Source organism: Antedon mediterranea, chromosome 9 (genome assembly GCF_964355755.1).
Source record: "Antedon mediterranea chromosome 9, ecAntMedi1.1, whole genome shotgun sequence".
Lineage (NCBI taxonomy): Eukaryota > Metazoa > Echinodermata > Crinoidea > Comatulida > Antedonidae > Antedon > Antedon mediterranea.
In genome coordinates this window covers 25,309,643-25,443,135 of record NC_092678.1, presented here as the reverse complement: position 1 = coordinate 25,443,135, position 133,493 = coordinate 25,309,643, and the positions used below count along the sequence as shown (strand labels likewise).

Here is a 133,493-nt window from a genome sequence, read left to right as displayed (position 1 = left end):
TATATCACTACCATATTTGGGTATATCACTACCATATTTGGGCATCACTACCATGGGCACATCACACTTTTTTGTCACACAGTTTGATAGTTTAGACAGTTCCATGGTTTAGAGAGCTCTACGGTTATTCCGGGACGATTCTGCCCCCTCCCCCCCCCTCCCTTTTGGTAGGACGATTCGGCCCACTTTTTGACCGAAACGTCTCACTTCAGACCAAATTTATACACTTGTTGTGGTATTTATTTATCAAGTTTTTAAAGGTGTTTAACTATCCGTATTTCATTGATATTGACAATGTTGATATGACGTAATTTAAATTCAATTTATTTATTACGTCGAAAATGTTTTTATTTCGTGCATTCGCCAAGCGGTGGTCAACATGTGCGTGTCAACTGTCAAAACAATTATTTTTTTTTACACAACACCACATGACAACGCAGATGTTATTAAAATTGAGGGCGCCAAACATATAATTTATGAGATCGAAAAGAGGCAATAAGCCAAAAAAAAAATTTGGTGTGCTCCCTTGCCTCTAGCACGGTAAGGCCCTCTCACAGCCTTGGGTAACGACATCAGATGCTTTGATGTTATCGCTTCATAATGCCGTGGTGGAATGGGGGACGTTTAAATCTGTGAACCCCAAACACAGAAGCTCGCATAGCTTTAACTCTTTTCCACCGAGACCGGCATGGGGTTTGAACCCATGATAATCGTGTTCCACGACGCTCTACCAACTGAGCTATCCGGCCCTCTGGTTTATAGAAATGTTAATACGAGTTTCGTTCCCTCAAAATAACACTCATGAATATGCATATTTAGGACGTAACGATTAGAATGACGTAATATGAAAGGCGTATAAGAATATACTATTGACACCTTTCATTACTCGTGTACATTGTGGCATAACATGTAGTGCTCTAGTACCTATCGTTTGAATTCTCTTAGGTTTACTAGCTGGGGTTCGAATCTCTACGGATTTTTTTTTTTTTTATAAATAATATATATAAAATGTTTTTCTTTTTTATTTCGAAAGAGAGATACTTTAAGTTAATTTAGGATAGGCATGGGACTGGTCATGTAGCCTTGTATGCTTTCCATATTTCAAAGTCCAATTTCCAGGCACGCACCTAGCAACTCTATTTTTCCAAATTATTTGCTCCACCCAATTACTGTAGAATTATAATTTCGTTTCATATATCAATGTATATACGTGCAATTAGTTTCCAACTAAATCTTATCAACTTTTGTCAATGATGATTGTTTATGTTTATGCCTTTTTTTGTTGACAATAAAGTAATTAAAGTATAGTTTCCGGGGACCTGGCAGCTCTATTTTTCAACTTCTCATCTCAGCCCAACCATGGTGGAGCTGAGGTCCTAATGAGTCTTATATATTTTGTTTCATATTTCAACAAATCATGTCGTAACATCATTAGGAAACAAACCAATATCGTAAGTTCTTATGGGCTTATAGTATTCTAATACTATACGCCCGATGTTCATGGTTTTTTAAAGGGCTGGTAACGGTAGGCCTATTTTTGCGTTTAAGTACCTAGCCTATTTGCTGACGCGTAATAAACGCGTTTTGGTCAAGCAGCGCAGTACTCTTTTCTCTACTCTCAAAAATAAATCCTGTCGAAAGTTGAAAAGCGAAATAAAAACAAAACACAAAAGCAGAAAAGTGGTGAAAATGGGTGGCGGTAGCAGTAGAACAATTACTTTGGAAGAAGAAAGAGACGGTGCAATAACGGTAATATTAATGTTAGAAATGATTAACAGGATCTTAGCGAAATTAATATTCTAAGCTAGGCCCTAGCTATTAAGGCCACACACAATCTAAAACCTGCAAGGACACTCACTAGCCTAAGCTCTCTGCTGTTCTCCCGAGCAGCATAATACGTACGTAGGCCTGGTTCAGCAGGCCTAGGTAGTAGGTGTCAGAATCTGCCATTAATAGGCCTGCAAGAACACTAAAAATCGGAATTTACCCTTTTCTTATTCTTTTATTGTACGCTTTGCAATGCAAACTAGGTTTAGGCTACATATAATTTAAATTAGGCCCTAATTACAGTACTACTACTAACTAGCTTGGCCTACTAAAGTACTAGATAGTAGGCCTATTCTTACCTTTAGTAAGGTATAATAAATACCGGTAAAGATTTTGGTTAGGCCTACAACAACAAAGTAGCCTACAAAACATCATATTCATAGTATAGCCTATTTAATAATAAATTTAAAATAATTATTATTTTATTTATTTAAGATATCAGAAAATGTTCTGAAATTAATGATACAGTCTTCTCAAGTACAAGGTAAAACTTAAACATTTATTTGAAGATAAAACTTAAATTTATCTTATTTCTAAGTAATAGACAATTTTATACCATGTGGGGGAAGGGGTAATTATTTATAAATAATGATTGTGTTCAAGAGATGTTTGATTGTAATTTACATATTTATTTGAAATATAATTTTATTTTTTTGCATAAAATTAAATTGTGTTCTCTTTCACAGATGAACATGGTAACATGACAGACTTTAGTCAACAGGTATTTTTGTGAAAATTTAAAGTTAAAAGCCAAATTCAAAATATTTTAGAGTTTAGAGACCTGAAACCGCAAATTAACCAGATTGCAATTATGGAGAATAAGAATAAAAAGTTCATAAACAATATAAACATTTTTCTCTCCTTAAATAAATATTTATATTATTCTATTGTACCAAAAAAATAAAACATTTCATAATACTGCAGAGGATTCTAAAGAAAAAAAAAATGTGATGTGTTTGGGCATACCACTACCATATTTGGACACACTTTTATTAACAGGATGAGCAACACACCCACAGTGATAGGGTGTGGCAGGAAAGATTACGTCAAATTGAGGATCACTGGAGTGAGAGGCTAAGAAAGGCTGAGGAAAAGGTGAGGGTCAATTGTCATCCTACAAGTAATAATAATGCAACCAACCTCAGAAAGCACAGGCGTCCACAAATGTTGGTTTGTTCCCTAAGAACAGTCTTTATACACCCTTCTTTTGTGAAAACCAGATTTTAAATCAGCATAATTTTTTTCTTAGAATGCCAACCTAGCACAAATAACATCTGAACAGTTTAATCAGGCAGCAGACAAAGTAGAAGCAAAATTTATGTAAGTTTAAACAAGAAACAAAATAGTTTTTTTTACAATGATTGAAATGTACAAAACATATTCTTGTAACAAAGTAAAGCCAGTGTTTAGTAAATATAATGTTTTTGTGAATGACAGGAAAGATAAGTATGTTTGCATATGTGAGAACCTACAGCAAGCCGTGTTAGACTGTTACCAAGCCAACCCTAAGCAAGTACTCAAATGTTCAGATGAAGTGAAAGCATTTAATGCATGTGTTCAACAAACACAAAATGTACGTACTTGATTTAGCGTATCTTTTAAGTTTAAGCAAGTGCTTAGTGAATTTCAGCAGTCACAGATTTCGTTACTCCCTCTGCTCAAGTTGCCCTTTACTTCTAAACAGGGATATTAATGTATTAAGCTATATTTATTTCAGAGTATTTTGACAGGAAAAGGGATGCCACTTTCAAGTTAACCACAATATTCTAAAAGTTTGAACAATAATATGTGAAAGGATACCAAGTAAAGAGACGCCACTTTTAAGTTCTGAAAGAACATCAAGTAGCGACACCAACAGTATTCTCCAAAATCTGAATAGGCGATCAAAAATGGCCAAGGAATGTTCTGTAATAGTGGAGTTAAATATACATACAAATAAAGAATTGCAAATTATTAGTGTTTGTTGTCATCCATTACATTGGAAACGTTATCCAAAATAATTCCGGAATGGAAAGCTCTGTCTACACTATCAAAGTTAGACAAAAAAGTGTGATGTTGCCAAATGGACATTATCATGTCCATTTATGGGCACATCATATTTGTTTGATAGTGTAGACAGAGCTTTAAACAAGTTGTATAAGTATGCTATTGACTAGAATATATGTTTATAAAAATAATGACACCTATTAAAAAAGTATGACAAATAACTAAATTATATATTGTGGTTTAATCTTTGTCTTCTTCAATAAATGCTATTGCACAAACAATAAAGACAAAAGTACAAATAATTATTAATATCACATGAAACGGCTTTGAAACAAAGCCAAAAAAATTAAAAGAAACTTGACAAAAGAGTGTACAATTAATTCTGTAGCACCATGGGTTGGGAGGGGAGGTTAAATCAAAATCCCATCATGTATGCAATCCAGTGGTTTATACATGTATATATGACTACTGTATTATTAAATTAATAAACACTTTTAAGTGATAATATAGTTACAAAAAAAATTGGCAACATGCATTGGGATTAGTGAAAATTGTTTGTGAGTATTAAGTAGAGTATTTTAAGTGTTAGGGTGTATTCTACATGTTACTGCGCCCTCATAGTGACCATCCCTGATCTCATCAGTGGCATACCCCAACATTAAGTTAGTACTCAATGACAAGGGCTTGCATTAAATATGTGTACTTTAAGGCTACAAGACTTTGACTTATGAGAATAATACCATCTGTCTGGAGAGCTTAAGATTTGCTAGGACTGAGTTAGATCAGGTCCTCCTGGACCTAGAAATTACAAAACTATTTTGAGGTGGGAAGCAAGAAATCATGTCATAACTTTTGCACATGCGCAAAATAAATTAATATGACGTAGTTAAGTCGTCGGAAATCAAGGCCTTGTCTACACTATCAAACTTGATGTGACAAAAAAATGTGATGTGCTCATAATTATATGGACATGATAATGTCATATCACTACTATATTTGGGCATAATAATGATATCACTACCATATTTGGGCACATCAAACTTTTTTTGTCAAACTAGTTTGATAGTGTAGATAGCGCTTAATAGCATCTAAATGTAAATACAAAATAAGTATACATGAATCTTAAGTACTACACACTCAAGAGTGTGCCACTGCTGGATCTGACATACAACTATAAACTAAACTGTTCATGAATAACTTACAGTTTACATATTTTTCAAAGAAAGAGCTTCTACAATTAAAACATACAAGAACCAAAACAGTAATATATTGTCACACACTAAAGAACAATTATTTAGTTTTAAAGAGTGAATTCATATGAATATTGATTCTCATTATGAAACCAATTTTTACTTCTTCTAATTTTCATAAATTAATATTTATAATTTAATATTTCACATTTATACTTTACACATGTAAATTAGTATCTGAAGATAAGAGAGTAGGGTACTGGTTATCTGAAGATAAGAGAGTAGGGCACTGGTTATCTGAAGATAAGAGAGCAGGCCACTGGTTTGTAAAAAAACGCAAAATTGTAAATACCCCCAAATTTACTGCCAATTCAAAATAATTATATAAAAAATTAAAAACTTTACAAATTGAATTAACCTTGAATTAAAATGTTTTCATTATAAAATCAATTTAAAAAAAAAAAAAAAAGAAAAGCAAGCAAAATTGGACAACCAAGAAGGTGGGTTAAGTGTGCAAGTAGTAAATAATATTGTTGTATTTACAGTATTATTATGTTATTTACTTAATGACCCAGTTATAAGCCCCGGGTGGGCTTACACAGACACACAGTATGATATCTAACTAATCCCTAATACCAATAAATTCAAATTCATCTAAATCTACAAAATCCTGATTTCTTCCTTTGTTCGTGTCATAAATTTCAAAATCCAAATCAGATGATCCTGTGTCAAGTGATTTGGAGAAAAGCAGATCCTTTGGTTGTAGATAATGTAGCTGACCTGGATGGAGCCGCAACCAGATGTAGGCGACCTAGATAGGGATGCAACCAAATGGAGTGGGTTGCAAATGAGCCACCAGTTACAAATTACCAACCAATGCAATTTTAATTTTTTTTTTATCCCGCTTATTTGCACACATAATTCAAGATGATGAGGTGATGATGGAGGTCCAAAAAGGGCCAGATGAAGCGTTATCCAATCAAATATCTGCATGTTGCTTGCTAAACTAATTTAGATTCAGTAAAAGCGTTCACAAATTCTATTTTAAGTGTCACCATTAAATTAGGATAAAATATATTACCTTAAGCTTGGTTCCAACATAGAGACGCAATGTAAGTGTGTTGACCAATCACAAGCGACAGTTCGAATAATTCATCGCTTGTGATTTGTCAACTCTCTTGCATCTCTAGTGGAAACCAAGTATTACAGTGAATATCATTCAGTGGATCTGATTTACTATACATCTTATATATTGCCCCGTAGAAAGTATCCCTTTAATAGGCGTGTCCCAAAGGAGGGGTTTGACTATAATTCCATATTTCTTGGAGGTAATATCTGGGACTACCAGGGAACAAGCATTCAATTCATTGCACAAAAATGGAATGATTATGGAATAGTCACATAATTAACACCTTAAATAGATTAAAATATAAATTCAATAATTTAAATTGCTTTTGAATAAAACGTAATAAAAATGAAAAAAAATAAAAATTCATACACATCTAAAATGATTTAATTAGTGTAATTAGTTTTTGTTTAAAAGTCTTTCATAAATAAATATTTATCTTAATAATCCCTATGTATGTAATGTATTAGAAGACCAACAACTAACAATTTATATTATCCCACATAAAATAAATACAGTAATTGCTTTTATAATCTAAATCTATTCAAATATAATTAACTTTCGAATGCAGATAAAAATTATATATTTTTCTGATATTTTACAAGAAGGTTTTATGATCGGACTTGGAATGTGTCTCAGTTTGAGGCCTCCTCACGTTTTAAGTTTGAAATGTGTCTCAGTTTAAGGCCTCCTCACGTTTTAAGTTTGGAATACGTCTCAGTTGAGGCCTCCTCACGTTTCAGGTTTGGAATGCGTCTCAGTTTGAGGCCTCCTCACGTTTTATTGCCAACACTTAACTTTTTGATCCTACAATGTGTCTCAAGTGCGCATTCAACTCTCGCGATAAACACTTATTTACTTGAGATTTTTTTGGTGCATTTTTGTCGTGAACAGGAGGGTACAACCCAACTTTTAAGCCATTTTTAGTCCTTTGGACATCATGTTTAGTTTTTCTGGTTGGAAACGGATAAAATTCTGGAGACTTTTGGACAAAAGGATCGCCGTCTAAACTATCACCACTATGACTGCTACAGTTTGACGAGGATCTTGGACGCATACGATGCGACTTATGCGCCTGAGGTGTGTCAACAAGTTGAGGCTGGAAACCCATTGTAGAAACATTAAAAGTACTCGCATCTGGCGTTACAGGTGTAGTAGGACGATCAAGACTACTTGTCCGTGATAATGGTGGTTTACTTGTCACTTTTGCTTCATACAAACTACTGGCAGTTGCCAGGTTACCAGCAGTTGCCAGGTTACAGTGAGTTGTCTGGTTACTGGGAGTTGTCTGGTTACTGGGAGTTGTCTGGTTACCGGCAGTTTCCAGATTACGATGTTTTGATCCTATGTTACAGTTGTTCATATTGTGATTTGTATCTAACTTAGTTTTCTCATTACAATTATTCAAACTATTACCCAACTGGTTTCTAGTGCAAGTGTCTTTCTCAATAGCAGACATCGTATTTTGCTGTTTAGAATTTGTTTCTTCACATTTATTCCCACTATCTATTTTCTTGGAATCTTTTACGGAATTATTTTCTGTTTCTTTATCATTCACTTTCTCTTCTTCCTTGTTTTTATACTTTTCTTTCATCTCTTCGTTTTCATCTCCATTTTCTTTAGATGTTTTTTCAGACACGGATACACCATCAGCACTGTTTTCATCTTCATTTTTCTCACCACTTTCAAACCCAAAATCAATCAACCACTCTGTGACCTGGTCACAAACAGACTCCTCTTCTGTGCTGCTCCTCAGAACCTCTCCAATAATCTCCTCCGCTTCTGCCATCATCGTCTCCGTGCTCAGGTCAGAGTTCATGGACGTGTTACAATCTAAGGACGATCCTGACGTGGTGATTGACAACCTATCGTCATCATTCAAAGAGGTCAGTGTACTGCCGCTACCGAAATCTTGACCCGAGGACTGCTGTGAAAGACTGCCAGTACTTCTGCCTCTGCCTAGTCTTCTATCCAGACCCTTGAATGTTTTTACCTTTCTTGCTGGATGATGGAGACTACTCATTACTTCATCTATATCAACAACAGGAGATATATGTGGTCCAACTGTAACTTTGATGTTTTTAGCTCCCAGACCTATAGAAAATAAAAGTGTAAAAGGATATGCAAAAGTAAATTTGTTCGTGTTATATAATAATTATTAAATGAACGTTCATTTAAAAATAAATGTAAATGGGAATAATCTGTGACTTGCAGCCTACTGGGCTGAATTGCGCACAGGTGTGGACGACACATACCACAACTTCTACTCCCATAAGGGTCTCTTTGTGTCCAGTGCTGTCACTAAATGGCTGACCAAGGGGTTGAATGGACCAGTACACAGGGGTAACCCTACTCTTCCAAAAGATGTACTGGGTTCTTTAAAGTGCACACGAGCCAGATGTGCACACTGGACCTCCAGTTTTAAGTTCTTATCCGAGAAGATTTCTTACCTTGGTTATCAACAAACAGGTGATTCATGGCGGCTGGGGTCTCAATCTTAGCCGTCAGGCCTCTCTTAGAACCAACATTTCTACCTGTTAACATATAATGCAATGTTTTTACACTCCAGAAAATGGACTCTAGGCTCTGGGCTATTAACAGTTAGATATACACTTTATACTGTATAGAGTTGATATAGATGACAGTTTAAGTGGAGCTTAGGGCTAAGTAGACAACCAGGAATAAGGTAAAGATTTGTGCATTGGTGGTATCCCATAATAAGATCCCATCAAACTTGAATAAGCATTTTGTTTCAGAGATGTTAAAAGCTATATTTGTTTTATATTATACTGTAACCAAGGAGTTGTTATTTATCTATCTAATTCAAACTCCATGGTTACAGTATAATAAGCACTGTATACTATTTAAGTCCCCAACAGCTTTGATTGTCAAATAACTAATTTACACACATGACAAAATAATGAACAAAACAATATATTCAGTATACATTATGCTAAAACATATAACAAGTATGTACTGTATAGTCCACATACTGTACAGTATACAAATAACTAAACTAAACTACTGTAATTAATCATTATAAAGAATTTGTATTTTAGTACTAGTTTCAATTATATATATCTTTAGAGATATAGTGTCACCCTAACATTGTCTGTCAGACAATGGTTTTTGGTTAACATTAACTGTTTCTTTGTATTTTTATAAGTGAAATAATTATTTTGTTGGTTTTTTTTGACATAAGTAAATAACATTATTAAAACTGCAAAATGGCCATTAAAAGTCTGATTTTATTAATCTTTATTTTTCAATCTTCATGTTTTGGGGAAAAATACATCTTTAATATAACACTAATTTCTACCTGTAACTATATGCCTTCAATGAAACACTCCAGTTTATTCAGAAGACAAATTAAGTTTAAATTCTTTAATTGGAGGGAAGCATGTAAACAAATATTACTAAACTATAAAATAACACAACACATTAAAACAAATTAGGAAAATCAAATATGATTTAAAAAACAAATTATTCAAAACCAGCAAAAAAGTGAATTAAAACAACTACTAAGTACCACAACTACTAAGTACCACTTAAGTACCACTTACAAACCTCTCTTTTATATTTATAGTTATTTACAAAGATTTTGTATTCCTTTATAAAACGGCTCCCAAGTACGATACTCAACATTAAGTACGAGACTCAATATTAAGTACGAGACTCGACATTAAGTACGAGACTCGACATTAAGTACGAGACTCGACATTAAGTACGAGACTTATTGAGTTTCTTGGAACCCTACAGCAGAACTATATTTACCATACCTGTGGCTGTATTCATTAATCACACTTAAGTAAGATATTTAGGAGAATTAGTTAGTGATTCACTTAGCCCAAGTGTGATTGGTGGATACGTCCACTGTTCTTCGGGACCACAAATGTGTTATATAACCTTGTAAAATATAACTTATAATAAATGAGAGATTTGATTACACCATCATATAGATATTATACTCAACTATAATATAAGTGAGAACATGCACAGTTGACTGGTTATACCATATAACATGATGATCCACTAAAAGCTATCAAATCAATAAGCTTAATTGGGGGAGTATTGTAATGAACTCAACTGGAAAAATCACAATTGGTTGTCACTCAGACAAAAAAAATTAAAAGCGTTCAGACTAAATTTTGTGTTTCTTCCATTCATAATAAACATACATTTTAGTGGATCTAGTTTAGTAACCAGCCTACTTTTAAAACGTAACCTACCGTCCGATTTGTCAACCACAGTAACGTGGCGTTCTTCTGACGCATCAGCTACATAAATGATTAAAAGCACCACCAAAAGAAAGCAAAGTGAAGAAAAAAGAAAACTGTGATACCATAACCAGCCCAAAAATGATGGAATGATCAATAAAAGGTGATAAGAAAGGTGATGAGAAAGGTGATGCAATAATAAACACACAATGGTTGATAAAATGTTGTTGTTGACTGATAACAAAGAAAAGCTAAATAAACATAACATAATGATAATTAAAAATTATAATTTTGATCGTGAGGTAATTATAATTTGTTTACAACACACACAGTACAGTGATACTTTTGACTATGCAGTTTGGTAAAATCAATAAACCAAAATAAAAGTATATTTTTGGTAGTTGATGTGAAAATAAACTAAATAGTCGCCCTATCAAACAATTCACAGATAATTTCTACTAAAGATATATTTGAATATCTCAATTCCTGTTTGGATTTCCACAAAAGTTTTCCCACAAAAATATAAATGGTAGGACTAAATAAAACATGCACAATTAAAAAAAAATTATAATATAATAATGACCTTGAAAAAACTTAGTCATTAAAATAAGGTCAATTTGTGGCTAGACTTATAAACGGTAGTTAATCTGACCCTATCCCAAAAAAATGAAAAGGGTAAAAGTTAAGTTTTCAATCATTAAGTGGTGGGAATGTGTACCGACACCAAAGAAGTAACACCGACTCATATCTGGTAAAACTCTTAAGCTCTGTCTACACTATCAAACGTTATGTGACAAAAAAATGTGATGTGCCCATATATGGACATATCACTACCATATCTGGACATATTTCTACCATATTTGGGCACCACACTAGTTTGATAGTGTAGACAGAGCTTTAAAAAGCTAATACAATATTATCAAAATGAAAAATGTATAATGATAATGAAAAAGTAGGTAAGTGGTTAAGTGTTGGCCTCACCTCGTTGCTGTGTGTTAAGCCTAGAGCCAGGACCATAGATAACATGTGCTTGTTGTTGTCTCCTTTGTATACGTCCATACTGTCTTTTCAATGCTTGTATGTCAACGGTCATTCTTTCCAACATGGCTACTGAGAACTGGTTAGCCTGGTACTCACTGTTGGCGCCAAATGCCCCAGGACTTGCACGAGTTATGTCGTTGCTGTCAGCTGACTGGTTTACATTTTCACCTTAAAAATGTTATAAATTAAACGATTCTTTGTCATCATCAGTTTGTGCAATACTTTACTTAAATTGTTTTAACATTTCATTATCGTTTACTTGAATTAATTTTTCTAAGTTCTTGGTTTACTTAAACTTAAAAATAAAGTTTAGTCTTATAGTTGATTTTGATACAAGGACAAACAAAATACACTTAGTGTTCAATAGTATGTCTATTGAACATCATGTGACCCACAATCCTCCAATCAAATATTCGTTTATGTTATATTAACTTACCCTGCTCAATGCTATACTTGGGAGGTGTAATGGGTACCGGAAAGATACTAGTAAAACATGTAATATTAATGTCCTCCTCGTCCTTGTCTGCCTCTTCATCACTGTGTGACGTAGGCTTGCCTTTATCCTTCTCATCTTCGGATGACTTAGCTAGGGAACCAACAGGTGAGAATGGCGTAATGCTGAACATGTACTTCTCTCGTATCTCACTTAGGTGGGGAAAAGGAAATGGGGCTATTGAATATATTGTCTAAAAAAAAGAAAGAAAATATGTCAAAATTAATTTGTATGTATATATCAGTGTTTGTTCTACCTAGTTATATTCAGCACACACTCAATAGCTTAAACTCACTAATTCTAAGATATGAAATAAACTAGTATGGGGCTTAGGTGATGGCGCTGTTTTTGGTACGAGACAAATCCTGAGAATTCTGGGATTGGTCTGCATATCAAGCAACACTAAGTGTAGTTCTTACTTGGATGAGATCATCGGCATCGATGTAGTGTTCGTGCAACATCTTTTGTGACATCATCCCCATTGTTGTGTAGAATTCGTCTGCTGTATTGTTCTCTTCAATTTGTCTACAAAATAATTGAAAAATCAGTGCTATGATTTCTGATTATGATTATGATTATGATTATGTGACAAAAAAATGTGATGTGCCCATATATGGACATGATAGTGTCCATATATGGACATGATAATAATAAAAAGACACCTATAATACACTACATTACCATGTATAATAATGTAATAATGTTAGCTGTTTTTTTTTAAATTACAAACTTTTTTTTCGTTGAACGTTTAGGTCTGTTGTTTCCTTTATGTTCATAAAATGTATTATTATAAATAAAAAAATGTATAATAAAAACATAGAAAGATTTTTAAAAAAACTTACGGTCCTAATTTAGCCCAAATGGCAAGGGCAACACGCAAAAGCACCTCGGACCCTTCTAGGAAGATACAGTCCCAGATTCTTAGCACAAGGGACTGAGGTAGACAAGTTGCAAACAACGTCAGGAACCACTGCATTGTGAAGACATTAGTTAAAGGAGGCTCATAACAACCTGTGTAGAAATGAAAGGAATATTATTCTGATCTATAACATACCTAAATCAATTCCTTTCAGTTGATTGAACAATTGTAGGTCACATGGTGTACAATAGAACATACTATTGCACGATCGTGAAATATATATATACACTTATGTACTATTAATAGACCAATAATAAATTCATGTAACATTTATCTACAATATCTGTATATTTTTTGAGAGCTTGAAACCAGATATGTGCTTATAAAGTAATGCTGCGTCAATTGCCCTTAAATGTAACAAATACCAGTAACTTAGATGATTCTTAGAAATTCAAGTACTACAATTAGTTCATTCTTAAGTGCACACAAGTGATGAGTCTACCATTAACATTCTAAGACATAGTCTTGGAAATTAAAAACAAGAACACTCTAACAAATCTAACAAGAACAGTCTTACAAATGTAAATGGTAAGCAATTATTATGCTGTAAATGTTTCTTTTGCAATCCACAATCCACATAAATGTGTGCTTGTCTAAATTATGATTACATTGTACTCCAGTCTAGTTTTGTTTAGTTACCTACGCCAAGGAGGCCATGTTTTTTGCGTTGTGTGTGTGTTTCTTTCTATATTTGTTGTAGGATTACTCAAAAAGTGATTGCCCAATTTTCATAAGAGTTTAAAGGATGGTTTCATAGCTGTATGGGAACATGTCTTTCAATTTTCAAAAGCCTAGGCGGAGATTTGCACTCTCTGAGTGCCCTTCTACTGTACTTTTTTTGTTTGTTAGAATTGTAATACTTACCAGTTGCAGGGTCATGATCAGCTTTCTGCAGTTGGTCCAAATGACGAGAAAGCTCAGGCAGTTTGAAACGAAGCAGTTCCCGGAAAACAGCCATGTCAACAGACAGCGCCCTCAAATTATTTGCGAAATAACTATCTGGTAACACATGGTCTATCAGAAAAATCATAACCTAAAAAAAGAAAACAACAATGTGAGTTCACAAACACCATCTGTATGTCTGTGATTCGAGAATAGATAAATTAAAACTTTAAATTTTAAATCAGAAAGTACTTAAAACTAAAAATACAAAATTCTAAAAATTTGATATTGGTTGATCATCTTACTTTCAGTGCGTCATCTTCAGCCCGGTCAACGACCCCTAGTATCAAAGCAGCAATAACATTAAAGCCTTGGCAGTATCCAACAGACTTGTTCCAACGTGCATAGGCCAACAATACACGCTTTAACACCACTCTGTCTTCCTCTGCTTCCTGCCCACAGAACCCACTGCAGCCAGTCCTATGAAGATCCTGCAAGACAAGTACATTTATTTATTTTAAAAGGGTAGCTCTAACAGCTCTACAGCTGACTTGAAGAGGCCCTCTTAAAAACTATACAAAGTCAGACGACATTGAAACATAAAGGTACAAGATAATTCATAAAACTACAATATACCGTATACTGTATATCATCTGGTATAATCCCACCCACCAGAACACAAAATTGGGCAGACTTTGAGAGTGGGACTATACCAGAGGAAACCCTGGTTCACTAAAAAAAAAAATGATTGGTAAGCATTTCTTGTAAAAACTCATCTGAACTGGCTAGAGAGAGGCTAAATCCAGACCAAAAGTCAATAAATGGGATATACCTGTTTGTGAAATCAGACATAAAGTAGGGGTGGGATTAAAGTAGGGATGGGATTAGACCAGAAGTGGTATTAAACTATCGATTATACCAGAGGATATACGGTAATCTAGGCTCTGTGGGAATACATTCACTATACAAGTTAGTTACTATCTTACAACAATTCAATAAAAAACAAAAGGTTGCTAAAAGTTCACCTTTAAATTATACAAACAAAACCAATCAAAGCACATTTATTATTTACTTAACACATCCTGTTTGTGGGAACTATTGTAAGGTATTGACAGAACATTCTAATCCTTTGTGAGAGCTTAGCTCTGAGATTAAAAGTACACCTAATAAGTATACAGTGTATTATAGCAGATAATAATCTAATATAATGATAACAATAATAATAATGAAAGAAATACAACAATGAGTCTGGGAAAAATTTGTCAGTGGTGGTCACCTGATCTATGATTTGTCTGATGATTATAATGGAAAAATTTCAAGTGTCGTTGAAAATTTTAGAAATACTGTATTTCATTATTGTAGTAAAACAATATGCAGTGCTTTAGTAAAAATGCCAATATAAATAATATAGTCCAGTAGGCTTTACTATTGAGACAAGTTAACTCTAATAATCAGAGATATTCTTATTCTCTAATTCAACATAGTCTGGTCAGCAAACACAATAAAGTACTTATGTCAATGCATAGGTCAAAGTGTGACCTTCCAATAATCCTATATTATGACTTGAGAGAACAATACTTATTTAGAATTAAATTTAAAAAGTATAAAAGAAGTCAAGTTATTTCTTCAGTAAAATATATAATTGTTGTACCAGTGGACCATAACAAAGTACCTTACATTAACTAAAATAATCAGCGTCACTGCTGTATATAACAATATAGACATTCAATAAACTGCAAAAAATATATAATAAAAATAATAATTGAACTTTTGAGAATTTCTAAGTCAATCTACTTAAGTCTGGTACTTGTGGCATTCATATCAATGGTTTATATACGGCAGTATAATTGTATTCTGTTCTACTTAATATTCACTAAAAATGAGTTTAACTGTGTTTTCATAAAAGACACTTTTTAACTCTTAAACTCTGCCTACACTTGTACTATATTATTAAAGCAATGAAAAATTAATGTGTTGCAGTGATATTTTAAAACAACTATATTAAATTTATATCCTAAAGCTCTGTCTACACTATCAAACTAGTTTGACAAAATGTGTGATGTGCCCAAATATGGTAGTGATTTGCCCAAAAAACACCAGAAATTTTTTTTGTCACATAAAGTTTGATAATGATAGCGTAGACAGATCTTAAAGCTCAGTCTCTGTCTGCATTATCTACTATAACTTTACTGTATGTAATTTGTAACAACAAAATATGATGTGCCATATATGGACATGATGATGTCATATCACTACCATATTTGAGCATATCACTACCATATTTGGGCACATCATTCATTTTGTCAAACTAGTTTGATAGTGTAGACAGAGCTTTAGGATATAAATTTAATATAGTTTTAAAATATCACTGCAACACATTCATTTTTCATTGCTTTAATAATATAGTACATTGCTGTGAGTGGGTGAGTATTCAATTCAAGTTCACATTTATTAAGCAAAAGCATGGATCTTAAGCTTTGTCTACACTATCAAACTAGTTTGACAAAACAAGTGTAATAATATGGTAGTGATATTACCAAATATGGTAGTGATATGACATCATCATGTCACATAAAGTTTGATAGTGTAGATAGAGCTTTAAGATTTGTCTACACTATCAAACTAGTTTGACAAAACAAGTGTAATAATATGGTGGTGATTCGACATCATCATGTCCATATTCATTCATTCATTCATTCATAATAACATTTATTTCTTATCATTTCAAAGTAAACAAAATAACAATTTAAATATAAATAATTAAGAGGCAACACCCAGAAAGTAATAACATTTGGAGGTTTCCCTCCAAAAAAACTTGTGACGGGTAGCCAGTTAAGAAATTGTAATCATATTGGAGTTTAAACAAACAGAAACAAAACAAGACAAACATGTAAATGACAAATTAATAATAATAAAATACTATGGAAGCACAGAAAACCCAGAATAAACATGTTGTTTTATTATTATTAGTTATTTATGGAGTAGAATTTGTTTAAGTTTAAAAGAAAATGTATTTTTTGAAGGTGCCAATTTAATTTCGTCGGGGAGATCATTAAATAATTTGGTGCCACTATAACGGATATTATGTTGCATTAATGTTAATTTGGTAAGGGGAGGGTGGAGATTACAGGAGGATCTAGTTTTATGGGTATGAATGCTATTATTTTTTATAAAGTTGCAAGAAAGTTTGGTTGGAAGTAGACAGTTGACATGTTCATAGACGAAGGTGCATTGTTGGAGGATATTGATGTTTTGGACAGTTAATAATTTAAGGTCAGAGAAAAGCTCACTAGTGTGATCTAGGCGTGACGCACCAGAGATGAGGCGAATAGCTTTTTTTTGGAGAATAAAAATTTTGTTGAGGTTTGAAACATAGTTGTTTGCCCAGACAATAGTACAGTAAGAAATAAAATATATGGGGACATCACATTTTTTTTGTCACAAAAATTTTGATAGTGTAGATAGATCTTTACCAAAGAAAAAAGCACTTTCTGTGTTCAATAAAATGTTACCTTAACAATCTGCACGCCAAGTGTATCGTCGTCAGGGTTACTGTGGTCGTTGAATGCGAACCTTACGGTCTTTTTCCAATCAATCTTGAGATGGCTGATGTGTCTATCTGCTAGGCTTAGCCATACTTCCTTACGGATGTTGTGAGGAATGCCGTTGGGAAGACGTGAAACAGCTCTCAGGGCATCGTACCACTACAAAGATATTATGTTAATATAAATAATACATGTATTATATCTTAATATTGTATAGATACATTAATACTATTTACATTTTAATAGCCCTTTTTCAGGAAACAGAAGACATCTTCGATCGATGAAAAATAAGGCTGTGCAGGGAAGGATAAGCAACAGAAATTAGCGTTTTCAGGGGTTTTAATGACATGTTAATTAAAAAATTGTAACTCCTGAATGGAGGATCGTATGAGATAAAAAATTACTGTAAATTGTTCTTAAAAGATTGGCCTACATCACTGTGTATGATTGAAAAACAAATTAGAACATTTTTTTCCACCGCTTAAAATTGATAATGCAGTGTATTAAACATAGTTGCCGTGACTGCACTGCTGAAAAACAGTGGTGACAAACGCCTATGCTTATCCACTGTGGTGTTTGTAAATTATGAATATTAAATAAACAGTAGAATGGACTAACAAAACTCAGGACTTTAAGAAACAAGAATTGTAGGTGTCCACTGCTCTCCTATATCTACTGTAGAATATAATCAAATAACATTTACAATATTGCGGTTTGCTTTAATCATAGCAAAACATGTTTAATTTCGTTAATGCTCATTCTCATTTGAGGGATAACTATTGACATACGGCCATTTTGTTTACGCCTTAACGAACAGACACATACAAATTTGTCACCTGTTATTGTAAACAAGTTACTATCTGTATATTAATATTTACTCGTATGTGTAAAACAAAGCCCTGTCCTTGACTGCGACTGGATTGGTGTGGTCACATGGTTCTTTTAATCTGATTTGTAATCCAGTCATAGTAAAGTGTTGGGAACTGATTTGTTGGTGCGCAATTTATGATAGGATTTTATTACTTAAAAATCAATTTGTTTTATGACTGTATACAGGTACATACAGTAGCTATATTATGTATTAACGGTTTCTGGTACAGTAAATAGTATACAGAAAATATGACAACAATTATGACAATCAGCCATGGATTTAGGCGGGGGTTTTAACCTAAAATTTAACAGCCATGTCTTTTTAATTAAAATAATGACTATTTTTATTTTTTTCTGCAACCTGACGGATCGTTTTATCATTTATGAAATATTTAACCTCCCCCTAAATCTATAACGCTGGATTGGCTCCCGAAAATGATATGACATGATTTGAACCTTCTAGTAAGTACACAGTCAGTCATTTTTATCAGTTACCTCGCACTATTAAAAAACATTCTCTGATTAATCATTACATAACAAATTGCAGCTAATTACAAATATCTAATGCAAATAAGGTGTTCTCCTTAAATACAATTGTACATATGGGAATACTCTTGAAGTAGATTTCTACTTAGGCTCTCTAGGCTGTTTTTGCTGGTTGGTTGATGAAATGGTAAACTTTGATCAAATTAATTTGGTAGAATGTTAATGTTAGATCTTTGTTTTTACCAAAAACATGATACTTTACATATTCCTTAATATGGAAAATGAACAATCTACACAATTAACAAATGGATGCATACAGTACACACAGATATTAACAGTTACATAAAACGTGATTATCTGATTTAAAAAATTACAATTAAAATATTTGCAAAGGCATTCAGTACTTTTATTCTAGCAGCAGATGGTAATCAAAATAATATCCTTATGTTGTGTTTATTATTCAATGATGACTAAAATCACATAATATATTGAATCTACTCACATCACTATAACTACACAATAACATGCATTACGGACATATTACATAACGACAAGATGTTTCTAGACTGAAATACTACGAAATAAACAATATAAAATAAAACCCAATATTCATCGATCTACTGTATTGACCTCAAATTAAAGTTACATTAAAACTACTTTAATAGATTAAAATGATGACTTTTAAGAATTATTAAAATAGTTTAAGTCATCCAACAAATGAACTAACCAAAGGCAGTTTATTAATATTAAATGAATATTATTATGAATTGTTATGAAGTTCTGTCTACACTATCAAACTTATGTGACAAAAAATTGTGATGTGCCCATGGACATGATGATATCACTACCATATTTGGGCACAAACTAGTTTGATAGTGTAGATAGAGCTTTAACTAGACTAATATTAAAAAATTATCTTTGTTTGTTGTTATACATACCTGTCTGAATGCTCTCTTTCCAGATCTTGGTCTGATACTAAAGCGAATCCGTGTGTCAACTCCTGCAAAGTTAAAATGAAATTAATGCTTAAAATTAAAGTATTCAAAATAATCTTTATTATTATGTTATTTTTTTTAGGGGGGCTTCACGCGGGAACGTAATTAGATCTCAGGTAACGTTTTTTTAAAACTTACTTCGTTTTTGTGACACGGCTTGAAGGATAGCCGTTATTACATCCTGGTTCTTTGTTAACTTAGCTAGGTTTTTATCCCTTCGTTTTAATTGTTTTATTAATCGACCTGACATGACCCCAACTCTGTTTTTCAACTGCTGTAGCATCTCACGAAGCTCATCTACATCTGAAAATTAAAATAATTAATTATTTACACAATTTGAAGCAAACAAGATAAATTAATTTAAATAGCAATAATTCTTAAAATAATAAAATTGATTAAGTTGGCCCCTTTTGAATGATTCGTTAATTCATGAATTGTTCGTAGAAAATTAAAAACGGAAAATTTATTCAATTCATACTTTGACAAATAAAAAAATGATAAATATAATTTATAATAATTATCTTATTATTTTGTTAGGCTTTTAAAATTACCTTTGTTAGCAAGAGCAGCTCGGCTTAACCGAGGTGTACTGCTACCAAACCCATCACCCCTACTACTATGGTATGCACCCTCTGAAGTACTTGAATATTCCGTATATCCATCACTATCAACTGCATATTTTGACGGCTGACACCGATCATAAATTTCAGACAACAAATCATCAACAATTGAAGACTCTTTACGAACTTTACTAAATCTATTTTCTCTAACTATAGATGATAAATGTTCATCAAAAGACGAATCTTCTTCATCAATTTCATCGGTAATTTCATCAAAAATACTGTCATCATCATCAAGATCTAGAACCACCATTTGACTGGCATCTGCACTGTATAGAAAAGGGGTTGCGACTGGTCTGTTTGCTTCTAAACTTTGATGATGAGGTGGCCTAGCGCGCAAGTCATTCGCTCCAAAATGATTGGGCGTTGAAGTATTACGAGTCCATTCTGATTTCTTAAAATTCCTTTCTGAACCGAAAGGTGTTTTTATGTAATCTTCGTCTTCTAATTCTGAGCTTTCTTCTGGTGAAAATTCATCCAAACTCCTACGTCTAATATTTGCCATCTTTTGCCATGTTGGCCACCCGACAGTCAGCTGCAGATATACCGTCTGTTTTGATTCGTGAAATCGACCGATTCTTGACGTAAAGAGGGCGTTTTTAGTAAACATTTACGTCATCACAGAAGTTCAACAGAGGGCAGCAGACATTAATATCATGAGAAATAATCAAATATTTTGGCACAGAAATTATTTATTGAGAGTTTCCAACGACCAAAAAAGAGCAATTTTAAAAAATATATTCGAATAAAAAATTTATAAAAACATATCATAAAAAATGTTCAGAATCCATTTTTGGATGTCCATATGATTTTTGTAAAATAAAACATTATTTTGGTAGTCCAAACTAAAAACTAAGCAAATCAAAAAAGTATAGCATCAACCTCCACCAGCAGAACATGACAAATTCTTGAAAGACTATCAGATTTATAAAAGAAAATTTGGTCTAAAAACGAGGGAAAATTTTACACTTTTATACAGAGGAATTCTGTATGCTAATTTACGTGAATAAATAAACAGTTTGGTCTCGTACATAAACAATACATTATACGTATTTATACAAAAGTTTAAACAAATACATTTTTTTTGGTAAAATATATCTATTATTTATAAGGCACATTTTTTTTATATTAAACCATGTATATTTTTCAGTCAAGGCAAATTAAATTAGCAACAAAATTGACAAGACAGGCTAGCTAACACAACTGCTTTGAAACCAATGTTAACTATAATATGAAAACTGTTTTTTTCTTCTTTTTTGCAACATATTTATTCATTCTTGTCATTTTTTCTCTTTTTCTTCTTTGTGACGTACATTCATTCATCTTCATTTGATCAACCAGTAGAAAATATAAGTTGCTATGGCAACATAATGACTAGCAAAACCCAATTCTGACCATTTAGCAAGGGTGTGGCTCATGTCGTATCCCTACAAGAAAAACAGTCACATTAGTATAATACAGTAACTGTACATTGAAAGGCAAATAAACTTATAGATTAAATAAATATATTTTTAAAAATACATCTGTACTATTTCAAACCTCCATGTTTAATTAAGTATAGAGGCTTATTTTCAGTAAGAACGGTCCTTATACTTAGTACGTTAGGAAACATGTAAACAATAATTTCCTTTTTTACTGTAATTTGTATTTATGAAATGCAGTCACTGCAATAAACAGCGTGTTTATATATAAAAAAGCTTCCTAAGTGATTGATTAAGCAGGTTTTAAAAACAAATGTAGTTACTTCAATAACTGCAGTAAAATAAACTCTCACCTCTTCCTCTTTCTCAGGATCACTGTCAAACATAACGCCAAGATAAGCAAGATGAAACATAGCGAGGGCGCCAAACAGTATATTTATTAATATGACAAATACATTTGACTGCAAAAAGGCAAGAAATAATACATTTACTTACTACAATGTGTGTGCAATATACATGGTAAATCTAAAGCTCTGTCAACTATCAAACTAGTGCCCAAATATGGTAGTGATATGATTAAATATGTTAGTGATATGACATCATCGTGTCCATATATGGGCGCATCACACTTTTTTGTCACATCAAGTTTGATAGTGTAGACAGAGCTTATTCTATTAATGTTACTTTTTAACCTTAAATCACTATATTGTTGGTTTTTTTCTGCTAGAAACTTTTAAAATGTTACATTGATTTTTTATATATTTGTTCTCTACTCACAATTCAATTTTTATTTCAAAGAGTATGAAATAAAAAACCATAATAACAAGTATTGCTACAAAAAAATCCATAAATGTCACCATACTTACAGAAGTATATTTGTGTTCACATTTCTTGCATCGTTTTGCTTGAATACACGCACTGTAGATCTCAGATAATCTTTTCCTAAAAACTGTACAGAACAACAAAACTTATAACAATTATTAGTGAGTTAAACTGGCTGTAAAAAGTGGTAGAAGAGAGAAAGGTGTGGTGTTGCTTATACTAAAACAAAACATATTATACATTTTATTATGTTGTCTCAAGTTTGGCAACATTATTCATGACATCACCTTAACACTTTGGTGTCAATCAAGGACTTACACAAGTTAGAAAAGCATATTATGTTTATATTATATCCTTATAATGTAGTTTAGTTGTTACATAACTCAAAGGTCAAAGGTCTTACCATATTCAATGTAGGTATAGAGTCCTAATGAAAGCAATACAGCTGCAAGTTGAAAGTTAAGACCCTGATGTGAAAGAAAATAATTGATTTATCAAACTAGATATCAGATTGACCTAAAGATTGCTTTAATTATCATATTACGGTACTCCAAGATTTCACCATCCTCATGAAACTTGGTTGTCTGTCAACACCAACGATCATAGCAAAGTTAATTTATATTAAGAAATTGAAATTTTGATCTATAAAACAATAACATACGTGTAATAGAGAGCTGGCGGCATAGGTCATTAGAATTGCTGTAAAGTTACCAAACTGTTTCGTAGTTTTAAAAACATCTGAAATAACAACAACATATTTTATACAGTACCATATACTTGATAAACACAATAAAGATTTTGGAATTTCAAAGATCAGACAGATAATCTTATGTCGTACAATCAAACAAATAGCCAGGGGCTGTGGGGCTTATGGGGCCTCTGAGAAGTGCCCATAGAAAAAAACAGGCATTAAAATATGTAGAAAACAGCTTACTGTTCCTAAACCAGGGGCCTTAGGTCTCTACGTTACACCACTGTTGATGGGTTTTATTGATCAGTGCAGAAGCCAGAATTAAGTCAGTCTTAACTCTAAGCATAGATACTTACATGTCTTAAGCCAAGTGTGCATTGGTAAATTCCAATTGGTAACTACTTCTACAAGTGATCTAGGAATCTCCACCAATGACGGCTTACTAACGGGATAATCCCTACAAAGCAAAATAACCTTTTAAACACTCTCATTCACTATCAATTTAAAAGGCAAAAACACAAAGACCATTGGGCTGTACTTAAAGCTTAATTGTAAGTTGTTTCTAAAACACTTACCAAGTTGTTGAATCGCTATTTGACTTGAAGCCAAGCCCTGATGCTATGCAAGTTAACGAAGACAAATAACTGATGAAGTAATGACTAAAACGGAATGATAACGCATCACGATATGCATGCAACCATCTACAGAGAAAAAATATATATCAATAAATGATATTGTACAATATGGGTTGAAGGTTTACTTGAGGAGTATATATCAAACAGGCCAAATAGAAGAAAATTAATGTATGTGTGGTTTGTGTTAGACAGAATGGTTAAAATGTTTTAGTTTCTTTCTAAAAGTGTGATGTGACCAAATATGGCAGTGATATACCCAAATATGGTAGTGCTGTGACATCATCATGTCCATATATGGGCACATCACATTCTTTTGTTACATTAAGTTTGATAGTGTAGACAGAGCTTTAGTGATAACCAACCTGTAATCGTATGTTAGAAATATAGTGGTAGCTATACACGTGGATATGAGTAAGCAAAGCATTGCTTTCACACAGGTGAGGAACAAACTGCAAACCCAATTAAAATTCTACAAAAAGACATAAAATGATGACAGTACCTGGCATAATGAGTTAAACATTATTCAATAAAAATATTGAATATTAAAATAAGGCTTCCTACTTTCTAAGAGTTTATCAGATAATCTATATTGTTTTGACAACTCTTGTGACATGACCACAGTGCTGATTTTTTCACTGATTGATAAAGATTATAAGTTTGCGGTACTACACCACATATATTTAGTTTAGTTAAAGTGTTTTTTGACGTTTCAATCAATATACTTTGATCGTCTTCAGGAGTGACAATCTCCTATCGTCGCCATGCAAACATTCAAACAATATATTAACTTACAACTATTGGAATGTTTGTAAGTTTGCAATACGTTGAATAACTCATCCAGGGTCCGTAAATGACGGTGCCTGGGAAGAACACGTAGCCATAGAACTGGACAATGTCCGGCATCTCTTTGACCACACCATGATCACAATCAAACGCCAATGATATCAGTTTCATCACAAGCACCATTTGAACACCTACAAATTAAAATCATGGCAATACACGAAATTACTTCTTAAACCATTTATTTATTTAAATCATATTTATACAGGACAAAAACACATTAGTTGTAGTACCTGTTTTACATATGGTCCTGTTTTAACAAATAAAAGGTTTTAACCTTTTATTTGTTTAAAAAACTAAAGCTCTTTCTACACTATCAAACTTTATGTGAAAAAAAAGTGATGTGCCCATATATAGACATGATGTCATATCACTACCATACTTGGGTACATCACTACCATATTTGGGTACATCGCTACCATATTTGTGCACATCCCACTTTTTTTGGCAAACTAGTGCTTTAGAGGATAAGCACTAAGTTGAATAAAGTGAAATACTATACCTCTGATTCTATGCCATTCTGCTGGTTCTGCTATGAAGAATTCCCTTAAAAAACAAGTCAAACATGTTACAATCTAAACTTCATTTTGATGATGTATTAATAAAAAGTTTGGGAAAATTCCTTTTTTTATATAACCAGAATGGCACTGTAGCTTAGGTACTAATAGTGCTTGCCTCCCAATCACAGTGTGTTGGTTCAAATCTGACTGGATTTTTTTCATGGAATGGCTTTTAACTAATATACTTTGATATTTACTGTATGGCGTTATGTGTATGCAACTATGTATGTATGTATGTATGTTGCTTGGTTTAATCAAGAAGAGAATGGAGAATAAGTACATAGTACAGTTCTGTTGGTATTTGTCGCAGCCAGACATAAGATCAAAGGAATGTTACGAGTTCCTATCTTTGCAAGGCGAGTTCAATGTCCTGTTGTTAGATTGCCTCGGTTTAATGTACAGGTTTGTCATCTTTCATGTGCTCACAATCAAAATATTAAGCTAGTTCATCAGTAAGTACAGTAATTTAAAGATACTTACCAAAAGATTAGGTAGCAAACGAGGCCTACACCAACATATGCACCTTTTTGTTTGATGTCAAGGAGTGATGTGATCAGAAGAAGAGTGTAACCTAATACAGACAGATAGATGATGTGTAGTATTAAGTTCTCAAAAACCATGGCAACGCTTGTGAATCCAACTGCTATGGACAAAATGTGAACGACGACGGACGGCATACCTGCAGGAAAAAAGAACAGACCAGTTAAATGATGTATTAATGATGAATTGACTTTCATTGTATTTATATGCAATTTTATCTATTAACAAACTAGTTCATCATTATGTTATTGTATATTATATGTGTTATATTGTGAATATAAATTGAAATTGAAAATTGAGACATTCTCAACCTTTATATATCTTTTTTCTTCATGCAAACGTTAAAATTGGTTTTACTTTCGCTATATAAAATGAACAAATTAGCATTAGTGGTGCACTTTTAATGGTATGTTTATTCAACATTGAAGTTTAAAGGTTAAAAAATAAATTTATAATTCTTTTTCAATTTGCTAAGGCTTGGTTCGCACTAGAGACAAAACGCAAGGATGCAAGTCACAGATTAGTCAAACTGCTTGTCATTGGTAATCGATGCCTTGTGCCACATCTTTAGTGGGAACCGAGCGTTAAAGCTCTGTCTACACTATCAAACTTTATATGCCAAAAAAATGTGATGTGCCTATATATGGACATGATGATCATTACCATATTTGGCCATATCACTACCATATTTGGGCATGTCACACTTTTTTTGTCAAACTAGTTTGATAGTGTAGACAGAGCTTAACGTGAAGCTTACCAACTTGAGCTACAATATTAATACTAATACAAAAAAACACAAGATGTGAAAGCATGGCCGCTCCTTGCTGTAACGTTGGTATCATGCACTCGGTAACAAGTTCCGCATACGTTGGTGGCTCCATCTTCTGATTACCATAATCTGCATAGTCGCCATAGTCACCGTAATCTCCCCCCATACCTCCCATCATATTGTACAAATCATCGGGGTAGTCCCCATCATCGGGGTAGTCTCCATAATCCAGCATGTCCATAGTGTCTAAAATTGTTAACAAAATGTTCAGTTCATTAGTAGTGGTCACTCTTTTAGAAATTCTCTCCTCACCCAAAAATCAGAGCTAGGCCCCACTACCACTACATATACTGCGGTAGAAATGGACGGTGCAGTGCCAGGCAGCCAGTGTACTGTGTTAGGAATTTTACTGTGATGTGTGCTGCTCGCTCACAGTAAATTCCCACACACACTAGGCCTAGCCTCTAGCCCTAACTATAATTAACTGAAGTTCTTCTACCATATAGTTGTATATTATAAATTAATAAAATCAACAGAATCATATACAACAATTTAAATTGCTTTTTTAAAAGCTTAGAAAATTACCTACTTTTTTAGTGTAAAAATGATGCTCGCGTGGCACACAAGGTTGTTGCTTCTCTGAGCCCTTTCACGGTTCAATGATCAAACATTTACCAAAAGGTCACGGTTGGTTGGTTCTTGGTTGGTGATTGATCGATATCGATTGTCGATAAGTTCTACATTCTCTCTCATGTTTCTGATTATACCAAAAGTGAATGAATAATAAATGTATTTGACTTAGTTAGTTCATTATAAATTATAACTCAAAATTGGAGAGGGACAATATTAATTGTTTTGGTATTTACCGCCGGACCATGCAACAACGGAGGACAATCCTATCACGATCTTGAACAGGCGCCGGCGCGCGCGTAGCACATAATTAATTTCTCTGGTACGCGTTTCCGAAACGCATTTCCGTTACGCGCATTCTGTGGTGTCATTGCGTTTTACGGTTTTTGCAACACAAAATGTAATGAAAAGATTCATCTAAGTTACACATCATAGTAGCCAGTATAGGCATGTACTCCATTGTATGAGTCGGATTACTAATTTTGATATCTGTGCAAAACATTCTCTTATACTTTGCTGGATTAACCCCCTCTATTTCTCTCCGAATACAATCATAACATTATGTTTCATTATCCGAAAGCCTATAAAAGGAAACATTGTTAATTGTCTCAATCTATAGTATTATTAACAGTATCGTTGAATAATTATAAACTACTCAATTGTAATGAAATTATATTTGCGCGGGAGAAAATGTCATTGGTTCGAATTACCATCGTCTGCTTTCGCATATTGTATAATATTACATAGTTATGTCTTGTTAATTTTTAATTAATCAATCCTGATTTTTAGACGTTATCATGTGACTGGCGCATTTTGACGATCGAGAATCGTCCATGTAACAGCAGGTACTATGTTTATGTTTTATAATATAAAGTGTCTGATATGGTATATCGTCAGATTCTATGTCAAGTCTTAATTGCAATTCTGTCGTGTGGACAGGACGTAGCGCACGTTCGTTCCATCCTGGGATTTATTATCTGTTATCGAACGAAGACGGAACGGCTAGCTGTAGACGGGTTGACGAGCTAATTCCTTAACGTTAAATCTAAGTAAGTAAACTGTAGATTTTAAGTCGATAGGACAGAATTCTCAATGGCGGTAAGCTGCTGCACTGTAAAGCTACTGTCCATATCGTCAATATAGGCCTATTGAGGCTTTTAGGTATCACAGCCCATGATCCATATACGGTATTAATTATAGCAGGATTCATACATAATGTAAACACTGTTATGTCTAGTAGTGATAGCTTTACATATGAAATGTTGTCAGTGAAACCAAAGAATGGTGAAACAATACACATTCGACGCGTGCGTTTAAGCAAGGATGAAAATGGCACGCACGTGTCTAAAAGGCGTTGAACAAATTTACGATGATATCATTATCTGTTTTATTTATAGATATCTGTGACCGGTTATCAAGCAGACTGCACACGACGAGGAACTGATCTATAAACCGTCTTGAAAAAAATATTTAAATACTCAATTCTTGTTCAAAAAGATAACAGAGAATGGCACTGCACATGGCAGTCTGGGCGTTCCTAATTATCTGTAGTATCATCTTCCTGTTGTTTATTATTGTAATTGTTCTTAGGATCTGCCACTATGGCGGACGGCGCGAATCAAAGACCCGACAATGCCGGTTACCATGGGAACTACATTTAGACAACGCCCAACAGGGCAAAGGGATGGACGCACAAGACAACGTCGATGTTCTTCTGCCAATTCCGTTTAACAAAGTGGCGGAAAAGGAATTCGGTGAAGGGGCCCCGATACTGATTGGCCATAATCAGTTTTGGAACGTATATGATTGAGAGCTTATAAATGACCATTGGCTGGACATTAACTGACCATTGGCTGGACATTCGATTATATCAGTTTAATTGATGAACATCATAATAGAAGTTTGAGGAATGGATCAGGGGACAATGATGTTGTCTATGATAGCAGCTGCTGCTGCTGCTGCTCTGACCACCAGAGAGTTGCCGAACACAGAATGATGTGGATGGATGGAGGACAAAGCTTTGTTCATGTATTGTTGAAATATTTGCCTTGATTATTATTTTATAATGAAGAAAGTTTGGCCACTAAAAATTGAGTTGGAAACACGTTCACTTTTGTAACGCGTTTATGCTTAAATTTCGTGTCAGCTTATTTACTTGTGTAACGCATGGCGTATTTTGAAGAGACACGCACAACAACGATGTAGGCCTATAGGGCTATATTACATTTAACGTATTAAACTATTTTTAAAGAAGATATATTCACTGTACAATATAGTGCTAATTAGAAGACTACTGTACTTACACCTTTTTAAGTGGAATTTCATTTAGTATAGAGCTCACAATGGTGATTACAAGATTTATATATTTATATTATTTCTAAATTGTATTACCGTAGTAGTATATGTTTCATTATACATTAGTGTCCTGTACTTCAAACTGAACAACAAGGTATAATCTTGATTGATGATGTACATAATTCGTAACAGGAACATGATTTTGACGCGCGCGTTCAAAAACTGATTATCATCATTTTGAGAATCCGATCATGTAGTGTAGGCTATAGCTTACTGTATTTCATACTATGAACAACAAGGTATTATAGGCTATACCTAATATCTTGATGAATGTTAACAGTTCGTACATTTCAGCAGACTATAATACCGATCACAACATGAATGTGACGCGCGCGTTCGAAAGCTCAGAGTCTTTGAAAATGCGCTCCTCGTAACTGTGCAAGTCTTGGTGTCACTGACGAAATGTGACCATAGGTGGTCATATTATTCCGTTATCTACTGCACTGTTTATTTGTACCGGTACTTTATTATGTATTCGCTCATTTATCAAGTAGCTGTCGACAAATCAAATATAAACACGAGTTGCGGAATGGAAGTAGTATAAGATTTAAACCTTGAATTTAATATTTAATGTTATATAAAACTTTTCCTGGAATTTGATTGGACGATTGAGGGTCATATGACGTGCAATAGTACGCACTATTGAACGGTCGTTCTGTAAATATTTTAAAAGACATTTTGGTAACACAGCCTTTCATTTTGAAATAAATTGTATTTTTAACGAGCAATATATCGTACGGTATAATTTATTGTATATATTCGTAACGTTAAAAAGCTCGGATACGTAACTTTAAAGGAATACGATACGTAATTTTAAAAGATAGGATACCATACGATAAGCTCAAGAGCAGTCTGTATAATAAATGTATCAGCTCAGAAAAAAAGACCTAATTGATGATTGACAGAAGAGAAATATTTAAATCGTCGATTTAAAACTGACCCCAGATAAATAAACTAAACGTGTTACAATGAGGATATTGTATACGCAATTAGTGACTTTAAAAATATCACCTGTACAGTATATAAGCAATATGACATAACAGTCCAGCCTTCATCAACCCGCGTGCCTTCCCAATTTATGGTTGGACTGAGTACAAGGACCCACCTGGCCCCATCTACAGACAGTTGGCTTTCAAACTAAAATATCTAATACACTCAAGAGCTAAGATATGAAAAATGGCAGAGTATAGAAGCTAAATAAACAGGGAGTAAAAATGCTCAAACGGGTATCACCTGTTATGACCTGTTGAAAAAGGGCTCGCAAGATATATGGCAAAGCTATGTATCAAGAATTTCTTCCATCTTAAACATGATTCCGATGACGCAACGCAAGGACGTACGCGCAGCGCAAGCGAGTTGACCAATGACAAGCCACTGTTCGATTAATCTATCGCTTGTGATTGGCCAAATTACGTTACGTTACGTCATTGCGTTCCGTCGCTTGTAGGAACAACGATTTACAAGCAATAGATATCCGAACTGCCGCTTGTAATTGGTAAAATACGTGTATTGCGCGTACGAACCTGCGTTGCGCACCAGAAAACGAGCTTTTAATTTATTACGAAGTTTTGATTTTGATTTGAAAATGTCAAAATGAATCCTTTACTGTTATTGCATAAAGGTCACTGTCCTCCTTTTCTAATGTCGCATTTAAAACCGATTATCGCGGAATACAAATATGATAGACCATGTGTACTACGATATCAAACTAAACGTTGTCCAAAACATAGCATAAAGCATTGAAAAAAATAACGCTGATTTGCAGGCAAGACCACTTTCTTGCAGAACTGTATCTATCTATAATGTGTACAATATCATAGGCAAATGCTGTAATACGACGTCACACATGTTATCACATGTGATTGTGTAATATTTAGTTATTTTGTATTTGCTGGATTTGAACCAAAAACCCTAGAATTTGAAGGCAACCTTACCATTAAATCTGAATTGTTATTGCCTGTATTGCTTAACGACATTAAATTAATAGTGTCTAACTAATCTACTTTGAATGTAAATATTTATTACGAGATGTTTAACGTTTGCTGCCTTGATAACAAGTGTCATTGAACGGAGGTACACAAATGTAAGTAACAATACTACAGAAGAACATAATTATTATAATTTAAATTTAACATTGAACGATATTTATTGTATTGAATTCAGTTACCTCATCATCATTTTATCAATACATTTTTCAATTAATTTATCAATACATTTTTCAATTCAAAATTTATCCCTAACAACAAATACAAGCCACGCCCTCCCCCCCGCCCTCCCACCAATCACCCCTGCGCATCATTTTTCATCGTTTGTACTTTTCACTCTTTCATATTTGCATACATTATACTACATCATTCAATCATGTCTTTATTATCTCCAATAATTCAACCCACACACTTGCTTCAAATTTTCTTGGAAACACTAATTGACAGAGAAAAATATTTCATTCTAAATTACATTATGAAGGCGAGGAAGTTGTTTGTTCACATGAATATTTTATAATATAAAATATAATTAAAAATTGATAAAATATATTTATTTTTTTTAACCCCAATAATAAAATCTAAACCGAATGCAACACTGTAATAACAAAATAGAATTTTGATTGGTAATTATAATCCTAAGTGATGACATCACAGACTTCCATGATGACATCAAGACTTCAACAATGACATCACAGACTTCCATGACATCAAGACTTCAACAATGACATCACAGATTTCAACAATGACATCATAATTTAGATGGCTTTCCTTTGATGAGCTGCACAAGGTATTTGTCATATGTTTCATGTACCTGTATACAATAAAATGAAATTTGCTCATTTATACTGGAAGTATAAAAAGTATGTCAAATAACTCAAAGGTAAATTCTTTCCTAAAACATTTTTTTTATAAGTTGACAATTAAAATTTATGGTGCAGAATATATTTTTTTTAGTAGATTTTGGTCAATTTGTTACCACACATTTCTCCAACAAATGACAGGCCTACAAGATTTAAAATCACGCTTGTGATCAAATCTTGGTGGCCTTTAGTAAACTTATGGGACATGGGTCAAAGAGCAATATGAATAAGAATAAGCATCTTACTGGCGACTGATTTCTTGCTCCTCTATTTGCGAATTCATAAAGACGTTGGTAAGCATTGCCATCATAACATCCTAATGTAGAATGTACACATTCATCACGATAGTCAAACGCATCCACCAGACTGACGGCTTCAGGCCTATATACAACATTATTCATGTTAAGTACATACAACATCACTGTATAATGGATACATTATTTTTGTAGGTAACTTATGATAGCATAGAGACTTAGAAACATGTCTTGCACATTGCTACTGGTTCAGGTAACCGTTTACATATAGACATCTGGTAGACATTGACATCTAGATTAATTATAGATTAATTGTACACAATAATGGTTTTGTTTTGTTTTTTGAGAGTGACATACCACAGACATTGCCTTACCTTATACTTGATAGCACCTTAAGGTATATTTCAGTTGCTTCTGAAATCTGTCCTTGGGTCAAGTACCCATCCTGAAACAAAACAGTGCATTAAGACAGAATGTTGAATATTAAATTATCATATTAATAATACTATTATATTTAAAAATTGTATCACTCTATCTGTCAGAAAGAATTTTATTTATTTCATTTTTTTTTTTTAGGCTCCGTGGCGACAAGTCAGTTTTTTCGAGCAAACCAAACTAACATTATTTAAGTCAAGTATCATTTATTATCAAGAAAAAACATAGAAATTCTGTTTGCTCTGTTGGCAGAGCACAATATCCAACGGACACAACACAAACTCAAAACAAAAACATTACAAAAAGTGTCTACATGATGTTTAAGGCTCTAATAGCTCCTGGAAAGAAACTATTTGTAAAGTAAAATGTTAATTTTTATTTGTGACATTTATAAAAATTTGATCTTTTTAATCCAAGTTGTTGAATTATATTTATTGCATTATTATTATATTGGATTGCTGATTGTAACCTACTGTAACAAAACAAATTACAAAACAACAATTTGAACACTAAAAAATGTGTCTATAGTTTATGCTTATATATTGTATTATGTTGTATGTTACAGGAGTTGCGGACACAAATGTGTTATGGTGCTCTGTTTGTATTATGTTGTATGTTACAGGAGTTGCGGACACAAATGTGTTATGGTGCTCTGTTTGTATTATGTTGTATGTTACAGGAGTTGCGGACTCAAATGTGTTATGGCGCTCTGTTGCTGTCGCAACCCCTGGACCGCTTGTTGTCAAATAAAGAAATGAAAAATTAAAATAATTAAAAATGAAATGAAGAAATATTCAAACCGTAGAAAGATTCTAACCGCAAGGTATATGTATATATGAGACCAAGACAACAGAATGGATAAAGATCCGTGAATATAATTAAGAGAATAGTGTCATCGTCAGAAACAGATTAATCCAACCAATTAACGTTGAAACCAAAATCTGTGCTACAGACTTGAGATTGTTAATCAGCCTGCTGCTGTATAAAGGCATACAATCAGTAATTATTGGATCAGTGTCATTTAATGAATGCGCTCATAAATAATGTTGTTTTTATTTCTTAGCTCCTGATTTAGCTTAAAGTGTACAGTACGAGACAGTACAAAGTCGCTGTATGAAACTGAACAACAGTAAGTGGATGTACTGACTACATGGTGTAATTTGTAGAAAATATATATCAGCAGGGAATAATTTCGCCAGTGTAGCATAGCAAAAAGCTATACAAAACAACCTTCTTGCTACACAATTCTACAATTGTGTAGCAAAATATACTATAGAAAACTATGTTTCTCGACTCAAACATCAGTTTATATTAGCAATATTTCTAAACAAAATTTTAAGATGAAATTTTTTCCTGATCAGTCCAACAAATACTATAGTCTGGTGTACACATCAACAAACTCTAAATTTTAAAATACTATCAACTTAAATTCTACACTATCAAACTTTATGTGACAAAAAAATGTGATGTGCCCATATATGGACATGATGATGTCATATCACTACCATATTAAGCATATCACTACCATATATGGACATGTCACACTTTTGTCAAACTAGTTTGATAGTGTAGACAGAGCTTAAACAATCAATAAGTACCAACTGTATATAATATAGAAATACACCAGCCCACTCATTCTATCTTGTGTGTGGGTAATAACACTCATTCTATCTTGTGTGTGGGTAATAACACTCATTCTATCTTGTGTGTGGGTAATAACACTCATTCTATCTTGTGTGTGGGTAATAACACTCATTCTATCTTGTGTGTGGGTAATAACTACATCTAATTACTATAACATAAATCTCTTTATTCATCTCACAAACAACAAAAACAAGCAAGGAGTAAAACATAATTTTAACGATAAAAGGGACCTTTAAGAAACCACAAGGGGTTTGTGATAGGAGGCCCACTAAAACTAGTTAAATTAATAAATAACAATTATAATCTAATATTAGCCCACCATTGAATTTAATGTTAATATGAAAAGATCTGTGTAGGCAAATACATCACATGTTGCTTTTAATGTGAGGAATGTAATTCATGTAGTAAATGTAATGTCTTATAGTGAGCATTTTGAGCTGTGATGTGAATTCCTAGACATGTTGATATTGTGATGAAATACATTGCAATGATTAGACTATAAGTATGTCAGTGCAAAGATAGCAGAAGATAAATATCAAACTTGAGTCATTTTTATTTCTCTTTGGAGAAAACACTTGTAAGAAATCTCCCACGGGAAAAAGTATAGAAATTAAATGTATAGAATACGTTTATGAAATGTCTTTTTTGTAAATGCTGTAAAGTAACTTATAGCAAATATAATTATTATAAATAAAAAGTGATAAAAGTAAATTGTAAATTTAATAGAGTAATTTTATAGATTATATTACAGCACCTATAAAATGTTATGAATCGCATTTTACATAACTAACTTAGTGTAAAACACAACTAGCACATTTGATATGCTTTTGTAGATAATAATAACATGCAGACAAAAACATTAATATAAAGTTACACATTTAATGAGATTTAACTCCACTTTATGTTTTATGATGAATGTGATTTATGTAAAACAATACAGAAAATCCTTCCTAATAGCAATAGCAATCTAAAGCTTTATCTACACTATCAAACTAGTTTGATATGCCTAAATACGGTAGTGTTATGCCCAAATATGGTAGTGATAGGACATCATCATGTCCATATATGAGCACAACACATATTGTAGACAGAGCTTTACATACATTAGAAGTGAAGATGACTGTAACTACATGTACATACATACATTAGAAGTGAAGATGACTGTAACTACATGTACATACCATCATAAGAAGTGAAGATGACTGTAACTACATGTACATACCATCATTAGAAGTGAAGATGACTGTAACTACATGTACATACCATCATTAGAAGTGAAGATGACTGTAACTACATGTACATACCATCATTAGAAGTGAAGATGACTGTAACTACATGTACATACCATCATAAGAAGTGAAGATGACTGTAACTACATGTACATACCATCATAAGAAGTGAAGATGACTGTAACTACATGTACATACCATCATAAGAAGTGAAGATGACTGTAACTACATGTACATACCATCATTAGAAGTGAAGATGACTGTAACTACATGTACATACCATCATTAGAAGTGAAGATGACTGTAACTACATGTACATACCATCATAAGAAGTGAAGATGACTGTAACTACATGTACATACCATCATAAGAAGTGAAGATGACTGTAACTACATGTACATACCATCATTAGAAGTGAAGATGACTGTAACTACATGTACATACCATCATAAGAAGTGAAGATGACTGTAACTACATGTACATACCATCATAAGAAGTGAAGATGACTGTAACTACATGTACATACCATCATAAGAAGTGAAGATGACTGTAACTACATGTACATACCATCATTAGAAGTGAAGATGACTGTAACTACATGTACATACCATCATAAGAAGTGAAGATGACTGTAACTACATGTACATACCATCATAAGAAGTGAAGATGACTGTAACTACATGTACATACCATCATTAGAAGTGAAGATGACTGTAACTACATGTACATACCATCATTAGAAGTGAAGATGACTGTAACTACATGTACATACCATCATAAGAAGTGAAGATGACTGTAACTACATGTACATACCATCATAAGAAGTGAAGATGACTGTAACTACATGTACATACCATCATTAGAAGTGAAGATGACTGTAACTACATGTACATACCATCATAAGAAGTGAAGATGACTGTAACTACATGTACATACCATCATAAGAAGTGAAGATGACTGTAACTACATGTACATACCATCATAAGAAGTGAAGATGACTGTAACTACATGTACATACCATCATTAGAAGTGAAGATGACTGTAACTACATGTACATACCATCATAAGAAGTGAAGATGACTGTAACTACATGTACATACCATCATAAGAAGTGAAGATGACTGTAACTACATGTACATACCATCATTAGAAGTGAAGATGACTGTAACTACATGTACATACCATCATTAGAAGTGAAGATGACTGTAACTACATGTACATACCATCATTAGAAGTGAAGATGACTGTAACTACATGTACATACCATCATTAGAAGTGAAGATGACTGTAACTACATGTACATACCATCATAAGAAGTGAAGATGACTGTAACTACATGTACATACCATCATAAGAAGTGAAGATGACTGTAACTACATGTACATACCATCATTAGAAGTGAAGATGACTGTAACTACATGTACTTACCATCATTAGAAGTGAAGATGACTGTAACTACATGTACATACCATCATTAGAAGTGAAGATGACTGTAACTACATGTACATACCATCATAAGAAGTGAAGATGACTGTAACTACATGTACATACCATCATAAGAAGTGAAGATGACTGTAACTACATGTACATACCATCATTAGAAGTGAAGATGACTGTAACTACATGTACATACCATCATAAAATCCGCTCTATTCCTTGTTATGTAGTACAAGCCAAATAGCTGGCATAGCTCATTTAGTTTGGTTTTTATAGCAAACGTTGTTTGTAAATCTGTAAGGCGTTCTACGAAGCTACTTAGAACAAAATACTGCATATGAGCCTACAATCAAAGGTAATCAAAACAAGTTGTTAGTTCAATAATGCACATGATGCATATGAGCCTACAATCAAAGGTAATCAAAACAAGTTGTTAGTTCAATAATGCACATGAGAGAGTTTACGAAAGAGTGTATATATTATTATTATATTTAATTTATATAAATCATTTTCCTTTTATTCGATGCAATCTGTATTTGTATTATAATATGATCGCCAACAAAACTAGTGGAAATAATGATGCTTGTCTCATACAAAGATAAAACATAACAGAAAAACAAATATCAAAAAAATTCTATCCTAAAGTTATCAATATCAATACAAGTCAAAAAGTTAAATCATCAACCAAATAAATGCTTACCTTTCCACAGTTGACAAGCTGGACCAGGCTCTCGTTCCAGGCCTGACCTGGTGTCTTGCCATTGGCTAACAGAACACCAATCTTCTGTCCAGCAGCCATCACAAGTCTATCAAAGAAAGTTACTGCTATTATTAAAAGATTTGAGTTAAATCTTGTACGAGTTGGACAATCTTTGCATGACAAACACAACTCTATTATTATATGTATCTACAAGATTTAGGATTTCAGTTCAGTATTGACTCTGAACATGAGAACACATAAAATGATTATATTTATATTCATATATATATTTTATCTTGCACTGTTGCTAGTGTTATCCGAAGTTCTGCACATTTTTCTGGCTATTTTGATTTAGCTTTTTGCTTATTTTATTTTGTATCTCCATCAGCCATTGATACCAACAACATTGTCATTGTTTTCAGACATTTGCCTTTATCATAGATACATTTTAAGAAACAAATATCAATAATTAAAATAAAATGAACATACTTGTAGGATCTTATTCTAAATGCATTGCACAAGAACTGAGGCTGAGTCCAGCAGTCATCAGAAGTAGTGAGTTGATCATCAGAAATATCAGATAGATACGAAGCTGAGCCTTCTATTGTCACCCCTTCTTGTGCTTTCCTCAAACACTTCAACAAATATCTAAAGTAATTTACAAATATGTATAAATATTGAAACATGTCAATGCAACAAAATATACAATATAATTAATAGTCAGCTTAAGCTCTGTCTACACTATCAAACTTTATGTGATGTGCCCATATATGGACCAATGATGTCATATCACTACCATATTCAGGCATATCACTACCATATTTAGGAACATCACTCTTTTATCATAAAGTTTGACAGTGTAGACAGAGCTTTAGGCTGGCATGCTAAGGATCTTGAAATATTGTGAGATAATTTACACAAATTTACCGTGAAAGCTGCAGCATCATGACAGTGTTGTCGCCCTCGTATGTGCATGATGCTGAGAATCTTGCGTATATTGAGGGCAGGCCACTTGACATCAGTAATCCTTGGCCACCACACGCAAACCGACAAATATTAATAAATTCAGCGCTAGTAGACGTACAAAAAGACTTCAACCCACAGCACAGAGCATGAAGCTGAAATGTAAAAACTTTCATTCAAAAACCAAAGATTTTATATTATTATCTAGAGTCTGAATGGATGACAGCTCAAAAACACAAAAGAAAATGGCAGTTTAATGGAGATTAACAAAACATATTTTTTTGTATATTTAAATGTAAAACTGAAAACATAAAAAATTAATTTATTAACCCACCTCTGGCAAGGATTGGAAATTGTCCTGCATTATTTCAGTCTCCATTTTGTGATACATTTTTGTGATTTTCTGATGAATAAAACAAAATGCATATGCTGTAGCTAGGCCTGGAAATAGCTTCTGTTGCTGTGTTTGGTAGTCAAGAATTTGCACTTCATCCCCTCTTGATATATAGGAATAAAAAAGTGAGATATTAGGTGTGTAGGCCTAGCAATAATTAGAGGGTTAGGGTTAGAACATTTACCATAAGTTTAACTTAAAGTATAATTCTTAAACTACACTCTATATAATAACATATGAATTGAAATTGCCCCATGTGGAATGAATAAAGAATTTGTATTGAATAAAAATAATTTCATCTGGCTTCTGTATCTTATAAGAAGGGTTCAATGTCTGATGAAGTTTTGATGACATCGGATCATAAATTCTACTTCATATATTCAATTTAAAACTTACCCAATTTCTAATGGTGCCTGTCTCCTCACAGCGCTGTACCTAACAGCGATAGTAAGGGCGCGTGCAAGTTCAAGGAAACTGAACGCTATAATTGTGAGCCTGACTGATATCATTGTACCGTATGTTACTTTGATATTGCCAGTTGTACTGTATGTTCCATCTGGTGCCACCTAAAATGACAGTGATAGAAACATGGTCACATGTCAGACAATGAGGTCAATCACAATTACATAATACAAATGGGTCTTGTTATAAATATGAGGCTGTACTGACACAATACCACACTCGTGAAAACCCTTTAAAACTCTGTCTACACTATCAAACTAGTTTGACAAAAAAAAAAGGTTTGATGTGCCCAAATATGCCAGTGATATGACATCACATTTTTTAGTTTGATAGTGTAGACAGAGCTAACACTAAGCAAAACATCCGGAAGACATTTTGTGACAGATGATCATTCTTTAATATGAATATTGAAGATGAATTTTGGAAAAATTGAGCAAACCTTAGTATATTTCATTAGCATTTGATCTCTGGGTATTCTGACGTTATCAAGACGTAAGAAGCCGTTATCTACAGTGCTATAGTCCCATTTCAATCCAATGTCACCCATTTGTCTTCCTGAAATATGAAAATAGTTTAAATAATTAGTAATTTTATTTTTACAATTCTTTATTCAAAATATTATATTCTCAAAATAAGATGTGGATTGTATGGTCAAAAGATTAGGTTCAAAGGTCTTTGTGTGTGGCCGATGATATTAAACATTACTGGGCGTGGCTGGTGTTACACATACCAGGGCGTGGCTGGTGTTACACATACCAGGGCGTGGCTGGTGTTACACATACCAGGGCGCGGCTGGTGTTATACATACCTGGGAGTGGCTGATGATTATGAAGACTTCGTATTTGCACCAAGAATGCATGAGGTCCATATTTTTTACCCTGAATCACAAGCTGAGCCAACAACACAGCATAATTGCAACTTAAACCCACTACATAAAAGATAAAGTCAAAAGTGAAAGAAAAGTTACTTTATACTAGGAGCTAGATTGAAATTGAACTAATATGGGTAAACTTAACTGTAAAGCTCTGTGTACACTATCAATCATCCATCCATATATGGACATGTCATATCACTACCATATTTGAGCATATCACTACCATATTTGAGCATATCACTACCATATTTGAGCATATCACTACCATATTTGAGCATATCACTACCATATTTGGGTATATCAATACATTACGACATCCTTTCCTCTAATTCTGTAATTATAGTGGGTGGGCTTCTGTATGAAAATCACTGTAAATTAGAAGGTGAGCTCATATTCCAGTCAATACTTACATCCTCCTGGCCACCATTTCATAGATGTTAAAGTTGGTGAATTTAAGACAAATTCCTGATTTGATGCATCATAAGTTGCAGTGGTTTCAAGTCCACCTAAATATGTTCCTGAAAATTATGCAAAATAGTTTGACTTTTAAGGCGAGTTTTGGATGATTATTAGAAAACATAAGTAGCGGTGAAATGATGGACAGACAAGGTTGAGACAGACAGACGGTAACATGGTTACAAAAAATATAAAGAACAAGTGAGAATAATGAACAATAATATATAATTAAAATGCTTGATATTTAAGTAAAAGATGTTTCTTTAATTCTTTCTTAAATTGAACAAAATGTTTGATTTCTTTGATATTAATAGGAAGCTTGTTTATAAAATAATATTTGTTCAGTTTGATTTATTTTCTTTATAAAAAAAAAATGTCTATCAGTAGAATTCAACAAGTTTCTCACCATGGCCTAGCTATCTATGCAGTAGAATTCAACAAGTTTCTCACCATGGCCCAGCTCTGTCTGGGCATACGTGCCAATTATTTTGAATTCACTAGCAAGCTTTATCCATTTTGCTTTTTGTTCGTCGGTTCCAAGCCTCTCGATAGTCGGCATAAACATTAGATAGTGAATAGATAAAGCCAAATCGGAGTTCAAAGTCCTACAATAACACAAACACAATGTGTTACATTATGTTGATGATTTGACTTTACATTGATAACTTTAGGATAGAATTCTTTTGATATTTGTTTTTCTGTTATGTTTTATCTTTGTATGAGACAAGCATCATTATTTCCACTTGTTTGTGGATGAAATAAAGTTATCTTATGTTATGTGTGTTCAGTATACTTAACAATATTTAGCTTATCAAACTGAATGTTAAGTTTAGAAACATAGTTAAATTGTATTGTACTTTTTTGCAATCAAATGTTAAATAAATGTGTAGCAGTAAGGTACTTTTTGCTATGCTACGTTGGTAAAATTATTCCCTGGTAAATATATGCATACCTTGAGTTCACAACCAATTATGTTAAAAAGGAGAAATATTCTATTAAACAGAATTTTTCCTAAATGAGGTACTTATGGAAACTACGTTATCAATATATTTCAATAACAAATAATGCATACAAAATTGAGTTTTTCAGACGGTGAATGACATTATTGGAAGGACAGTAGGAAGGTGAATAAAATAAATGCATTATCATGATGTTGTATGCAAGACATTTTGGTCACTTTTGTGGGTTATGTCAAAATTGACTGCACACTACAAACACCAACCTTGATATAAGAAGCAAAGCGTCACCATCTAGTTTTATGTTATGCTTCTTCAAAAGTTTAGATAAGTGCAGTGACCTTTTGACTGAAAGGTCATACTTTTCTTCTGGACCAATCAGGTACCTGTCTTTTTCATCAAATATTGGGTCTTCAAGAAGAAGTTTCTCTGAAATTAAGAAATTGATATATTTATTTAAATAAAAACATAATTTTAAAATCTACACAGAAATAGTACCCCATCATTTTTGTTTCACTTATTCAAATTCACACACAACCACAATAATGCGAAACGTATGCAGTGTTAGTGTTATGCGCGATTTGAACGATTTGCGCAATTTAAAATTGCGCAAAGAATTCTTGCGCAATTTGAAATTGCGCAAGGATTTTCTTGCGCAATATTAAATTGCGCAATCAACTTGCGCAATTTGAAATTGCGCAAGAAAATCCTTGCGCAATTTCAAATTGCGCTGCACAATTTGTAAATTGCGCAAGATAGTTCTTGCGCAATATGATACCTTTGCGCAATTTGAAAACGAACTGTTTGTTATTTTTATTATTGTACTCATTTGTTGTTGAGAATGGTACCGAAAGGTCGATATTTTTTGTCATTAAAATTAATTTTTAAGTTAAATAGTAGACGTCTAATAATTCGTATTAATTATTGTTTCTAATTAATCGTCATTAGTACTGATATTTGAATTGAAATTATTATATTATACTATTGGTATTTATTTATACCTTCTCCTCATATTATGTGTGAATATGGTATTTTATAGAACCATTGGGAATTCAAGATTTTTTTTATTCGGAAAAAAAAAATTCGGGAGGGAAGCTCCCGGGAGGGTAAGGAAGCTCCCGGGAGGGTAAGGAAATGCGATATTATCTTTAATTTTGAATCATTCTTAGAAATTACTAAAAAATATGGGTGTGCATGATTTCACAATCTGTCGAAAAACCTTGCGCAATTTGCAGATTACTTGCGCAATTTAATACGTTGCTTGCGCAATTTGAAACACATGTTTCAATTCAAATTGGAAGGAATTTTTTGCGCAATTTTAAATTGCGCAAGAAAATCCTTGCGCAATTTCAAATTGCGCAAATCGTTCAAATCGCGCATAACATTAGCATTTATCAACTGTACATCTTTCTGCAGTTTATCAATGAAATTCTTTTTATGGTCCCTGGATGGCCTACTTGCACAACGCGCAGCCAATGGATGGCAGACATGCATGGCTGATTTAGGAGATAAACTTCGCCTCCCGGCCCGGCCCGGCCCGGCCCGGCCCGGCTACCTTACTATCTATCTTAGTCCAGCAGTAGCTAGCCTAGGCCTAGCTAGCTCTACTACTATACTAGTACTAGCTAGGCCTATTCATTTATCTATACTTACCAACATAATGCCGGTAATTTGTGTTCTCTATTCCTCCATCCAAAATATGAGTTATAAGAGAAGAATCAATTGTTGCTTTATCTCTTTCCTTCTGTAAATCTCGATTAACTGACGACATTTTAGCCTTTTTATCTCTCTCCTGATGATGTCGAGCTAGGCCAGCCTTCAAAACATGCTCTGTTTATGTTTTTTTAGTCTTTCCGCCCCCAACGTCTCAGTGTCGTTGACGTCATAGGTCACGCCACCGATAACGATACCGATAAAACAAAAGCAAAATGGTGGATAGAGCAGTTTAGTTTTACGATTTTGTTAACGTTAAAACGCCAGTCAGCAGTACGTCTGAACAATAACGTTGACCGATTTTTTTTTATCAACGACGATAAAAAGTTTCAACCAATCAGATACGTGCATGCCATCGATCGATTTTCCTTTTAAAAAGTTTTTAAATTAAAAGTTAAAGTGTGTTTTTGTGCCAGTTGCTAGGAAGTGTTGTTAAATATGACTGATGATCACAAAATTGAAACTTTGATTGCAGAAGTTGAACAAAATCCTATGTTATATGACAAATCTGATCCGAACTTCAAGAACATTCCAATGAAAAGGGACATGTGGCAAGACATAGGGATGAGGACAGGAATGAGTGGTGAGTTTTGTGTAGGCTACTTCCTCTATTTAGGTAGGCAAGGCCTAGCTAGAGCCTTAGGTAGGCTAGGCCTAACTAAGTTTAAGTAGGTAGGCTAGTCTAGTAGTAGTAGTAGGCCATGAAATGTAGGCCATTTAGAGTAGGCTATAGATAGGCATAGGCCTAGGCCTAGATTTCAAAATTCAATGAATTAAATTGTTGAAGTACTGACGTAACCATGGAGATCGATTTTGCCATCGGCATTGGTGTTTTAATTGTTGTATTTGAATAACAAGGCTATGCTAGTTTAGCTTAGAATCGACATACAATAATTGTAATGTTTTTTCTTTTGTTTAGGAGAATTGGCACGGAAAAAGTGGAACAATGTGAGAGATGCATTTAACAGCAGCCGCAAGAAAGTTGCCACAGATAAAGTTATAAAGAAATACAAATATGCAGATATTCTCACATTTCTGACACCACACTTTAGAGAGTGAGTACCAAATAAACTAAATAAAATAATATTTAAATAAAATAATAAATAACAGTTAAACATTTAATGGTAGCCATTATGAATGCAGAATTAACCACTAAAAAACTCTTAAGGAACTAGCACTCTCAAAGTTCTGATCATTTATTTAATTTAACAATTTTTTTTCCACAATATTTTAGTAGCAGTAGCCTCGAAATACCAGACACTGTAAGTGAGGAAGAACACTACAATAGCGTTGTCAGTATCATTGAACACAATGAAGACGAGTATAATCACATACGACAAGACAATCCCTCGTTCGTCTCATTAACAACATCAACACCAGCCCTCGCTAAAAGACGACGCCCTTCCACCAATTTTGATGCCAACGATTGTATCACGGAATATTTAGCGCAGAAGGCAAAGATTGCTGATGCGCAGAAAGACGACCTCGATTATTTTTTTTGTTCGATGGCGGAGACAATTCGACGAATGCCAGAGAGGGTTAGAATCGAGTTAAAGTTTAACATTCATCAGATGGTACATAAAGCGGAATTAGACTTATTGAAAAACTAAGTGTTGCTAAGGAGGTTGTTAAGGTTGTTGCTAAGGAGATGAAGTGTGGAATGTACCCCTTTCCTGTACCGTACACGAATTAAACTTCTGGGGTCTTTAATCTAAATATGATTTATAATTTCATATTAACTTAAAATTAGAGTAGCATTATATTTAAAAAGATACAATTATTTAAACTATAAATAAAATCTGCCTTTTTAAAAAGAATTTTTAATTTACACACTGTATATATAACCTGTGTAAGGTTTGATTTGGTAGGCTGCTGCTCATCGAGACAAGTTTTTAACTTCTAGAAGGGATCCATGATAATAATGACTACCAATTACTGCTTTATCTATGTTCACTTTAATATCTTTTTTCTATTTTGTATATATTCATTCATTATTATCTAAATAAATATTATCTGAATCTGAATCTTCGGAAATGAAATGTTAATTTTTATTTATATGCTGCACTAATTACATTGGTTACCATGGTAATATTTGAATAATTAAAATTTGATAAATAATATAGTAACAGAGCCTGGTGTATTTAATTTATTAAAACGGTTTTTTTTTCATAGAAGAGCAAATATTTATGTTTGAACTTTGTTCAAAATGGATACAAATCCGAGACAGATGGAATCAGGGATCAAATATTGTACAACGACCGTTATTATTTAATTAAAATGGTTTTTTTTCATAGAAGAGCAATCAAAAATTTATGTTTGCACTCTGTGTTCAACATACACGGATGTGGGGAGAGGAGATGGAGGAATCGTGGATCAAATATTGTACGACGACCGTTACAAAACTTCCTTTTTATTTGTTGTTATCTGGTAAATTACACAAGTTTATTAAATAAGATAAATGAAAAAAAGAAAGAAGTATATTCTAATTTTAGCAATACAAAGTATAGGCTTAAATACTAACATAATGACATGCTAACTAAACCATTGTTATACAGTGATACTTGGGGCTTGTAACGACATGATGCCAAAGAATTATGAACATGTGAACACATCGTGTGAACACAATTAGAAAGCTTTTGATTTGTGAAGCTAGGTCAGAGGTCAATTTTTGGATGTAGAAACAATCTAAATTGTGTCATAATGGGAAACGAGGAAGCAGTATTAACTTCCATGCAAACGTACAATGAATAAGCATGACATAGTTTGGTCGTTGGGCAAATCAAACGCTCCCTACTGTGGGTTGCGGAAGCTATCGGAACATGGATTGGTTAAAAGCGATGACTATAATTTGGTGTCATGTTAATAGAGAGGTTTCGCAATCTTACGAATACGATAACGAAAACGTCACGCACACGTATTCGTTTTCGTAAGCCATAAAAAATCTGTTTCGCAAGGCAATGAAATATTGAGGCGCGTCCAAAATATGACTGCGGTAAATTTGAGAGAACCGCAGGAACGTGTTGCTTGGTGCTTGGCTGCCTAGGCCTAGCGTAACATCAAAGCGAGTGAGGACTTTAAAAACTGCTATTTATCAAAATTTACTTGGCATTTTAGTAAATTACTTTAGTAAATTACTTTCAATAAATCTATAATTATATTATAATCATGAATCATTCCTGATTCAAATACAAAATGTGCAAAATAGATCAAAAACTATACTCGTTTTGTAGTTACGAATATGACTGGTGATATTCGTCAACACGAATACGCTTTAGGAATATGAAATGGGGATCAGCTCAAAAGTTTCACAAATGTGTGACGTATCCGTTTTCGTTATCGTATTCGTAAGGTTGCGAAACCTCCCTAATGTCCTTATTTTTCCCCAAAAAATATTCTTACAAAAATTAATCAATCAATTAAATCAGTTTAAATTTAGTTGCATTTTTTGCATGAGATTGTTATAACAGATTTTAATATACACCGACCGAAGACACCTCAATATTACAAAAAACCAGAATAAAATTTGACCAATCAAATCAGTTTAAATTTAGTTGCATTTTCAATGATCAATTGAGATTGTTATAACAGATTTTAATATACAAAAATACAAATACAAAATGCACTTCAAAATAGACTGAAGCAGAGCATGATTGTTGAATACAAAATCAAGTTGGGATATTTACACGTTGATTTGTTGTTGCTGCTGCTGTAGGGGGTAGTAGCATGCAAGGCCAGCAGAGAATGGAAGATTTGATGATTGCATGCCATGCTTATCAAACATCTGTAATATTGGACTGAGAAATAAAATGTCTAAGGCTCTGTCTACACTATCAAACTTTATGTGACAAAAAAATGTGATGTGTCCATATATGGACATGATGATGTCATATCACTACCATATTTGGGCACATCACATTTTTTTTTGTCAAACTAGTTTGATAGTGAGACAGGGCTTAAGCTAGGGAGTATGCTATGCTAACTCTCCCAAAACCAGAATTTCTGACGACCTAAAAGGTATTTGAAATACATTCTTAAAAGCATTAGAGTAACTTAAAGGTGTTTGGTTTTAGGAGAGTTGATTGTACTTATAATTAAATGATTATTCAGTAGAGAATGTATATATATTTTAAGCAGTTAGTACTGTACTGGAATCTATCAAACTTAAAACCCTTTAGGAGTCTTACTCCCTTAACACAAACAGTATATGGATATTTGTCACATCCACCACTGTTGTCAATAGCACATATTATTTCATTGTTCTTTTATGTAGTTCATCACATGATGATGATATATTTATCATGACAACATTAAGTGTCAACGGTGGGTATGCTCAGTACTATGAAATGTGTCCAGTACGACAACAAGAGCGGCAGCAGAATGGAAGCATCATTGCTATATATGTATACAATTCGCAAATTATTATATTTTAAAGAACACCTTAATTATTGTACTTAAACAAAAACAAATTTCTAAAATCAAACACAAAATTCCCCATTTAAAGGCATGTAAATAAGAAATGGGTGTGGCAGAATATATACAAAAATGGGCGTGGCATGATACGTTATCAAATATGCATTTGATGCTATTTGCGATACAGGAATTGGTTACTAACATTCAAAGTATATTGTACATAACATTGTATATAGTAAGTAATGTTAAAGATAGGTTTAATGACACAAGTGGAGAGTACATGAAAATATACAAAGAACATCTCATACGAGCTAAATTATATAAATACATATTTACATAAAAATGAATAAGTTGTTTAGTTAGCACCATATAACAACATGAATATTCATTGAGTAATTGAATATATCAGTATTCTGGGTCATGAATATTCATTGGCTAAATGAATATATTTGTATTCAGACATATGAATATTCATTATTTAAAAATCAATATCAGTTTTCTGAGATAACATGAATTTTCATGTCATTGACTATTCTGAGACGAAACACAACAATAAGAGACATCAGGGAGGTAAACAAGATAACATGGGGAGGGAGGGGGGGGGGGGAGGGAAAAATTGTAAGGGATGGTTTGAATGATGGACTGTATACTAAATCCAACACATTTCAATTGCCTATTATTTCTAATCATACGAATAATTTGCACCTTATATTTTTTAAATCCAGGATCTAGATACAAAATGTGATTGAGTCAACACAAATGACATACATAAATGCTTCTGATGCATCATTCATTGACAGTCAATAACATAGAAAAAGGATCCTTTCTCTTAACCAATGGGCAAGTGAACACATTTCTGGATGCAGTGGCATAACCATGGTAAAAGACCATAGTTTAGCAATCCTAAGAGGGCCTTCAACACTGGGCTGCATATACTCTGGGGCCCCTTCTAACCTCTGGAGCCCCTGGGTTTATCTCACAGCCATCACGCCACTGATGACCAGCTAATCATCATTTACATTGTTCCTTTAAATTCAATCAATTCTAATTATGATTACATATTACTTCTATATAATAAAAATCTAATTGTATCACACACATAACACACCGACTATAGGCAATTTACAGTTGGTTTTCATTCTTACGTCGCTCCCCTTTCTACAATCTAATATAATACAATTCAATGATTCATAAATTAACGCGTTATGACAAATTTCAAAGGCCGTAAATGATAAATCAGCCAAAAAAATTCATTATAATATTTTCATTATCACCGTATATGACCAAAGCATAGGGAATAGCTAAGAAATTTGGGAAAAATTATGTAATTCTACTTGGATTATATTAACAATGGACTTGAGGGATAGAATATCATGATTTCCAGACATTTTTTATTGTCGATCGTTAAAGTTACGGGGATCAACAGAATTGTAACGCCAAATGGAGATCAGGGTCTAAAACTCTAGTTTAGGCAAAATTAGGAGGTGGGCTTGTACTGGAGCATGATATTGTACATATACAGTGTTAAGCTCTGTCCACGCCATCAAACTTTATGTGACAAATAAATGTAATGTGCCAAAATATGGACATGATGATGTCATATCACTAGCACATTTGGGCACATTACTACCATATTTGGGCATATCACACTAGTTTGATAGTGTAGACAGAGCTGTAGGTTTGCCCAAGCATGGTATTTGTAATTAGCCAAAATCAGAGGCAAGATTATTTAATCATGAAGAAATTATTTAATAATAATAATTTAGGTATTTGTATAGCGCCAGAATCAACTAAACCGAAGTAAAAATCAAAGGCGCTTATCATGGATGTTAAAAAGATGCGTTTTAAGTTCTTTTAAAAAAATAGCAATAGAAGTTGATTTAGTAAAATGACGAGGGAGAGAATTCCAAAGAGAAGCAGCAGAGAACATAAAAGACCTTTGTCCATAAGATTTGGTGTTAATTCTAGGAACAAGTAGTAGGTTTTGATCAGCCGAAGACAAGCAAGAGGGGTGTATGAGGGAAGAAGATCAAGGAGATAAGTAGGTTGTTTAAGAAGGTTAGGTTCTCTACAATTCAATCTATTATGTGATTACACTTGATCAAATAATACAAATAGATTATAAATAATGCAGAATTGTTAGAGATAACCTATGACCTCTATATCAGCTATAGCAACAAGACTGATTAGTAATAAAGCAACAAGGCTCACTAGTAAAAGAAAAACATTACTGTTGTCAAAAATTGTTGTTCAATTTGAACCATAAATATTAAAAATTGATCTTGTAAGGATTGCATGAATCAGCACAAAGATTATGAAGCAATGAAGCGTAACAAACATCTGTGCATGACCAATCGGCAACCATAAACAAGGACGAAGGTTGGAGAATTGTTCATTATGCTACTGTGCCATATTAGGTAATGCCATATTTGGGCAATAGGACACCAACCAGGACACCAACCAGGTCACATTTGACCAGTAACAATTTATTGATACATTACCAAAGACGCGTTTAATTTAGTGACATTCTATTTAACTATCGTTACAAACAAATAGATATTGAATGAAAATCTCTTTATCACCATTCAATCACATTTTAAATGCTCATGAATATTAATTAGCATATGCAAATGTTGACCAATTGAAATGGTATCTGGCACTGCTCATTCAAAATCTTCTGGTTCATTGGAGACTAAACTAAAATCGTTTGCTGGTTCATTGGAGACTAAATTTGACGACTTATGTTGATTCAATAGTTGGTCTTGCAAAGTCCATGCTTGAAAGCGATTTCTTTTTACAAGTAGAGGGCACCAGAGGGGTCACCATGTCACGCGCTGATGGAAATCGGTAGTAATATCGATCTGGCTTTAAGTACTTTACGGTTACTAGACGACCTGTCAAAAAAAACAACAAAATATTAAAGATGCAAAAGATGTGAAAACAAGGAACAAAAAAGTCTGTAAGACTTGTTTACACTATCACACTTTATGTGACAAAAAAATGTGATGTGCCCATACATGAACATGATGATGTCATATCACTACAATATTTGGGCACATCACACTTTGTTGGTCAAACTAGTTTGATAGTGTAGACAGAGACTTCGGGTAAAATTATTCAACATTTATTTTTTATTTTAAAAGTTGAAATTTGTTTTATTGTTATTTTATGAACCACAAATTCATCATCCATCATTACAATATTTCAAAGATAGTACATATGAAAAATCAGACAAATTAAAATTTAAATATACATTGGCAGTTAAGAGTTTCTCTGTCTTTACATTTATATATTACATAGCCAAGTAAATATGTTATATTTCCCCTCTAAGCAGGCAATATCTGTATAATATATACTGTAGAATAAAAGATATGATAAGATATTATACCATCAAACCAGCTGCCCTGGAGTGCTCTATAGGCATAGCTAGCTTGCACAGGGGTCTCTATCTTGCTATACACACAACCCTAAACAAAGAGCAAAAATCACAATTAAATTAAACATTGTTGTATTTGAAACTGCCACGTTTAGATAGCTCAGCTGCAATCTATGCTTAGCACAAACTCAGGACTGCACCCAGCACAAACTCAGGACTGCACTCAGCACAAACTCAGGACTGCACTCAGCACAAACTCAGGATTGCACTCAGCACAAACTCAGGATTGCACTCAGCACAAACTTAAACTAAAAATAAGTACTTACCTCTGGTGAGTTTTTATCGACTGCAATGTGGAGAACCTTAACGCCATCTCCAACCTTGTCTAAAATAGCATCTTCAATTTCTACCTGCCAGTCATTGGTGTTTGATTCTCTGTAAACAAACAAATAAACATATATAACCACTGTGTTATATGCAAATAGTAATACACACACTTGGACAAAAAATTGGATGTAAACAAAAATTGTTAACTTGAAAAAATGTTAATTTAAAGCAAAAAATAATAGTATAGTTACAAAGCAATTGTTTCAATAGACATCCAAACATATATTATTTATCGCAATTAAATATAAAGGGTCAAAATTAAAATCTTCTATGTGTAACTGTAAGATCCTAAGCCATCAATCGTATGTACTTGTATATATTCTCATTATTTCCAAAAAAATAAAATAATTCTGACCAACTTTACATCTCCTGTGACCAAATGGCCAAATTGCATGTCAAAAATATCTCATAAAAATTGAGACAACATTAAAAATGTAAAAAATCTTTAAAAAACAATAGAAATAAATGATGAATACAATAAATTTGAATTGATAAAATGTTCTTACAATGATTGGTCAAACATGTTGCGTATCTTCAAAAACTGAGTATAGATACCGGGAGCCGTCTTCACTGCCGTGTCTAAGTTCTCAAAAGCTACAACCAGAAACCTTTCATTAGCACAGCATAATTATTGTGATTGCATTCAAGATGTAAACAAACAAACAAACAAACAAACAAACAAAAGGCTACTGACATTAGTACAGTCAAACTTTCTGGAAATTTGGCCTCCAAAATGATTAAAAAAAAAAAAATTTCTCAAAACTTGGCCCAGTTGTTCTAGCCTAAAGCTAAAGTAAAGTTTTTCAGACTGAAAACAAAATTACTTATGGAGAAATTTGGAAGAGTTTATTTAAAGAAAGATATTTTGGAAGATTTGATTGAATTTAAACTGATGTATTGTCCCTTTGACTAATTCCAAAAAAATAAAAAATAATAGATTTCGAAAAAAGGTGGGTCATTTTGAAGTATCATAATAGTTATTAACTATCACCAAAAATTTTTCCGAAAAAAAAAAAAAAATTTTACTGAAATACAGACGTTTTTTTGTTAAAAAAATAACTTTGACTTCCAGTCAAAGTTTTCAATCAAAACATATCCCATAATGAAACGCGCTTGTTTGGCTACTCTGTATGCATAATCATAAAACTTCCTCATGATCTGTGTGAAAATACCTTCTTAACCGTGACAAGTTGTAAACAATCCTAATTTAGCATATGCATAATGCGTACTCATGGTTTGAAATCTTTGTTTACTTTCGCTCGTGACGATTTTCCAGATGAAATGTAATCAAGCTAATTTACCTGTTAATTACGTAAACTTGTTGTTTTTGGCTCAAATTTTCGACTTAAAGTGAATAACTTTAATATTACTTTGATATGGCCACTTTAAATTTAGAATATTTTGACCTTCATTTTTTTGTGTTTCAAGGGACAATACATCTTTAATTTAGAAACAAAAAAATAAAATAACTATCTTACCTTGACCCTGCCAAACTTTGATTTTGCCCGACTTCATATCCTGCGAGAAAAAAGAAAGACAAGTTTTATTATCAACATCATCTTCATCCGAGGAAACCATCGTCTCCGACGCGATGGGCACAGCACCAGCCATCATCAGAACTCTTATTACAAGGAAATGGAGTGGCCTGGATATAGAATGTGATGAGGAGCATCACAGTACTACTACTACTCTTGAGGCCTGCATCTAGGCCAGTAGCCACTATTTATATTGTCTCATTTTTATGTCTGTCTAGACAGTCATTGTATTACAGCTAATGAGTCAAATCTTTTGTATTGTTTGTTAATAAATCTCCTAACTAAAGCTCTGTCAACACTATAAAAAAAGTGTAATGTGCCCAAATATGGTAGTGATATGCCCAAATACAGTAGTGAAATGACATCATCATGTCCAAATATGGGCACATCACATTTTTTTTCGCATAAAGTTTGATAGTGTAGACAGAGCTTAACACAATATTATCACCAAATTTTAGTTGAACACAACATTGGGTCAAAGGACAAACATTGGGTCAAAGCACAAACATTGGGTCAAAGGACAAACATTGGGTCAAAGGACAAACATTTGGTCAAAGGACAAACATTGGGTCAAAGGACGAGTTGACAATAATATTAACATCATTAATGGTTCTAAATTAAGTTCTTACTTGAATGTTCTTCCTATTTACTTAATTTCATTACTGGATTTCATTTGAAAAATTATAAACTGTGAAAGTTATTTAATTGTTAATTTTTCTTTCTCGCGTTCTCCTTTTTGGGGGTGCATTTTAGACATGTACCCGTTTAAGGAAGGTCAGATAATTTTATTGTAAATTGTTAATAATTTACAACAAAAAAACAGACAAAAAAGTTTAAAAAATGATTCATTGATATTAAGTCAAGGATTACAAGATAACGGAAAGAAAACAGACAGTCAAAGTCAAAATTTGTAACTCCTTCCATGATTGTACTATATTTCTATGATATGTTTTTATTATGCTTGATCTCACTTTGTATATCAGGACATGATGTCAAATAAATGAAATGAGAATGCATGATTCAGCTAAAATTATTCTGAACTTGTAGTAAATAATAGAAAAACAAACTTTCAAATCATTAATAATAAATTGTTTGTATTTATTCAAGCCTTGTCTTTTTAAAATTGTAGGTGTGCTACAACTTGCACTCCTTAATACATTCAGGGGTGCTGTAGGTGTGCTGTTTGTATGTTGGTGTGTAGGTGTGCTACAAATTGCACTCCTTAATACATTCAGGGGTGCTGTAGGTGTGCTGTTTGTATGTTGGTGTGTAGGTGTGCTACAAATTGCACTCCTTAATACATTCAGGGGTGCTGTAGGTGTGCTGTATGTATGTTGGTGTGTAGGTGTGCTACAAATTGCACTCCTTAATACATTCAGGGGTGCTGTAGGTGTGCTGTTTGTACTTTGGTGTGTAGGTGTGCTACAAATTGCACTCCTTAATACATTCAGGGGTGCTGTAGGTGTGCTGTTTGTACTTTGGTGTGTAGAAGTTTACCAAATTTAATCGTGTTGTTAATCACTAAACTGCCTTTGAGGAGTGTGTTAGGCAAGTGATTGCACTCGCTCACCTTAATGGCAGTTTAAGAGTGTGTTTGGTGAGTGATTTCAAATGTTTTGTTGAATGGATGCTAAATGAATAAAAAAAACATTGTATTGAGTTAATTGTTAAACTTACCGTTTCAGTTGTTGGTGTAAAAGAAACAGTCGTTTGCGGTTGCAACCAGCGCCATGTAGAGAAAACTTCTCCCACAATGCTTTGTGTCTCTACTCTAACTCTCGATTCTTCGGAGTTGATGTAACGGACAGCTCTGTCCCAAACACGCTGCCTCAATTTCCTAAATGGACAAATTTAAATGTTTGATAAATACAGTGAATGTGTAGCATACTAAGTTGTTAAGTTCATACTACAGTAATTGGAGTATAAGTACTAAGTACTTCTGTAAATCTTATTACAATAACTAAGCAGACTTATGGTGATTAAATATTGGATGAAACATAAAATGTGTGACAGTTAAATGATAACATTTCATGATATTAAGGTCAATCACATTGATCATTGCATACAATATTATGCATAATTAGGGCTCAAACATTCATTCGTTTATACACATTCGGGGCTACAAAATAATCAATGTCATGATATTAAGGTCAATCACTTTGACCAATGCGTACAATATTATGCATAAGTAGGGCTCAAACATTGATTAGTTTATAGACATTCAGGGCTAGATTCTTGTACCTTTCTGAGGGTGGTATTAGACGATCCCTGACATGTGGTATAGCTTGACATTTATCTCCGTTGATTTGTAAGAATTCTGTACAAAAATAAGAAGTTATTTTAAGGACATTAGGATCATACATTAAGCAGATTGAACTCTCTATTAAGGGGACACCTTTCGGGACTCACAAAGTGTCTCCCTAATAAAAACATTGCTTTTGTTTGACTAAAAAATGTCTCTTTAATTAATAAGAGTGTCCCAACCCTTATGTACTTTTCCTTTCATTTCATTCATTTTATTATTTGGTCTACTTCAATATTATATACATGATGAAATTGGGGAGACCAGGGTCAACCTAAGTGAACTTAATCCCTGTAGTGGAGTTGGTTGGTCCAACCCCAAAGACAGTTTACACATAAAAGACACAGAATACACTTAAAGTGAATCAAAATGAATGTCCTCAATTTATGCAGCACCAAAGTTCAAATTGGAAGTCTATTTTATAGTGCAAGTTCACCAAATTCAATTATGTCCCACTCCTCTAAAACTTAGACCAAACAAACATAGTTAACACACACAAGTTAATGACTGGCACAATTACCTGTCTAGACTTTATTAATAGCAGCTAAAGCTAGCCAGCAAATCTACAATTAAAACCATTATTATAGAGCACATGTAGACTGTATTAGTCACACAGGGTTCATGCTACACTTCTTATTTCGACCAATTTGAACGGAGCCAATTTATGCATGTTACCATGGTAACTTCACATCCCTGGAAGTGACATCATTGTAAAATGTAACCAACTGGAATAAGTGTTTCATTAGTCGAATTATTTGTACTTTTTTAAAACTGGTTCAGCTGTCAAAATGCATGAAAATATCTTTACCATCCAATTGTACAGTATACTGTAGTTCAACAGATTCCAATTTATTAAGGATGGGTTTAGATATGGCTGTGACTCAATTTGGTTATCAAAAAGCTCTGTCTACACTATCAAACAAAATGTGATGTGCCCAAATATGGAAATGATATGCCCAAATATGGAAGTGATATGTCCATATATTGTATGGGCACATCACACTTTTTGTCACAAATACAAATGATAGTGTAGACAGAGCTTAAGACCTTAAGGTGACTTAATGTGTGTTTATCAACATTACAACTCTTTCTATGGTACTCATTACATTAATGTTTACATTCATGTCATTGATAATGATCCCATGCATGTTGTCATGTCTTGTTACCTATAATTCTATATATCAGTTGATACATTTGATATCATGTCTTCTTACCTATAATTCTATCTACCAGTTGATACATTTGATATCATGTCTTCTTACCTATAATTCTATCTGCCAGTTGATACATTTGATATCATGTCTTATTACCTATAATCCTATCTACCAGTTGATACATTTGGTATCATGTCTTCTTACCTATAATTCTATCTACCAGTTGATACATTTGATATCATGTCTTCTTACCTATAATTCTATCTACCAGTTGATACATTTGATATCATGTCTTCTTACCTATAATTCTATCTACCAGTTGATACATTTGATATCATGTCTTCTTACCTATAATTCTATCTACCAGTTGATACATTTGATATCATGTCTTCTTACCTATAATTCTATCTACCAGTTGATACATTTGATATCATGTCTTCTTACCTATAATTCTATCTACCAGTTGATACATTTGATATCATGTCTTCTTACCTATAATTCTATCTACCAGTTGATACATTTGATATCATGTCTTCTTACCTATAATTCTATCTACCAGTTGATACATTTGGTATCATGTCTTCTTACCTATAATTCTATCTACCAGTTGATACATTTGATATCATGTCTTGTTACCTATAATTCTATCTACCAGTTGATACATTTGATATCATGTCTTCTTACCTATAATTCTATCTACCAGTTGATACATTTGATATCATGTCTTCTTACCTATAATTCTATCTACCAGTTGATACATTTGATATCATGTCTTCTTACCTATAATTCTATCTACCAGTTGATACATTTGATATCATGTCTTCTTACCTATAATTCTATCTACCAGTTGATACATTTGATATCATGTCTTCTTACCTATAATTCTATCTACCAGTTGATACATTTGATATCATGTCTTCTTACCTATAATTCTATCTACCAGTTGATACATTTGGTATCATGTCTTCTTACCTATAATTCTATCTACCAGTTGATACATTTGATATCATGTCTTGTTACCTATAATTCTATCTACCAGTTGATACATTTGATATCATGTCTTCTTACCTATAATTCTATCTATCAGTTGATACATTTGATATCATGTCTTCTTACCTATAATTCTATCTATCAGTTGATACATTTGATATCATGTCTTCTTACCTATAATTCTATCTACCAGTTGATACATTTCATATCATGTCTTCTTACCTATAATTCTATCTACCAGTTGATACATTTGATATCATGTCTTCTTACCTATAATTCTATCTACCAGTTGATACATTTGATATCATGTCTTCTTACCTATAATTCTATCTACCAGTTGATACATTTGGTATCATGTCTTCTTACCTATAATTCTATCTACCAGTTGATACATTTGATATCATGTCTTGTTACCTATAATTCTATCTACCAGTTGATACATTTGATATCATGTCTTCTTACCTATAATTCTATCTATCAGTTGATACATTTGATATCATGTCTTCTTACCTATAATTCTATCTATCAGTTGATACATTTGATATCATGTCTTCTTACCTATAATTCTATCTACCAGTTGATACATTTCATATCATGTCTTCTTACCTATAATTCTATCTACCAGTTGATACATTTGATATCATGTCTTCTTACCTATAATTCTATCTACCAGTTGATACATTTGATATCATGTCTTCTTACCTATAATTCTATCTACCAGTTGATACATTTGGTATCATGTCTTCTTACCTATAATTCTATCTACCAGTTGATACATTTGATATCATGTCTTCTTACCTATAATTCTATCTACCAGTTGATACATTTGATATCATGTCTTCTTACCTATAATTCTATCTACCAGTTGATACATTTGATATCATGTCTTCTTACCTATAATTCTATCTACCAGTTGATACATTTGATATCATGTCTTCTTACCTATAATTCTATCTACCAGTTGATACATTTGATATCATGTCTTCTTACCTATAATTCTATCTACCAGTTGATAAATTTGATATCATGTCTTCTTACCTATAATTCTATCTATCAGTTGATACATTTGATATCATGTCTTCTTACCTATAATTCTATCTATCAGTTGATACATTTGATATCATGTCTTCTTACCTATAATTCTATCTACAAGTTGATACATTTCATATCATGTCTTCTTACCTATAATTCTATCTACCAGTTGATACATTTGATATCATGTCTTCTTACCTATAATTCTATCTACCAGTTGATACATTTGATATCATGTCTTCTTACCTATAATTCTATCTACCAGTTGATACATTTGGTATCATGTCTTCTTACCTATAATTCTATCTACCAGTTGATACATTTGATATCATGTCTTGTTACCTATAATTCTATCTACCAGTTGATACATTTGATATCATGTCTTCTTACCTATAATTCTATCTACCAGTTGATACATTTGATATCATGTCTTCTTACCTATAATTCTATCTACCAGTTGATACATTTGGTATCATGTCTTGTTACCTATAATTCTATCTACCAGTTGATACATTTGATATCATGTCTTCTTACCTATAATTCTATCTACCAGTTGATACATTTGATATCATGTCTTCTTACCTATAATTCTATCTACCAGTTGATACATTTGATATCATGTCTTCTTACCTATAATTCTATCTACCAGTTGATACATTTGGTATCATGTCTTCTTACCTATAATTCTATCTACCAGTTGATACATTTGATATCATGTCTTCTTACCTATAATTCTATCTACCAGTTGATACATTTGGCCCAGTTCTTCCTCCTCTCTCACTTGTCTGCGTTTGATGAATATGTAAACACCCCACACAATGAATACAACTATAAACACAAAGCAGTTATAAAAGAAATATTAAAAGCTTACTAAGATATAACAACATTGGGTCTGTAGTTAGTTACCTGGGTAATTAATTCTTCCTCCGCCCCATCCCCCCCTAACCGCACAGTTAGTGATAACTGTGTCCGAGGGTAAGTAACTGAACCACAACAATATTGTGTCCATGTTGTAATCAAGATTAGTTTTTAATCAATGATTAATGGTAAAAGTTTATGATTATTTGAACAACAGAGGGCAGCATACACATAAATGACATAAACTGAAACTTAAAAAAAAACTTTGAATGTTAGAAAAGTACACAGTATTATATCATGACCTGGGGAAACTGATAAATACAATGCTTTATGGGTGCAAAGCATCCTGGGACTGTAAAATGTCAGCATTGTGAGGACACATTAAAATATATGAAGTAAAACAATGTATTAGCTTGAAAAAACTGAGTAAATCTACATGTTTCGGTCAAAATACATTGACAATCCTGCCACATGTCCTCACAAAACTTTAGACAATGGTAACATAACGCACCTGAACCGAGAAAGAATAAACGCACGAATACATAAGAAATGGAACGTGAAACACGGCACTTGAGGGGCATGATGGGATGCGATGATTTCAACCATTTAACTTCTTCCATCATGAACGTCTTGGTAACGTGGTTCACTGGTCCGTTGCTATCATAGGATCTGCAATTAAGGGTTTGTAAAATATACTTTAATATTTGGTTTATTTTATACTAAAATAATATAAATCCTTCTTTCCGGATATAGTTAGTATTTTTCATGGTTTTTACAAGCACCTTGAACACTTTGTGGATATGTGTGCTTTATAAATCGTATTATCTTATCTTAGTTATTTAGAAGTTCTGTTGGTGTCTTAACGGACATTTTGACAATAAATGTGACAACAAGTATGAGATTTTGAGAGAACCTACAATATAAATTTAGCATAACCAATTATAGAATTAGTAATTGAATTGTAATTACTACTGTGGAGTAGCTTGCGTCAGGGTGTTGAGTAAGTGTAATTACTACTGTGGAGTAGCTTGCGTCAGGGTGTTGAGTAATTGTAATTACTACTGTGGAGTAGCTTGCGTCAGGGTGTTGAGTAATTGTAATTACTACTATGGAGTAGCTTGCGTCAGGGTGTTGAGTAATTGTAATTACTACTGTGGAGTAGCTTGCGTCAGGGTGTTGAGTAATTGTAATTACTACTGTGGAGTAGCTTGCGTCAGGGTGTTGAGTAATTGTAATTACTACTGTGGAGTAGCTTGCGTCAGGGTGTTGAGTAATTGGTCAGATGTTTTGCCGTACTTTGATGTAATTTATACTAAGTAATTCTCGGGTGGTAATTGTTTGCTGTCATAATCTGACCTTAGACCCCATTCAGGGTGTTCAATTAATCTGACCTTAGACCCCACTCAGGGTGTTCAATTAATCTGACCTTAGACCCCATTCAGGGTGTTCAATTAATCTGACCTTAGACCCCATTCAGGGTGTTCAATTAATCTGACCTTAGACCCCATTCAGGGTGTTCAATTAATCTGACCTTAGACCCCATTCAGGGTGTTCAATTAATCTGACCTTAGACCCCATTCAGGGTGTTCAATTAATCTGACCTTAGACCCCATTCAGGGTGTTCAATTAATCTGACCTTAGACCCCATTCAGGGTGTTCAATTAATCTGACCTTAGACCCCATTCAGGGTGTTCAATTAATCTGACCTTAGACCCCATTCAGGGTGTTCAATTAAGCTCTTCAGCATGTCTTCAAAGTGCTGCAAAGTATCAAACACTGATTGGTCTTCTTTTAAAGTTTTCTAAAAAGCAAAACAAAACCACATGTTAACAAGTATGAAGAACAAGAGTGGCTTCTAAAGCATTACACTGTCTTTTCTTCCAATAAGTCGCAATTTGATCAGGAAAGACAACATTTACAAGTTCATTCAAAGTTATTTTTGCACGTAAATGTGACAACTTATTATAATAGTCTGAAAGTTTACACGAAAACAGTTAAAATATTTATTAATAGCTTATGGTACTAGGAAAACATTAAACTATAGTGTCTGACAAAAAACCCCACAGAAGGAGGTAATGTTTATTAAAAGTATTAAATCATTGGATACAAAATGAAATGATATGCATGACTGTCATTGAAAAGGAAATCATTTTAACAACTTCCTAATTGTAGTCAAGATAAAAGAAGTGGCAGCAGACTGTCTCATGAATTGTCTGGTCCTTAATTAGTCCCCTCACATTTTACCCTATACTACAGTGTAGTAATCTGTATTCTATCTATATTACTAATCTATAGACTACTACTACTACTACGTAGTAGTAGTCTATAGATAATCTGTATTGTATCTATATTATACTAATCTACTGTATATACTGTACTACTACTAGTAGTAGTATATAGTCTACTCGGACTTCCATTTAAACATTTTTACAGAGTACCTAGTGTACTTCTATGGTTTAATTTGTACTGTAACTTATGGTAACCTTTTTTAAATTATCAGATACAGTAATCAAACACAATTCTTGATGTGACACAACAGCAATAAAGACGCTACTATCTTATGATGATTATAAACAATAACCATTTGAAATACTAACACAACAACACTCGAGTGAACTAAAGCAGTCGGCCTTGCTGGGACGCTAGGTGGCGCACTATAAGCACAAGTGGAGACGATGTGTTGGCGCAAGATGGCATTTAAACGTTAAAAATCATTTCAAAATTTACTTACCGAAATCTCAGTTTTTAAGAATTTTCTAGCTTCAGGTAACGACATGTTGGATTGAAGAGAGAACTCTCCTGTCCCACTGCCACAGTAATAATCACCTAATCATGGAAAAAACACAAAAAATAAACAAATTATCACCTAAAAATGACATTTTGACGACAATATTTTTAATCAGTCACACTGAAGTACAGTGCTCAGGACCTTCTTTAATAATTTTCAACACCTGTATGCAAATTGATATTATTCAACGAACGCCCTACATACCTGCCACATTTCCCAATGCTTTATACAGTATTTCTACCATTGTCACAATGTGATTCCCTTTTAAGCCACACTGTCAAAACAAATAAAATAATTACATATATTTAAAATATAAAAAATCCCCCCAAAATTTCCAATGATACATTACATCTTTTTGTAATATTTTAACATTTTCTTATGGTTTAAAAACAGTAAAGAAATTGCAAGTATCATTAATGTTAACATTTAACATAGGCAAAGTTAACATTTAACATATTAGGCAATGATAACATTTCACATAGGCAATGATAACATTTCACATGACTTCTAAACAGACTAAACATAATATAATATGTTCATATCTATGAGTTACAACTCAATATTATTTTATGAGTTTACAGTCTAATGCAGTCTGCCGCTGCTAATGTACATTTTATCATTTTACCAACTTTTTTTTCGCATTGGAAACCAAGAACATTACAGAAAAGGAAGGATATGGTTGAGTGAGCGTTATTAAATTGGGAATATTACTGGTTTTTATTAATCACTTTCGTTTCAATCGATCAAAGATCAAGATAATATTAACTGTATCTATAGCTCCTTACACTTGCATATCAAGGACTCTTAATTTTTCCCTTCAAACTTATCTTTTCCCACCGGAATAAATTCAGAATTGACCTTTGATACGGAAATTTGGGATGGGAACTGTATCAACAGGTTCAGTTGGGAATAATCTTACAAACAAACATAGTTAAGTGAATTTAATCATTAATATTATTGCCAAACATTTATCATAAAGCAAAATGTGAAAGACATTTCAAAATGAATAAGGTCATCAATATTTTTATTTGCGAAATCAAACAAATGTTAAAGTTTATTTTGTGTGTTAATGATTCTAGTGAAAGGCAGTGTTATCAATGATGGGCAACAGTATACCTTCTTGATACAAATTATTTGCCAAATCAAACAAATTAAGTTTTTTTTTTGTGTGCTAATTCCCAAGTGAAAAGCAGTGTTATGAATGATGGGCTACAGAACACTGTATACCCTCTTGAAAGAAGACTAATTAATTCATAATCAATCATTTAATTTGTCAAATCACCCAAATATTTGGAGTTGCAATAATAATAGCACGCTTTCGTACTGTAGACGAAGAAGACGGTAAGTTAAAAAATCATGACAAATGGAACGTGTTTTGTCCACGTTACACGAGTCGTTACGGTCTGTTAAATTACAATCTAGGACGTCTACCATCCCCAAAAGGAAAGCTCGTCAAATTATTATTCAAAATAAAAATTACCAGACGATCCTTGTTAGCACAGATCTGTAGTACAGCTGAAATAAACAAATAAATACCTTGTTAAAAAGTTAGAAACAAGTTATCAATGACATTTAATACCGGTAATCTATAATCAATTTAAATCAATATGTCAATCAATGACACACAGAACAGTAAAAACAACCAAGTAAAACAACTGTAAACATTTTTAAAATGTTTTATTTTATCAATGGCACTCAATAATGAATGGCACTCAATAATCAATGGCACTCAATAATGAATGGCACTCAATAATCAATGGCACTCAATAATGAATGGCACTCAATAATGAATATGTCACTTAATAATCAATGGCACTCAATAATCAATGGCACTCAATAATGAATGGCACTCAATAATCAATGGCACTCAATAATGAATGGCACTCAATAATGAATATGTCACTTAATAATCAATGGCACTCAATAATCAATGGCAATAATGAATGGCACTCTATAATGAATGGCACTCAATAATGAATGGCACTCTATAATGAATGGCACTCAATAATGAATGGCACTCTATAATGAATGGCAATAATGAATGGCACTCAATAATGAATGGCACTCAATAATGAATGGCACTCTATAATCAATGGCAATAATGAATGGCACTCAATAATGAATGGCACTCTATAATCAATGGCAATAATGAATGGCACTCAATAATGAATGGCACTCTATAATCAATGGCAATAATGAATGGCACTCAATAATGAATGGCACTCTATAATCAATGGCAATAATGAATGGCACTCAATAATCAATGGCACTCAATAATCAATGGCAATAATGAATATGTCACTTAATTATACACTGAAGACAATCCAAGTAAAACACAACTGTAATCATTTAAAAAACATTATTATTGTTGATATAAAGTTTGCGGTACACCACGTATTACTATTATTAGTTCTAAAAAATAAATAAATTATTATATATATTGATCAAACGTCGAGAAACTCAACAGTTCTTTTCAGAAATAAGATACGTAGTGCACCACAAACTTCATATCTACAATTGATTTCCCCTTGCAAACCTTCAAACAAAATATTATTATTATTATGGATGATTAATGAATAAAGATTGTACACATTTTTTTGTTGAAGCAAGCCAAGTTTTTGAAAATTGTGTGACATTATAATTTTAAACATATGCCTAGAAAATAAATACATCATCCTTTTAAACTTCAAAAAATTGCATTTGGGAAAAAAATAATGTGTCAATCCCAACACAGAACAGGATACAAACTCTTAGTGTGTTTCCTTGCACTGAATTTGATGTAATTTTGGAGAAAAACACTACATACATCTACTTAATCAGTTTATAGTCTAATGTAAAAAAACAACAATAAAAACACTACTACAACAGTGCTGTAAGTAAAAATGTTACAATATAAATCTGTATTGTGAATTTAGAAAAATTCTATTGTAGTTTTTTTTAGAAAGACGCTTAAAAAAACACTAACTACAGTACTAGTAAATGTTACAATATAAATCTGTATTGAAAACTTTAAAATTAAAAAAAAAACCTACAATAGACAGACATTTAAAATTGTATTTGATAACATTTTTAAAACAGCTTGATATTTAAGCAGATGTTGTTTTTGAGTTGTGGAACAGAGTCATGTGACAACTGAGCAGAGCAGGGAAGATCAAACTAAGTTATCAAGAGGAAGCAACGTCACATCACTCCTAATGAATCTTTTCCATGTTAATTTAATGTCTGTTGCATGAAATATAAATACTTCCTCAATTGTGAGCTCAGCTTGCAAAAAAACACAAACAAGAAAATATTCAGAACAATTATGACAACAGTTGTAAACATTTTAAACACCTTGGGAACCAAGGAATATCAGAATACTGCTATTAATACTGTATACTGTAAGTAAGGGTACTTAACTGTATACAGTAAGTAAGGGTACTTAATTGTATACAGTAAGTAAGGGTACTTAATTGTATACAGTAAGTAAGGGTACTTAACTGTATATAGTAAGTAAGGGTACTTAACTGTATACAGTAAGTAAGGGTACTTAACTGTATACAGTAAGTAAGGGTACTTAACTGTATACTGTAAGTAAGGGTACTTAACTGTATACAGTAAGTAAGGGTACTTAATTGTATACAGTAAGTAAGGGTACTTAATTGTATACAGTAAGTAAGGGTACTTAACTGTATATAGTAAGTAAGGGTACTTAACTGTATACAGTAAGTAAGGGTACTTAACTGTATACAGTAAGTAAGGGTACTTAACTGTATACAGTAAGTAAGGGTACTTAACTGTATACTGTAAGTAAGGGTACTTAACTGTATACAGTAAGTAAGGGTACTTAATTGTATACAGTAAGTAAGGGTACTTAATTGTATACAGTAAGTAAGGGTACTTAACTGTATATAGTAAGTAAGGGTACTTAACTGTATATAGTAAGTAAGGGTACTTAACTGTATACAGTAAGTAAGGGTACTTAACTGTATACAGTAAGTAAGGGTACTTAACTGTATACTGTAAGTAAGGGTACTTAACTGTATACTGTAAGTAAGGGTACTTAACTGTATACAGTAAGTACAGTATGTGGATTGATGTACAGAAGCACAACTGAAGAATCATCTTTAAAATGAGCTTCTCAAAAAATATTTAAATATAATACAGTAATGTTCAATTTAATAGCGCAAAATGCAGGCCACTAAGTGCTGAACAATCAACAGAAATTGGTATAAAAGAGCAATGTATGTTTTAGTAACTGCATTGTAATTACAGTACTGTACTTAACTGAAAAGAATTATTATAAAATCACAAGATAAAATCCCAGGGTGTGATCATTTCCAGGGTTGTGTTTTTGAAAATTGAAAGTCAGTGTTGTTCCAGACTGTTTTCTTTTTATACACATATTCCCTTATTTTTATAAATTTTTAAATTGAATATAATTTGTCACAGTGAGCGTCTTTTTTTAGACGGATGCTTTACAAATTTCCATTATTATTATTAATTAAAAATTAATGAAATGAATAAAAAAACTCCCACTAATATTGATTGTGAGGCATGGAAGATATAGTATTAGTAGTGACTGAATGCTCAAACTTCAGAACACACCACTGTACAGTACAATGGGCCCCAGACATACAGTGTTAAAGGGATGAGCATCATACAATGACTGTATATTATTACAATAGACAGTAATAATACAGACACTGTACTGTAAAGTACTGTACATGAATACTAACCTATTATGACTGTCTGGGACAGACAAATAAAATGTGCATTACAGTAGAAATGCACATTTTGTTTAAATTAAATAATAAAGGCAGTTAAATTTTAATGCACAACCGTATTAACATTTAAGTACACTAGAATCTAACTATCTAAGTATAAGAACCCCTGGTTCTAATCAACACACAAGGCTACATTCAATTACTGTGGGGATTTCCCCTAAATTATCCCATGTTGCTGTTTTTTTTATATTATTTCATATTTTATTCAGCAAATGAAACCTTCTCAGATGACAACACAGCTCACGCAACTGTAGGTCCTACCTCAGCCTAGCTTGGCGCAAATCGAAAACACTTTGTACGCAAATTAAAAGACAGTCAAAGCAATGGTTTAAAGAGTCACTACCATCTAGTCTTTGATTTAAAAAAAGAAGCAATTTTGTTTTCTAATAATCAGCAGGGTTTCATTTTGATAAGAAAAAATGTTTTTTAAGTCTAATGTCTACAAGCTTGACTAACACACATCATTAAAATACTGCAAGCACAAAGGTACAGACATCATGGTAGGCAAATCTTAACACCATGCTGGCCTGGCTAGACATCTACAATTGATTATACTGGTACTTGTAAAAAGGGATTAGGCCAAGTTGAGCCGCCGACAAGTTGAGCCGCCGCCAGAAAAACGTTATTTTCTATGAAACGCCAAATGCTTACTTTCGCCGGTGCTCGTTTCTATTTAATAGAAGTTCTATTTATATTAATTATTAGATATAACGATGTATATTCCAAAGTTTATATATCACGGTTTTTAGTATATATTATTAAATATTATAATTAAAGAGAAATAATTATGAATATCTGACTTGTAGATTCCAAAATATAAGGCCTAAAACATGACCGAAAATGATCGTTTTTAGCCAAAAATGACGTAAACATGTTGCCCCCTTAGGCGGCAGTTGTATGAACTAGGCCTACTCCATTTTTCGGTAAAATAATTGCATAAAACCACCGTTTTTTAGTAAAATATTTTGTGTATTAACATTGTAAAATTCAATAAAATATGATATTAAAAGATAGTAGATAAAAAATAATTATTAACCTCATTCGAAGAGTATCAATACTCTATTAGTCCTGAGAGACAACATGATTTTACGCGAGAAAAATATTATGGAGTGCACTGCACTTGAAAGAATTTGAAAGATTAAAAACAATTAAATTATTAAATATGACTACTTTCCTTTGCTGTGTTGTTATGGCGGTTCAAACCAACACAATTGTAGTATGTAATTATTATTTATTTTCATGACACAATAAACCTAAAGACCATGAACTTATGTACTAGGACACCCCTCTATCACTACGCGAAATGTCGTAAAAGACGCACTGGGCGTTTCATAGAAATTACCGGCGGCTCAACTTGTCGGCGGCCCAACCGGTCATATCCCGTAAAAAGTTGTGAATATGTAATTTTTAATCTGTATCACAATAATATTCATAGTATCAACAGTGACTGTACTATACAGTAGGCTTGCTGTTCAAGCTTAGTTAATTTATCCACAAAGTTGGCTTTAGGACCAATTATTGCTACAGTCTAACTCTGGTGGGTACTGTACTGTACTGTAGGTAACAAGCTTACCCGGGTAAATTCCTAATCCTCAACCTGCCCTACAGTACATGTATATAACTTGTTATTAATTCCTCATTAATATTATTAATTCCTCATTAAAAAAACATGGAAATGGTACAATATAATTTGCTATACAAGATCTGTACTGTTTAAAAAAACGTAATTCATTTAATAACTCATTAACTTATTTTAACTAAAGCCTTCTTGTCATTAGCCAGTATATCATACTGTGTACACTCTGTACAGCATGTTTGTCAACATTTCACAATTACAGTCTATAAAGCACGTGTTTGTTCTGTACACTCAGCCTATAAAGTTGCCATCTGAAATCAAAGTGGACTTTTACAATTTACAGTAGACAACCAAAGGTCAAAGGTTATCATCTTATCAATTTTTTTTATACAGTACACTGTACAGTTAACAGTAGCTTCCCTATAGGATGACATCATGCAATAAATACCAATTGACTGATTTCTGGTTGTCTGCTTGTTGTCTACACTATCAAATTTTACAGTATGGATGTGACAACAATATGTGATGTGCCCATATGGACATAGTGTAGATAGAACTTAATAAATTTGATGTGAAAATGAACTTGTAATGTGTTTTAAAAAATGAAACTATGCGAATTTGAGAATTTCTCGACATTTCGGTTGGGTTGTTACGCTGCAACTGTTTTCTTGAAGACGTTATTATAACGATAATATAGTTATATATAATGTATTTATATTCTTCTACAGAAACACATGGTTTACTGCAAATACACGAGACAAAGTGTTTGTTCACTAACCAAACCTAAAGCTCTGTTTACACTATCAAACTAGTTATGACAAAAAAGTGTGATGATGTGCCCAAATATAGATAGTAATGATATGACATCACCATGTCTATATTTGGGCACATCACATTTTTTTTTGTCAGCATAAAGTTTAATAGTGTAAACAGACCTTTTTTAACAAAACGACTACAGTATACTGTAGTACTGTATAAAATATGAAAAATATTTAATAGTAAGTAATGCAGTTATACTTACTTGGAGATTCCGTGTCTGAACCCATGCTAAGATAAACAACTGTCAGTGTTACAAAGAACAAAAACATGAACACCAACAGCATCATTGAAACGTAATGTCCGTATTTAGAAGCCCAAGTTTTTGTAATGTTCTCCTCTGTTTGGAATTCAGCTTCCAATTGTCCAGAATGTTTGTGATGGTCACCGCCGCCGCTTGCAACATGGTTAGCGGTTTCAGAAACATGATTTGCCCCTCTCTCTTTGGTTGAACGTCGTCTCAAGGACCGCGGTGTACGGTTTTCGTAAACAGAAACATAGTCAGACGAGGCCGACGTATTGTTCGATTTATTATGACTGCCGTGTTGTGAAATGTCAGATGATGATCTAGTTTTATTCGGGGTACCAACTTTCATTGGAGTACTAGTACTCGAGTCATTTTGTGAAATAGATTTACGACTTGTTGCTATCAAGGTACTACTGCTAGGCCTAGCCCTGGATATTTCGGATTTATCTGGCTTATTACTGTTCCTCATTGGAGAACTTTTCATAAAAGTTTGACTTAAAATACTGGAAGAAGTAGAAACAATATCATCAGATTCACCCTCACCATTTACCGCTTTCATTTCATCGATATCTGAATCTGAAAAATCATCATCTTTTGAATTAGTTGCATGATTTTTATTATGCCTATTTGTGTTTGATAGCAGGGTGCCAACAACTTGCAAAGATCGCCTGCCCGATCGCCGTGTCGGTGTACTACTTGGACTTGCAGCCTGATGATTTCCTAATGATCGTCTGTTTCTTGTTGTGAGCTTATCTTTCAAAACGCCAAGGCTAGGCCTAACATCCAAACTTTTAACTGACGAATCTGCTTCATCTTCGTGTATGAAATCCTTTATGTTTCGCTGAGAACCCCTTTTTCGTAGGCTACCTACTCCATTATCGTTTACAACTTGCGTGGCGGTGACAGACGGTCTGGAGCGACCTTTCCGCCAGCTTGACTTGCCCTCCTCCTCATCGCTTTCGTCGGAACTGAAGCCGATAAGGGGTCGGTTGGCTACGGGCTTATTTTTGCCTTTTTTAGCCACAATCTTTTTCCCAGATTTTAAAGTATTTAACTTTCTAATATACAGACCACGAGTAGATGCTGTCACTGGCCCTGGATCAAATCCTAATCGTTTTAATTCCGCACGAAGCTCAGCGTCCGTTAGCTCTGTGTCCGCCATGTTTCCTTTCAAAAGGTGACATTCAATGCCCCGGATGTAATTTGGAGGAGCCCGAGATATGAGAGAGCTCTAAACCACAAAAGGAGCTTCCTACAGAATTTAACCGCAATTTTTTTTTGATGCATTTGATTAATCGCAACTGCTGCGTAGCAGGCAACAAACCTGATAAATTGAAATTAAAATATGTATATTTAAATAACTTTCGTTTATATAATAAATAAGTTTAATATCTTTGCAATCCAATTGATATAAAGAAAAACAATATAGCCTACATTTTCACAAAACTAATGTATAAGTTACTATAAAGCAGTATCAACTTTTGTTGTTTATGATATATCATATACTAAATCAATTAAAAGCAAGCATTATAGTTTATCTATGTTGAGATGTTAGGATATTAGTTTTAATGAAGTATTTCATGAATATTAAAGATGTGTATGATGGCAAAATCCCGGGAAAAATACATTTATTTTTTTTCCATATCAGTACGGGAACTATTGAACTGGGATTACCAATAGTAGTTGTGGTTTTTGCTGCTATCATACATTTTTTAAACTGAACTTTTTGCTAGTTATTGACCTATATCAAATCAAGCTGATTTAAATCAAATATTTTATTTATTTATTTATTTATTTGGAATTACACCTTTAGATCGGTGGCACACTTAGCACAAAGGTGCATCCTTCACAATATAAAATATAACAATTAACAGAAAAGTAAAAAAAGGCAAAAGCAACTATCAACCCCTATCCTACTTAATGTAGCAATGTAGATAACATAGTTATTGAGTCATGGAATTCAGTGAATCATTTCGAAATTGCCATGCTTGTTTTAGGTATCTTTTACAAAAACTATCCAAAATATTTTCACACTCTTCATCAATTAAATTATCTGACTCGAGTATCCCAAAATATATTTAAGTTTGTCATTTTCAGGAGAAGTATAAAAAGTATCAAACATATCTTTGCTGCCATTTCTATACATATCCACATATAAATTAAATAATTCCTGATTACGTATATTATTTAAAGCTGGACAATTAAGGATGAAATGATGGATGTCTTCGTCCGAATTTGTACCGCACAATTTACATTTTTTATTATTATCAATATTCCAATTTGCAGTTCTATCATTCAAAGGTAGAGTATTTGAACGAGCTTTAAATTTTAATAGTGATCTATCCATGTTTGATGTGATACTAGTTTTAATGAAGTATTTCATGATATTAAAGATGTGTATGATGGAAAAATACATTTATTTTTATTCCCATATAAGTACGGGAACTATTGAACTGGGATTACCAATAGAGGGGGTAGTTGTATTTTTTGCTGCTATCATAAACTTTTGAAACTGAACTTTTTGCTAGTTATTGACCAATATTGTGTTAAATTAATTTGATTTAAATCAAAGAGTGGTCTATATGTTTGAGGTGATACTAGTTTTAATGAAGTATTTCATGAATATTAAAGATGTATTTAATTATGATGCATATGGGAAAATACATATTTATTTCCTCTCGGTACGGGAACTATTGAACTGAGCTTACCAATAGAGGGGGTAGTTGTATTTTTTGCTCCTATCATACATTTTTGAAACTGAACTTTTTGTTAGTAAAGTGGTCTATGAATATTAAAGGTGTATATTGAATATTCTAAGATGTGGTCAGCCCATAAGGAGTTGCTAGGATACTAGTATTAACGAAATATTTCTTGTATAAATGTGTATATGGCCATGGTATGATGGAAAAGTAAATAAAATAAAATCTACTTTTACAATCAGTACGGGAACTATCACGGCGTTTACCAACAGAGAGGGGGTAGTTGTGACAAAAAATACAACTACCCCCTCTATTGTTAATAGCGGTCTCCACCAATGTACTACAGTACTATTAAAGATGTACAGATGTATTAAAAAGATGAATAAAGATGTATTATAAATGTTTAAATTACGTTGTTTAAATAAAAATTAACCAATACTGTAGAAAGAGAAGAAATGAATCATCATATTTAATACTAATAACGACATCGCGACACCTTTTACCATAATGTATCAATTTATTAATCATATTAATATCGAACGATAATTATTCCAAGGGGACCGCGCAGAAAAGTGAAATTACTATTATATATTTTATACGGCGTCAGATGGGGCAGAGTTTTAACCACTGTAGGCTCAATTTCAACTTGTCTATTGGACCGACAGGAACTTTTGCGCAGGCGCGTTCAAATGTTGTTACTACTTTGTATACGCGCGCGTCAACTCTTTTCGTAGCCTGCGCGTTTTGACACGGTCCCTTAGAATCGTTTACTTTGACACTTGCCGCCCTCGTCAGCCACAAATTGGATTAAAATTCATATTGCGTGTTCTTATCTGTGTCGGGTCCACTGGTAAAGAGAACTTTGAACACTCGCATGATACAACAATGTTTAGTTTCCAATTGATTCTGAAAAATGAGATGTCAAATATAGAAATTATACTGGACCGTACCGCATTATACGGACATTTGCTCTAAAAGTTGAAGCTGATGACGAACCAACCGGATTAAAATAGTCTTGACGTTTAGAAATTGGATTTTTAAAAATTAATTTTATTTATCTGTCGGCGGAAAAAGAACTATAAATATTGTGGACATAATGGTGGAACCGTTAGAAGAGAAAAACACGACAGAGATTGTTGTTCCTATAAACGGAGAGGCGTTTTCAAAAACGAATACTCCAGGTAAGGATAACGTTAATCAAAATTATAAAAAAAAAACTTTAAAACATTTGTAATGTTAATGTACCGCAAGTCTACAATTACTTACAAATTAAAAAATATAACATTACATATCTATTCTATTTTTATCTAAAACTTGTGACGTATTACTGTATAGTCTTATTACTATAGAAATTATAAAACAAATCTTCACGTTAACTCCATTTACGATTTGAACCCGGTATTTGTATAACTTTATAAACACATCCTGCACATCAACTGGACTGAGAATGTCCTTTTATATTTCTTCAACACCACGAGGCGCTTCACAAGAAGTGTACGCGCACACAATTAACAATATAAGCACGCGATAAATACTATACTTTTCTGTGAATATTTCATGTTACAATTGAGGTACCTGAGTTTCATTAAAATCATTTTACAAAACCACCACATACCGTTATGCAAATGATACCGAATTATTATAGAATAACTTTGTCCAAAATCCTTTTGCTTGCAGTAAGGAAGTGTTATTGTATTTTAATTTTTCGTTACGACATTTTTAATTGGTAACCATATCAATCATTATCGTGATAATATCATGAACTTTGCCCATAAATGAAGTTCATATCTACACAGCGTAATACAATTAGGCATTAGTAATATAGAAACAAATAAACAGAAGAACACAATATAAAAGGACCTTACACAAACACAAACAATTTGGCCAATCACACAACACGATTACTCGGATTGCGCGCGTACTAACGCGTCTTGCGTTGGTGTCCTAGGTTACCATCACTTAGGATGAAACGCAATGACGTAACCGGCGCACCTTAATTTGACCAATAACACAAGATTACTTTGGTAGTGCGTATCGACGCGTCTCTGCGTTGGTTTTCTAGGTTCCCAGGACGAAACGTAATGACGTAACCGGCGCACCACAATTTGACCAATTAATGGAATAGACCATATGAATTGTCCTTGTTGGAACTAGATCCAAGATACATGACAATGAGAAAATGGGTCAATTAAATCAAGAATTACCAATAAAACAACATAAAATATATGGTTAATTGTTATCGCTTTCTAACCATAGTATTTATAGCCTACATTAAATTGTCTGCTGTCGCAATTCTATGATGAGCTTACATCTCTCAACAGAAGTCATTTGGTTTATGTTGTTCTGATGGCTCAGAAATTAACTTATATGAAATGATCAACCGACCTACATATTATACAGGCCTCAACTCATGATAACATACTTTTGGATACCTATAGCTATACCTTTTAACCCACAATTCTTCAATTTCTTTGTTGAAACCATTGAAGCTCATATTGTGTGACGAACGAGGAGAAATCTGTGTTCAAACACACTAAGGCCACTAATTTAGGGAACACTTTTGGGTCCCGAAGTTTTCCTCCTAATATCATTGCATGAATTTATGTACAGTATATGCATATTTACGACGTCGCTTCAAACTGTAGTGGACACCAAGTTTACGTTTAAATCACAAGGTTCAAAAGTTGAATTACAGATTGAATCAAACAACATGGCGTAATGATCAAATACACAGATTTCATCATTAATATTCTACAATCATTAACTACACTCGATCCGATAACGTTTGATAAATATTACCGATACCGGCTTAACGGTTTAACGACCCGATCATTATTTCTAAACATAATTATGCGACTGACGAAAACACAACGAAGTAGACAGTAGGGATCTGCAAAGAGATTTGCTAGGCCTTACTTGTTTTCCTTATTACATTTTTCAGTTATCATTCCATAAATCAAGCGATTAAATCGTCATCAAAATATTCTATTTACAGGAAACATGACCGCCGTTAAATCAGTAGATAAACAAATACATGTTTTTCATCGCTAGACGGACGCGCAAGAATAGCACGAAAATAAACCGTGTGTCGATCGGCGGATACAAACGGTGGCATATAATGATTTGAAGCACAATACCTACTTATTAGCAAGAGAAATAAAATAAATGTATTTTATTAACCAATTAAAATATTATAGTCAATTCATTTTATATTATATTACGCGCACACACTTTCTCCATTGCTAGCGCGCACTTTCTCCATTACCAGCGCGCGCACTTCACACTTAAGTTACGGCGCTGTTCATGTCTTGCATGCTCATTTTAAAATTACTTGCTTTGCCGATAATTTATAACAAAGGTTTACGAATTATAAATCTATTGTTTTCTTTTAACCGCTGTATGACCTTTCCATTATTCCATAATTATGGTCAGTAGCACATCAATAAAACACATCACAATCTGTATACATATCGCTGCTGCCATAAAGCAATTTCCATTGTCCTGCTATATAGCTTACTAGCTCATAAACTCTAAAGTTGATCACAGTCTTAGGCCAGAAAAACACATCGTGTTCTATTTTTTAGTCCCGTCTGAATTTTAATTTTATCCATCTTAAAGTTTTTTTATTTTCGCTGTGACGTTGTCGTGACTGGCGCATGTCAGTTGAGACGTATTCTTGTTGTTCGCGGAGGCGTGTAAGTTAAACGTAACGATTCGTATTGAGAAAACCGTCGTCACACATCATGCGAACGCGGTAGAAAGGCAGGCCAACATGGCGAGGCCGGGAGCATATACCAACACTACAGTCGTCTACAAGTCTCTCAGACAAGGTATGTTTTAGTATTCACTATACAAACATATAAAAAACGTGGATATTTATTATTTAGTGTTAAATATATCTACTAATAAATAATAAATTACATTTTTGCGATATCGGACATGCGATGAACAATTATGTTAAGTATCTTCGCGATTGCTTGGTTACGGTCTGATGGTTATAAACACATTTCTTTATAATTAAAATATTATACCCTCTTATTATAATATTTAATATTATTTGGTTACTTTCACAAAAAAAATCCATGTAAAATTAATTTATTGCTAACAAAATACTTTTTCGGAAACGAACAGCTGAAGCACGCCTTTGATATTTATTATGTTAAACTCGTAGCAATCAAACAAACATTATAATGCTATTTTTAGTGAATCAGTATAATTAGCTATATGGACAAATTGTTATTGCTATGAGAAGATATTGGAATATAATTGTGCTACGTTTAATATGTAAAACGTGTTTTTTACGCCTCTATTCATTTCTATTAACAATTTTACATTGTTTAAAAACACCAACGAAAAACATTTTTTTCTTCCACATCGGGCATGATGGAGTGTCTGTCTAGTAATGTTCATATATATTATCTTCATGAACTCAAAAGCAAAAAAACAACAGAATCTGGATACAGAATATAAACAAAAATTCTTAATGAATTCAATTAATGACCTCATGGTTTTTATTTAAGCAAATCACATCCATGCCTGTAATATTACATTGTATAGTTTTTACAGATATCAATATTTGAACTAAACCCAAAAGCAAATTTATTCTGGACAAAATAAATGTGATGCTATCGGGTATGTATGCATAATTACTCATACAACAGTCATCACTACGTTACAACTGCCGCATAATACATTCGTCGTATAATCATCACCCTTCGTAAATTGCTTAAAATAAATTGATTCGTATGTATGTAGTAAACATGCGTTCACACGGCCCTTTGACACGACTGTCTCATTCCGATATCCTCCAGATTTAAAAGGATAATGACGTCATAAGCTTTGAAACCTATTACTGTACTTAAATGAGGTGTCTAGAATTTGGCTTATTTTCCGTGCTTGGTTAAAACATGTTCTGTGTGTGGTTGTTATTATAATATTCATCATCTCGCGGGAATGCAGCTGATCGATATTTGTCGATTCGTTGTCTTGTTATTTCTAAGCGAGTGTTGGCTTTTTGACTATACACAAACAGAAGACAATTATTCACCGAGGTTGAAGAAAATAAACATTCGATGGCATTTAAGACAAATATGATAATGATTATGATACATGATAATGATTATGATACATGATAATGGTACATGATAGTGATTACGATGATAATGATGGTGATCGGAGCATTAAAATTAATATAGACTATACAACTTCAACCCGACACGATGATGAAACTCCCATTCAACTATGCCTTCATATAGTAGACGGTATAGTATGATTTGAGGGAGGGGCGCGCGCGGGAACATCCTTAATTTTACCGTTTGTACCAAATACGATAGGCTCTGGTGCTCAACGATATTTTTGCTAGTAGTGAATATAGGTGAAAGCCTAGTCTATCACTTAATAATATAATAATGTTTGAAAATCTGTGTTTACATAACGGTACAAAATCAGTGTTAGTTTAGCGACATTCTGGCCTCACGGGAAGAAACAATACCGTGTGCATATTTGTTAACCTGTCATTTGGTTAGGCTACGCAATATACAACAATCGGTTGAAGAAGTACTTAAAGCTTGGTTCTCAGGCAACGCAAGCATGGACGTACGCGCACCGTAAACTTGGTTACCACTTGGACGCAACGCAAGCAGGGAAGTACGCGCACCGTAAACTTGGTTACCACTTGGACGCAACGCAAGCAGGGAAGTACGCGCAAAGTAAAGCTTAGTATAGTAACTAGGACGCAACGCAAGAAGAGACGTTCGCGCACCGTAAAGCTTGGTTACTAGGACGCACAACGCAAGCAGGGACGTGCGCATACCGTAATAAGTGCCCAATCACGACACAAGTACGACGGATGATCCGGACTGTGGCTTGTAATTGGTTAAATTACATGCGTGGAAAACCAAGCTTTAAAATCTGCATATCATTTTCATTTTTCAATGTTAACTCATTGATCAAATTAAGTTGACTGGAATATATCGGAATTTCCCTTCTTTAGTTAATGATTGTTTCGACAATGCTTAATGTGTAGCACGCACATTAAAGCTGATATTGGTTGATAATTTGTATGTGGTTAAATACTTGTATCATCATATACTACATTTAAAATAAATATTAATGTAGGCCTATTAGTTTATTTAAATCGTTTTGTGTTCCACACAACCCATTGCAATATTTTAAAGTATGGTTTCCCTAAGCACCAGCCAATTAAACGACTTAAGATGAGTTCAATTTACTTTAAGTATCAAATAACCGTTACAATTTACAGCTGGATTGTTGCCATTTATCATATACAGTAATATTGTTTTTTCCCATTTGTGTCTTATATCGAAGATATATTTAGGGATCTCCTTAGAATCACCGCATCCCTAATATCTCTTTACATATTTTGTATTTCTTTCAAACAAAAAAGATTTTTTTTATTGCCATGGTATGTTAACGACGAAAAAAATAATGTAATAATTAAAATAAAGAAACAAAAGTCATAATATTGTTAATGCAATATCTACAGAATAATGATAACGAAAAACAGTACTAAGACTAACACTATAATTACGTGACGTCATTGGTCGTCGTATCAATACGCGCTCTATTGCTACATCATTTATATATTGCAAAACGTAGATTATTAAACGAAGCACGGTTCAGCTGTCTAGCCTCCTACATCATTAGTATGTCTTTTTATGTGACTTTCATATCATTAAGCGTGCGCTATTAATGTTATGTGAGCAGGCCTTGCATATACTCAGTAATTCTGATTAGTTTCATAGATGCTCTATTGATAAACAAAATATTCAGGAAAATGTTCCTGATAATATACTTATAAACACCTTTGTGTTTCGGAAGCAATAGATAGATTTGCAACACTTGCCTATTGTATTACAATTTACATATCCTCCTCCCTACAGAATAATATATAACTAACTATAACTATCTTTCTACTTGTACGCAACACAAGGGCGCGCGTCCGCGCAACGCAAGTGATTTGACCAATCACAAGCGGTAGTTCGTATCGTGGTTTTAACCAATGACAAGCGAAGTTATAGATAGTTAGCAATCACAAGCGAATAAGCCATCGCTTGTGATTGGTCAATTCGCTTGCGTTGCGTTTACGTCCTTGCGTTACGTTCTAGTGGGAACCAAGCTTAAAACGTTGCGCTTACGTCATTGCGCTGCGTCCAAAAGCGTGAACCAATGTACAAATTACACCAAATATTATTATTAAAGGAATTATTGATTTGTGTCTATTATTACACACATGCGCATTTCAGACAGCTAAATTATAGCCTTTGATTTTAAGAGTTTACCATTAAGACGAGAATGAAACTATTATTCAATGTTCATTGGCGGCCGCTAAAGTGTATACTTAATTGACGACTTAAGCACCAACTGTAAAACAACTTCAAAGAACTGTTTCTATTTCTGTTAAGACCAGTAATTATGCCTATTTTCTTGCGTTTTGTTTCCTCGATTGACAGCGTACTCAATTACAGCATTCTACTATGAACGTGTGTGAACTTAAGTGTTATTAAGCAAGTGCTTAGATTACATAATTTACTCAGACCATGTAATCCCAAATTCATACTCATGACATTATTTACATTGGCAAACTAAGACCGTTTGCTAATTACATCAAAGATATTACATATTTAACTGCAGAGGTTGGGTATGGGAAGGTTAATAATGTAAGTTGTATAAACGAAAGCTTATTTCATCGTTGCTTAATTCTGCAAAGTAAAGAAATGACCTTTTCACATTAAGTGTAGGAGGTTCACACATCCCCCCCCCGCTCTACTCTTCACACATCCTAACCATTCTCAGTTGAAAACCTATGTTTTGTAGGCCTACATTAATTACTCACTGCTGTTTACAATGCAAGGTAATCACGTGACTGTGACGTAATCCTGATCAATATTCGTTTTCATTAGAATGGTTTGATTATAATTTATGACTACTAAAACGACGACGACGACGACATGCAAATAAAGTATCACTGTTAGGCGATCTAACATTTTCTGGGTACGTTAAATCAATTTGACAATGATGTATATTGGTTATAATAAAGCTAGCATTAAAAAAAAATTAGGCAGTACATATACATTCCTACATATTTATTAATATTTCTTATTTATTGATGGTTGATGTCAACATAATTATGTTTATATTACTTCATCACAGTCACAAAGTCTACGCACGCGTACAACGTTATTATCGATGTTTAAACGCGTGCCACAAATTTCATCGATGTTTAAACGCGTGCCACAAATTTCATCAATGTTTAAACGCGTTCCACAAATTTATCGATGTTTAAACGCGTACTAAAATTTTGTATCGATGTTTAAACGCGTGCCACAAATTCCATCGATATAGAAATGCGTGCCACAAACTTTATCGATGTTTAAACGCGTGCCACAAACTTCATTCATTTCATTTCATTTCATAGTAACATTTATTTCCTTCATAATATACAAAATAAATAATATAATACAAAATTCATGACGAGAAGAAAGATAGTTAAAACAATACAATTTTTTTTTCTCATCTTTAAAATGAATAAAACAATATTATGAAGGAGGCACAATTTCTAAAAAGCAAAAGCTTGTGTTGAAAGTGCCTGAACAAAACAAAAAGTAACTAAATCAAATTAGTAAATAAATGTAAATGGTATATAGGAATAAAGTAATTACCATAACGGAATATCGACGTTTAACGCGTGCCACAAACTTCATAGATGTTTAAACGCGTGCCACAAACAGTAACTTTTGTATACAATGCACATCATTGATATATATATATATGCATGGATCAGTTTCACAAAATAAATGTTTTCACGGATACTGTGAGTACCTCGGATACTGTGAGTACCTCGGATACTGCATGGAGGTTATACCTCCATGGATACTGTGAGTACCTCGGATACTGTGAGTACCTCGGATACTGTGAGTACCTCGGATACTGTGAATACCTCGGATACTGTGAGTACCTCGGATACTGTGAGTACCTCGGATACTGTGAGTACCTCGGATACTGTGAGTACCTCGGATACTGTGAGTACCTCGGATACTGTGAGTACCTCGGATACTGTGAGTACCTGCAAGAAGTGTATAAATTGCTTTTTGAATTATACTATTGACGTGATATATTTTAAATAACCGGCAAACAGAGAGAGCAACTGAAACTAAATTCAAATATAAATGTCATTATTCAATACCACGTCATGTCATCAGATTATGTAACATTATATAGGACTACAACTGATTATGTAAGGCCATTTAAACTTTCGAGATTTTACAAATCAAAGTAGGCTATTTCATGATAGTCCAGATCCCTATGTCAAAAAAAGTGCCTTTGTGTGCAGATCATTGTGTTTATGAATATTTGAATCATGCTGGTTATAAAAGCCCATGTTGTCAAATTTCAAAAATTCATCTTTGACCTCTGACCTCAATTTGAATGTTTTGACCCATTGAAAACAAAATGGTCATATCTTTGCAACGCTTAGATTAAATGAAATAATTTTAGTGTCAAATTATTTGGGAGATGCATATTAATATTCGTTCTAATGGAAAAGTTTGTCCAAACTATGACTAATAATAATTATTTTGGATTGGTTTATTTATCAGTATTATGTCAGTGATATCACGAAGAAAGAACGCATTGCGTTCGTACAATTACACATCGTGTCATTCGCATTGCGCGCGTAAAATTACACATCGTGCCATTCGCACTGCGCGTGTACAATTACACACCGTGTTATTCGCATTGCGCGCGTACAATTACACATCGTGTCATTCGCATTGAGCGCGTATATTTACAAACCGTGTCATTTGCATCAGTTTTAACATGCGTGAGCAAAACATAAAACAGTGAAATGTCTAAAAAACCCCAATTATTCACCAGATGTCTAGAATTAATTATGATAAATATGAACCGTCGACGTTAATCCAATGATGAGATATTGTATTAATCTTAATCTTAGTCTTGTTCAACACAGCACATTGAACTAACCATAACAAACACAATGTCAATGTCAAATCGGAATAAGTCCTACTGTTTATGATAAATGTTTTTTGTTTGTTTTATGAACATTACATAATGATGTTTGTATTACCCTTCTGTCATGGAGGAAAAATCTCAATGGTTTTTTTCTTTACCACATTTTGTCTATGGCACTAAATTATGGTCCAAATTCACCTACACACATTATTATGTTAGAGGACTGAGATAGATAAAGTAGAGTGTGGAGATCGCTAGTGAATTGGAATAATGTATTAGTTTTATGTTGTTTTTATGGAATAACGAAGCTGGAGACAGAGTAAAATGGCGTCCGCATGGCGCGATGTTGTCCTGAAGTGGACAGACAACAGCTGAGAAGGAGGAAGATGATGATTTTATGGACGAACACTCCTGACACGTATAAATGAATGTCTTTTTTTAATCGTTTTGTTTTTTAGAGAAACGTTGCTGCGGTGGTCTATGTTGTGGACAAGGTTTAGCACTTGGAATCCTAGTATGCATTTACTTCGTGTTTGTTTTACCTCTCGGTGAGTCACAATTCAATCGTCATTATCATTATTATAATTGCGCGCTAAAGCGTGGTTACCATTAGCGACGCAACGCAAGAAGGTACGCACAACGCGAGCGAGTTGACCAATGACAAGCCACTGTTGAATAATCCATTGCTTGTGATTGGTCGCATTACATCCTTGCGTTGCGTCGCTAGTGGCAACCAAGCTTTATGTTTTTTGTTGATAAGGTAGATTCTGATATGTTGATACGATGTATGACGATGTCAATAAGACCGATGTGATGATGTTGATGAGGGATGTAATATGCAACCAAATCTAAATTAATAAACGTAATAATACAGTGTTTTCTTTTATTTGCTAGGCCTTTTCCTGGCGATGGTCGGAGGGCAAAAGCGACCATCGCTTATAGGCATCGGGCTGGCCGTTATTTTCGTACCTCTCATTTTCTTTGTGATTGCGTGTTTCATGGAGACGAAAAGAAGAAGGAATCGAGACCAATTCGAGACGAGATTGAGGATGAACTCAATCGAAGAGGGCTCATCTCCGCCGTCATCACCGAGTTAGATGATGCTACAACAGATAGTGTTTAACCAGCATAGTGTGACGTGGTGGATGTTTGAAATGATCAAATCCAACGCGTTTCTAAACTCGCTTTGTAACGCATTATCGAACGCATTTTTGTGTGCCAAATGTTCACTGAATGAATCCATCGATGACGTAATAGACTGATATTATGATGTAACATTTTTGATTTGGCAATGTTTTGCCTTCGAGAGGGAAATATCGAATGAAAGATGGCGTCCGAATAATTTATGTAACGTATACATCTTGTTATTGTTAACCCACATTCCAGTTGTACGCCGTCTACAAAATTACAATTAATAAATGAAATTCACAAGTTTGAGTGAAATCATATGAAAAGGTTCGGGCATATAAACGTCTGATTTTATACGCATTTTAAACACATGACCATGCGCAGTTATTTGAAATATCGCTAAAGCGCTTGTTATTTTCAATGATTTCTGGACGTACAATACTTGAAATTGTAATAATATGTTTAACAATATTAATTTGATGCAATAAATACCCCACCTTTTATACCCTTTATACGATCGGACCAATAAGTACCGTATCGGACCAATAAGTACCGTATCGGCGGACCAAATTACGGCCCGTCGAGTTAATTTATCTATCGAAGCCTTTCCGTAACTACCATTCCGTAATTTTAAAAACGTTTGTAAATTGTTATATTTTGTTTCTATAATGAATGTGTATAGCGGTTTCTAATTTTGTCAATGTTTGTATATATTTAATTATTTTGTGCAATGATATTAATATCGCATTCAAATATTACAGCTGTGTATTATAATATTATATTGTTGTTGACGTAATAGCACAATAAAGCTTGGTTCCCACTTATCCCGAACTGTCGCTTGTGATTAGTCAACTGATGTGAGTTGCGTGTACGCCATTGTGTTGCGCGTACGTCATTGCGTTGCGCGTACGACATTGCAATGTGCGTACGCCATTGCGTTTAATTGATGAGAACCAAGCCTTAATGATGGGTAGTCGTAACAAATCACGTACAAAATTCTGTCAATATGATTTTTTCGACGCACACAAATGAAAGTAACACTTACACTTTGACATTTGACCTAACCACGCCCATTATTATATAAATAACAATATCTGATATCTGAATATATAATTTTTTGTTAAGCAAAAGTACTTAATAATTACTTTACTGAATAAATAATGTACGACATAAAATGCATTACATAATAATACACTTAACAAATAAGCATTATTACTTAAAAATTAAGTAATTATTAGTTCGTCAGTGATATAAGTAAGATACTGTGTTGGTGTGGTATCTGTCTTGTACCATTTGTAAGTCAGTCTCTTAAGACCTAGCAGAGATGACGGGCATTAATATATTAAACATTGTATTACTTTATAAATTAAATCTTCATAAATTTACATTGATATTGATATCGTATCAAGTTTATTTACATTTGTTAATCGTGATATCTCCTCCATGCGCAAACATCATTATTCATGGGCGCCTTACGTATAGGCCTATATGGGAGAATGATACTGTAGCATGGTATGGGGAGTGATGTCAACTGTGACGAGGGCCATACATTTCACGCGCGCGTACTAAAGCCGAACAATTATTATCAGCCTTAGAACGCACGCACCAAAAGTTGTACTGTTCGTTCATCGTAAACTAAATGACTGTTTGTGTATTGAGCTCATAGAATAGCAGAATGTGTAAGCAGAATGTATTAAATGTTCCGACACTTAATTCAAGCGATCGATCATGCTGGTCTATGGCGCGCCAAGCTGGTCATAATAAGTGCCGAAACATTCAATTTAAACAAGAAGATTTCGTTTGTGAAATATTAGGATATGCGCACTATAGCCTGTAAGTATAATACAGCATATGGGTTTTGTGGATTGCTTTGTAAATAATTGTTTTATGGACGGTTGGTCGAATATCTTCTCGATTCAATTTTCTGGTCCGTCGATTCAGCTGTAAAATTGCTTCAAGACTTCCATTTACCACGCATGCGCTTTTGGGTTCTAAAATTAAATTACGATGGATTTCCTCTTGTGGTGTTGGCGCCGAGTTTTCGTATATCAATCAAATGGTTTAAACCAGCATAACACGAAACAAATTTATGAATAAATAATCATAAATGCGAACTCAACAGAAATTTGTTGGCGTGTAGATTTGATTTATTAAAACGGTAGAGGCGGCGTGTTATAAGTTAAAAATACAATTGAACAAAAACAATAGTTAAGTATGGCATTTATATATTGGTGTTATGATTGGTTTTCACTACATAATATGTAGTGAAAACCAATCATAACCCCAATATATAAATGCCATACTTAACTATTGTTTTTGTTCATATTATGTCCTAGGCCTGTTGGCATTAAGGGTACGACGCGTGCGTAAACATCGTGTCTAGGGTACGACGCGTGCGTAAACATCGTGTCTAGGGTACGACGCGTGCGTAAAAATCGTGTCTTACGATCGAAGGTTTATAAATTGATACGTATAGCTAGCGCGATATTTGATAAAATGGACACACGTAATGTTTTATTTATTGTTTGTCTATGCTCTTGCTATCTATGTCAACCATTGGTGTTAATTTAATTTCATGCTGATTTTGTTGTTCATTACTCAGTAACATTAATTAAATTATTCCACAGTAGTATATAGACAACATTAATGAAATGTAAAGCATTACTTTGTATAGTAAAGTTACATTTTAAAATACAAGATATTAATAACATAAATTAACCTTTATCTTAAAATAACGATAGTCTGGTTTCAAATATCAAACGTTCATATTGGTTACGTAACAAACTATTAATAGACCATGGGCTGTACTTAGTTATCTTTCAATTACGTCGTAGGGCAATTTATTATAAATGAAATTTATTGATGACACAATACCGTACTGGCGTCAGTAGCAGCACTATTTCTATATTAAGGGTGATGAGTAAAAGAAATATATTAAACTGTTGTACATTTCCAACAGCCACGTTGTAAAAGTGCTACGTTAAATGTTATATATTTTGCAATTTCATGATAATATATATCGGATATATTTGAATAAAATTTGCGACTCCTAATCATCATGACGTTGTTTCGTTTCTGATTTCATATTTGGGACAAGAATAATGTTTTACAAACGCAGTTTCTCACATTTATTATAGCAAATGGTCTGATTGATGCCGCAACGAAAACCAAACCCGGTTCTTCTTCTATTAGTCATCAGTTACATCAAAAAATGAACGCGCGTACACAATATGTATTGTTTTTATCAGGATTTAAACGCGCATGTCAAATGTGTTTCTGCATAACAGTAGCACATTGTGTATATAAGCACGTAACAAGGTGGAGTACGGAATACTTAGATATTACAGATTTCTACAATTATTACAAAACGGCAAACAATATTTCACTGTTTTACTCGGTGCATCTGTTCCTATTAATCAATCGTTTTAGTCCATCAATTTCGTAAATTACAACATACACAGATTAAGGTCATGAGCAAGTAGTGCTCAGTAACAAATGTTACAGCGATTTAGTGACGTCATCAGATGTCATTACAATAATGTTGTGTTTGATATCAGCAGGTCGTCGAGTCTGTAGTGAAATCTATCTAATCGATCACGTGGGTGAATAGCAAATTACAATACGTGACACGTGACCGATCGATCAATGAGGTATGTGTATTGATGAATGATGGGATAATGAGAGTACATTTGTATGTTTTTATGGAATATGCTTTAGGACATAAATTATACATAATATATGTTGTGGATGGTGTTTTAGCTGTGTTTAAAAAAATATCTGTCAATGACTGTTTTGTTTGTTACATTTTCTACTTTACAGTAAAGAAATACATTCATATGAAATACGATAATTATTATAACGAATACTTTATATTATCCCCAAATAAATGGTAACAATTAAACTACATTCATTAATTGTCTACTATTATAATCATTAATTTGCATTTTCGTGCTTAAAATTTCAGAAACTCTTTCTCTTTAATTGGAGGTAAACTTTAATTAGGATGCTATGCAGTGATTTGTTAGACATAATGGTTACTTATAATATAATTAAGAATGTTTCATATTTTTCGTGCGATATCCATTCCGTAGAAGTATGACGTCACAAAGTAGTTCATGGTATTCATAGTGTTGTTGATACACATAACAAAAGAGTGCAAAATACATAGAGGTAGTTAGTTTGTTGTTCTCTCTTATAGGGCTAGAGAAGGTTCTTAGTTTTCTCGTTGATAGTAACTACCAATGGTGTACATACACTAGTAGTGGATCTAGTATATAGTAATAGCAGGGGGTGAGCTGTTAGGGAGGAGGAAGTATGGGGGGGGGGGGCGCGACATTGTGAAATTAGTGTTGAACTTATGTCTAATAACAAATATTTTGCATAATAATTTTCTGAATTTAAGGGGGCGGGGTGGGAAGGGGGGGGGGGCGGGAGAGGGTGCATTTACCAACACACAATACTTTATATTTTCATTATAATATTCTATCAATTCTAATATCATATAATAGATTATTTAATTATAATAAGATTACATTCATTCTATATTTAAAAAAAATATTGTTAAATCATTGCATTGCTTGTGCCAAAGTATCATTAAAATATATTAACAATTATTATTATTATTAAAAATATTATTTGAAATCATTGCATTGCTTGTGCAAAATTATCATAAAAAATTGCATTGTTAAATTAAAGTACTCAATTTTTAAAAAACTGCCACAAGATGGTGAGACACTACGATATACCAGGGAAGACGCGGGTTTCTTCCTTGGATATAGGCCTACGATCTGTCGATTTCACCTACCTTTGCTTCTGGAAGACCAAACTAACTTATTTACTAACAATCTAAGTTGTATCATTACGTATTTGACAGGAATTACTGATAGTAGACCCTTTATTTACTGATTGATTGATAAATTGATTGTGTTATTGGTCGATTATTAAAAATGTTATTGTGCAGGTTAAATAGCCACTCTAATTGGCTAAATTATTTATTTGACTTGACCAATGAGCTGAAGATACTGTCATCACGTGACAGTAGATTTGCCGGGGTGTCAAGTTCTTTGACCTCCCCGTCACCAAGTACGAGAATAGTGTCAGAATTTAAGATCGTTGAAACACGGTGCTAAAAAATAAATAAAACAAATGTTAGTATTTGACCAATCACAAGCAATAGATTATTCGAACTGTCGCTTGTGATTGGTCAACTAGCTTGCATTGCGTCTCTTTAAAGTGCACATGAGCTAGATGTGTACAATGGACCTATGGTTTATAGTTCTTATCTGAGAAGCCCTTGCATTTCATCTCTAGTGGGAACCAATCTTTAAAGGGTATTTGATGAGCTAGATGTGTACAATGGACCTATGGTTTATAGTCCTTATCTGAGAAGCCCTTGCATTTCATCTCTAGTGGGAACCAATCTTTAAAGGGTATTTGATGAGCTAGATGTGTACAATGGACCTATGGTTTATAGTCCTTATCTGAGAAGCCCTTGCATTTCATCTCTAGTGGGAACCAATCTTTAAAGGGTATTTGTTTCCTTGGACAAATATTAATTACAGAAAAGACAAATCACAAAGTGCTGGAAAAGTGCTGATGATAACAAAATACAATGTTGGAACAAATATGTATAAATTACTATATTTATATGAAAATTAGATGAAAATAAAAGTTTGATGAACCCACATAAGACAAAAAAAGGTGCTGTAAATGATAAATATCTTACCGCAATTGTTAAAACTGTTTTATCCTTAAAAGCACTTGAAACAACTTTCTGTAAAATTTGATCCTATGGAAGAAGAAAATGTATTAAATTAAGAAAATAACAAAATTAAGGGAAACACAGAGGGTACTGGATGACCATCATGTGATAGCAGTCAAAGAAGAAGAATAGAAGAGATATACGCCATATAGTAGTTACTTCAATGATGTCACTATGTCATTATGACTTGAACCCAGAACCCTTGTATTGGTAGCCAAGCATCATAACCACCAACCACTCTAGATCATCATTCCATCATCATGATGGATTGTGGTACATAGCATGTATGTGACGTCACAATCAAAGGTCAAAGGTTTGCAAGCAAAATACATTAATGTTCCAGACATCATTCCAGACATGATTGAGTAACTCGATGGATCTTTGCTCACCGTTTGCATGTCAATAGAAGCTGTTGCTTCATCCATGATCAGAATCTGAGACTTCCTCAAGAAAGCTCTAGCCAAACAGAACAGTTGACGTTGACCAACGCTGAAATTCTCACCTCCTTCAGAAACATTGTAGTCTGCAAGAAAAACAGACAGAAAATAAATGAATAAAATCAAACCTAGAAAGTGATCACTAACAGAAAGTAAATTGTATTATTGGGAAATATGGTAGTGGTATGCCCAAATTTGGTAGTGATATGACATCATCATGTCCATATATGGGCACATCACATTTTGTTGTCACATAAATGTTGATATTGTAGACAGAGCTTTAAACTGAGATCCACTGCAATAATATACTTCCAATCAATACAGTATACACTTTGTAACATTTCAATGATACACCTATTTGTTTGCTAATTCACTTTTGTTTTCTAGTTTACTGTTGTATATTTGTATACTACTCTTAGTTTATTTGTAACCTAGTTAATTATTAATAGTGTCAGCAAATATGACATTTAAATTCCTGCTGTGGACGCAAGAAGTGTTTACTAATCAAGGAACTAGACACTTGTGACGTAATATATTGTACATGTCCAATTTAAATACTTTACACAAGATGTTTTGTTAACCACTCTAATATGGTGTATCTTAAATTTGAGGTCAACAATATTTTAATTTTTTTAATAAATAGGGAAAATAATGTGTATAGGAATGCCATCATGTTTTTTTTGTTTGTTTTTTTTATATTTTTTTTATTCATTCATTCAAAATGATATGAACGTTTAAATAAAGTAACCTACAGTGATCAAACAATATTAAAAACTATAAATTATTAATTCCATTTTTTTTAAAGTAAATAATTAATTAATTTGGTAAATGCTGTGTTTTCCACAATTATGTAACTAATCTAACTAATATAATTGTATTAATCAAATTAGCCAGAGATATACATTTAATAACATATTTTTTTTTCTTTAACATAGTAATAATAAATAATACTCATACACACACAAATATATCTTAATCTGTACTATAACTAAGGAACTATAATATAATTGTGTTAATTAAAATCAGATACATACATTTAACAACATAAACATTTTTTTTTCTTTAAAATAATACACATATATATATATATATGTTTTTAATTATCTGTATTGTAACCGAGGAACTAATAGTAGGTCTATAATAAATAATTAAAAATATCTAACAAGTGAGAATAATAATTTCTGGTTTACATTTTAATTTAATACAATAATAATAAAGTAATAAATAAAAACCAAGCGCAATAATAATAATACACTAAAGTAAGTCATTTCCTTGAGAAACAGTATCATTAAGTTATTAAATATAATCTTCTATTAATCTCCACTTTTGTCTGAAATTATACAATGTACTTCTTTTAGAAGCAATGTTTTTTTCTAAATTATATCTAAATTTTAACCGATTAAAGAAAACCTAGAAGACTGGCTTTTTGTGAGTTATTTTGTAACTAAATATGATTTTCTTAATCAACAAAATACACAGATTTAATAGATATCAGGATTTTCTGTATTGTAACCAAATAATATGGAGGTTTTATCAAGGTTAATCTTTGTGTTTCAAATGTTTTCCCACCAAGTCGTGAATTCATCCCATAGTTTGGTTGCAATGTTACATTCAACCAAAAGATGGGTCATAGTTTCAATATTTGATTCACAATAGGAACACATATTACTCGGTACAATATTCATTTTATGTAATCTACTATTAGTTGACAAGCAATTCACATTAATTTTATACTGAAATATTCTGGTTCTTACCTCCTGAGAACATTTAAATGGTAATACATAGATATTTTCCCATTTATCGCTATCTACACCTAATTCATCCTGCAATTTACTTTGAGATGTTGGTATTTTAAAAATTTTTTTAATTAAGGCTCTGTATATACTTTTTGTAATCATACTTTCTAATTCTTTTTCTTCATTCTTCACTTCCACTATAAACCCTCTCTTTTTATAATTTTTTCGTAAAAACCCTAACTTCATGTTTGTTTTCCACTGTGGGGGTATTGCAGATATTGTCATTCTCCAGTGCATGAAATTACTTTGGTAACTACCCGCCTCTCTCTATCCACGTATTAAAGGGAATGATATTACCGTTTTCATAAAAAAGGTCGCTTACTACACATATCCCAACATCTCTAAGGCTCTTGTAATAAAATGGCTTGCCGTGTATATGCATGTGTCTATTAAACCATATATATTGGGATCCTTCGTTTACTGTATCAGGATGTATTAATTCGAAATAAGCGTTTAACATATCCTTATAAAACAATGGAATATTTTTCCAACGACGGACACAGTCCGCGCTTACATTACAATAAAAAATAATGTCGCCTCCTTGCTTATTTAGGAACCTATGTAGTAGAGATTTCCATGCTGCATTGACATTTATTTTATATCGTTGTATCCATTTTATCTTTAATGCCTTAAACATACTTTTGATATCTGCCATTTTAAGCCGCCTTCTTCAATATTCCCGATTAATGTTGTTCTTTTTATCATACCTTTACCACGGTTCCATAAGAAATTAAATAGAATTGTTTCAATTGATTTAACTACATGGGGCGGTATATGTATGACAGATGCTAGATATATAAATTGGAATATTGCGAATGTTTTAATTAAAATTATTTTTCCTGCTAAGGTTAGTTGTCTGGTTCTGGTTTAATATTGTTTTTAGTTGTTTAATTTTCGTTTCGAAATTACATATTTCCCGTTGTCTTTCATTATAAGAAAAGTAAACTCCTAATGCTTGTACTGGTTGTTGTGGCCATTGCATATGTATTGGTTTGTTTTTACATCGCCTATTTGAACCAAGCCATATAGCCTGTGATTTGCTTATATTTAATTTCAAGCCTGATATTTTAGAAAATTTCTCTATTAAGTTAATTATATTTTTTGCTGACACTTCATCTTTCAAAAAGCATGTGGAGTCGTCTGCATATTGAGTTATTTTAATTTCTCTATTATTTACTGTAATCCCCTTAATAGTTTTATCGTCTCGTATGGCACATGCTAGTATTTCTATTGATAGGATAAATAAGTAAGGGCTAAGGGAGTCACCCTGTCGTACACCCCTTCCAACTGGAAAATAACTTGATGACTGCCCATTATTTTTCACGCAACTACTTATATCAGTATATAATGCTTTTATGAATTGAATACATTTTTCTCCGAGGTTTACTTTTTTTAAAACCTGAAACAAAAAACCCCATTCAAGCGAATTGAATGCTTTTTCATAGTCCAAAAAAAGCATAATTCCTGGAATATTGTTTATTTTGGTAAACTCCATAATATCTTCAATAGTTCGTACTGACTGGCCAATGTATCGGCCCTTTACAAAACCGGTTTGATCAATGTGGATAAACTGGCTCAATCTAGTGGATAGTGCTTTCGATGCTATTTTGTAGTCCACATTTAGTAATGATAAGGGTCTCCAATTCTTTAATTTGCATCGGTCTTTGCCTTCTTTTTCAATAAGAGTTATTACCGTCTGTCTCTGTGAGGTACTCATTTTTCCGCTATTTAAACCTATATTAAGTGTTTTTACCATTATTGGACCTATAATATCCCAGAATTTTAAATACCATTCGTTTGATAAACCGTCATTACCAGGGCTTAGACAATAGGTCTTTTGTTATTTAAACTTTGACCCTTGGCTTGTGCTACTTAATTAGTTGTTGTTTTATATTTTATTCATTGGACTTGATAATGACTCCATGATGCTGTCGAAACGTCGTTCTCTTTTAAGCGTTATTTTTATATTATGTTTTTATTATGTGGCATGCTTTTAAGGGCATTGTAACATTCTCGAATTGTCAGGTCTCCTTCACAGGTTATGTTGCTTTCTTCAGTTAAAGTTGGCATACTTTCGCTATTGAAAAAACTGTTATCTGTAAGACTTTCATTTATTTGAGTATTCGACTTATATACTTTTTAATAATAATCTTTTTGTAAATTTAATATATCATCTGTTATTATTTTTTTACATTGTTTTTTTCTATAATTCCTTTTTTCTAAACCTAGGAAATATTTATTGCATTTTTCTCCTTCTTCTGCCCATTTAATCCTCGATCTTACAATAAGGCCTTTGATATCAACTATGCATCCAGTTTAACTCTCTCTAATTCTAATAAATTTATTTCACTTGGATCTTCTGCGACTTTAATGTCCAGTTGGATCATTTTCAAAATTCAGTTCTTCTATTTTATTTTAATTTTTTTTACATTGTTTTTTGGAATAATTAATCGTTATTTCCCTAAATTTAAATTTTAGCCACTCCCATTTGACTTGCTCGTCTGATATTTCGTTGTTTTCAATCCACTCCCTTAGATGCGTGTTCATTTCATTTATATAATTAATATCATTTAGGTGCGAGTTATTAAACTTCCAGTGACCTGGTCCTCTATTAGATTCGTTTTGTAATTGGATTGTAATTGAAACCGCCGAATGATCGGTTCGTAAACTCGGAAAGATATCACTGCTTATAGTAAATTCTTTCATACTATTATTTATTAGAAAATAATCTAATCTGCATTGTACCAGGGGCTTACGTTGTCTCCATGTATACCTACATTCCAATGGATGCATATCTCTCCATATATCAATTAAGTCAAAGGCATCTATCATTTCTATAATGTTATCGACTACATTTTGTTTTTGTTTGGTAGATCCACCCCTTTTATCTACTTCATTTAATGTACAGTTAAAATCTCCACCAAGTATAATATTTTCCCACTCATTGTTATGTTTTTCAATAATTAAATTTTTTAAGTTCTCATAATATTTAATCTGCATAGTATCAAATATCTGATGAGGTTTTTGATAATATTAGTATTATATATCATTTACTTACAGGACTACATAGCATGTACTTAATGGGACATGGACTTAGTTGTCTGTAGAATGTACTTAGTGGTACAAACATGTACTTACCCATCAGCCCTTCCAATCCACTGACAACATCCTTTAATTGAGCGATCTCAATTGATTCCCATAATTCTTTGTCTGTCCTCAGATTCTCAGGATCGAGGTTGTATCTGTAAACAATTCATTTCAATAAACAGTAAAAATATTTTGTTATTAAACTACATGACTTGTTATAACATTAAAGTAACCTACTGAAATAAGGAACTAACAGACAAACAGGTATTTTACTCACCGGATAGTGCCAGTAAACAGTACAGGATCTTGGGGAATTATAGACAATCGCTGCCTTAAAATTCTCAATGGAACTTGCGCAATATCAAATCCATCGATTATGATACGACCTTATTAAACCAAAAAGAACATAATTATATTTACATTAGTATTGTTAGACACATTTTAACAAAAGATACATGATAGGCATATTTAATAACATTGTAACGCTGTGCCCTGTCAAAACCTGTTGAAATCTAACTAACCGTACCTTATACTTCAATAAAAATATTTCTGACATGTTATTTGAAAGTTTCCGCATTAAAAAGAAAACCAGAGAAATCATGTCTCAATATTAAGAGACGAGATCTTCCGTGGATCTAAGTTCACATACAAGGGAAGAATATTCCTCCCTCTCCCTCTTGTCTGCTAAATTACCTTCAAATGTATCAATGACTCGGAAGAGTGTTAATGTCAATGAGGATTTACCACTTCCAGTGCGACCACAAATGCCAACCTGAAAAAGAAACAGTGTATTGGTTGTATGCAGGAAGTATGATGGAGTATCAAAGAGTGTTACTAACTAACAAAAGCACCTTGTACTTACTTTCTCTCCAGACTTGAAGTGAAGACTTATAGACTTAAGTACAGGATCGAGGTCTTTAGCGTATCGTACTGAGATATTCTGTATGTCGATATCTCCTTCATGAGGCCAAGACACAGGTGGTACAAGGGTACCTAGAAAATGGTGTATTGAAAATTACGTTAATAATTAGATGGTAAAAATGCAACTAAACAATTCTATTATTAGAACACAAACATTTAGTATACTGTAATACCAAATATTGCCCTATTGGCGTTCCATAGAAATTTACCCGTCACTCACCTTCATAGGGTTCATTCTCCAGGTTGGTATAGTAACTGACACGCTCCACTGCATTCATAGCCATCTCCGTATCTGCCATATTTCTTACAACCCAGTTCAGATAACCAGAAACCTATAAAAAAAAAAAAAAATATTTAATACATTTTATACATTATACAATGAAAATATAAAACATATTCTACAACGACTAAACTGATTTATAAATTGAAAAAAATATATTCACCTGTAGTGCATATGTGATTCCAAGGCCTACAGAGCTAGGGTCAATATTGCCAAGAACTGCGCTGATTACGGTTGTCAATCCAGCGATCAATACGATAAATGTTCCGATAAAATCCTACAAAAATATATAATAATATTTCAATTTCTTTGCACCCTTTGTTTTTATGTCATATCACTCTGAGTCAAGTATCTGTAGATTTAAATAGGTCTACTCCTCATGAAACAGCGGCCTGTAGTGCATTGAAATATATATGTTTTCTTTTGTTCACATGACCTTATTTACAACTTACAAAAGTAAAAGTTTTGTTTTTCTTTTCAAGTTTTACTTACTAATCGGACTGCCAGCCATCTGTTGCATGTTTGGAGATAAAGATACGCCAAAGTATTTAAATTTATCTTTTCCAAAATCAAATTTTGGAAGCGTTTGCCAGCCCTGAAATATACAAAATAACATCATTAACAATAGCATTCAATGCACTATACTACAATTTGAGAGGAGTGAGTCAGCATTTCACTTGAAGATACTGATGCCAAAAGAAATGTTGATCTAGGACTCTTTAGCTGGATATATGCGATATGCCCAAAATGGTAGTGATATGCCCAAATATGGTAGTGCTATGCCCAAATATGGTAGTGCTATACCCAAATATGGTAGTGCTATGCCCAAATATGGTAGTGATATTCCCATAAACATTATACTCTTTACTAATGAGATTACAGATGATATATATAGAGGAATCTTTAAAGCTCTGTCTACAATATCAAATTTGATGTGACAAAAAAGTGTGATGTGCACAAATATGGTAGTGATATGCCCAAATATGGTAGTGATGTGCCCAAATATGGTAGTGATGTGCCCAAATATGGTAGTGATGTGCCCAAATATGGTAGTGATGTGCCCAAATATGGTAGTGATGTGCCCAAATATGGTAGTGATGTGCACAAATATGGTAGTGATGTGCACAAATATGGTAGTGATGTGCACAAATATGGTAGTGATGTGCCCAAATATGGTAGTGATGTGCACAAATATGGTAGTGATGTGCCCAAATATGGTAGTGATGTACCCAAATATGGTAGTGATGTGCCCAAATATGGTAGTGATGTGCCCAAATATGGTAGTGATATGCCCAAATATGGTAGTGATATGCACAAATATGGTAGTGATGTGCACAAATATGGTAGTGATGTGCCAAAATATGGTAGTGATGTACCCAAATATGGTAGTGATGTGCCCAAATATGGTAGTGATGTGCCCAAATATGGTAGTGATGTGCCCAAATATGGTAGTGATATGCCCAAATATGGTAGTGATATGCCCAAATATGGTAGTGCTATGCCCAAATATGGTGGTGATATGACATCATCATGTCCATATATGGGCACCTCACATTTTTTTGTCAAATAAAGTTTGTAGAGCTTAATAGTTTGCAGTTAATCAATGCTCTGATCATTTCTAATAATAAATTATATAAACACAATAATGTGTCATCTTACTTGTATGCTCTGATGGTTGTCAAACCACCAAGAGTTTCAGAAAAATATGCAAATATTGGGGATTTTGTAATACTGTCTAATCTCTGAAGTTCTCTAGAAATGAAAAAACAAATTATGTCAAACATGGTTAATGTTTTACTTAACATGGTGGCTCATAAACAATAATAACATTTGGGAGATTATTTTTTTCTTTTCAATTCTTCGTTTTGTCCTCTCTATCAAAAAAAAATAAACATCATTATGCTCAGGGATCACAATTCATAAAAAAAACATAATTTGGCCAAGTTTTTTGATACATCACTGTATTATTGGTTGTATAAGGAAATAAAAAGGTTTAATAAGTTTTTCACTTGTTAAATTACCTTGAGGTTGCGATAAAATATTTCTGAACAATGTAATAGGCAACCATAACAGGAAAAACAATAGCTATAAACACTGGTACAACAATGGTGTTGACGATGAGGGCGGCAAGACAACTCATTGAGCTTCGTATCAATCCGTTGACAAGTTGATTCAATCGCTGGTAAAATTAAACAAAACTTTACAATCAGAAAAGGTAATCCCTCCCTACATAATCATAGATTTGACAAATTTGCTTGATATCTTCTAAAAGAAATAGAAGTTGAGATAGGTAGTAGTTGCCTTTTCTCTCCTTTTTTTGTGTACATATTTCATTCTGTTATATTGATATTTTTATGCTTTTTATATTTTCTTATGGATGAATGAAAAAAATGTATGTAACTTATGTAATATTGACTTTATAAAAACCTACATCAAACATTACTGTTAAAAAATTAACTGAATTGTTACTCACAACATCGATAACTTGAGTATCATTTGAAAACCGATTAAGAATACGTCCAATGGGCGTAACATCAAAAAACCTTTAAAAAACAAATGAAAACAAACTTATAATTAATTAATTTCATCAAATAAACAATAATAAAATTGATTTTTCATTGGAAACATTGTACATTACCTGACTGGTACATTAATTACATTGCGAAGTAGATTAATAAACAACTTCTGAGCAGCATAGATACAGACAAACACAAGGCTGACAGACGACACCATTGACAGTACAATGGTGGCGATGGACAGACCTGCATAGCCTACAATATACTCTTTAGTCGTCTGCAAATAACGTAGAAAAGTTATAATTAGACAAGGAACGATGTAGCATGGTGATGAAAATGTCGTTTTACAAATTCAATATTTTGGTATATCACTACCATATTTGGGCACATCACACTTTCTTTGTCAAACTAGTTTGATAGTGTAGAAAGAGCTTTAGTTTTTAAGAGAAACCAAATACAAAACACAAAAACAAAGTTGACTGTATAGAAAGTGGGGGGCACAGTCTAAAAATGGTGAAATGATGGGCTGAGCTTAATTTGATGTCCTATCTTTTGCATTACAATTTGCGAAATTGAGTAGGACCCCGGTCGGCCGGCCACCCATATCTCTTGGATATGCCCCTGGTTACTCAATCTACAGATATTGGAAGCTTGGCAACAGGTTATTTTGCAAGTCATCCATTTCACAGCCTTTATCTACTATGATATTATTTACCTTAGTGTTGTTAGATACATCCAGGCCTGACTCAGACCATTCAGACAGCCAGAAGTTAGTGCCTACCATCATGCCTGTTACAGATATACAACTAATGATGACTAGAACTGAGAGCAACTTGCCCATTGCATTGATGTAGTACAGGTACATGGTGTACGACACAGAACCTCTCACTATCTCTTCATCTTCGATAAGCTTTGTTGTATCTTTGTCTGAAAATAAAGAACATTAACTTGACTGCTATTAAATAAACGAAATGTCACTAAAGGTATTTATACCAATTGTTTATTTTTTTAACAGTAATATTTTCTCAGATAATCAACTTGAATATTGAATCAAACCATACGTGTGTTAAATATAGTTTGTCGATAAGGTTGAATTTACCTTGAAGATTTAAGGACTTGAGGACTAAGCTCATGTCCCTTCAACGCCAACTCTTCATTTACATACAGGTGACACTTAAGGTGGTGGTCAGACCATGTTTTAGCTATTCCCGCTTTGAATAGCTACTAATAGCTGACAACCTCATACATTTTTTAAAAACAAGAATTAGGTAGTACCTTAGATACCTCCTTGGTGATGCATATAAATAAGTATGTTAAATGTTAAATGTATTTTTCTGGTCCTTAAGCTTAACTGGAAATGAGGAGATTGGATTAGGCCCTCCATGGACCCACGGCAGCCAGCAGTGCAGATGATGGATATAGTGTGTAAGCTACTCGTAAATCATACATGCTTAGTGTGTGCTTAGTGTGTGGTAAACAAGAAATAGGTGCTACAAATATTAGGACCTAAGACAGGCAACGACATTCAACAATCTAAAATAAACCACAATAAATGTCTTTATGAAGAAATTGATGATGATGTCATTCATTCATTCATGATCAAACATAAAATATGTACATAGTTAATTGAAATTATTTTTGTTTGTTCAAAGGTAAAAATGCATATAAAAATATAAAAATGAGTTAAGGATAAAATTTGGTAAACCACAAATAAAACACATCATGGACTTTACCTTTTTTAGTCTGTTTATCTTCAGTCGATTCTTTAATTGAGAGTTGTTTCTTTAACTTTGCTCTTTCCTCGTCAGCACTCTCCATTCCCGACATCTCTTGTTCGCTCTCGGATTCTTTCTGTTCCATTGTCTTTCTCCACGACAGATACAATTCTGGATCACTTGACTGGATTTCTTCTAGTGTTCCTTGCGTCAGTATCTTTCCTTCTTCCATAACAATAATCTTTAAAATATTAATATAATATCTGTACAGGTTCAAGGTACTCCTACAGTACTCTCATAGTAATGATGAGAAAGACAGATAAGGACTTAAATAAGGATAAAAACTCAGTTTACAGATCTGGGTCATGACCCAGTGCATCTAATGTTCTAATCTATTTCACTCCTTGTTAGGGGAATTAACAACTGTACAGATAAATTACAATTATAAATCGCAACCAAGAGAGAACATGCTATTAAATTCGCATTTGTAGGCCCCTTTCATTACATCATCCAACACCGCAACAAAGACATTAGGGAAGAACATGCTATAAAAGACACACTGTAATCATTATTACTATAATTTCACATCAATACTCAGTGAGACGACAGCATTTTACCTGATCAGCATGCTCCACATACTGCACCTGATGTGTGACAAGCACAACGGTTTTGCCTCTTTCTATCAACAATCCCTGAATGCCATCGTTGAACAGTTGACTTCCAACATGGACATCAAGAGCAGATAATGGATCATCCTAGATATAAGACATTTATCAAGTTTAGTATGTCATGTACAAACAGTATACCATACGAGAGTAATGTGACACTTTGTTTTTGTTTTACCTCTTTGTATTTCTCAGAGCAAACATAATGTCAATGTATATTTTATATGCAAATGACAATAAATAGAAATAATTTTCCACTGATGAAAGAATGAATGAACAGACACACACATCCAGTTTTTTTTCTGTAGTAATTGATGTTGATTACCAACAAAGCCATGGCCATGGTTAGAACACAATCATTCAAAATAGTGTCAAACTGACGTCATAAGATATCATGGATATAAAATATAATACAATGTGTAGAGTATACATACCAATATAATGACATGAGCATCTGTGTAGACAGTTCGTGCGACACTGATTCTTTGTTTTTGACCCCCACTCAGGTTGATCCCCTTCTCACCAATCTCTGTCCTATCTCCTCCTGGTAAGATCTCAATATCAGGTTTAAGAGCACATGCTTCGATAGTTCTGTCATATCTTGACAGTAGACAAAATAATGAGCATTTGAATGGTACATATGAAATGAACATAGTATATATTCAGTTTTCAATTTATTCTTTATTTCCATATTACACCACCTACATATGCATGGTAAAAAAATTTAAAAGGGGGAGGGGATGGGGGTGCACGCATTGAGGAAGCTATTTTCAGAGAATGATAATGTTGCTAATAATGTAATGAGAAAGACATTGAATGGTCGTACCTTTCATATTCGTATTCAGATCCAAACAGGATGTTTTCTCTCAGTGATGCATTGATTAACCACGCCTTTTGTGACGCGTACGCAACATCACATTTATCTCTAAAAGTAACAGAAAATAAATGCTCTTGGTTACTAAATATTTAGAAGAGTGATATCTACACTATCAAACTTTATGTGACGTGCCCATATATGGACATGATGATATCATATCACTACCATAATTGAGCAGATCACACTTTATTTTTCAAACTATTTAAAAGTGTAAACAGAGGTTAAGATTAAATTCAGCATTACATGACGAGCTGTTTCTACCTACCTACTCCATGTCACGTCCCCTGATATTGTTCTCATCTCTCCGAGTGCAGCCGCTAACAAGGATGATTTACCTGAACCGACCTGACCGACAATTATTGTTAATTTACCTGTAATATCAATTTATTAAAACAACAGTTTTTTATTTTATTTTTACAGCACCACAGCAAATACATGACTCACAATTACAGGATGGAAACCCATGCTTTCTAAACCAAGTCTCACATATGAGGCTTAAGTAGCCATCAGAAAAATCCTGGAACCATGTCACCTGGGATTAGTAAGCAAGTCTAGCAACAGTTCCACAACTTTAAGTGTTAATAATTCTCTAAAATACAACCTAACTGAATCCTGTTATATTAATTTTTCCATAAGAGGATGTATAAATTGATGTTGACATTTTTGGTATAATTATGATTTCGATGATGTCTTACCTGAAGGTATTTCAATGTTGATATCTGAAATACACGGAATACTTGTATCCAGATCCCAGCAAAAGTTACCATCTTTTATCTACCAATAAAAGTTAAAGTAAAAAGTTCAGTAAATCAATGTACAACAATAAAGTACAAACAAACTTTACAAGTGTTGCACATTTTAATTAATCATTTTTATTTAGCTTTTTGCTTCATTTTATTTGTATCTCCATTGAGATCCAGCCACTGATACTCACAGCATTGTCATTTTATCAGCATTTATTTTATTTGTATCTCCATTGAGATCTAGCCACTGATACTCACATCATTGTCATTTTTTCAGTGCTTATTTTATTTGTATCTCCATTGACATCCAGCCACTGATACCCACAGCATTGTCATTTTTTCAGTGCTTATTTTATTTGTATCTCTATTGAGATCCAGCCACTGATACCTACAGCATTGTGATTTTTCAGTGCTTATTTTATTTGTATCTCCATTGAGATCCAGGCACTGATACCCATGGCACTGTCATTTTTTAGTAATTTGTATTTATATAAACACCTCAGGCACAGAGCATGAATTCTAAACTGACTTACCCTAAAAACAATGTCATCTGGCAAACCATTAGAAGTAACCGAAAGTGACGTTGACATGCTGCCGTATGACCCAGTATGATTTCCTGATGACGTCAATTTGGATTTGTCATCGTAACTATTAAACGCCATTTGTTCGTCATTTTTTGAGTGTCTCTTCTTTGCCTTTCCACTGTTGCTAGGTACTTGGAAGTCTACACTTGGCAGCTATATTAAAATCAATCAAATATTGTACGTTAATATCAATAATCGTCAATAGAATTTGTTTTCACTATGCTATTCTAACAATTGGAAATAAACAACATGTTTTTACCATAATTAAATAGAATATATTTGGATCAGGTAGTTGGGAAGCCGAGTGATTAGGACTGTCACACAGAGAGACCCGGGATCAATTCCTGACCACAACTCCCAGTCCACTTACCTGGTTGATTGTACAAGGATAACAATTTGGTGAAGTTTAATAAGCTGGACTTTGAAGCAAGTTTGGAATAATATCTTGAAAATAGTTTATAGAAAATTATATGAAAATTCTATTATTTTCAAATTAATATTAAAAAAACTTCTGTAAACCTTCATAGTGCTGACTTCATCAAATCCTCCATTCTTATGAACTAAACCATTTTCCTGGTGTTTTGGTGGGCGGCCATTATCAGGTTTTTCAATTTCTGGTGCAATCAGAAAGTTTCGTAAACGTTTCGTGCTCACAATTGCGTTTACAAGAAATGCAAGTGTCATCGGTAGAAGAAATAGTGGGACAGCCAGTTGTTGAAAGAGAGCCAGTGAAGAGAATGCAATATCAGGGGTCAGATCAACACCTTCAATAGCACTGTATAGTGAAAACGACTAAAACAAAAACAAACATTTATATTATAAAACAGTACACATTATTTTTCACCAGCTAATGGCTTTCTTGGCTTGAAAACAAATGTGTAGGAAATTCCCCTAAATACTTACCAATAATGTTACCATAACCGGAGAAGATATTACAAAGAAATCTATAAATATAATTGGCATGAATATACTGGTTAATAATGACAATGAAATAATTAAAATGAAATTCAGATTTTACACAATTTCAAATAGAAATTTTCTCTAACTTTTGGAGTTATCTATTTGATGTTTACATTATGCATTCACAACACTAAAAGTTCTGTTTTTCTGTATCATACTCAAGCTATATACTTACATTGAAACACTGTGCACACCCCCATCCGCTTTAGGAACTTAAACTCATTTGCTCTGACGCCCTCTATCATATTAGCATACACCTTCTCCCAACCATACACCTTTAACAACTTTATTCCTTGCAACATTTCATTTGATAGTTTAAGTCGCTCATCAGAAAATACCTGTGAAAAAACAATAAAAATAACATAATAATATGTAACAAGAACATATGATGTTTAGTACAGTATTTAAAAATACATGGACATTTTGGTTACTTTTCATTTTCTTTTCTCTAAGAGCATTTACAAAATTAACAACTTCTACAGGAAGAAAAAACAAAGCAAACAGCAAACAAATTAAGACTAAATTACTTATACAAGCTAAATGCGGTTGAGGTTACATAAATCATAGTCTTTATTGCATTTCTAGAGGATTATCAATAAGAAATGTTTATAATTTTTACCATAATCTGCTTTTGAATTTTAGACATCAGTGCACCAATTCGAATTTGAATGGGAAAAGTTATGAGAAAGACACTAGCACCAATCAAGGCTGAAACACCCATCTGACGATACAGCAGGCCTAAAGTTATACCAATCTGTGTACAAGAATAAACATAAATTAAATCAAAAGCAAATATTTAATAATTTATTGATTTATTTTTTCCAAAACGTTCTTCTTGTTTCCTTGTGGCAGGTCCTACATTGTGGAATTCTCTACCAATTCGACAGGCCTGATTGAGACAAGTATGAGATCCTATCGAAATTGTTTTAAATATATTATGTTAAATGTCCGATATCTATGAACTGTTATAATTTTGTAAAATAGAAAAAATAATAGAATTAGAAAAAAAATACACAAAAAAAAAAGCGCGAAAGTGTGCTACTTTGGATTTCTAGACTTGTTGTAAATTTCTTGTGAAGGAAATGAAATAAAGTTTATCTTTGTCTGTAGACTCAATGAAAGACTTTGCTATTCCAACAAACTTTTTAAATTGTTATATTTAAAAATAAAATTAATCAAACTTTACTTACAATTACTGGTATTGACCAAAGTTGGTTGCCAAGTTGAAATATATAAACGAGTGACATTGCATCCGTTGACATATGGTTGGTGATTTGTCCCATTGTCATCTGTCCGCCAGTAATCGCATAGGTTGACAACGCCAACGATTTCTCATATACAATTGCCTGTAAAGAATTCCTACTTGTTTACTGGTATGTTAGCTGAGACACGTTTATTTTATTAAGCTCTGTCTTTTATGTGACAATGTGATGTGCCCTATGGACATGATGATGTCATATCACTACCATATTTAGGCATATCACTACCATAATTGGACACATCACACTTTTTTGTCAAACTAGTTTGATAGTGTAGACAGAGCTTTACAGAGGAAAATCTTTCCCACCCCCCATTAAAATAAATTCAAGGGACACTCCCATTAAGGTCTCATGAAACGAAAAAGGGGCAATACATGTTTTTACACTACTAGTCAGCCCATAGGGGACACTCCCATTAAGGTCTCATGAAACGAAAAAGGGGCAATACATGTTTTTACACTACTAGTCAGCCCATAGGGGACACTCCCATTAAGGTCTCATGAAACGAAAAAGGGGCAATACATGTTTTTACACTACTAGTCAGCCCATAGGGGACACTCCCATTAAGGTCTCATGAAACGAAAAAGGGGCAATACATGTTTTTACACTACTAGTCAGCCCATAGGGGACACTCCCATTAAGGTCTCATGAAACGAAAAAGGGGCAATACATGTTTTAACACTACTAGTCAGCCCATAGGGGACACTCCCATTAAGGTCTCATGAAACGAAAAAGGGGCAATACATGTTTTAACACTACTAGTCAGCCCATAGGGAACACTCCCATTAAGGTCTCATGAAACGAAAAAGGGGCAATACATGTTTTAGCACTACTAGTCAGCCCATAGGGGACACTCCTATTAAGGTCTCATGAAACGAAAAAGGGGCAATACATGTTTTAACACTACTAGTCAGCCCATAGGGGACACTCCTATTAAGGTCTCATGAAACGAAAAAGGGGCAATACATGTTTTAACACTACTAGTCAGCCCATAGGGGACACTCCTATTAAGGTCTCATGAAACGAAAAAGGGGCAATACATGTTTTAACACTACTAGTCAGCCCATAGAGGACACTCCCATTAAGGTCTCATGAAACGAAAAAGGGGCAATACATGTTTAACACTACTAGTCAGCCCATAGGGAACACTCCTATTAAGGTCTCATGAAACGAAAAAGGGGCAATACATGTTTTAACACTACTAGTCAGCCCATAGAGGACACTCCTATTAAGGTCTCATGAAACGAAAAAGGGGCAATACATGTTTTAACACTACTAGTCAGCCCATAGGGGACACTCCCATTAAGGTCTCATGAAACGAAAAAGGGGGAATACATGTTTTAACACTACTAGTCAGCCCATAGAGGACACTCCTATTAAGGTCTCATGAAACGAAAAAGGGGCAATACATGTTTTAACACTACTAGTCAGCCCATAGGGGACCCTCCCATTAAGGTCTCATGAAACGAAAAAGGGGCAATACATGTTTTAACACTACTAGTCAGCCCATAGGGAACACTCCTATTAAGGTCTCATGAAACGAAAAAGGGACAATACATGTTTTAACACTACTAGTCAGCCCATAGGGGACACTCCTATTAAGGTCTCATGAAACGAAAAAGGGGCAATACATGTTTTAACACTACTAGTCAGCCCATAGGGGACACTCCCATTAAGGTCTCATGAAACGAAAAAGGGGCAATACATGTTTTAACACTACTAGTCAGCCCATAGGGGACACTCCTATTAAGGTCTCATGAAACGAAAAAGGGGCAATACATGTTTTAACACTACTAGTCAGTCCATAGAGGACACTCCTATTAAGGTCTCATGAAACGAAAAAGGGGCAATACATGTTTTAGCACTACTAGTCAGCCCATAGAGGACACTCCTATTAAGGTCTCATGAAACGAAAAAGGGGCAATACATGTTTTAACACTACTAGTCAGCCCATAGGGAACACTCCCATTAAGGTCTCATGAAACGAAAAAGGGGCAATACATGTTTTAGCACTACTAGTCAGCCCATAGAGGACACTCCTATTAAGGTCTCATGAAACGAAAAAGGGGCAATACATGTTTTAACACTACTAGTCAGCCCATAGAGGACACTCCTATTAAGGTCTCATGAAACAAAAAAGGGGCAATACATGTTTTAATACTACTATTCAGCCCATAGGGAACACTCCTATTAAGGTCTCATGAAACGAAAAAGGGGCAATACATGTTTTAACACTACTAGTCAGTCCTCCATAGAGGACACTCCTATTAAGGTTTCATGAAACAAAAAAGGGGCAATACATGTTTTAGCACTACTAGTCAGTCCATAGAGGACACTCCTATTAAGGTCTCATGAAACGAAAAAGGGGCAATACATGTTTTAACACTACTAGTCAGCCCATAGGGGACACTCCTATTAAGGTCTCATGAAACGAAAAAGGGGCAATACATGTTTTAACACTACTATTCAGCCCATAGGGAACACTCCTATTAAGGTCTCATGAAACGAAAAAGGGGCAATATATGTTTTAACACTACTATTCAGCCCATAGGGAACACTCCTATTAAGGTCTCATGAAACGAAAAAGGGGCAATACATGTTTTAACACTACTAGTCAGTCCATAGAGGACACTCCTATTAAGGTCTCATGAAACGAAAAAGGGGCAATACATGTTTTAACACTACTAGTCAGCCCATAGAGGACACTCCTATTAAGGGACACTTTGTTGGTCCCGAAGGTGACCCCTTGATAGGTGACCCCTTGATAGGTGACCCCTTGATAGGTGACCCCTTGATAGGTGGTGACCCCTTGATAGGGGTTCTAATATAGTTTAAAAATGAACATTTTTATCTCATTTGAGTTTGGGGTAGTTTTGAAATTTGTATTAGAATTATCTTAAATTCAATTCAACTTTATTTCAGATAAACTGTCCATATGAAACATATACATACAACAAAAAGAGAAAGAAATCCAAAACATTATGTGACAACCATCATGAAGAGAGGACCAAGAATTATTTGTTGACGTATAGTGCCTCTAAAATACTGTGGATTGTTGGGGGATTTTTTGGATGTTTTCCAATAGAACTGTAGACATATTATATTATTGTTTACTAACGTTTACATGACTCATGTTTCATATGATTTGATGTATTATATAGCATATAGTTCCTGGACAAGACACGTGATTAGAAAGAGAAGCAATGTGAAACTGAATAATGTAGTAGATTAAAACAAAGATAAGAAGAACAAAGATAGTAATAAGAAGAACAAAGATAGTAATAAGAAGAACAAAGATAGTAATAAGAAGAACAAAGATAGTAATAAGAAGAACAAAGATAGTAATAAGAAGAACAAAGATAGTAATAAGAACAAAGATAGTAATAAGAAGAACAAAGATAGTAATAAGAAGAACAAAGATAGTAATAAGAAGAACAAAGATAGTAATAAGAAGAACAAAGATAGTAATAAGAAGAACAAAGATAGTAATAAGAAGAACAAAGATAGTAATAAGAACAACAAAGATAGTAATAAGAACAACAAAGATAGTAATAAGAAGAACAACAACAAAGATAGTAATAAGAAGAACAAAGATAGTAATACGAAGAACAAAGATAGTAATAAGAAGAACAAAGATAGTAATAAGAAGAACAAAGATAGTAATAAGAAGAACAAAGATAGTAATAAGAACAACAAAGATAGTAATAAGAAGAACAAAGATAGTAATAAGAAGAACAAAGATAGTAATAAGAACAACAAAGATAGTAATAAGAAGAACAAAGATAGTAATAAGAAGAACAAAGATAGTAATAAGAAGAACAAAGATAGTAATAAGAAGAACAAAGATAGTAATAAGAAGAACAAAGATAGTAATAAGAAGAACAAAGATAGTAATAAGAAGAACAAAGATAGTAATAAGAAGAACAAAGATAGTAATAAGAAGAACAAAGATAGTAATAAGAAGAACAAAGATAGTAATAAGAACAAAGATAGTAATAAGAAGAACAAAGATAGTAATAAGAAGAACAAAGATAGTAATAAGAAGAACAAAGATAGTAATAAGAAGAACAAAGATAGTAATAAGAAGAACAAAGATAGTAATAAGAAGAACAAAGATAGTAATAAGAACAACAAAGATAGTAATAAGAACAACAAAGATAGTAATAAGAAGAACAACAACAAAGATAGTAATAAGAAGAACAAAGATAGTAATACGAAGAACAAAGATAGTAATAAGAAGAACAAAGATAGTAATAAGAAGAACAAAGATAGTAATAAGAAGAACAAAGATAGTAATAAGAACAACAAAGATAGTAATAAGAAGAACAAAGATAGTAATAAGAAGAACAAAGATAGTAATAAGAACAACAAAGATAGTAATAAGAAGAACAAAGATAGTAATAAGAAGAACAAAGATAGTAATAAGAAGAACAAAGATAGTAATAAGAAGAACAAAGATAGTAATAAGAAGAACAATGTAAAAGACATTTAATTTATCTATGTATGTGTAATATAAATGTAAAAGGGAAACCAGCATATTTTTATAATTGTGAACATATTTAGTATAGTGACTGACAATAAAAGTATAGAAAAATATTTTTAGAAGTTAAATTTACTATAATAGAAAACATAGCAGTTGTTACCTGAACCGCAACTCGCACTTTCATTGATTCCAAGATCGCTAAATGGAAGGACGTCTGTATGCAAACAAACTTGCCTACTCCAGCAAAGAACATCAACCCTACTAGGATGAACCCATTATCGAAATATTCTTTCGTTGTTACAAAGTGACTAGGCTAGCAAAATAAACAGTTATATATTTTTATATTATAGTAAACTATTTTGAAAATTGTTAAGCTTGGTTCCCACTAGAACGTAACGCAAGGACGTAAACGCAACGCAAGCGTTTTAACCAATGACAAACGAAGTTATAGACAGTTAGCAATCACAAGCGAATAAGCCATCGCTTGTGATTGGTCAATTCACTTGCGTTGCGTTACGTCCTTGCGTTGCGTCGCTAGTGGGAACCACGCTTTACTTAGCTCACTAACGCAACTTTGACGCACGTAAAAGTATACGCGCAACGTAAGGCATACGCGCAACGTACGGGCATATGCACATTATAATGGCATACACGCAGCGTAAAGGCATACGCGCAATCACAAGCGACAGTTCGGATATAGCGTCGTGATTGGTCAAATTGCTTGGGTTGTGCTTACGTCCTGGCGTTGCATCCAAGTGGTATAAATATTCGCGAAAAAAACAAAAACAAGACGATATTGTACCTCATTGTCGGTGTCTGGCTCGTACATAATCGTAATTACATACGTCACGATATCGCCAACAAGGACTGGTCCAATGAAGCTAAGGAGGTTACCACATAAATTGAAAAGACCAGAAATTAGAAGACTTTTACCATATACAACAGCAAACGCCCTCCAAAGAGAAGGCAGAATGTGTTTACTCTCAGCTCTTTTCTAAAATTAAAAACACACAATTACCTTTGTTATTTAAATGATTTATAATATAACAATATAACAAATAAGAATAAAAACATTCAACGATGTCACCGACTAAAAATGTTCCCTTTTCCTGAAATAGTGAAATAAATCTTCTGAGGTTTGGACGCACGTGTCTGTGGGCGCGTCTTTTAAAAATACGCATCGCGCTACTAGGTGGGTTTCCCAACTGTCCAGTATGGATCTTTGCCTTTATCTATTACCTTTTCATTTTCGAATGCTTCGTTAAGATCGTTCAATTTATTGCTACTGTCGAAATCATCAGGAACCGATCCTAGATCATCTACTTCAAGAGGGCGTTTATAACCCATTCTTAGCAACCAATTCAGCCACCAAAAACTAATCTGAGAGACAGCATTCACGTACTGGTCCTTGTAGTACATATCACCCTCTGGCATGTCCCCACTGTCAAGATCACCATAGGTGAGACAACACACGCGGTAGGCCTGTGTGAAAAGGGGTCATCTTTACATATAACAGAAATAGCAAGTAAAAACAAAAACATAAATGTATACTGTACAATTTTAGATTGTTCTATTACGTTAAAAAAATGTTTATGTTGTTATATGTACTTTACCTTTCCGCGAAGAACATTTAATTCAACAAGTAAAATAATCGAGTATCCAACTAACGATATTAAACTAACATTAAAACGTAATGTTTCAACAGATGCCAGGCCCATGTAGTCCAAGCCAACTATTCTGAAGGCCTCTGCTGTAATCGCCAAAATCCAGTAAAGTGCGCATGTTATTGATATATACGTGGCGTTCGCTACCTCCATACATTGATACGCCGCAAGTGACGTCACCAGCGTAATGACTGACATACAACCAGTGAGATAAAGATGAGGTTGCGTCGGGTCACCTTTAAATGTTTGATCCGTTAAAATTCCCTCTCCGATTGAAGCAATTAAAACCATTAGTAAAACACTGGAAACTAACCATCGCACAACGTGTCCGGGAAAACGGATCAAATACCTCGTCGTAAAAACGTTATTTTTAGAGTACGCAAGGTACGCCATGATGATGGTGAACACGACGAAAAACAACGCGTGCGGGATGACGTATGACGCGCTCATAAAACACGTGTTTCCGTACGTGTAGTTCTTTTCCCATTGAAAGTCATTGAAGAAGGCAAGGTCTGCAGAGTTCTTGCCGCAGAACCATTTCCAGTTGTTTGGTTTCGTACTCTCTATTACCGCCATGGTTCTTGTCCTGGTTCTTCTTTACAGAGAATGAATTTAGAAATCTGAAAAAAACAGACGACACCATTGATATTACATCATGCACTCAAAGCTAACATAAAAATTAAACCATGGTTAATTAGAAATCTTTATGCTTGGTTTCCACTAGAGACGTAACAATGACGTAACGTAAAGTTATTTGGCCAATCACAAGCGGTGGATTATTCGAACTGTCCCCAGTCATTGGTCAGCTCGGTTGTTTGTTGCGACTACGTCAGCGCGTTGCGTCTTGTCTCTAGGTGGAGACCACCAAGCTTGAATATTTTTTCATTACGTTTAAAAGACAGAGCCAAACATGTAAATAACGTTATAATAGTCACATAACACTATAATGAAGAGCTTACAAAGAATCAGTAAACTGGTGACCAATGTTACCGTAATATGTAGAGCACTGCAGCACTACCCAGCCTTACATTTGGGTGCTATTATATAACACAGCAGCATCCATTAACCAAACGTTTCTTCTTGTCAGAGTGAACTATATAATCTAAGGTTATACGATAAGTATATAGACTTAACAAAGATATCAAAATTTTTCGGGATCGGTTGAAACTGTACAGGTCTATAAAAAAGTAGTAAACACAAGAAGGAAGGTACACATCCTCCGCACGTTCCCTCTCCTGTAATCTGTAATTGTTGTGGTCTTACCATAAATATATATCTGAAATTTAGATTTAATTTAATATTCACACCCACTTAACACGTGGAGTAGAAAATTTGAATGTAACAATACCTAAATACACCCTTAGTAACATGAATTCGTCCTTTAAAGTTGCAGGCGCAAAAATATGGAACAGTTTACCAATTAATATTAAATCGGCACCAACAATTACGTCCTTTAAGGCTAGATACAAATCTCATTTCTTTTCATAAACACTGTATTATATTTTAATTAAGTTTCTCTTTTGTATATTTTGATTAAGACAGGACCACAATGTAAAACAGATACACTGTTATCTGATTGTTCTATCCTGTATAAATATATTATTTATTTATTATTTCATTATTATTATTATTATTATAATAGTTAGTACATTGTTGTAGTTGTTAATAATAATACTGCAGCTTTTCGTGTTTTTATATTTATATTACAGTTTAGTCAGTCATGTCGACATATTATATATACAGTATATATATATTAATTAATTAAATTTCAGTATATCACCGGGCGGTTTAGAATTAATGTTCTTTGCCTACTGTGTTTATATATATATATTACATTACACCCCACCCGCCCGATCCATTCATTGTCGATTCATCCATTCATCGTCTCACTATAAGTATCTTGCGTACAGTAATTCGTTTATTTAAAGCTTAGGCTATATAATCCTTAAATTATCTTGCTTCCCATTCATCCTTCGTAGGCAGGATGTATCCAGGGCAGGATGTATCCAGGGCCGGCAGGATGTATCCAGGGCAGGCCTATTTGCTTTTTATCGGGAGCTTTAAAGTGCTGAGGGGGACGGAGCAGTGAAAATGGTCCTCCTGCATACATCCAATTCATTAACATTTTTGTGGATATTTCATGACCAATTCTTTGTATAAATGAGTTTAGAAAAATGTGTAGTAAGATTGCGCTACAAGACAATCCGAGTAGAACTATTACTAAGTTTTTAAAATACAATATTTACCAGTATATGTAATTAAATAAGATTAATTATATTTCTAGCAATGCTATATTCATTTATAAATAAGCCATGTTATTTATCATTAATACATTTATCATCTTCTGGGTTCAAACTTCGATGATAAAGCTGATTAGTCTAGTACCACTATGACAGGGTATTTTTCATTGAGGTGTAATTTCTATTTATGCATCTAGCCATGGCTTTCAACAGTATTTTAGTTACACAATATCGTATTACTACCATACAGTATATAATCTATTAATACGGTTCATGGTTACACATTATTTAAACCAAACACTTCACTTTATATTAAGATGAAATTTTGGAAATGCAAAAAAAGCCAACTCATTCTACCGCACAAATACAATCGGTAATACAAAACACTAAACATATAGGCCTTTTGTAGTACAATCGGTAATACAAAACACTAAACATAGGCCTTTTGTAGTACAAATTTAGACGGTAAAATATACAAAGAGAACCATAATACTAAACTTTTATAAACATTTAAGAACCTACTTAATTTATACTCATATTTGAGTTTACATTTTCGTTTAAATCTCAAACTGTATTGTTCTCCAATGTCCATGTTCAGTCAGTCACGTCGACTCACAATCACATGAGTTACAAGCTTAAAGTACAGAAAAGAACAAGGCCAAAACAAAGTATTACAGCGGAAAGGAACTCTTGCACTTGAAATACAAATGATATGCGTTATACTTATGCATAGTCGGTAATACGCCAAACTTAGTCGACGCGTGTAGGCTATAACTAATATAATAAATAACACCTTTGCTATAACACCTACGCTAACATATAATATAAGAATATACCTTTATCTGTTATAATATGTTCCAATAGTGACATATTTATAGTCACCAACATTCACTGAACTTAGTTGCAAAAATTAGTGTGAGTCAGTACTTAATATTTTGAACACTGGAACCTGGGAATATACCTAAAAGATTTGTTGATGTCATGTGACGCTAATCTGGCTGGATGTACAAACGGAAATGCTGCAACCCGGACCGGCACGAGTCTACCACGAGAAATAGTCTCAAAGAATAGTGCACAATGCGTAATCAGCAACCGATTCATATAACAAATCATTTTTAAAATTATCATTTTTTGTAGTCTTCTACTTAAGCGACGTAGTCTGCGAAACTGTACTGTGTTTAATAACGAATACATTTTATTCGATTCATTCATACTCGTCATTTATTTAGTTATAACAATCAGAACTGGAGCCCGCCCTAGAAGCAAAAGCTTGTTTCATGAGGACCTGACAATACATATATTGTTAATTTATTATATGTAAAATACAGCCTATCAGGCTTAAGCTACGTTCACACCAAGCCCGGATGATGTGAACGTAGCTTTATTCTGGAAACATTGATTCTAATAATATTATATATTGAATTGTATACAAAGGCTAAACCCAGGAATCGAACCCGATACTTTGATTTCTCACACAAAGAAATGCACGAATGTGCGCTGTAATGCATGCAGAACACGTGAATAGTTCAGAGTATACACTTTACTGTTTATGCGCACGAAAGACCCAGGTTCGAATCCACAAATCAGTTCCAGAACCAAAATCAACCCTGTTTGCATTAAATTAAGTTCTTTATAGAAATAAAATGATAGACCTACTCATCTTGGTAAGCTACACGTTATACAAGACACAATTTTTTTAAATGGCGCCATCTTCGGTTTAGGTTTGTTGCGTACAGTACGAACTGTTCGATAATCATGGACAAACGGACTCGGTTGTCTGGGAGACGGTTTCGCAATCCGAACATAAAAAAAATCGACTCGGCGACAACGAACATTATTTATTGCCACATTCGACACATTTCCGCATCCGTTTAAAAGAGCAAAAAGCCAAGGTTAGATTTTTTCCTCTCTCCGCAAAAATGTTAAATGTGTTGAGACCTACGAAGATATTGACAATTGTGCGCCCTTTGGGAAAACGGTATGATGACGTCATCAGAATCCCCAAAATGCATTCTATTTTATAGTTTCTTTGTCCGGCTGCTTTAAGATGATGAACAATGTGTGATTCAGGGCTATAGTATTAAGCAAATATTTGACAAATTGTAAGCAATGTTAATCATTCGCTCAATTAAATAAGCAAATAAATGATATAATTAAAAAAAACCAACATACATACCAGAACGCATGCCTACATTAGGCGGAGCCTTCTAAAAGTACACTATTGTCATCTTTTGATCTAAAATCAAAATTTCATATGACGATGATTACTATGTATATGACGTCATCGCCGAAATATAAGATTGGGCGTAAACCTCTTATGAGAAAAAACTAGTGTTCAATTACGTCCAGATAGTTGGGTTTGATGACGTCTATAGGACCTCGGAAACGACATATTAATAAGGATGATTTATGAACTATAGGCGCGTTGACCGTTCATAACGAATAGACACAAATTGAACGCGCGCGTACATAACCAATATCATCAACGTTTGAACGCACGCGTATATAACCAATATCATCAACGTTTGAACGCATGCGTATATCCAGTGATCATCATCAACGTTTAAACGCGCGCGTAAAACATATTAGGCTGTGTAGTAATTCAAGAATCCCGTACCTATATTTTAGCAACAAAGATATAACTCTAAGTTAAATTTATTTGTTATCGCCCACGCCTAGGTGTTAAGAGGCTATTGATCGATATCAAGTAATTTAATACTGACCAAGTATGACTATCTCTATCGATAATCAATATCTTGCGTAAAACATTTTGTTTTCTGATATTTTCAATTAAAAAGTAACGCTAAAACATATATGTTGAGCCAAAGGCTATTGGGTATAAAATATCCAAAAATAAATATCAATCAACAATTAGTCGACCACGTCCGCCCTACTCAAAACAGCCTAACTCCCAATCCACATAGCAACCTTTCCGGAAACGAATTCGCGCCAATAAATCAGCGAACGACAACACTATCACGCAATACAGTAAATTGTGTGCAGTGAACGCGTGTAAATGTGAACAAAACATGTCATTTAATACAGATGAAATTACCGAATTTTAACAGAAACAAGACGAGTAGTATGCTGCGGTTGTGAATGTACTATTTTTGTCGTATGTGTTGACGCGCCTACTGGCATGGTACGTAAATAGAAGACGGCGTTCTCTTGGGGACTAACGGATAAACTAACATTTAGCCACAAAAGTACGTTAGACTCCCTGGTATGCATGAAACCTATGGGATTTACTAGTTCACGATCATTGGAATCACACAACAGTTTGAAAATATCATTTTGTTTTTTTACCCAACTAACAATTACAAATAGGCCCTACCATTTAAAAATTACACAACATTATTATAGATGTTCGCTGAGTTACTGTAGTTGAAAACCAACTAATATTATTTCCTTTCACGGCCATTGGAATCATACAACAGTCTGATAATATAATTTTCTACACATTACAATTAAAAATGCCAGATCATTAAAAACAAGGCTAACAGCCATAAGTCACGTGCTAAAACGCATAGTGATACCGGACCGACAGACAGACCGACAGACCGACCGACCGAAATTACATTGTTTAACATTATTATAGTTATTGTTACATTATAATTATGTTTTCGCTCAAAAAAATCAAGTAATATATTTTCTTTCCGTAATTATTTAAAAACATGGAGGGCTCCTTTTTCTGAAATCTTACACAAAACGACAATTAATGTGATTTAAGTTTTAAAAATAATACTAAATAGAACGATCGGGTGATTATAGTTGCGTCATCTTTGGTGTAGATATCGGAAAATATTTAATTTTTATCCCCGTAAAATAAAAACCACTGAATTTTTGGAATATCTCAACACAATCTCTCATTCTCTTAATAAACTTTAATTTGTATAGAAAATCACGAATGAGTAAAAATGGGTAATTGTATGTCAATTTTAACGTTGCGTAAACATTGACAATAAACCATGGAAACCAAGTCACCGCTACCTGGCACAGACTTATCAATAGAGATCATATCCACTTGAGTACGTTCTTTATTCTTCTATGCTTAAATAATTGAAATCAAAATGTTAGGCACTATTATTTATTCTGATATATATTAAGAGAACCCACACACCATGTATTACTTCATTGGTAGCAGGAGGAAGTGACAAAAACCGCAAATTAGCTCTAAAATAACCCAAGTTGTTTTCTCAGCTTAGCTAGGCGGCCTGTTGTCAAATCGAACTCGAGGAGTTGTATAATGGAATTTGAATGTTACATACCCCAGTCCACGCTTCAATCATTTAACATCGCTCTCATCGAAAGTAAATGCTCATACGTTATGCATACTAATAACATATTACATATTACACCATTGTACTCAATAGGCTAATTTTCACTAGTTACATATTTATTTAAGTTGCTTTGTTATATATAGAGTATTCAGTGTATCTGTTTTCTCTTTCATACCTTTAAGTGGAAACTTTCGTTAAAAATTGAAATATAGGTCTAATAAAATTGTCACTGTTGGTTTGAAATAAAGAATAAATTATGAGTGAAAAATATCACAAAGAGGAAATTTAACGAGCTATAACACCATTAGAATGTACACATTCGGATCGTATAAAGAAAATGGCCAAATAGTAAAATACAATATACTGTACATAATTAGTTATTGGTAAAAATTTAATTACATTTAGGGACCACAGTGGAAATAAGTTGCTTTTTGTACTTTTCTGTGTAGGCTATTTGTTCTTGTTTGATCCAGTTTGATCCACTTTGATCAACAGAGTGAATAAATAAAATAAAAAAATTAAAATACAAAGCATATTTTGTGTAACATTATTCGCGTTCAGTTGATAAGCTTAAAGTTTTTGTTGAGATATCGTGGCATTTATTGAGTGAAAGTTTCCCATATTAGGCGATTGGCTGCCATGGCAACAATAGATAGTACATAATATCCGTTTCAAATCACAGTAGCTTATTATCCAATAAACTCCAATATCTGATAAACAGATCCCGGATGATAACTCAACATGTTTTTGTTGGTTGGTATTATTTATATAAAAGTATATTTTTAGCATTATCTGGTCTGCAATCATCTATAAAATATGTCTTGTTTACTCTTAAATATCAATAATTGTTTACGAAATAAGATGGTAACAATTATGAAAAATATAGATTATTTATTTACAGACATCGAAATGAACTGAAGGTGGCGTAGATCTGTGGCTATGCCTTCCGCAGTTCAATTCAATAATAATATTTATTTCATCAATAAAAGAAAAACTTGCCTTACAGCCAAAAATAATATACAAGGCTGAAGTGATTTAGTCATTTTGTTAATCTACCGAAGAACCGATGGACGAGCAACTCGCTATACCGTTCCTACACATTCACACAACGCATGCGCCGCGTGACGTGTCAATACTAAACCTTGTGTGTGCGCGTGCGCTAAATGTTAGAATCACTCGCTACGTTCGTTTATCTGTCAACACAAATGGTACTTTCACTTCTAAAAATAATACATTAATATGCAACATTTCGATAGTTTTATTTTTAGGATACCAACATATTAATGATCATTACTTCCATTTACATTCCACAATACATCCACTTTCATTCATGGTTTGTTGAAGCTGTATAACTTACGGTTAAATGGATATATCAACATTAATGAGAGTAGATAAGCAGGCGTGTCATGTACAGTAATAGGATGTTTTGACTCATTAAGAAAAGGTTGTTAAGTGTCTACAACTAATATGTTCCTAGAAGGACAATATTTACATAATCTAAATATGGTATGATGATACAGAAATGTAGGACACGCCCCTTTTTTTAAGAACTATTCCGTGGGTTTATGTGTGGATCCAAAAGAGAACAAACCTCCACTCCCTTTCTGATACAGAATTGTAGGACACGCCCCTTTTACGTATTCCGTGGGTCGTCAAGAAGAGAACGCACCTACTACTGGTGCTAGATTCCTTTTACGTATGTTGTGGCGAAAGTGTTTCTAAACGCGGACGCAAAAGTTAATTAATACAATATATTTATTAAATCCGTTAAATAAACAAACGTCCCCTCCTCTCCGCCTCCATCCCTTACATGCCACCTGCCATGAATTGGCCAACAATACCAGGTATATAATGTCCTGGATCCGCCTCCTATCGTGGTTATAATATCAACGGCGCCGTGCGTAAGAGGGCCTAAAATATGATAACTGGTAATTCCAACAATAGTTATATGATTCTGTAGTATTTTTATCAATATCATAATATTTGATTAACTTCAAGTTCCTGGATAAATTGCGATGTTTTCGATACTTGTTATTGACATGTTTATTTCAAATTACGTCACCAAAAAACAAACAAAATATTATTAACAAATGTAAAACATTGACTATTTTTAGAATATTACATCTTCTGTTAGGTTCCCAGGGCGTACGTAAGCTGACCAATCACAAGCTACAATTTAGATGTTTTTCCCCTTTTGATTGGTCAAGTATATTGCGTCGCGCTTACATCCTTGTTGCGTCAAGCTCTAGTTAATTTTTTACCCCACCAAGGTGACACGATCAACCCGAATTTAACTAAAGATGGTCCTACATTTTTATGTCTGGAAAATTATTTTTCTCCCATGATTCCCTCTCAGTTTTCCCTTTTGAGGAAACTCTATACAAAGCAATACCACACACTTGGTAAAATCATTAGGAACCACTTTCAAATTGTCCCGTAGTTCAACAATTTTCTTGGAAATTTAGAATTAAATGTTCACATATTGGAAAAAATATTATATAATACTAAAATTAACACGTTTGATCTTATATAGCGCTTAACGCCTCTAAGCGCTTCACGCTTATATTTTAATTTTTTTGGATAAAACATGGAATTGATGGAAACATACTCCCAGTCATACATACATGCAGTCGGTAATCAGCGCATTGTGTATTGACCTCTACCAGGTAACCATTTATACACCTGGGTTGAGCGAGGCTAACGTAAGTAAAGTGTCTTGCCTAAGTTGGAGAGTGAGAGTTGGATTCGAACCCACGATTCCTCCATCAATAGTTCAACGTCCACCCTCCCTCTCCAATGCCTAACTTAAGTTCCGTCTACATCATCAAACTAGTTTGACAAAAAAGTGTGATGTGTCCAAATATGGTAGTGATATGCCCAAATAGTCATATGACATCATCTTGTCCATATATGGGCTTTAAATACAGTGGGCATTGAGATGGATGTTAGTACATAACTCTTGATGATATATCTCTTGTTGTTTTTTTTGTTAAGCAGTTGGATCTTAAAAACATATCATCGTATTTCTTCAACCTTGGTTTGTTTCCGAAATGAAGACATTAACTTATCTATATCTTCCGGTGGTAGACTGGTAAACTGTAATAAATGCACCTTTACAAGTGGGAATTGTTTCGTATGGCTGAGGTATTAATCAAAAGGCTTAGATTAGCCTATTTAAGGCTGATAAATCTAAGTAAGAACTTAGATTCATGATTTAGATACGATAAGGAAAAACACATTTTATAAGGGACCGACAAAAAAAGTGAAAAAAAAAAACAAAAACTTGCGGCTCTCTCTAACTGACAGGTAAATAATGATCGACCTTAAAAAACCAGTCAACGCATGATCAACCTGGATGCCTTGTTGTAGAAAGCGTGCACAACCAGTCAACGCATGATCAACCTGGATGCCTTGTTGTAGAAAGCGTGCACAACCATTCAACGCATGATCAACCTGGATGCCTTGTTGTAGAAAGCGTGCACAACCAGTCAACGCATGATCAACCTGGATGCCTTGTTGTAGAAAGCGTGCACAACCAGTCAACGCATGATCAACCTGGATGCCTTGTTGTAGAAAGCGTGCACAACCAGTCAACGCATGATCAACCTGGATGCCTTGTTGTAGAAAGCGTGCACAACCAGTCAACGCATGATCAACCTGGATGCCTTGTTGTAGAAAGCGTGAACATTCAAAGAGAAATGTATTTATTTAAAAAAGAATATAATAAAAAGATAAGAGGTTGTTCAACCTACGGGATGCCAAACAACACCGTTCAACCTACGGGACGCCAAACAACACCGTTAATTCAATAAGTTTGCACTACAACTCCAACAAGTCAATTATCTACAGATTTACGTCAATAAACTTGTTGAAAGTTGATTTATAATAATAATTAACAATATATTTTATTAATTTACTTTTGTGTCCGTGTATAGAAACACTTTGGCCAAATCACAACATACGTAAAAGGAATCTAGCACCAGTAGTGCACACACTTGTTTGTTTATTTAATAATATTAGCAACATATTAAAAAAACGATATTAATATATATTATGTAGCCCGGCAGAGGAAAACCTACGTCATTGGTGTTTGATTAAAATTAATAAAAAAAATATGGTTATTTATTAAAACATTAGTTGCAACGTAAGGGCAAACGCGCAACGCAATGGCCTACGCGCAACTAAATGCCATACGCGCAACGCAAGGACCAATTACAATCGACAGTTTGGATTAACAATTGTGATTGGTCCAAGTACTTTACTTTGTCTCAAAGTAGGAATTAAGCTTTTGATAAAGTATAAGTGCTTGACATACAATGTTAGTCAGTATCGAGTAAAAGTAAAATAATTTACTCCTCTATTTTATAATTAACAACATCATGTGATAATATTCAAATATAAGCCACAAATTAGAAATTTCCTGCTGCCAATGTTTACAATGTGTATATTTTATAAAACAGATCAGTACTTTCATATTTACTGTCGTCTGCTCGCAGAAAGACGGAAATGGAATATAGCTATGTCTCAAAAGTTTACTTTTATCATCTCATAATTGAAAGAAGAACGAAGTTATATATTTTAGTAATTCTAATCTGTTATCCATGGAAACCTCACACATTATATATGATAATATGTCTGTCCATAGAGATATTATAATATCTCTATGGTCTGTCAAACACCCCCTCCCCCCATGTGATAGTCCGAGAAGCAGAACATACAACCAACCAAGTACCAATGCCCATATAAGCACTGAACATTTCTGGAAAATTCCAATATCGTAAATGTGGTGAAGGTTTGTTGGGTCCAGGGATTGCACCCTTTGGGTAGCTCGACACAGATTTCCTAATTCGGAATAAAGACGGATAGTGACGTCATGTCCTATGTACATTTCACTTTCAGTATCCGTGTGCGTTCACACATAACCGCATTTACAAATTAATAACCGGTGGTTAAAACCGCTTATTACTGATGATGAGAACTGATATACATCAACTACTTATTAATCCCCAGGGAAGGGGGAAAGGGGGGTTGCGTAAACCTGACAGTATTTGAGATAAGTGTAACGGCTCTATCTGGTATTATCTATAGCTTTAAGTGAAATTAATTTTGCCGGGTGGGTAAATGTTGATGAGTTTATTATCGATAAGCATCACTAATATTTGATGATTGTATACATACCAACAACATAATAGAAATAGCATGCTACCGAAAGGCATACGTTAAACATTTGTACCTACTTACACGGTACGTTAACACACACGTTAAACATTTGTACCTACTTATACGGTACGTTAACACACACGTTAAACATTTGTATCTACTTATACGGTACGTTAACACACACGTTAAACATTTGTACCTACTTATACGGTACGTTAACACACACGTTAAACATTTGTACCTACTTATACGGTACGTTAACACACACGTTAAACATTTGTACCTACTTATACGGTACGTTAACACACACGTTAAACATTTGTACCTACTTATACGGTACGTTAGCACACACGTTATACATTTGTACCTACTTATACGGTACGTTAACATAATTTGTTTGTTTGTAAGAACAAAAACGGTAACAAAACATCAACGCACGCGTACCATTTTCATCAGAGTTTAAACGCCCGTGTTCAATGCGTGCCCTGGGTGTGAAGTGTCTGATGATTTGTGATAAGATAACACTTTATTTAAATTAGGTGTATGTTGGCAGATAAAACGGTTGATTGAAATGGTACGATCCATTGTACACCTGGATTGGTCATTTACGATAAATAAGTAAGTAGGCCTAAGTAAAGTAAGTTAAGTAAGTATATAAGTACGTATGTAAGTAAGTAAGTAAATAAGTAAGTAAGTTGAGTAAGTATATAAGTACGTATGTCAGTAAGTAAGTAAGTATAAGTAAATAATGTAAGTAAGATGTAAGTAGGTAAGTAAATAAGTATTAAAGTAAGTACGGTAAGTAAGTAAGTAAGTCGAAGTTTAATGTAAAATTAGTTACAGTAAATGTTTCTAGTGGGTGTTTCCGGGTTCTTCCACATATTATTCAAACGATTTACCATAAATATGTAATTGCTTTTAAACATACAATTAAAGTGGGTTACTTTAACCACTAACAGACTATCAATGAACACAGGTAAACGACCACCAACGTGTGTTCACATTGTGACCATTGTCATTTTGTACTAGAGGAGGTCAATCATTTAACCTCTGTATTCAATCGCGTGCGGCTAATTATAACCATTTATAACTTCCTTTTTAAATATTTCTAATAATAAACAAAGCTTACACTTTTATAGCCAATACACCACTATACTTTCAGGATGATATGAGGAAGGGGAAAAGAGGCTGATGAAACATATTTGGGCACATCACACATTTGTTTTCAAACTAGTTTGATAGTGTAGGCACAGCTTAATTCCTACACTGTTTTAATCAAAATAACTTAGTAAGTAAAATAAGTAACGTTTTATATTTAAAAAAATATCGGTATTTAAATATATCAGTTTACGTTAAAAGGCGGGAAAACAGTACCGTTTTGGTACCATTTTCCCTCCTTTAAGAACATCGCACAACTCCTATTCGTTTTTGTTGTTTTGTCTAAAACAACAATGCTGTTTTCTAGGAAATTCGCCCATTTCCTTTGCGGACGGTGTCCACAACATTTACGCAATACCCGTTGTAGAACACAATACTACGTCGAATACTACTAGACAGTGTATCGAAAACAAGTATAGATATACGTGCTAGATAGCGAACCACAACCTTCACTGTCGCAAAAATATTATTGTCTAAATATCAGTAATAATTATTTACCTAATGTATTCATCAAGGTCTTATGATATAATAAATGTTGAAACATACACAAAAGACTGATAATGATTGGATTGGTATTTGAACTCATTCCTTTATACATTGACGCATGGCACCAAACCTCCAAACCACTTGAATATTATCGAAACCCGTTGGACATAGGCCTACAGTAGTGTAAACCAAAGAGAGTACTATACTACTAACATAGAATACATTGACTGCCCTATTTTTAATGAGGCGGAGCCGAGTAAAAAAACCTTTGTACGACTATAATAATGATCGCGATGTAATAATGTTAACAGTCATTTATGACATAACATATTCCTACGCATTCAACATTTAACCTACTATTGGAATTACGTGGTTCACAGGTACTCTGGTAAAATATGAAATACCACAAAATGTTTAAAATGTCGCAGGCCTCATACCTACATAAGACCTAGGCATATACCTATATAATACAGCTGAATACAATAAAAGTATACTGTTGACAGTGAGACCTAACTAAAAACAGAGAGGGACACATCTTCTCTGCTTAAGGCCAATTCACACAGACGAGCGGTAACGGCCATACAAATCTATGTTATTCCTTGACAATTTACACACAACGCGGAGTCAGGCTTGATAGCCTACAGATTCTACGTGGGACAAGCTACGCAGTTTTTAACTTAAGCTTAGTTCTCACTAGAAACGCAACACACGGAACGCAACTTAAGTGATTTGGCCAATCACAAGTGATGAATTATTCAAAACTGTCATTGGTCAACTCGCTCGTCTACGTTCTTGCGTTGCGTCTCTAGTGGGAACCAAGCTTTACCGTTACCGCTTGTCGTCTGTGTAAACAGGCCTTAAGAAGTCTACATGGGTTTAATAAGTTTGATTGGGCCTCGGGCCAACACTAATTTCACCCTGGGGTGTTATAATAACTGTTGAAAGTACTCATTCACTCATGATTGTAATATAATACAATCATCCAACCTTAAGTACTAGTATTAATATGATATACTAAATCAGTCTAGTTACGTCAGAAGCAAAGACATGACTTAAACTTGTCGAGTCCCTGGGCAGCAGACGATTAGATTAACAGCTCAACTAATAACATGAATACGTAACAATATAAAAACATATTATTAATGTTACGTGGATTTGAACACTGTTATAAGACCTATTAATTAATTGTTACCGATATCAATTATGTAACAGTAATCCCAAAATAAGTTAAGTGTATGGGAATAATGCAAAGAACTGAACTCACTACTTGGTCTTACTTGGCAGACCTTAAGAAAGTGAGGCTAACTTATGTGTGATTTTCAACATTTTATAATGATATCTACAGTAATGTATTTATCTGTCGGTTTGTCGGTCGGGCCACTTGTTCTTTTAAAATTGTATTTTGTAAATTTGGTATACATAATTAAAATAAACAATGTTATTATTAATACAATGCAATACCGTTAATGCGCATTGATATATAAAGCTCTGTCTATACACTATCAAACTAGTTTAATGCGCATTGATATATAAAGCTCTGTCTACACTATCAAACTAGTTTAATGCGCATTGATATATAAAGCTCTGTCTACACTATCAAACACTATCAAACTAGTTTGACAAAATGATGTGCCCAAATGATAATGATATGCCATCACCATGTCCATATATGGACACATCACATGTTTTGTTACATAAAGTTTGATAGTGTAGATTGATCTTTATCGATTTGGAACGAGTACCTCCGGTAGTGGTACTTGACACATTGTATCGTACGTTGTCCGACTTCCCCCTTTTTATTTAGTCTAACTATTTATCCTGGCGTCGACATTTAGAATACATTGTGGCAATACTCATAAACTTCATATTAATAACTTAAATATTTGTTTTGGACTGTATTCAAAACTTTTAATGTTTCATAATTTTATTGGAATTTCTTCCTGCACTGTAAAACATACCAATGCGGGGGTTCATTCTGCGCATCAACTATACCGGCATGTTGATGTATGTTCACCTATCATCTATCCATTTTATACGCGGGGGTTCGATGTGCGCATCAACTATACCGGCATGTTGATGCATGTTCACCTATCATCTATCCATTTTATACGCGGGGGTTCGATGTGCGCATCAACTATACCGGCATGTTGATGCATGTTCACCTATCATCTATCCATTTTATACGCGGGGGTTCGATGTGCGCATCAACTATACCGGCATGTTGATGCATGTTCACCTATCATATATCCATTTTATACGCGGGGGTTCGATGTGCGCATCAACTATACCGGCATGTTGATGCATGTTCATCTATCATCTATCCTAATACATAACTATGTGGATATGTTCCACTAAATATTAATTAATGAATATCAATGTACAGTAGGTCCTTTGGTCCCTCCAAAATCCTGGATCCGCCCCACTAAATACGATGTATAATATACTTTTGGAATATTTGTTGAAACAATTCCAAATTTTATTCATGTATACAAAATTCTTTACAGGCTATTGCTGCGATTCCTGTTTTTTTTATAGATAATTTTTTTTTTGATGCCGAATATTGAAAACTTTAGAATGACAACATTAAAATCATTAATGTTAAAAGACACGTACTGAATGACAACCTTGTCACATTAACCCTCCATCCACAGAATGTCATTTATATTAACCCTCCACAGAATGTCATTTATATTAACCCCTTGCCCCCTGAGGACACAAAGTACGCTACTCGCATACTTGTGGCTAACTTTCAAACGTTTTAAGTTTCCAATGCGACACCTGATTACCTTTAGATTACCTTTAATTTAGGTTGAAACGCAAACAAGAATCTAGACGAGTAACAATGAAGGCCAAAGTGTCCCCAAACCACACAATTAAAAGCTAAAGATTGTTGGAATGTGCAGTGCAGGAAAGATTTCAAGATAGGCTAATTGAGGCTAATATCTAATTTAAATTCATATTATCACATACCACAACGTCGGGCTTATCTTGTCTGGAATTTTCACCTAACTTGTGAAATACAATTGTTTTCGTATTCTTCACAATCAATAAGGTTATTATTATTATTTCACTTTCTAATAAAGCAGAATAAACTACTTTTCTTTTTGTAGGGACAGATTTTGCTTTATTTTATCTAAAATACATTACATAAAACGCTTTGTTTACATCGCTAAACAAATAGCATTCGAGTTGTAATTGTTTGATTTTCAAGTATTAACCTATAAAAATGTTAATAAAATTAAAAATAAACATAGGTTGATTTACGGAAACCATACCAAAAATAGCACCGTAAAAATACCCCAATTAACAGTATATAAATAGTAATATTATAATTTATGTCCATAACAAATACATGACCTCTTCAAAGTAAACACATATTTTGTAGCTAGCTCCTTATCTTCATATCAGTTAACCCGTCCTTGTAGAGTTTCGATAGTTAATGCAGGTATATTTAGCTTGTTTTGTAAAAACATATTCAGAAGGAATGCAATTGATAATTTATCAAATTTACATAATGATTCCAGTGTTTGAAAAGACTGCTCTTTTCTTTTCTCCATCGTAGTTTATGAGTTCTAGCTCATTTTCGACAAATTCCCTCCACGTTATTATGAACAACGCACGTTTGTTAATAAATTCAACTTCTGTGATTATTTCAACGCATTTGAGAAATCAATTAAAAATGAAAAAATTGTGTAATAATTGCGCGACACCGTTGTCAATTGCGCGACACCGTTGTCAATTGAAAAAAAAATGTAAGGCCAGTAGTAGTACTAGTAGGCCTACAAATGTGTGTTTAGGTCTAAAATATGTAACGCAAAATGGACACATATAACGCGTTTGGTCCATGGGGTACAGTAGATATCAATTCGAAGTCACATATACCGTTAATTCTATTAAGTCTTTGGACAAAAGAACCTTTTAAAAATTAAATGATAATATGCACTATTTCAGTCCATTTACTGCTGCACCAGGCAGGCATGCACACACTATACCCAGACCCATCGCTACATTTATTTGAATCTTGTTAAACGGGCGGACACAAAATGACGTTTTATTAATAAAGAACATTCCGTTTATTATTGATTACTGTCAACAACCCTAACATAGATTTTGAATGGATTTTAATTAGAATGACATCGTTTGCTATTTTAAAGACAAAACGTAATTAATTGATCAATCAATTGGTCTAAAAGCCGTGTGAATCATCTTTAACGATGGGAATATTTCAGCTCATAATTATGTACATATTATGTCTAGACTTAGCTACCTGTTCACACCAGGTGTATTTCTTTAACGACTTATAGGCCTAGTTCCTCAGGTGAGACTTAGCAGGCCTAACTCATCGCCCTAGGCGTGTAACGTAAAGCTATCAGTAAATATCTGTTTGATTGATAAAACCGTATGCTTAAGTGGTAACCAGGTGAGACCAATATACAAGCCACCAATGTAATGCTATTCAGTATCATTTTTCAGATAAATGTTTGTCTTTCCTCGAAATCGATTTAGAATTATTGTATCATTTATTTAAAACGTATTTCTAAATGTTATGCAATAATATCATTCCATCTGTCCATGATAATACTTTGCCTTTCGTCACCTATGAGCATAAATGGGTAAGAGCATGCGTATACACAAAATTATATTTTATAAGTTTTTGAACGCGAGTACCATCGCATTGTAAAATTGTTGAACTGAATTTAGACAGTTTTTTCCCTAATAAATCAAAAAAAAAAAATCAATTTGATGGCTGACGTGCACGAGTGAATACAGCACTTGGGCTGGAATGTGTGTGTATTGTAATTACTATCACTAATTACATTCTACAAATAGATTTCAATTACAGTATCGTCAGGCAGTGTCATCAAGAAAGAGAATAAACTTTAACGCGCGCGCGCGTTCAAACGTTGATAGTATACGCGTAAATGTGTTTCTTCTTCTTGATATTTCTTCGAAACAGTGTGAAACAGTTTACCACCGAAAGTCTGCCATTCATCACGTTCCATAAAGCTCACATGTTTTTAAACAATGACTGAAAATATTTAAATTTATGTTAGGCCAATAACAGTAAAAAATATTTCGATTTTGACGTAGTAGTAGGGTATCTATCTATTGGGTTGTAGAGAAAGTTAGAATTCGTTGGCGATGCGCAATAAGGCTAGGTTAGAACATTTCTCTATATACATTTTGCGCAACTTGCAAGTAATTTAACCAATCACAAGCGATGGATTATTCGAACTGTCACTTGTGATTGGTCAACTCACTTGCGTTGCGCTTACGTCCTAAAAATGGTGCCCTGTTGGTGACGTAACCCCTAGAACTGACGGCTTTTTGTGTATGAAATAAAATACATTTAGTGTAATGCTATTTTGTTATTTTTTACCGTCCTTCATTCAAAAAATATTTTCCTATCGGTTCTTTATTTTATTAGTACAATTGAGTATTTGATATGGATTATGATATCCGAAATAAAGAATGAATTTGGCTATAGTATGGAAACATATTTTTAGCATTTAGTTAATGTAAATCATAATCTTAATTCCAGCATAGTGCACAAATTGAAACAAATATTTAATTTATAAAATGATAATAATGGCCATTTATGTATAATTCATTCAAAGTTCATTATACATGAAACCACTACAGTATTTTTAAAACTGTACAAGGCTATAAAAACATCCTAGCAACAAGCTAGCCCGGATGTAACGCATCGGTATGGGAAGTCACAATAGACAGTGGGCGTCGCGCGATCCAAGCTATTCTAAAAAGTAGGCGTGTTTACATTGGCCAATAGCATTGCACCTATTATACGGCGGTTTGAGGAATTTCTATACTTCCGATTGGATAGTATAAAGACATATCAACATATTTTAAATTCATAAATTCTGACAACTTACTTAACAACGCAACAAGGCTTAGTAAGACAAGCTGCTCGAATTCGAAAAAACTCAATATTGTTTAACTATATCTTTGAATTGTTTTAAGGATCTTTATCTACGGTTTATTATGGAAGTTATTATGATACATACTTCAGTATTATTCTGTCTGTTTGTCTGTATGGCCTGCATGTGTAATGGCAGTCCTGTGATTGATATTGAAGAAACAGAAGAGCATCACAGAGAAAAGAGGTTTCCTAAAGTTGTAAGTTTTATCACATGTTTATATTTTATATCTTTAAATCAAGCCTTCTTTACTGTTTAATTGAACAATTTAAACATAGTACGGTATCATCAGTACCTAATTTGCAGCCGATTTATTTTATTTTCGAGCCATCGAAATAATTCGAAATGTTGTGACTAAAAATGCATTCAAATTCGTTTGTATATTACTTCATTTATGTATTCTAAATGATTGATTTTCTTTTTGTAGCCAATGGGAACAATGTGTGATTCAAACTCGGGCTGTCCCAGCAGCCACTGTTGTGCTATGCATTTTGGTCGTCAAGTATGTCGAAGGCGGCCTGGTGTTGGGCACACTTGCGTCAATAGGCCGAACCCTATACAACCAGACCAACTATTTACAAGATGCCCCTGCTCATCGGGCTTACACTGTTCGATACCGAACGGACGGAGGAAGGGTGTATGTGCTACTGGCTGAACATTGTACGAAAATGAAATGAATACTGAAATAGCCTCATCAGAAGCAGGGTACAAGAAGATAGTAAAACTTCAGTACTTATGTGCCAGATGAAGAATTAGCCGCGCGCGTACGTTCAGTCAAACTGGCGGCGTACAAACGGAACAATTATAATACGCGCAATGGGCAGGTTTCCCATTTGAAGAAGCTCACCGATACGAAACTGCTGTGTCATGGGACAGAAGTTGTGAAAAACTGTTAATAGCCATTATTTATTAAGGCGCCTTGTAACATAAAGTGCAATACACAAAATGTTTATTTTTATACATAAATTATGTAACAAATTAGTTAAGAAGAAAAAGTAGCAATACAAGATATTTCAAGTGGACATTTGTTTGGAATATGTTGAAGGATATTTTGCACAATAATTATTCTCAAAGGCAGACTATTGAAATGTGTACACTCATGTTTGTTTAATTACGATTGTAAAAGTGATAATTATTTAAATGACGTCATAAGTTGACCATGGAGGGGCTATTAAGCCTATACAGTTTAACATTTTAATCCTTATTGCACTGACTTTTAATATTGTATTTAATCCCCAAAGACAAATATTAACGTATCACGTACAATGTTTCCTTTTATGTTTGATACCGAAACCAAATTCATTTATCAATTTCAATTTTAACATGGGAACGTCGAGATTTTGACGTCATTTATGTTATTCTTCTACCGATATCCTTATAAAGAGTTGCGTTTAAATGTGTAATGTAGACGGTATTAAGACTGCTTCCCCCCATGGGTTACTAATCCACATCCTACACGGTGCTAATTAAACACATAGTAATTAATAAAAAGCTACTGCCACATATCTATCTCGTGCGTGTGCGTTCACATATCACATATGTATCGCGCGCGTGCGCGTTCAAATAATAAGTTATATTTTTAACAACCTTGAACTATTTTTTATTGAATAATTATTATTAATAGGAAGTTGTTTGATTGTTTTATTACAGAATTTATTACTTTAAAATATTTTTTTAATGATTAATGAGAATTGTTATCAGTTTAAAACAACAGTAAACAATGCGGCCAGTGATATTTTACAACATATCATAAACTAACTGTGATTGTGTGATGTACACCTCAACATACAATAGTATGGAATCCAAACTATGTGATGAGTAGGTGTCACATCCAATGCCAACTTCTAGGGGGTTATTTATTTAAATATTAATTCCATGTCTGGCCTTACGGGGTCAGGTTATTGAGATAAAAATGACCCACAGTGTCATTTAATAGTATGTCCAGTATTTGTCAAACAAATTGGACAAAAACTGTATTTATTGTTTGTCAACGAACACGTTAAAATAAATTATTGAATTTTGAATGGAAAATTGTGTCTATTTTGATTTACTTTGTATGATATAACGACTGAATTGTGGTGAGCGCGCACAAACACTGATAAAAATACGAATATACGCGGATGTGTTATGATGAGAGGATGATACTGTGACTGTTTGATAAAACGATGACGAGAAATATACAAGTGAGACGCACAACGTACAACAGGGGAGAGAAAGTAAGCATGAATCCGATTTAGTTTAAAAGATTATTAATATTTGTTAAGAACTATTATAAAAAAGAGTTATTATATCCTATATTTACACTATTATGAGTTATAACAACACATATATTGACAGTAAACGGCGCACTTTAAGTTAACTAAAAATGATATATAGGGCCTATAACATTTGCCTTATATCATCATAATTATGTCCGATTTATGTTTGTTTTGTAACATTTTTTGGACCTTATATAACATTTAAAAAGAATGTGTAAATAGGACTTCGAAGTTCATATCAACAGGTACACGTACGTGTTGTTATCCAAAATATATGAATGCAGTACATAGCTGAGTCGTAACATACTAGTTTATTTTGGTCAGCGCCAGGGGCATTGGCCACAAACC

General features: G+C 33.5%; 8 protein-coding genes across 11 annotated transcripts; 3 read left to right on the top strand and 5 right to left on the bottom strand.

The window, feature by feature from the left end:
* Positions 1-1,590: 1,590 nt before the first annotated feature.
* On the top strand, positions 1,591-3,780 carry LOC140059539 (uncharacterized). The gene is made up of 7 exons (XM_072105477.1): positions 1,591-1,749; positions 2,263-2,311; positions 2,514-2,548; positions 2,827-2,922; positions 3,077-3,147; positions 3,265-3,400; positions 3,545-3,780. The coding sequence occupies exons 1-7, from the start codon at positions 1,690-1,692 to the stop codon at positions 3,581-3,583; spliced, it is 486 nt and encodes a 161-aa protein (XP_071961578.1). The 5' UTR covers positions 1,591-1,689; the 3' UTR covers positions 3,584-3,780.
* Positions 3,781-4,035: 255 nt separating this feature from the next.
* LOC140059537 (TBC1 domain family member 30-like) lies at positions 4,036-20,854 on the bottom strand. Of its 3 annotated transcripts, XR_011847216.1 has the most exons (14): positions 20,129-20,854; positions 19,716-19,880; positions 19,521-19,582; positions 17,194-17,385; positions 13,987-14,172; positions 13,664-13,832; positions 12,723-12,891; positions 12,300-12,405; positions 11,824-12,073; positions 11,328-11,555; positions 10,359-10,406; positions 8,580-8,663; positions 6,858-8,223; positions 4,036-6,817 (listed from the first exon to the last, which is right to left on the bottom strand). XR_011847216.1 is itself a non-coding variant. In XM_072105474.1 (13 exons), exons 1-13 carry the CDS (start codon positions 20,805-20,807, stop codon positions 6,923-6,925), a joined length of 3,639 nt encoding a protein of 1,212 aa, XP_071961575.1. In that variant the 5' UTR covers positions 20,808-20,854; the 3' UTR covers positions 4,036-6,922. The 3 variants fall into 3 exon arrangements, 2 of the variants coding, with proteins under 2 accessions (XP_071961575.1, XP_071961576.1); XM_072105474.1 differs by having other exon boundaries at positions 4,036-8,223; XM_072105475.1 differs by lacking the exon at positions 10,359-10,406 and having other exon boundaries at positions 4,036-8,223.
* A 54-nt stretch (positions 20,855-20,908) lies between these two features.
* On the bottom strand, positions 20,909-27,147 carry LOC140059538 (protein-serine O-palmitoleoyltransferase porcupine-like). Its single transcript, XM_072105476.1, has 13 exons — positions 27,065-27,147; positions 26,464-26,721; positions 25,647-25,845; positions 25,109-25,152; positions 24,559-24,740; positions 24,129-24,235; positions 23,707-23,832; positions 23,488-23,588; positions 23,102-23,178; positions 22,844-22,907; positions 22,485-22,567; positions 21,972-22,079; positions 20,909-21,624 (listed from the first exon to the last, which is right to left on the bottom strand). The coding sequence occupies exons 2-13, from the start codon at positions 26,714-26,716 to the stop codon at positions 21,523-21,525; spliced, it is 1,446 nt and encodes a 481-aa protein (XP_071961577.1). The 5' UTR covers positions 26,717-26,721; positions 27,065-27,147; the 3' UTR covers positions 20,909-21,522.
* A 4,604-nt stretch (positions 27,148-31,751) lies between these two features.
* LOC140058441 (peroxisomal acyl-coenzyme A oxidase 1-like) lies at positions 31,752-43,957 on the bottom strand. Its single transcript, XM_072104048.1, has 15 exons — positions 43,763-43,957; positions 42,376-42,538; positions 41,604-41,758; positions 41,108-41,215; positions 40,632-40,751; positions 40,263-40,378; positions 39,758-39,927; positions 39,302-39,464; positions 38,932-39,122; positions 38,494-38,652; positions 38,005-38,110; positions 37,501-37,647; positions 32,934-33,004; positions 32,551-32,686; positions 31,752-32,256 (listed from the first exon to the last, which is right to left on the bottom strand). The coding sequence occupies exons 1-15, from the start codon at positions 43,878-43,880 to the stop codon at positions 32,194-32,196; spliced, it is 1,986 nt and encodes a 661-aa protein (XP_071960149.1). The 5' UTR covers positions 43,881-43,957; the 3' UTR covers positions 31,752-32,193.
* Positions 43,958-44,027: 70 nt separating this feature from the next.
* On the top strand, positions 44,028-45,900 carry LOC140058385 (uncharacterized). Of its 2 annotated transcripts, none has more exons than XM_072103959.1 (3): positions 44,028-44,405; positions 44,742-44,877; positions 45,060-45,900. In XM_072103959.1, exons 1-3 carry the CDS (start codon positions 44,261-44,263, stop codon positions 45,430-45,432), a joined length of 654 nt encoding a protein of 217 aa, XP_071960060.1. In that variant the 5' UTR covers positions 44,028-44,260; the 3' UTR covers positions 45,433-45,900. The 2 variants fall into 2 exon arrangements, with proteins under 2 accessions (XP_071960060.1, XP_071960059.1); XM_072103958.1 differs by having other exon boundaries at positions 45,057-45,899.
* A 138-nt stretch (positions 45,901-46,038) lies between these two features.
* On the bottom strand, positions 46,039-71,421 carry LOC140058383 (inner nuclear membrane protein Man1-like). The gene is made up of 14 exons (XM_072103957.1): positions 70,018-71,421; positions 64,135-64,169; positions 62,859-62,928; positions 62,598-62,692; positions 61,573-61,667; positions 60,378-60,535; positions 59,735-59,836; positions 55,772-55,847; positions 55,208-55,367; positions 53,474-53,513; positions 52,502-52,589; positions 51,935-52,043; positions 51,621-51,699; positions 46,039-51,126 (listed from the first exon to the last, which is right to left on the bottom strand). Exons 1-14 carry the CDS (start codon positions 71,219-71,221, stop codon positions 50,972-50,974), a joined length of 2,466 nt encoding a protein of 821 aa, XP_071960058.1. The 5' UTR covers positions 71,222-71,421; the 3' UTR covers positions 46,039-50,971.
* Positions 71,422-76,476: 5,055 nt separating this feature from the next.
* On the top strand, positions 76,477-85,273 carry LOC140059455 (uncharacterized). Its single transcript, XM_072105383.1, has 3 exons — positions 76,477-76,588; positions 83,207-83,296; positions 83,643-85,273. Exons 1-3 carry the CDS (start codon positions 76,531-76,533, stop codon positions 83,843-83,845), a joined length of 351 nt encoding a protein of 116 aa, XP_071961484.1. The 5' UTR covers positions 76,477-76,530; the 3' UTR covers positions 83,846-85,273.
* Positions 85,274-86,893: 1,620 nt separating this feature from the next.
* On the bottom strand, positions 86,894-112,235 carry LOC140059454 (ATP-binding cassette sub-family C member 9-like). The gene is made up of 31 exons (XM_072105382.1): positions 111,574-112,235; positions 111,200-111,442; positions 110,763-110,954; positions 110,121-110,273; positions 105,409-105,564; positions 104,838-104,972; positions 104,394-104,556; positions 104,162-104,202; positions 103,778-104,050; positions 103,208-103,411; positions 102,627-102,705; positions 102,197-102,302; positions 101,881-101,979; positions 101,489-101,654; positions 101,007-101,144; positions 100,408-100,630; positions 99,390-99,601; positions 98,797-98,951; positions 98,632-98,701; positions 98,180-98,337; positions 97,818-97,910; positions 96,651-96,753; positions 96,322-96,435; positions 96,099-96,210; positions 95,820-95,950; positions 95,651-95,729; positions 95,235-95,343; positions 95,009-95,112; positions 90,027-90,160; positions 89,602-89,664; positions 86,894-89,001 (listed from the first exon to the last, which is right to left on the bottom strand). Exons 1-31 carry the CDS (start codon positions 112,198-112,200, stop codon positions 88,864-88,866), a joined length of 4,773 nt encoding a protein of 1,590 aa, XP_071961483.1. The 5' UTR covers positions 112,201-112,235; the 3' UTR covers positions 86,894-88,863.
* Between the last annotated feature and the right edge of the window lie 21,258 nt (positions 112,236-133,493).

What these genes read in the sequence shown, in the direction of transcription:
- LOC140058383 (XM_072103957.1), bottom strand. Translation starts at nt 71,221, where the DNA reads ATGGCGGACACAGAGCTAACGGACGCTGAGCTTCGTGCGGAATTAAAA. An exon ending in TTTATTCTTTCTCGGTTCAG is followed by an intron (nt 59,837 to 60,377) that starts GTGCGTTATGTT and finishes TTGTGTTTATAG; the next exon opens with TTGTATTCATTGTGTGGGGT. An exon ending in TTACACCAACAACTGAAACG is followed by an intron (nt 53,514 to 55,207) that starts GTAAGTTTAACA and finishes TTTTTCTCGCAG; the next exon opens with GATATGAAGTCGGGCAAAAT.
- LOC140059455 (XM_072105383.1), top strand. Translation starts at nt 76,531, where the DNA reads ATGGCGAGGCCGGGAGCATATACCAACACTACAGTCGTCTACAAGTCT. An exon ending in CTACAAGTCTCTCAGACAAG is followed by an intron (nt 76,589 to 83,206) that starts GTATGTTTTAGT and finishes TTTGTTTTTTAG; the next exon opens with AGAAACGTTGCTGCGGTGGT. An exon ending in CGTGTTTGTTTTACCTCTCG is followed by an intron (nt 83,297 to 83,642) that starts GTGAGTCACAAT and finishes TTTATTTGCTAG; the next exon opens with GCCTTTTCCTGGCGATGGTC.
- LOC140058385 (XM_072103958.1), top strand. Translation starts at nt 44,261, where the DNA reads ATGACTGATGATCACAAAATTGAAACTTTGATTGCAGAAGTTGAACAA. An exon ending in GATGAGGACAGGAATGAGTG is followed by an intron (nt 44,406 to 44,741) that starts GTGAGTTTTGTG and finishes TCTTTTGTTTAG; the next exon opens with GAGAATTGGCACGGAAAAAG. An exon ending in CTGACACCACACTTTAGAGA is followed by an intron (nt 44,878 to 45,056) that starts GTGAGTACCAAA and finishes ACAATATTTTAG; the next exon opens with TAGCAGTAGCCTCGAAATAC.
- LOC140059539 (XM_072105477.1), top strand. Translation starts at nt 1,690, where the DNA reads ATGGGTGGCGGTAGCAGTAGAACAATTACTTTGGAAGAAGAAAGAGAC. An exon ending in TGACAGACTTTAGTCAACAG is followed by an intron (nt 2,549 to 2,826) that starts GTATTTTTGTGA and finishes TTTTATTAACAG; the next exon opens with GATGAGCAACACACCCACAG. An exon ending in TAAGAAAGGCTGAGGAAAAG is followed by an intron (nt 2,923 to 3,076) that starts GTGAGGGTCAAT and finishes TTTTTTTCTTAG; the next exon opens with AATGCCAACCTAGCACAAAT.
- LOC140059454 (XM_072105382.1), bottom strand. Translation starts at nt 112,200, where the DNA reads ATGGCGGTAATAGAGAGTACGAAACCAAACAACTGGAAATGGTTCTGC. An exon ending in AGCCAGACACCGACAATGAG is followed by an intron (nt 110,274 to 110,762) that starts GTACAATATCGT and finishes TTATTTTGCTAG; the next exon opens with CCTAGTCACTTTGTAACAAC. An exon ending in GGTGTGCACAGTGTTTCAAT is followed by an intron (nt 104,203 to 104,393) that starts GTAAGTATATAG and finishes TTATATTTATAG; the next exon opens with ATTTCTTTGTAATATCTTCT.
- LOC140059537 (XM_072105474.1), bottom strand. Translation starts at nt 20,807, where the DNA reads ATGTTTACTAAAAACGCCCTCTTTACGTCAAGAATCGGTCGATTTCAC. An exon ending in AGCTGCTCTTGCTAACAAAG is followed by an intron (nt 19,881 to 20,128) that starts GTAATTTTAAAA and finishes TTTAATTTTCAG; the next exon opens with ATGTAGATGAGCTTCGTGAG. An exon ending in GCTTAACACACAGCAACGAG is followed by an intron (nt 10,407 to 11,327) that starts GTGAGGCCAACA and finishes TCATTTATGTAG; the next exon opens with CTGATGCGTCAGAAGAACGC.
- LOC140059538 (XM_072105476.1), bottom strand. Translation starts at nt 26,716, where the DNA reads ATGGACATGCTGGATTATGGAGACTACCCCGATGATGGGGACTACCCC. An exon ending in GTTTGCTACCTAATCTTTTG is followed by an intron (nt 25,153 to 25,646) that starts GTAAGTATCTTT and finishes TTGTTTTTTAAG; the next exon opens with GGAATTCTTCATAGCAGAAC. An exon ending in AGAATGGCATAGAATCAGAG is followed by an intron (nt 24,741 to 25,108) that starts GTATAGTATTTC and finishes TTTAATTTGTAG; the next exon opens with GTGTTCAAATGGTGCTTGTG.
- LOC140058441 (XM_072104048.1), bottom strand. Translation starts at nt 43,880, where the DNA reads ATGTCGTCAGTTAATCGAGATTTACAGAAGGAAAGAGATAAAGCAACA. An exon ending in CAGGCACCATTAGAAATTGG is followed by an intron (nt 39,465 to 39,757) that starts GTAAGTTTTAAA and finishes CTATATATCAAG; the next exon opens with AGGGGATGAAGTGCAAATTC. An exon ending in AGCTTGTCAACTGTGGAAAG is followed by an intron (nt 37,648 to 38,004) that starts GTAAGCATTTAT and finishes CTTTGATTGTAG; the next exon opens with GCTCATATGCAGTATTTTGT.